The 144,179-nt window shown below is 38.1% G+C and overlaps 1 protein-coding gene and 4 long non-coding RNA genes across 11 annotated transcripts; 4 read left to right on the top strand and 1 right to left on the bottom strand.

Moving 5' to 3' along the window:
* The first annotated feature begins 17,013 nt into the window (after positions 1 to 17,013).
* On the top strand, positions 17,014 to 43,612 carry LOC140624358 (uncharacterized). 2 transcript variants are annotated; one of them, XR_012023843.1, is made up of 3 exons: positions 17,014 to 17,193; positions 17,412 to 18,663; positions 41,676 to 43,612. It is a non-coding gene; the product is annotated as an uncharacterized lncRNA (long non-coding RNA). The 2 variants fall into 2 exon arrangements; XR_012023842.1 differs by lacking the exon at positions 17,412 to 18,663 and adding an exon at positions 36,773 to 36,939 and having other exon boundaries at positions 41,672 to 43,610.
* Positions 35,441 to 110,154, bottom strand: DNAJC10 (DnaJ heat shock protein family (Hsp40) member C10). 4 transcript variants are annotated; one of them, XM_072811142.1, is made up of 24 exons: positions 110,090 to 110,154; positions 101,820 to 101,895; positions 86,285 to 86,634; positions 84,682 to 84,847; positions 82,908 to 82,958; positions 73,046 to 73,128; positions 72,486 to 72,617; positions 71,821 to 71,914; positions 70,455 to 70,532; positions 65,808 to 65,851; positions 65,009 to 65,146; positions 61,451 to 61,540; positions 60,571 to 60,684; positions 57,753 to 57,867; positions 48,524 to 48,651; positions 47,928 to 48,044; positions 44,173 to 44,274; positions 43,441 to 43,596; positions 42,528 to 42,661; positions 41,417 to 41,470; positions 41,029 to 41,176; positions 39,240 to 39,359; positions 37,318 to 37,422; positions 35,441 to 36,227 (listed from the first exon to the last, which is right to left on the bottom strand). In XM_072811142.1, exons 3-24 carry the CDS (start codon positions 86,486 to 86,488, stop codon positions 36,216 to 36,218), a joined length of 2,385 nt encoding a protein of 794 aa, XP_072667243.1. In that variant the 5' UTR covers positions 86,489 to 86,634; positions 101,820 to 101,895; positions 110,090 to 110,154; the 3' UTR covers positions 35,441 to 36,215. The 4 variants fall into 4 exon arrangements, with proteins under 4 accessions (XP_072667243.1, XP_072667241.1, XP_072667240.1 ...); XM_072811140.1 differs by lacking the exon at positions 110,090 to 110,154 and adding an exon at positions 106,467 to 106,619; XM_072811139.1 differs by lacking the exons at positions 101,820 to 101,895; positions 110,090 to 110,154 and adding an exon at positions 88,515 to 88,669.
* Positions 88,973 to 97,930, top strand: LOC140624184 (uncharacterized). Of its 2 annotated transcripts, XR_012023700.1 has the most exons (4): positions 88,973 to 91,514; positions 92,437 to 92,548; positions 95,665 to 95,902; positions 96,463 to 97,930. It is a non-coding gene; the product is annotated as an uncharacterized lncRNA (long non-coding RNA). The 2 variants fall into 2 exon arrangements; XR_012023701.1 differs by lacking the exon at positions 95,665 to 95,902.
* On the top strand, positions 106,641 to 109,533 carry LOC140624357 (uncharacterized). Its single transcript, XR_012023841.1, has 3 exons — positions 106,641 to 106,773; positions 107,639 to 107,679; positions 109,099 to 109,533. It is a non-coding gene; the product is annotated as an uncharacterized lncRNA (long non-coding RNA).
* Positions 109,757 to 120,651, top strand: LOC140624359 (uncharacterized). Of its 2 annotated transcripts, none has more exons than XR_012023845.1 (3): positions 109,757 to 110,116; positions 117,831 to 117,900; positions 120,485 to 120,651. It is a non-coding gene; the product is annotated as an uncharacterized lncRNA (long non-coding RNA). The 2 variants fall into 2 exon arrangements; XR_012023844.1 differs by lacking the exon at positions 109,757 to 110,116 and adding an exon at positions 113,249 to 113,538.
* The last annotated feature ends 23,528 nt before the right edge of the window (positions 120,652 to 144,179 follow it).

A 144,179-nucleotide genomic window follows, 5' to 3' on the forward strand; every position in this document is an offset into this window, starting at 1 on the left:
CAGTGTTGAATTAGTGTTTGCATTTTCTTCGGATAAATACTTAGACACAGAAGAGCCGGCTTCTATAGTGTCTGCATTTTTCATTTTTAGAGGAAACGCCACACTTTTGCGCAGTGACGGCCTCCCGGCCGACAGGGCACGAGGGCGTCCTGCTGCCCGCGTCCTTGCCCACACTCGTCATTGCCTGTCTGCTTGATACCAGCCTTTCTGACAGCTACGAGGTGGTGGCTCTCTGTGGTTTCGAGTCGCGTTGCCCTGACGATCAGTGATGCTGAACAGCTTTTCCTATGTCTGTGGGCCATCCGTACATCTTTGAAAAAATGTCTGTTGAGGTCCTCCGCCGTTTTCCGAAATTAACTTTTTTAAAGGTTTATTCATTTATTCATTTATTCATTTGTTCATTTATTCACAGAGAGAGGCAGAGACACAGGCAGAGGGAGGAGCAGGCTCCCTGTGGGGAGCCCGATGCGGGACTCAATCCCGGGACTCCAGGGTCATGACCTGAGCCAAAGGCAGCCGCTCAACCACTGAGCCACCCAGGAGCCCCTAAAATTAATTTTTTGAAATGCTGAGTTTTAGGAGTTCTTTATATATGTTGGATGTTAACCCTTCATCAGATCTATCATTTGCAACTATTTTTTCCCATTCAGTAGGTTTCCCTTTGATATTTTTTAAAGATTTATTTATTTATTTGAGAGAAAGAGAGTGTGTGTGCATGTGAGCTGGGGGTAGAAGCAGAGGTGGAGGGAGAGAAGGAGACCTCAAGCAGACTTCCTTGATGCATGTGACGCGAGGCTCAATCCCAGGAGCCTGAGATCACGACCTGAGCTGAAATCAGGAGCTGGCTGCCTGACTCACTGAGCCACCCGGGTGCCTTAGGCTGCCCTTTGATTTATTTTTAAATTTTTTTAAAGATTTTATTTATCTATTCACGAGAGACACAGAGAGAGAGAGAGAGAGAGAGAGGCAGAGGGAGAAGCAGGCTCCACACAGGGAACCCAACGTGGGACTCAATCCCAGGTCTCCAGGATCAGGCCCTGGGCCAAAGGCGACGCTAAACCACTAAGCCACCCAGGCTGCCCCTGCCCTTTGATTTTGATTGATGAAAATTGATTTCCTTCACTAGGCAAAACGTTTTTATTCTGGTGTAGTTTTATTTGCTTATTCTTAATTTTTTTTGGTCTTTGTTTAAGGAGACCACTAAAAAAATATCACCAAGACCCATGTCAAAGAGCTTATGCCTCCGTTTTCTTCCAGGAATTTTACAGTTGCAGATAGTTAAGTCTTTGACCCATTTTGAGTTTACTTTTGTGGATGGCATAAAACAAGTCCAGTTTCCCCCTCTTGCAGGCTGCTGTCCCTGTCCAGCTTTTCCAACGCTGCTCATTAAAGAGACAATCCTTTGCCCTGCCATGTTCTGGCCCACTCTGTTGTAGGTCAATTGACCATATAAGCATGGGTTTATTTCTGGGATCTCTGTTTCGTCCCATTGACTGATTGTCTGTTTTTGCCAGGACCATACCGTTTTGATTACTGGAGCTTTGTCGTATAGTTTGAAATCTGGGAGCATGATACCTTTAGCTTTGTTCTTTCTCAAGATTGCTTTGGCCCTTCGGGGTCTTTTGGGTTCCATACACATGTTAGAATGACCTGTTCTGGTATTGTGAGATATGCCATTGGTACTTTGGTACGGATTGCAATGAATTTGTAGATTGCCGTGGGTACGAGAGACAGTTTAACAATATCAATTCTCCCCAGGTATGACAAGGTATCCCGTGTATGTGTATCTTTTCATCAATCTCACATAATTTCCTGAGTACAGGTCTTTGACTTTCTTGGTTAAATTTATTTCTAGGTATGTTATTCTTTTTGATGCAATTGTAAATGTGATTAGTTTCAGAATTTCTCTTGATAGTTTGTTATTAGTGGATAGAAATACAACAAATTTCTATATATTGATTTTTATATCCTGCAACTTTACTGAATTCGTATATTCTAATAGTTTTGGGTTTCTTATATATAATACATCATCTGTGAATAGTGACACTTTTACTTCTTCTTTTCCAATGTGGATGCCTTTTATTTTGATATTTTTCTTAATTGGTGTATCTAGGACTTACTATGATCAATAAAATTGGGAAGAACGGGCATCCTTGTCTTGTTTGTGATCTTAGAGGAAAAGCTTTCAGCTTTTCACTGTTGAGTACGTTGCCTGTGGGTTTGTCACTCACGGTCTTTACTATGTTGAGGTACATTCTATACCCACTTTGTTGAGAGTTTATCACGAATGGATGTTGTAGAAAACGTTTGACAAAGTACATCTATTGAGATGATCATATAATTTATATCCTTTGTTTTGTTAATGTGGTTTATCACGATGAGTTCCAGATATGAAACCATCCTTGCATCCCTGGAATAAATTCCATATGATCATGGTTTATGATTTTTTAATGTATTGTTGAATTTGATTTACTAATAATTTTTTGAGGATTTTTAGATCTATGTTAGATCTATGTTAATCAAGGATACTGGACTCTAGTTTTCTTTTTCTATAGTATTTTTGTCTAGTTTAGGCATCAGGGTAATTCTGGCCTCCTAGAATGAATTCCTAAGTATTAATTCTTCATCAATATTGTGAAACACTTTGATACAGATAGGTATTGACTATTCTTTAAATGTTTGGTAGGACCGGCCTGTGAAGTCATCTGGTGCTGGAGCCATCTGGTGCCGGACTTTAGTTTCTTGGAAGTTTTTTGATTACTGATTCAATTTCATTACTAGTGATTGTTCACTTTTTCTATTTTTGCTAGATTCATTCTTGGAAAATTATATGTTTCTAGTAATTCATCCATTTCTTCTAGGTTTTTCAATTTGTTGACATGTAATCATTTGTAGTAGTCTATTACGATCCTTTGTATTTCTGTGGTTTCATTTGTTACTTCCCTTCTTCAATATCTGAGTTTATGTATTTAGGGCCTTTTATTTCCTTGGTGAATCTTGCCAGAGGTTTATCAATTTTATCTTTTCAAAGAATGAGCTTTTTAGTTTCATTGATCTGTTTCATTTATTTCTACTCTTTATTATTTTTATATTTATTATAAATCTTTATTATTTTCTTATACTAATTTCGTGGTTTGTTTTTCTTTTCCTACTTCAGGTGTAATATAAAATTGTTTATTTGTGGTTTTTCTTTTCTTTTGAAATGGGCCTCTTAGAATCACTTTTATTGCATCCCACAAATTTCGGAGGATTGTTTGTTTTTTCTATTCTTTCCTTTTTTTCTCCTCCCCTCCCCTCTCTTTCCCTCCCCTCCTCTCTCTTTCCCTCCCCTCTCCTCCCCTCCCCTCCTCTCCCTTTCCCTCCCCTCTCCTCCCCTCCCCTCTCCTCTCTAGATTTTATTCATTTGAGAGAGAGGAGACAGAAAGCACAAGTAGGGAGGAGAAGCAGAGGGAGAGGAAGAAGCAGACTCTCTGCTGAGCCAGGAGCCTGATGTTGGGCTCCATCCCAGAACCTGAAGATGATGACCTGAGCTGAAAGCAGACACTTAACCATCTGAGCCACGCAGGGGCCCTGGAGGATTGTGTTTTCATTTTCATTTGTCTCAAGGTACTTTCTTTGTTTCTTCTTTGATTTTGTTCCTTGACCCATTGTTTACTTACATGTTGTTTAGTCTGCATGTGTTCATCTTCTTATTCTCCACCTTTTCCCCTATAAATTGATTTCTAGTTTCACACAGTTGTGGTCAGAAAAGATGCTTGATATGATTTCAATCTTATTAAATTAATTAATATGTTTTTGTGCCCTAATGTGATTATCCTGGAGAATGTTTCGTGTGCACTCGAAAAGAATGTGTATTCTGCTGTTTTCATATGGAATGTTCTAAATATATCTTTTAAGTCCATCAATCTAATGTGTCATTAAGGTCAATGCTTTCTTATTCACTCTCTGCCTGAAAAATTTATCCATTGATGTAAATAGGGTGTTATTATATTACTGTCAATTTCTCCCTTTGCATTTGTTAATATTTGCTTTGTATATTTAGGTCTCCTATGTTGGGTACATAAACATTTACAAGTTTTATCTTCTTGCCAGACTGATCCCTTTTTCATTATGTAATTCTCTTCTTGGTCTTTTGTTATAGCCTTTGTATTAAAGTCTATTTTTTAATATGAGTATTACTACTCCAGCTTTCTTTTTGCTTCTATTTTTATGGAATCTCTTTTTCCATCTCTTTACTTTCAGTCTATGTGTTTTTAAATATGAAGTGAGTCTCTTGAAGGCAACATATAGATGGACCTTTTTTTTTTAAAAAAGATTATTTATTTATTTATTTGAGAGAGACAGCGAGCAAGAGAGAGCACAAGCCTGTGAGAGGGGGGAGGGACAGGGGGAGAGAACCATCAAGCAGACTCCCCACTTAGCATGGAGCCCAATCTATGGCTCAATCCCATGACCCATGAGACTGCCACCTGAGCCAAAACCAATAGTCAGATGCTCTCAGCCAACTGAGACACTCAGGGCTCAACTGACTGAGCCATCCACGCGTCCCCCTGTCCCTTTTTAAAATCCATCAGCCACACTTTATCTTTTCTTTGGAGAATTTTGTCCATTTACATTTAAGTAATTATTGATTGGTATGTATTTATTGTCCTCTTGTAATTGTGTCCTAACTTTTATATGGTTTTTCTTTGTTCTTTTGCTGTCTTCCCTTGTGATCTGGTGTCTTTCTTTAGTGTTATGTTGGATTTTTTACGTTTTGTTTTTTATGTATCTATTACAGGTTTTTGATTGTGGTTCTGTGAAGTTGATATATAACAGCCTATGTATATAGAAGTCTATTTTAAGTTGGTAGCTATCTGGTCCAGATGCATTTTAAAAGCATTGCATTTTTTTTAAGAACTGCATTTTTTAACCACTACACGTATTTTGTTTTTGATGTCATATTTTACATATTTTAATTTTGTATATCTCTAAACTAATTATTGTAGATACAGCAGATTTTACTTTTTTGTCTTTTTTAACACTCATACTACTCTTATAAGTGTTGATCCATTACTTTTTCAGTATATTTGTCTTTACTAATGAGATTTTTTTTCTTTCATGTATTTTCTTATTTTTAGTTGTGACCTTTTCTTTCCTTTTAAAGTTCTTTTAATTTTTTTATAAGGAAGGCTGGTGATAAACTTGTCTACTTTTGCTTGTCTCAGAAACCCTTTATCTCTCCTTCAATTCTTAATAATAATAACAACCTCACCATCTACTGTACTCTAGTTGTAAGTTTCTCCTTTCAGCACTTTAGCTATGTCATGCCACTCTTCTGGCCTGTGAAATTTCTTCTAAAAACCACCTGATAGTCATATGGAGGAACTACTTATATGTAACAGACTTTTCTCTTGCAGCTTTCAAAATCCTCTCTTTATCTTTACTTTTTGACATTTAAATTTTAATGTCTTGGTGTGGATCTTTTTGGATACATCTTGTTTGGGACTCGCTTTGATTTCTGGACCTGGAAATGTGTTTTCTTCCCCAGATTAGGGAAGTTTCCAGTTATTATTTTTTTCAAACAACTTTTGTGCCCCATTCTCTTCTCCTTCTGAGATCCTTATATATTAATGTTAGTGTGCTTGATGTTTTCCCAGAAGTCCCTTATACTAATGTTATTTTAAAAATCCTTTTTTCTTTTTGCTATTCTGTTTAGATGATTTCCATTACCCTGTCTCCCAGACTGTGAATCCATTCTTCTCTATTATTTAATTTGTTGTATATTCCCTCTAGTGTATTTTTCATTTCTGTTGCTATATTCTTCAGCTCTGGCTGGTACTTTGTTTCATTTTCCATCTCTTTATTAACATTCTGGTTTCATCTATTCTTCTCCTGAGTTCAGTAAACATCTTTATGATCATTTCTTTGAAGTGTTACCTGTATCCTCCTGATGAGGCTGGGTGTGGGTGCTGTGGGCATGCTGGTCAGTTGGGGTGGCCCTAGCCTGGCTGGCTGCAGACCCTGCCAGGACTGTTGTAGCGTCCTGGTGGGGGGGGGGGGGGATTACTGTCTTGTTCGCTGTGAGGCCCAGCCCAGGCACAGCATTACATGGAGCTTTTAGCAGAACAGACCCCATAGTGTTAGGAGCCTAAGAGGGGGATTCCAAAATGGCATTCTTCAGTGCTGGGATCAGCATGCCTGAGTGAGAAGCAAAAACGGCAGCCACCAGGGTCTCAGTTCCATGGGGAAGCCCAGCTGCCTCCCCCTCCAGGTACTCCAAGGTCAATGAGTTTCCTTCATCTGTGGCCTATCAGCTTTTCAACCTGGTGTTTTTGCACTGGTTTCTGGCTTGTGCACGTCCTTTAAGAGTGATTTTTCCTTTTCCTGCAATTCTATAGTTTTCCTGGAATCCTGTTGGTTTTCAAAACCAGGTGTTTTGGGGCTCACTTCACCGGTAAGGATCTAATGGTTAGGGTGCCCGACATAGAGCTCAAACCTCTCGATCCACAAGAAAATTTCCCTTCCTGACTGTAGAATGTTGCAGGTGAGGTGTGATTTTTTTTTTTTTTTTTTCCTTGATGAGACTATACCTGTACTTTTCTGTCTTGGTCATGTCCCTTGTAAAGGCTCTGCTCTTTGAGTTCCTAGGTCTCCTTCAAGGGGAATTATTCCATATGTAGTTGTATATTTGTTGTGTCTGTGGGAGAAGGTGAGCTCAGGATCTTCCTATGCCACCATCCTGAATGGGAATCCCTCAATCTGGAATTCTTAAAAGCGGATGCAATCAAATATTTGCATTGGTGATAAAAAAAAAAAATGGTGATATGAAGATAATCTTAAAAAAATTAAAATGAATAAAACCAACTTTCTTAAGCCATTGTTGAACTCGTTGAAGCTACTCTGCTCATTACCAGGACCTCAGTTATGTATAGCTAAGCTCCTGGAGAGAAGACAGGCAAACACCCTCGAGGCATACATCATGGAAACAGTGACTGAACAATGTCTGGAATACACAAGGCCGGGCAAATCTCTGGGTGGCTCAATGGTTTAGCACCTGCCTTCAGCCCGGAGCCTGATCCTGGAGACCTGGGATCGAGTCCCACGTTGGGCTCCCTGCATGGAGCCTGCTTCTGCCTCTACCTGTGTCTCTGCCTCTCTCTCTCTCTGTGTCTATCATGAATAAATAAAATAAAATCTTAAAAAAAAATACAAGGGGGAAATTTTTTTTGGGGGGAGGGGAGATTTTTAAAATATATTTTATTTAAATTCAATTTGTACAATGGGGAGATTATTTGCTCTTCTCAAAGTGCTTCCCCGAGAGCAGCAAACATGGAGGCCCCTGTCCAGAGACAGAGCAGTAACTGGTGCCGTTTCCCTCCCTTGCCCCTCAGCATAAACACGCAGCAGCAGCCACATGCAGTAAACAGCACAACCCCGACACTAGCTACCTAACCTGCCTGCACCAGGGCCCAAGCCTTGCTCTCTGCCACTCCTGTCCTTTCTGGTCAAGTTTGCCTCAGCCCCTGCACAGCAGGCCGTGCCCCTAGAAGGTCAGTGGAGGCCCCTGCCCACACCATGCCTCCTGACCAGAGTTCTGCAAGGCTTCAGTTTTAGGGGAAGTAGCATCAGGTCTCATTTAACAGATCAGAGCATGCCTCGTTAAGTCTTGCCACACTCTGGCCAAGCACCAAACACTGCCCGCATAGGCAAGGAAAAGCTGTGTAGACAACGGCCCGAAGGCTAGAGAGGCCAAAGCATGGCAGCCAACTGAGGACAGCACGCACCGGAGACGCTCCATGAAGTCCCAGGCCCTGGACACTACAGGCCCTCTTCGCAAAGCCGGTATCTCAGGAGCAGGAAACCTACCGGGCTTTTCTGACACACAGAAGAAGGTGGAGACTCGGCATTTTGCCTAAGATGGAGGAATTAATCCCAATGAAACAACAAGATCAATTCACAGTTGGAGATCTAAGCAAAAGAGATGTAAGTAACACGCCTGGTAGAGAGTTTGAAGAAACAATCATAAGGCTACTCATCGGGCTTGAAAAGAGAATCGAAGACTCCAGGGAGGCCCTTACCACAGAGATAAAAGAGTTAAAGAACAATCAGGCAGAAATGAGAAAAACAAGAACAGATTTGAAACAGGCTGGATACAATGAACACAAGGAAGAAGCAGAGGAACAAGTAAATGATATAGGAAATAAAATAATGGAAAATAATAAGGCTGAACAGAAGAGAGAATGAAGAATTGTGGAACATGAGAATAGACTTAGGGAACTCAGTGACTCATTCAAATGTAATAATATTCATATTATAGGAGTCCCAAAAGAAGAGAGAAGAAAGGGAGCAGAAAACATATTTGATGTAATAATAGCTGAGAACTTCTCTAATCTGGGGAAAGAAGCAGGTATCCAGATCCAGGAGGTACAGAGAACTCCCATCAAAATCAACAAAAGCAGACCAACACCCAGACATGATGGAATTAAATTTATAAAATATAGCAATAAAGAAAAAATCCTAAAGGCAGCAAGACAAAAGAAATCCCTAATTTATAAGGGAAGAGCCATCAGGGTAGCTGCAGATCTCTCCCAGGAACTTGGCAAGCCGGGGGGCGGGGGTACATTCAATGTGCTGAATGGGAAAAATCTTCAGCCAATAATACTCTCTCCAGCAAGGCTGTCGTTTAGAAAAGAAATAGTGATAAAGAGGTTCCCAAACAAAAACTAAAGGCATTCGTGACCACTAAATTAGCTCCTCAAGAACTGTTAAAGAGGACTCTTTGAGTGGAAAGGAAGGACCAAAAGTGACAAAGACCAGAAAGGAACAGAGAAAAATCTCCAGAAACAATAACCAAACAAGTAATAAAATGGCACTAAAGACACATCTATGAATAAAGACTCTGAACGTAAATGGACTAAATTGCTCTAACCGAAGGACCGAAGGTATCAGAATGGATTTAAAAAAAAAAAAAGGCAACCCATCATGGTGCCTACAAGTGACTCATTTTAGACCCAAATACGCCTCCAGATTGAAAGTGAGGGGTTGGACATTAACCATGGAAATGGACTACCAAGGAGAGCTGGAGTAGCAGCACTTACATACCAGACAAACTAGATTACAGACCAAGGACTGCAGCCAGAGATGGAGGAGGACTTAGTAGGGGACTGTCCAACAAGAAGATGGAACAATTGTAAATATTTATGCCCCTAACGTGGGAGCACCCAAATATACAGAACAGTAACAAACATAAAGGAACTCACCGATAGTCCTACAATAATAGTAGGGGGCTTTAACACCCCACTCACATTAATGGGCAGAAAATCCAAAGGAAACAATGGATGGATTTATATGTAAATGGGTAAATAAATATATGTAATGGGTAAATAAAACCCATTTACATATAAATCCATCCTGCTTTGTTGAAGATGAATTGACCATAGAGTTGTGGGTCCGTTTCTGGGTTTTCTGTTCTGTTCCATTGATCTGTGTGTCTCTTTTTGTGCCAGGACCATACCGTCTTGACCATAGCTTTGTAGTACAGCTTGAAGTCCAAAATGCAGATACCTACAGGTTTGCTTTTCTTTTTCACCATTGTTTGGGTTATTCGAGGTCTCTTGTGGTTCCATCCAAATTTTAGGATTGTTCCAGCTCTGTGAAGAATGATGATGGTATTTTGATAGGGATTGCCTTAGATGCATAGACTGCTCTGGGCAGCATAGACATTTTAACACTATTTGTCCTTGTGATCCATGAGTATGGAATGTTTTTTCATTTCTTTGTGTCATTTCTTTCATTGATGTTTTACAGTTAGCAGAGTACAGATCTTCTACATCTTTGATTGGGTTCATTCCTAGGCATCTCAGTGTTTTAGATACAACTGTACATGGAATCAATTCCTTGATTTTTTTTTCTTCTTCATTATTGGTGTGTAGAAATGCAACAGATTTCTGTACATTGATTTGTATCCTGTGACTTTACTGAATTTGCCTGTCAGTTCTAGCAATTTTTTGGTGGAGTCTTTTGGATTTTCTGTATGGAGTGTCATGTCATCTGTAAATAGTCAAAGGGTTGTTACTTCTTTGCTGATTTGGACACTTTTTATTTCTTTCTGTTGTCTGATTTCTGAGACTAGGACTGCTTCTCCCACTTTCCCTCTGATCTCTCTGGCTCTCTCTTTCAAATAAATTGATGGTTGACTGGATAAAGCAGTAGTGTCTAAAAAAAAAAAAACTAAAAAAAAAAAAGCAGTAGTGTGTGTGTGAATATATATATTTATATTATATTATATTATATTATATTATATTATATTATATTATATTATATATATTATATATATCATATATAGGGTATGTTCCAGCATAATTATTTTGAGATTCATATATCAGTATTTCATTTTTGTTGTTAAGAAATGTTTCTTTGTGTGGAGAGACCATAGATTGCTTACCCTTTCACCTGTTGATGGACATTTGGGTTGTTTGCTGTTTTTGACAATTACATAAGAAGCTGTGAACATTTATGTACAAGTTTTGTATGGTCTTAAGGAAATTGTATGTAAGGAAATATGTGGATTACACGATAGGTGTATGTTTGACTTCTTAAGAAACCGCCAAACTTTTCCAAAGTGGTTGTACTGTTTCATATTCCGATAGCACCGTAGAAGCGTTCCGGATCCTGCAGCTTCCAGCCAACACTAAAATGATTAGTCTTTTTAACGTTAGTGATTTTAGCCAATGCATATCATTGTGGTTTTAAGCATTGCCCTAATGACCGAGGATGTTGAGGTCATTTTGTGTGTTTGTCATATGTATGTCTTCTTGGTCAAGTGTCTTTTCAGATATTTTCCTTGATACTGAGGTTTTTGAATGTTTCTCTGTTTGGGTTTGTCTGATGTTTCCTTTTTACTGCATTTAGGTTGTGCATATTCAGCTGGAATACCATAAAAATATTTCCTTCTCAGAGCACCCGATCTGGAGCCACACTCTTTCTCCCTCCTCCACGTTGGTAACATAATCACTTCATCAACGTGTGGCCCCGTCTTCCCACTCCATAGTTCCTCTTTCCCTCCTTGAAACTATAAGTCGTCTATGGAGGGAGACTTTGAGACCATGGTAATTGTCCTGCTCCTCATCACACTCCCCTACACTTAGTATCCCTGGATGATTACTTCCCGAGCAGTCCTTAGTAGTATCATTGCAAAATTTTGATTTTTATGACTTAGCAGTCCTCCTACATTTATTAGTTCACATTCTACTGTGAGAGAGCGCCTGCTACAGCGACTTCTCCCTCCCTCTCCCTCCCTCTCCCCATCTCCTCCTCCTTCCCTCCTCCTTCCCTCCCTCTCCCTCCCTCCTCCCCCACCCCTTGTACATGCCATCTCTAGCTCCCTCCCTTGCCTTTCTACCTATCATTAGTTTTGACTCCTGGATTTCTAATGTATTCAGTGAGTTACAGATCATTCCTGTCCTTATATTGGTGCCCCAGATTTGGACAGAGTGTGATGCTTTTTGCTACCTTGTGTGTCCTCATCATTTTTTGAAAATGCCCTCATTTTGCGTCACAGAAAGATGTTCTAAGCTCCTCTTGTAACTTTACTGTTGCAGCTCTGAATTTAGTCATTTTTTCTAAGTGGGGAATGATATTTAGAAACTATGATCTGAATATTACATGTGCTTATTTCCACTAGCGTATAATTGCTTCTAGACCTTTTAAACAGATGGAGCCAGGAAGCCTATTTATCTATTATTTATTACTGAACTGGAAAAGTTGAACTACAACCTGGTGGGGAGAGACAGGGAGGGGTGGAAAGCCCTGATTTTTAGCATGTGCTGATTTCCAAGGTGTAAGTGTTCCCACCATGGATGGTTTCAAGCTACCATTATGAAATCACTAAATGTCTCTCTGGAAATAAATGTACAATTGGCTCTCATAAGTCAGTAGGAATGAACTCGGGTCCACCACCCTAGCTAACCATACTCATCTATCCATCTGCCTATCTATCCTCCCATCTGCCAAATTCCAATCCAACCCCATAGGGTTTTTTCTTGACTTCACTCATTTCACATTTTAACTTCCCTTCTTCCATAGTAGAATCCTATCTCTCAACAACATCAACATTTTAACTCATTTGCTAATTCCTACAAAATACAAAGAATTGTTTAAGAATGGCCACATCCCTATCACTACTCAAAACAAACCAGTTAAAGATTTATTTGCATTTGCCTAGACTGTAGGCATACACGTGAATCAATTTTTTAAAGTTCCTCGAATTTGTCCTCCTTTCCCCTTCAATTTGGTTATGTAGTTTATTCAAAATATAGTTGGCTTCACTTATAATTTTTTGAATTAATTTGGGGGGTTTCTCTTCATCTTTGACGATTCTTTGAATATGTAGAACATTAACATGATCCCAAAACTACAAAAATACATACCTTCAGTAATTTTCCTCTCTCCTCTATCCCTTCTACCCCATTCTACCCTATGGGGTCTCCAATTTCCTTAATTTCTCATTCTTGTGTTTCCTTTTGCAAAAACAAACAAACATGTATACTCTTATTTCCTTGCATTTTTTAGGCAAAGGTACCTTTCTACAGTTATTCTTTGGAACTTTTCATTGTTCTCTTTATAATATATCCTAGAAACCCCTTCCATAGCAGTTTATATAGATTTTTCTTTAAAAAAAAAAAAACTTAAATCAGGGCAGCCCGGGTGGCTCAAGTGGTTTAGCGCCGCCTTCGGCCCAGGGTCTGGTCCTGGAGACCCGGGATTGAGTCCCACGTCGGGCTCCCTGCATGGAGCCTGCTTCTCCCTCTGCCTGTGTCTCTGCTTCTCTCTCTCCTCTGTGTGTATTCTCAGAAATTAATAAATAAAATCTTAAAAAAAAAACCTTTAATCATCTTACTAGCTACTTAGTGCTCTACTGAGTATAAACTATAGTTTATAAAATCAGTGTCCGATAAGTGAGCAGTTAGGTTGTTTATAGTATTTTGAAATTACAACTAATGCTGCAGTGACCAACTTTGTGCATATGTGCCTGTGTATTTGCATAGTGTTGACGTGGAGCCCTCCTGCCGCAGCCATCCTGGCTAGGGGTATGCTCTACCAGCAGACATCCTGTGGCTAGGTTTCTCAGCCCCACCAGTGTCCTCTTCTCCAGGAGACCTACCCTGCCTACCCTGTTGAATACTGCAACTCTCCTGCTGCTGCCACCGCACTCTTGATTCCTCTTACCCTGTTCTGCTTTGTCCTTTATGCTGTAACATATCTCCTTCTAACATACTGTAACATTTACTTATATTAGGAGTTTATTGTCTATCTTTCCCTACTAGAATCAAATCCTCCTGAAGTCAAGAACTCTAATTTACTAACTGAAATGCAAGGAACAAAGCCTAGTACCTTTTAAGTGCCCAGTGGATTTTTGTTGAACAATGGGGGTTTGTATTGAACTCATGTGGCTGGCTCATAGGATTTTTATTCAGGCTGGCTGAAGGGAAGATGACAAAGAGGATCGCAGTGTTCCATTAGTGGAAGAGTTGAACCTGGCATCTACTCACATTGAAATTACAGGCTTGCAGTTCACCAAGAGAGAAACTGGGCTGCCTTTTAAATGGACTGCTTAAGCCAATAGGTCTGTAATTTGTGGGATGCAATGAGTTCTTTAAAAAAATGAGATAGGTGAGACAATAAATCCATTGGACAGCACATCTGTATATTTTTTAAATGTTATTTATTTGATGGGGGGAGAAAGAGAGAGAAAAAGAGAACAAGCAGGAGAGGGGCAGAGGGAGAGGGAAAAGCAGACTCCCCTCTGAGCAGGGAGCCCGATGTAGGGCTGGATCCCAGGACCCTGGGATCATGACCTGAGCTGAAGGCAGATGCTCAACCACTGAGCCACCCAGGCGCCCCTCAAAAACACTTTAAACTTTCACTATTGAAATGCACTTTTGACTTTTAAACATGTATTTTATGCCCATGTTGCAATTAATTAAAATGTGATACTAAAAATCCTAACTAGAAATCTTACTGCATAGTATCATGATTACATTCTTTAAATTATCATATACACATTACACTGGAGTGTCTCCAAACCCTATGTACAGTTTGTATGTCTGGATGCTGATTTATTAAGCAGAAAATAAATGGAAGGAAGAGCAAAGTATAGTTGACCCTTGAACAACTGAGCTTGAACTGCATGGATTTTTTTAAACATGGATTAAACATGGATTTTTTTTTCAGTAAATAAAGTACAGCACTATAAATACATTGTCCTTCTGATTTTCTTAATAACATTTTCTTTTCTCTAGCTTTATTATCAGAATACAGTATATTAATACATATACAAAATCTGTTAATTGACTGTTTTTCTGGTCAACGGTAGGCTATTAATAGTTAAGTTCTGGGGGAAGTCAAAAGTTTTTCATAGATTTTTCTGACTGGTGGGGTGGTGGGTGGTGTCCCAAGGCTCCTTCACTGTTCAAGGGTCAGCTGTAGTCATTATCAGTGCTAGGTAGGTTTCCTTTGTCAAGAAAAATTTCTTCGGGGAGGGCAGTTTGAGGAATGTCTTCAATACAAGACATGGAATTAAAGTCGGTGTGGCTAGTATTTTGCTCAGAGGTATATAATCATCATATAATCAAATTTGTTTTCCTCAGCTTGGTGTCAGGATACAGGTTAGCTTCTAGCTGGGCTGAGCATTCAAGATGTGTGTGTTTTTAAAATTTCACTGGATTGCAAACCATTTGATAGCAACTTGGGCAAAATAGTATTGAAAAAATACTGTGTATGAATGGCCACCTGAACACCTTTCTCCTTTAAATCCTGAGTCTGGAGGCTGGGACAGGAGTTTTTATGTTAAGACTTATTCACACCATGGCATGCCAGGTTTTGTTGCCAAAAAGTTATGATTCAGAAGGACTGAAAACTAGGCTCTGGAGTTTCTTTAATTGGAGAATTACTGCTTGGATTCAGTTTTTATGGCTTGATCCCATAATGGATGAATTGGCCTACTTCTGAGAGAACACATTTCATGTAGGGTGGATCTGTGGGTGCGTATTTATCCCCTGGATTTATATAGTGTATATTTTATCCCAAAGAATGCTAAAAATATTTACTTGTTTAAGTAATAGAATAATGAACAAAAGTAGAAAGAGAAAGGAGGAAAGAAATAAATACGGCTACTTGGAAGAAGTAAGATAGAAAATAAAGCAAAGGCAATGTCAAAAAACAAATCCTACCAGCAGTCAGTGTAACCGATGTATTAAGAAACTAAGGTTATTTGATATTCGGTGCTGGAAAGTGTGATTATTACTGTTGTAATTTAAGAAAAGGGACAATCGCTTTGTTAGATGATGGATTTTACTTTTGACATTTTATATAGCAGATTTAAATACATCGAAGTATTGTTCAGTTCTAGAAGTCCAAATATTTACTTTGCAAACTTCTCAAATTTCACATCCGGAAAGTCATGCAAACTAAGTGAATAAGCTCCCCGAAAGCATTTCAGTGGCTCCTGAAGGTTATTAGTATAAAACAAATTTCTTAAAAAAATTTTTTTTTCTTTTGCTCTTGAAGTCCTAACAATCTACTTGGGAAGACCACATATGGAATATTTGGAGAATAATACAGGGCTGATTAAAAACTAGTGCTTTCTTATAAACAAATACAAAGTTATGTGGTAGATATTTTTAGAAATTTAGAAATTGATATGTAATATAGACATCAGTAAAGGCTTCACAAAGGAAGATTGGATTTAAAGGATGAGGTGTAGGATGAAAAAGGCATCAAAACGGGACAATACTATGAAATGGGTATGAAAATATAAGTCAACTTCCCATAAAATAAATTGGTATGGAAAAAGTTATTAAAAAGCTGCAAATGTGGGGCACTGGGTGGCTCAGGGGTTGAACAACTGGCTTCGGCTCAGGGTGTGATCCTGGGGTCCTGGGATCCGGTCCCCGCAGGGAGCCTGCTTCTCCCTCTGCCTGTGTCTGCCTCTCTCTCTCTGTATCTCCCATGAATAAATAAATAAAATTCTAAGTAACCCACAAAACTGTAAATGTGCAAATCAAAACCACAGGGTATCCCCTCACATTCATTAGGATGCCTACTGTGCAACAGAAAAGAGCAAGGCCCGGGTGAAGATTTACAGAAATTGGAATGCTTGTGAACTGTTGGTAGGGATGTAAAATGGTGTGGCTACTGTGGAAAACATTATGGGATCCCTCTGCAAACTAAAAATAGAATCACCACATGATCCAGCACTTCCAACTCTAGGTATATATCCAAAAGAATTGGAATCAGGGTGTCAGAGCTGTTTGTACATCCATGTTTACAGCAGCATTGTTGCTGATCGGTAGAAGCAATCTGAGCGTCCCCTTCATGGATACAAGGAAAAACAAAGTGAGGTATCTACACAGAATTGAATATTATTTAGTCTTCAGAAGAAAACTGACACATGCTGCCATATGGATGGACCTTGAGGACATGACGCCAAGTAAAATAAGCCAGTCATGGAAACACGGATACTGTATTACTCCATTTATGTGAGACCCACTGCAGCAAGCTTACAGACGCAGAAAGGGACATGGTGCTTGTCGGGGGCTTGGGGCAAGGGACGATGGGGAGCTGTTGTTTAATGGGTGTAGAATTTTTGGTTTGCGAGAAGAAAAAGTTCTGGAGATTGATTGTACAACCATGTGAAATAAACTTGGCACTACTGTCGTGCACCTAAGAATAATTAAGACAGTAAATTTCCTGTTCTGTGTAGCTAGTCACCATTTTAGAAAACTAAAAGGAATCAAGAGTTCTAAGGAATACACTTTATTGACTTGAAACATCCCTCCCTCCAAAGATAAAACCTAGATATGCTTGATATTCTTGCAGAGAATCCATAGATACTTCTCCGAGTCTAAATACTTGACCGTAGGTCTCATCCCTGTGTACAGGGAGAAGAACAATCACTAACTCTAAGTGATCATAAAGCCCCAGAACATGACAGCCATTCTAGAAGACTTCTATATGGTCTACATCCCATTGTCCCAGAAGGGAAGTTACCTGGATTTCCCCTGAGATAAACTGAAGTCCATTGGGCTGGGCGCAGCTTGCTGACTTCTGTTCTCCTCCAGAACTAAAGGTCACAGATATGACCAATACTTGTGGGAGGATTGATTACCGGTATCTCTTGCTGACATTTCTCATTCTGGGATAGTAGTTCAGGTCTCCATCCTTTCTAAATATTTTTCAACTTTTAATACTTCTTAGTTATCCCTTCTTATTTTTAGTCTTCTTTTTTCTCAAGCAGTTGCTCTTAAAAAAAATTGTTACACTTATATCTGAGATTTTATTGGAATTGTTTATCCTAGTTTTCTACGAATCGTTACTTCAACTGAGAGGCATCTAATTTCTTTTTTTTTTTTTTTTTATGATAGTCACAGAGAGAGAAAGAGAGAGAGAGGCAGAGACACAGGCAGAGGGAGAAGCAGGCTCCATGCACTGGGAGCCCGATGTGGGATTCGATCCCGGGTCTCCAGGATCGCGCCCTGGGCCAAAGGCAGGCGCCAAACCGCTGCGCCACCCAGGGATCCCAGGCATCTAATTTCTAAAACATTGTTTGCCTAGTAAATATATTATGACTACATCTTTATTCCTAAACCTATTTTGACTAAATTGTATTTTTTTTTTTTCCAGTTGAAGTTGAAACTGCTCATGACCAAGCATGTAAGCCTTCAGTAGTGGTCTTGCATAGAAGGCCTAGACCTAGTCTATGGCTCTGCTGGCACATTTTTGTGCCGACTCATGGACTGTTCAGTGTTGTTTATAGGTTTCTCTGAACTTCTTGAACAGCAGAACTTGACTATTCAGAAGTCAGATGCCAGGTAGTTTGCAGATAAAGTTGACCTACGCTATTTCCTTCTACAATTTCTAGAGCCTTGTGAAGCAGAGACCCCAGTGACTAGTGGGTGTTGAGTCCCTTGCTCAAAAGTGGTGGTAATACCCATAAGTTTGAATTCCCTCTAGTGTTCACATGACCGGTGGGGATGCGCCTGATTTAGAACTAGGACTTGCAGTTGTAGAAATACTGAGGGGTTAGGCTAAGGCTGGTGCTTAGGTGAATATATTCTCTAGCTGGTCCCAGCCAATATTTTTTTCAATGAATAAGAGGGGTTTGTTTTGTTTTTTAGATAATTCTCTTTTAACTTGAACTTTACCATGTACATCGGCTATCACCCCAGTTTATATTTTGTATTGCAAAAGGAGACAGGTGATCCTTATCAAACTACCACTAATATTGATTCTTCCAAACCACTAGTCCCTTTTGTGGAGTGGTTACTCATTCTGACCCTTTCATTCACACATTGGAGCTCTCATCTGCTGATTTGAGTGGCACTTTCTCTTCATAGTCTCTAAAAATAATTATTCATAGACTGCTGTGAAATATGAAAACAATATTATAGCAAACATTTAGGTGATTGACTCCTCAATTTTCTCCTCTCAAACCAAAGAAATTTCCTCCTTGATAGCTATTAAACTTAGTAGGACTGAATTTGTGCCTCCAGCTTGGGGCTCTGTGGCTGACCTAAGAAGGTTTCTGGGCCCAATGTGTATAGGGGTGCATCTATACCTCACGATGGGGTATGGAAGAAATCTTGAGAGTTGCTCCTAGGATTCCTGGAGGATTGAATTCAGGTAAAATCAAGAAGAATGATGGGCTCTACTCAATAACGCAGGGGAGGGTAAGGAAGACTGCGCCCTCCAAGGATTATGGAAACACATTCAAAGCCAGAAGAAAGTCTGCCTTAGAACACAGAAGGAAGGAGTTAGAGGGGTAAGGGGGGGATGTACATTCTAGACTAGAACCCATGTGAGTCCACTTAGCTCATTAATGATATGATTATATACTGTTGTATCCATAGTGTCTTATATACCATGTTGGTTAAACAGGCGATATTGTTCAATAATCTTCAGAATCGGGATCCCTGGGTGGCGCAGCGGTTTGGCGCCTGCCTTTGGCCCAGGGCGCGATCCTGGAGACCCGGGATCGAATCCCACGTCGGGCTCCCTGCATGGAGCCTGCTTCTCCCTCTGCCTGTGTCTCTGCCTCTCTCTCTCTCTCTCTCTCTCTGACTATCATAAATAAATAAAAATTTAAAAAAAAAATCTTCAGAATCATCTGAGATGATGTGCAATGCACAAAACTCTCTTAAATAACTATAACTATTTCAAGGGAAGTCCAGTTTTTTTTTTCTTTCTTTTTTTTTTTTTTTTTTAGAAACACAAGTTTTCGTACAGGAGTACTATTGCACTAAGGACACTGAGCCTATGAGCTGTAGAGAGAAAGAGATGGGATTGATCCAGGGCAGGAAAGAGTGATTCAGGTCAGGAAAAAGCACCCCTGGGAGGAGCAACCGCTGGTGGTTGGCTCTTTGAAGCTTTGGCAGCTCCATCAGGGGCAAGTGCTAGGTGCTGTGGGCCAAAGGACCATCCCTTGGGAGCAGGAGGAAAGGTGGCATTAGGAAGATGGTGGACCCTGCCCTCTCTGGCAGATTCAGTTAGATGGCCCTTGCAGAAGATGGTGAACCTGTGTCTAACGAGGCTTTAGCTCTATTAGTCTGGGTCCACCAGACAATCTCTAGTTAATTCTGTTTGGGAATTCAATCTTATGACCTGAGTAGGGAACGGGATCCTAATTTTCAGGCGTTCTGGTAGCTTGAGCCAATTACATAGGCCCTAAATAGTGAAGTGGCTCTCGGGCTCCAAGTTGGGAGGGAGTAATGAAAGGAAAATGAATCGCACATACTCTCTTCCAAAGTAGTCCTACTTCGTGCCAACCGATTCCATTTTTATCCTGTAATTTTCCTACCTCTCCTCACACACTGATTTCTCTGGCAGAGAGATGATCATAAATTTGTCATTTGGAGTTCTGCATGAACTTTCAACAATATCTTAGTTATAAAGACAACATTTTGCCTTTAAAAAATTAAACAGTTATTAAACTTTATTATGGCAATTTTCAAATAGAAAAAATGGAATTGTATAACCAACCCATATTTATCCATTATTCAGATCCAGTAAGATACAGTCACTCTTGTTTCACTTGACAACCACCTCCCGGATTATTATTTTTTTCTCTCCTCTGCTCCATCTTCCTCCAACATTCTGGTCACAGATGATTTTAAAGCAAATTCCAGACACTGTTATTTTGTAAATATTACTAGCACACCTGAACACCATTATTCCCTCTCCCCAAACAATATTCGGTTAATATCAAATGTCCAGCCAAGTGTTCTAAATAGCCTCAAATATTTCATAAATTTTTTGCAGTTTCTTCAAGTTAAAATCCACATAAAGTCTACACATTGCCTTTGGCTGATAGGACTCAAAAGTGTCTCTTTTAAATTTTTCTTTTAATCTATAAGTTCTCTTCCTCTTTTTTTCTTATCATTTTTCTTCATTAAGAAATCATGTCATTTGTTCTGCAAAATCCTCACATTCTTGATTTTTGCTGCTTGAGTATGTTTTTCTTACAAAACACATTATCTCATTTTATCTACGTGACAACTAGGCGGAAGAGATATTTTTGCTGTTAGCGTATGAATTGATCAGGATGCAGAAGATGAATTAAGCAGTTTGTCCAAACTTAGTAAGTAGCCGAACCACATCTAGAATCTCCACCATTCGTTGAAGAAACTGTCCTTTTTCCATTGGATATTCTTTTGAAGATTAGTTGACCACGGAGGTGAGGGTCCATTTCTGGGTTTTCTATTCTGTTCCATTGGACTCTGTGTTTGTTTTTGTGCCAGGACCATGCTGCCTTGATGACTACAGCTTTGTAATATAGCTTAAAGTCTGGAATTGTTGATGCTACCAGCTTTGGTTTTCTTTTTCAGCATTCCTGTGGCTATTTGGGGTCTTTTCTCTTTCCATACAAATTTTGAGATTATTCCAGCTCGGAAAGAGGTCAATGGTATTTGGATAGGGATTGCATTGAATATGTAGATTACTCTGCACAGTGTAGACATTTTAATAATATTTGTTCCTCCGATCCATGAGCATGAAATGTTTTTCCATTTCTTTGTGTCTTCCTCAGTTTCTTTCATAAATATGCCATAGTTTTAAGAGTATAGATCCTTTACCTCTTTGGTTAGGTTTATCCTTAGGTATCTTAGGGTTTTGGGTGCAATTGTAAAGGGGTCGAGTCTGTGATTTCTCTTCTGTCACACAGTGTATGGAAATACAATTGACTTCTGTGCATTGATTTTCTATCTTGCTACTTTGCTGAATTCCTATATGAATTAGTCCTAGCCCTTTTGGGTGGAGTCTTTGGATTTTCAACATCTGTGAAGAGTGAAAGTTTGACTTCTTTGCTAATTTAGATGCCTGTTATTTCTTTTTGTTGTCTGACTGCTGAGGCCAGGACTTCCAGCACTATGTTGAACAACAGCTGTGAGGGTGGACGTCCCTGTCGTGTTCCTGACCTTAGAGGAAATGCTCTTAGTTTTTCCCCATCACAGATGCTATTCAATGTGGGTTTTTTGTATATGGCTTTTGTGATATTGAGTATGTTCCCTCTATCCCTACACCGAAGGGGGTTTTAATCAAGAAAGGATGCTGTGTTATGTCAAATGCTGTTTCTGCATCTATTGAGAGGATCATGTGGTTCTTGTCCTTTATTAATGTTGTGTCACATTGATTGATTTGCGGATGTTGAACCACCCTTGCAGCCCAGGAAAGGATCATTTGCTCATTTGGTTGAGGTGAATAATCCTCTTAATGCACTATTGGATCCTATTGACTAGTATCTTGGTGAGAACCTTTGCATCCATGCTCATCAGGGATATTGGGCTGTAATTCTCCTCTTTGGTGGGGTCTTTGGTTTCGGGAACAAGGTAATGCTGGCCTCATAGAATGCGCTTGGAAGTTTTCCTTTCATTTCTATTTTTTTGAAACAGCTTCAGCAGAATAGATATTAATGTTTGGTTAATAGGTATTAAGCGTTTGGTAGAATTCTGCTGGGAGGCCATCTGGCCCTAGAGTCCTGTTTGGGCGATTTTTGATAACTTCTTCAATTTCTTTGCTGGTTATAGTTCTGTTCAGGTTTTCTATTTCTTCCTGTTTCAGTTTTGGTAGTTTATATGTTTCTAGAAATGCATCCATTTCTTCCAGATTGCCTAATTTGTTGGCATTTAGGTGCTCGAAATATGTTCTTATAATTGTATTTCTTCAGTGTTGACTGTGATCTCTCCTCTTTCCCTTATAATTTTGAGTCCTTTTTCTTTTTGATAAATCTGGCTAGAGGTTTATCTCATTAATTATTTCAAAGGATCAGCTCCTGGTTTCATTTATTTGTTTGACTGTTCTTTTGATTTCTATTTCATTGATTTCTGCTCTAATATTTCCTGTTTCTCTTCTCCTTCTGCATTTAGGCTTTATTTGGTGTTCTTTCTCCAGCTCCTTTAGGTGTAAGGTTAGGTTGTGTAGTTGAGACTTTTCTTATTTCTTGAGAAGGCCTGTATTGCTGTATACTTCCCTCTCAGGACCATCTTTGCTGCATCCCAAAGGTTCTGAATTATTTTTTTCATTTCCATGAATTAAAAAAATATTTAAATTTCCTGTTGACCTATTTGCTAGTAGGATGCTCCTCAACCTTCATGTATTTGTGTTCCTTTCAAATTTTCTCTGTGATCGAGTTCAAGCTTTAAAACATCATAGTTTGTGGGGCGCCTGGGTGGCTCAGTGGTTGAGCATCTGCCTTCAGCTCAGGGTCCCAGGATCAAGTCCCACATCGGGCTCTCTGCGTGGAACCTGCTTCTCCCTCTGCCTGTGTCTCTGCCTCTGTGTGTCTATCATGAGTAAATACATAAAATATTTAATAATAAATAAAAATAAAACATCATGGTCTGAAAATATGCAGTGGAATAATCCCAATCTTTTGGTCCTGGTTGAGACCTGATTTGTGTCCCAGTATGTGATCTATTCTGGAGAATGTTCCATGTGCACTAGAGAAGAATGTGTGTTTTATTGCTCTAGGATGGAAGGCTCTGAATAGGTCTGTGAAGCCCGTCCTGTAATGTGTCATTAAAGCCCTCGTTTCCTTGTTGATCTTCTGCTTAGATGATCTGCCCATTGCTGTAAGTAGGGTGTTAAAGTGCCCTACTATTATTGTATTATTCTCAATGTGTTTCTTTAATGTTGTTATTAATTAGTTTACATAATTGCTGCTCCTATGTTGGCATAAATATTTACAATTGTTAGATCTTGTTGGATTTTTTTGTGACGTAGTGTCCTTCATCTCTTATAGTTTTTGGGTTTTTGGTTTAAAATCCAGTTTGACCACCATTTGCTTCAACGTGGATGGAACTGGAGGGTATTATGCTGAGTGAAGTAAGTCAATCGGAGAAGGACAAACATTATATGGTCTCACTCATTTGGGGAATATAAATAATAGTTAAAGGGAATAGAAGGGAAGGGAGAAGAAATGGGTAGGAAATATCAGAAAGGGAGACAGAACATAAAGACTCCTAACTCTGGGAAATGAACTAGGGGTGGTGGAGGGGGGAGGAGGGCAGAGGGTGGGGGTGACTGGGTGATGGGCACTGAGGGGGACACTTGACACAAATAACACTGGGTGTTATTCTGTATGTTGGCAAATTGAACACCAATAAAAAATAAATTTATTATTAAAAAAATAAAATCCAGTTTGATATAAGGATGGCTACCCCAGCTTTCTCTTGATGTCCATTAGGATGATAAATGCCTCTCCACCCCTTCACTTTCAATCTGGAGGTGTCTTTGGGTCTAAAATGAGTCTCTTATAGACAACATATTGATGGATCTTGTTTTATTTTATTTTTTATTTTTTTTTAATTTTTTAATTATTTTTTTATTTATTTATGATAGGCACACAGTGAGAGAGAGAGAGGCAGAGACACAGGCAGAGGGAGAAGCAGGCTCCATGCACCGGGAGCCTGACGTGGGATTCGATCCCGGGTCTCCAGGATCGAGCCCTGGGCCAAAGGCAGGTGCTAAACCGCTGCGCCACCCAGGGATCCCTGGGTCTTGTTTTATTATCTAATCTGATACCCTGTGTCTTTTGATTGGCGCATTTAGTCCATTTACATTCGGAGTAATTATTGACAGATAATGAATTTATTTATTTATTTATTTATTTATTTATTTATTTTTTCAGATCATGAATGTAGTGCAGTTATATTACCTGTAAGGCTGTTGTTTCTGTAGATTGTTCCTGTCTGGTCATTGTTACTTTTGGGCTCTCTTCACTCAAAAAATCCCCTTTAATATTCTTGTAGGGCTGAGTTAGTGATCACAAACTCTTAGTATCTGTTTGTCCTGGAAGCTCTTTATCTCCCCTTCTATTCTGAATGACAGCCTTGCTGGATAGAGTATTCTTGGCTGCATGCATCTCTCATTTAGCACCTGAATATATCATGCCAGCCCTTTCTGGCCTGCCAGGTCTCTGTGGACAGGTCTGCTGGCAGCCTTACATTTCTACCCTTGTAGGTTAAGGACCTCTTGTCCTGAGCTGCTTTTAGGATTTTCTCTTTATCTCTGAAATTTGCAAGCTTCACTATTATATGTCAGATATTGGCCTGCTTTTGTTGATTTTGATGGGAGTTCTCTGTACCTCCTGGACTTGAATACCTGTTTCCTTCCCCAGATTAGGGAAGTTTTCAACTAGAATTTGTTCAAATATACCTTCATTTTCCCCCCACCCCTATCTCTCCTGTTCCTCAAGGACCCGTATTATTCTAATATTATTTCACTTTCTGGTATCATTGATTTCTCAAATCCTGCCTTCATAATCCAGTAGTTTTTTTTTTCTTTCTCAGCTTCCTTATTTTCCATCACTTTGTCTTCTATATCACTGAGTCTCTCTTCTGCCTCATTTACCCTAACAGGTAGAGCCTCCATATTTTACTATGTCTATTAATAGCCTTTTAAAATTTCAGCTTGATTTGATTTTAGTTCTTTTATTTCTACAGCAGGCATTCTAGTGACTTCTATGCTTTTTTCAAGCCCAGCTAGTATCTTTATAATCATTGTTTTGAATTCTAGGCCCAACCTCTTAGTTATATCCATATTAATCTGATTAAATCCCTCACAGTGAATGCTGCCTCCTGTTCTTTCTTTTGGGGTGAGTTATTCAGTCTCATCATTATGTCCAGAAAAGAATAGATGAGAGAGAAAATACAAAAAATAGTAACAACAGCACCAGAAAGATACAAACAAAACAAATCAGAAGAAAACAAATGCCCCCCCCTCCAAAAATGAGGAAAAAAAAATCAAACAAGAAGTAAAACAGAACACAACAATAAGCTAAATGATGAATGCATTTTGGTCTGTTTATTAGAAGAAAGGAAACCAAAAGTATAATTTATATATATCATAAATGAAAAAAAAAAGCAAAAATACTTTAAAAAAGAATTGATAAAATAAGAAAACAGCTGAAAAGGAAGAAAAATAAAATGGAAACACTAATGACTAAACAACCCCACACATGCTATGTACTGTTTTCCCCAAGGTCTGAAGCCTTACAGTCGTCTGGGTGGTAAACCTGGTATTAGCTGATGTTCTGTGGGTCTTCCAAGGGAGGGGACTTTGTGTTGGTTCTCAGGTGTCTTTGCCCCGGGGCAGAACTGTTACCCCCCTTGCCAGGGCCCTGGGCTCAGTGTAAGCGGCTCCGGGTTGCACTAGGTGGCACTGTTTTGCTCCCTGAAGGCTTCCAGCACTTCAGAAGGCCTAGCTTCCCATCTGTGGCCTTGGACTCCCCTCTCTGCACCTCCTATCTCGTTAAAGGTGGTCGCCTATTTGTAGGGTGGCAGCAATTCTTTTCTCGGGTCTCAGGTTGATTCCACAGACCTACGTTGCTTTCATCGCCTACATTTCATCGATGAGGGTGATGAAAATGGTGACACCCCAGCCTGTAGCCCCGGAGCTGGACGTCCATGCCCCCACTCTTCTGTGCACCATCACAGAAAAGCAGTCGGTTACTCGTTTCCCCGGTTTCTGTCCCCACTCTGTGTTCGCCCACCTTGTGGTGGAGCATTTGAGTTCAGAAAGGCGCCCCCATTTTGGGCCTCCACACTTCATGGTGTCCTATGGTGAAGACCCACACTGTCCCTCCCAGGGGAGGGCTAGGGGTCTCGCCCTGCTTCTGCCTTTTGCTGGCCCAGCTCAGAGAGCAATTGGCCCAACACACAGCCGTCGGGGCTGGTGGCAGCACTGAGTAGGGAGCCTCGACTGGCCCTTTGGAGCCCGCTTCCCTGCTTGCGGGCTCTGGGAGCTCGGGCACACTCAGGCCCCCCATTCTCCCTGTGACCCCAGGAACCCTGAGGCCATGCCGCCCCCCTGGGACTCTGACCGGCTCCACCACCGGAGCACCTCTCAGGGGAGGTCTCACCAGGACAGACTTCTGAAGTTCCAGTTTGGCCCTTCACAGCTTATGCCACCTCCCAGGAGCCAACCCGAGGCTCCCCGCCCCAGGGCCTAGCTTCCATCTGTGGCCTTGGACCCACCTCTCTGCACCTCCTACCTCGCTAAAGGTGGTCGCCTATTTGTAGGGTGGCAGCAATTCTTTTCTCAGGTCTCAGGTTGATTCCACAGACCTATGTCGCTTTAAAATTTCCTATTAGAACTGCTTTTGCTGCATCCCGAAGGTTCCGAATGATCTGATGACTATGTAGCCGAATCCCAGGGACCAGAGGAAATTAGGGTCCTCTAGCCATCTGAACTCCTCCCCAAGACTTTCTTGAATTTATTCTTCTATGTCACTGCTCATTTGATTATTTCTTGGCCTTATTTGCTGTAGATTATAAACTAGATTATAAACTTTGGGATTCAAAATCCAGTGTTAGTTTATTTGCAGTTTTTCAGTCGAAAGCATGTGACTGATATTCAGGATCTTTATAGTGAAAAACAAAGGCCGGGCAGCCTGGGTGGCTCAGCGGTTTAGTGCCTGCCTTCAGCCCAGGACATGATCCTGGGGTCCTGGATCGAGTCCCACATTGGGCTCCCTGCATGGAGCCTGCTTCTCCCTCTGCCTGTGTCTCTGCCTCTCTGTGTCTCTCATAAATAAAGTCTTAAAAAAAAAAAAAAAAAAAAAAAAAGAAAGAAAAACAAAGGCAAACAAGGCTGTGTAAATTCTCATCCACCACTGGGGTAGAAACAGCATTTTCTCGGAGTAATGAAATATCTTCTATGTCTCTGCTTATTTTTCACTGCCATCTACTGGTGCCTGATTTTTGGACTAAAATTTTTTAAAGGAAATTTGTCAGAAGGACTTACACAGAGAGAAAAATTATGAAGTCATAAAAATTATTAGAGAAATTTCCTTTTGAAGGAATAATTGCTTTCTTGATAGGTAAAGCTACCTTAAATACAATAAAAAATCACTCACCTCTAAAAAAAAAAGTTCCCATTTTATCTACTACAATACCCGCTTAAGCACTGTAAGGGCTGCCAACTTACAGACCATTACCTGCAACTTTTATGGCATAAAATAATTATAACTTCTGTTAATAATTCTTCTCACAGTTGAATTCGTGGAAAATTAATTTTAAACTTAAAAATATAGTACAGTATTTCTGGTTGTTAATTAGAGTCTACACTTTACATGTGTGAGGTTCTGAAAACCGAGGAGGACATAAGAGAGCCATGGCTTATCCTCAGAGAAGATCATTTAAATTAATGGGGGGAGGAGGTGGACAAAATTTCTTATTTAGCTTTTTCTAAGTTTAGACAACATACATCCTTCTGCTGACTTTAGGTTTTATTTTTTGTTCTTTTTTTCCAGCTCCTTTAGGCACTAGAATTAGGTTGAGATTTTTCTTGCTTCTCAAAGTAGACCTATATTGCTTTAAAATTTCCTCTTAGAATTGCTTTTGCTGCATCCCACAGGTTTTGAATCATTGTTTCCATTTTTAGTTGTTTTTGTGTACTTTTACATTTCTTTTCTTTTTTTTTCTGGTTGATACATTCATTATTTTGTAGCACATTATTTAACCTCCATTTGTTTGTGGTCTTTCCCGATTTTTTCTTGTGGTAGGCTTGTGGTCAGAAAGATGCATGGCAGGACTTTGATCTTTCAGAATTTGTTGAGGCTTGATTTGTGGCCTAATAGGTAATCTGTTCTGGAGAATGTCCCATGGGTGCTTGAAATTAATGTGTATTCTGCTGTTTTAGTACAAGTTTTTGTTTTTTGTGTTTTTTTTTTTTTTTTTAAAGTAGGCTCCACGTCCAGCAGGGAGCCCAATGTGGGGCTTGAATTCACAACCCTAAGATCAAGACCTGAGCTGAGATCAAGAGTCAAATGCTTAACGAACTAAGCCACTCAGGCGTCCCTAGGATGGAACGTTCTGAATATATCAGTTACATCCATCTGGTCCAGTGTGTCATTCAGAGCCATTGTTTCCTTATTAATTTTCTGTTTAGATGATCTGGCAATTGATTTAAGTGGAAATGTTAAAGTCTCCTACTAGCGTATTATAATTCCTTTATGTTTGTCATTAACTGTTTTATGTATTTGGGTGTTCCCATGTTGGGTGCATAAATATTTACAATTGTGCCTTCTGGTTGGATTGTCCCTTTTATTATTATACAGTGTCCTTCTTTGATCTAAAGTCTATTTTAAGTACTGCTACTCAGCTTTCTTTTGACATCCATTTGCATGGTACATGTTTTTCCATCCCCTCACTTTTTAATCTGCAGGTGTCGTTAGGTCTAGTCTCCTATAGGCAGCATACACATGGGTCTTTATTTTTTTAATTCATTTTGTCACCCTATGTATTCTGATTATTGCATTCAGTCCATTGATATTCGAATGGACTTGATATGTATTTATTTTTTAAGATTTTATTTTATTTTTTTTAAATTATTTATTTATTTATGATAGTCACAGATTGAGAGAGAGAGAGAGAGAGAGAGAGAGAGAGGCAGAGACACAGGCGGAGGGAGAAGCAGGCTCCATGCACCGGGAGCCCGACGTGGGATTCGATCCTGGGTCTCCAGGATCGCGCCCTGGGCCAAAGGCAGGAGCTAAACCACTGCGCCACCCAGAGATCCCAAGATTTTATTTATTTTTTCATGAGATACACAGAGAGAGGGAGAGAGAGAGGCAGAGACACAGGCAGAGGGAGCAGCAGGCTCCATGCAGGGAGCCCGACGTGGGACTCGATCCCGCGTCCCCAGGATCACGCCCTGGGCCAAAGGCAGGCGCTAAACCACTGAGCCACCCAGGGATCCCAATAGATATGTATTTATTACTTTATTACTTGTTTTGTGGTTTCTGAAGATTTTTTCTAATCCTTTCTTGTCTTTCTTTTATGGTTTGCTGTTTACTGATATGTTTGGATTTCTTTCTCTTTATTCTTTGCATATTTATTAGTGGTTTTTGATATATGGCTACCATAAGGCTTGTAGATAACCTCTTCTGTACAGAGCAGTATGTATTAAGTTGATGGTTGTTTAGGTTTGAACTTCTTTTCTCCTTTCTTCTCCATGGTTTAGGTATATGGTGTCATATTTTATATCTTTTGAGTTCCCTGATTTTTTTTTTTTTTTACAGAAATATTCATTTTTACTGCTTTTGTGTTTCCTACTTTCATGCTGTGATTTTTGGTCTTTTCTTTCCAAAGAGTCTCCTTTAATATTTCTTCCAGGGCTGGTTTAGTGGTCATGAACTCCTTTAGTTTTTGTTTGCCTGGGAAATTCTCTCTCCTTCTATTCTTAATGATAGCCTTGCTGGATAGAGTATTCCTGGCTGCAGGTTTTCCCCCATTCAGCACTTTGAATATATCATGCCACTCACTTCTGGCTTTGAAAGTTTCTGCTGAAAAATCCGGTGATAGCCTTAATGGGATTTCTTTTGTATGTATTTAACTGTCTTCTGTTGTCTTGCTGACTTTAAAGTTTTATCACTAAATTTTGCTGTTTTAATGACTATGTCTTGGTATGGATTTGCTTTTGTTGATTTTGGGGGGATTCTCTGTGCCTCTAGGATCTGGGTATGTTTTCTTTCCCCAGATTAGGAAAGCTTTCAGCTATTTTTTTCTTCAAATAAATTATCTTAAAAAATATTTTATTTATTTGGCCACAGAACACACAAGCAGGGGGGGAGTAGCAGGCAGAGGGACAGGGAGAAGCAGGCTCTTTGCTGAGCAGGGAACTTGATGCAGAGCTCCATCCAGGACCCGGGATCATGACCTGAGCTGAAGGCAGATGCTTAACTGACTGAGCTACCCAGGCACCCCTCTTCAAATAAATTATTTCCTCCCTTTTCTCTTCTTCTTCTTCTTCTGGAATTCCTACAACATGAATGTTGGTACATTTGATGGAGTTCCTTATGTATATTTTTGTTTTGCATTATTCTTTTTTCTCTCTTTGGTTCAGCTTGATTACTTTCCATTACTTTGTCTTCTAGGTCATTAATTCATTCTTCTGCTTCTTCCTGCCTGTTTTTTTCTACCAAACACATGTCTCATTTTGGTTTTTGAGCCCTTTATCTGTGCTACATTACTCCTTATCTCTGTGTTAATGGTCTCACTGATGTTCTCCACTCTTTCCTCAAGTCTGGGTAGTATCTCTATGATCATTGTTTTAAATTTTCCATTAGGCACATTGCTTATATCTATTGAATCTAGATCTCTAGGCATGGCCTTGTCCTGTTCTTTTATTTGGGACAAATCCCTCTGTGTTCTCATTTTGTCTAAGTCTCTGTGCCTATTTATCTGTAATATAAGCCAGCCATATCTCCTGTTCTTGAGGATAATGGCTTTATGAACAATAGGTCCTATATGCCATACAGTCTAGTATCCCTTGTTCCCCAGGACTTGGAGCTTTTGGGATTGTCTCCAGTGTGGGCTGTGTGCTCTGCTGTTGTGTTCTGGCCACTTTATTCTTTAGGGCAGTCGTCTGCAGAGGCTCTCTTTGTCTGTCATGAGTAGTGTTTGGTCTTTGGCCTGAAGGTGGTGCATTTTATCTAGGTGTGCTCTGGTCTGTACCTGAGAGTTGTCACCACTCCCCCTGGAAGCAAGACCTCAGAAACCTGTGCCAGGAATTGTGGTGTTGGCAGGGGTTTAGGCCTGTCTTCTGGCGGAGGCCCCACCGTCCTGAGACTCAGGCAAGCAGGACTACGAAGGGCAGTTCCAGTGGAGTGCAGGGGACAGGGCTTGGTAGTGAGTGTGGGTGCTGTGCTGGTTCTCACAGATGGCCCAGTGCTTATGCTGAGGGGTGGGTGAAAGAAATGGCTCTGCCAATTCCTTTGTTCCTGGGTGGGGGGGTCTCTAGGTATTTCCTCTCTGGGATGTGCTCCAAGATGAACAATTAATCTGTGTGCCCCAGGTGCTCTTCAGATCACCATTTCCACATTGTGTGTCCATGGGGTGTTTGTCCTTTCTTTTTTCCAAGAGTAGTCTCAGGGTCCCCAGGCTCTCCCAGAGCCAAATATGCTGACCTTTAATAATCCAGGTGTAAGGGGGATCCCTGGGTGGCTCAGAGGTTTATCACCTGCCTTTGGTCCGGGGTGTGATCCTGGAGTCCCGGGATTGAGTCCTGCATCTGGCTCCCTGCATGGAGTCTGCTTCTCCCTCTGCCTGTGTCTCTGCCTCTCTCTCTCTCTCTGTCTCTCTTGTGAATGAATAAATAACATCTTTAAAAAAAACAAACAAACCCAAAAAACAATCTGGGTTTAAGTCCTGCTGTTTGCAAGAAGTCATGAAACTTGGGCCCTTGTGCGTTCCAAGCCAGTTGCTATAGGGATCCATGTTGCCTGTGTGCTAGTTTGTCTCTTGCCCTTTCCCAGGCCTGTGGCTCCCTCTCCACTGCAGTGGCCACAATCTGTCTCTCTCAAGCTGCCCACGCCTCTGCATTTCCTACCTTCTGTGATGTGGCCCCTCTTCTACCTTTAGTGTGGAGTTTGTTCGGCCAGTCTTCAGATTGACTTTGGGGGTATTTAGGACATGATAGTTATCTAGCTGTATCTGTGGGACACGGTGAGCCTGGGGTCCTCCTATTTGGCTGCCATCTTCCCCTCTCCGAAGATCTTTCGTTTTTCTTAAAGTAGGTTTTTTTTTGTTTGTTTTTTTTTTTTATCACTATAAACTTTTATTGGAACTGCTTTTGCTGCATCCTATAGGATTTGGTATGTTGTATTTTCATTTTCATTTGTTTTGAGGCATTTACAAAATTTGACCATTGATAGCTTGGTAGGTTAATTAATGTTCTGTATGATTATTACTAATATCATTTCATAATTGTTCTGTTTTAGAGTTCTCTTGTTCTTCCTCTTTTGTGGTCTTCCTTTGTGAGCTGTTAATGTTTTGTAGTGATCCACTTTAATTCCATTCTCTAACTTCTGTGACTCTATTACAGGTTTTGCGGTGTGGTTACCATGAATTTTAACGTAGAACATCTTTAAACACCTCAGTCTATTTTATGCTAACAATTTACTCTCCTACAAAAACCTTACCCCTTTACTTCCCTTTTGTGAATCTGATGACACAATTTAAACCTTATCTTTAGTATGAACAAACTGTCATAGTTATTACTACCTTTGTCTTTCCACTTTTATATTAGATTTATAAATGATGGACCCACCAGCATCACATTATTCTGAATCTAAGTATTACTTTGGCCAGTGAGACTGATACTTTCATATTCTTTGTATTTACTAATTAATGCCCTTTCAAGAAAGAAAGAAATTCCTTTAACATTCCTTGTAAGGCTTGTTTAGTGGTGACTTCCTCCAGCTTTTGCTTCTCTGGAACTCTCACTTTTAATTCTGAAGGACAATTTTGCCAGGTATTCTTGGTTGGAAGTCATGAGTTCCTCCTTGTTGTGACCTAGCACAGGGGGATGGGTTTTATGGGATTGTGTCATAGCTGCTTCTGCCCAGTTCAGTGTGGGTTTTTCTCTCATTAACCTGATGGACAGGAGTCACTTGGCTAGGGTCTGGATTTCTTTTAGAGGGAATGGTTTTGTACACAGCTGTAGATTCAGTGTCCATGGGAGGAGGTGGGCTCAGGAGACTCCTATTACACCATCTTCTCTACTAGAATCAACTCTTTATTTTCTCTATTTGAGGTCAAATATTAAAATGTTTGGAATAGCAGTTCTTTACCAGTAGTTGATAGGGAACGAGTTTTTTGTGGACCTTAGCACAGATCTTTTTGAATAGGTTTTTTTTATCTGTATCTTTTTTTTTTAACAGGACAGCAAGTACTAAAAAATGTATTCAAGTGACTAGACAGTGTAAGCGAGTGATCAGGATTTTCGTATTGGTTAGTCTGACATTAGCTTGCAGCCATAACTCAGGTTTATGACCCCTCACAAAGCAGATAAACCTCTAAGAAGGGGATTGTATGACAGTACAAGAATCTAAGTGCAAATCTAGTGTTAAATATAAAAAAGACTCAAGTTGTGAATGACTAACATTTTTGTATATGATCAGTAATACATTTCTATTTAGCCTGGTGGCAGACCTGAATTGTCATTACTTTTACTGAAAACAAGCTATTCACCAGAGGAATTTGGGTGTATTTAAGTTTCAGTTTATGTGTAGAGTAGCATGCTACTAGAAAGATCATTTTCTTCTCATCCTCAGAATCAGTTACAGGAATCATTATAGAAAATTGAAAATACATTTTGTTAACTTGACCTCTGTACTATTTAACAATCATGATGGACTGGATATGTCTAATTTAAGACATTTACCTGAGTTTGGTAGACCTAGGGCCTAATTATACAAAAAACCTGTTTTAAAAAGGGCTGAAAAATACCTCATTAAAGCCTTTCATATTCTAAGCATCTTTGTAAATATGTTCCATAGGAAAAAACATAGCAATTCTGATAACTATACTTAGAAAATTCCTGCTTTGAATACCATTAGAAAACAAAGCACAAATCTAAAGAAAACTTTTACAATATAAAAATAATATCATTTTCGTTTATCTTAATCACATTAAGTAAAAAAGATATAAAAGATTCTAAATAAAATTTGGGAAATTGGAATAGATAAGCATCATTAATATTAAAACACAAACTCCAAATTGTTTTACATATTTAAATATACCTAATTTTCAAATATAGTTGCCTGACAATGGTCTCTGGTATGCTAGAAATGATGCTTTGTTACCCAAGGCACACAAAAATGGTGTTGCTGAGAGAAATGGCCTATTTCAGCTGGCACTCTTCAGGGTGCTCTATTGCACTTACGTTAAAACCTTAATTCTGCCAGCTGTTTTTGAGATACTCAATGACACTGATTTGACTGCAGAAAATAGCCTCCTGATGGATACTGTAGGATATATATTTAACACGACTCCCAGTAGCCCTGGCTTTAGAGCCAATTCCACAAGTACATACTGAGACCAAGTTACAGGATATATAGTGTTCACTATTTTTTTTTTTTTTTTTTACTGCCTAAGATGTTTTTCAGTAAGTTTGGAATTCTATTTACAGGTAACAGTATAGGTACCTATAACCTATTTATGAGTTCAGTGTCAGAACTGTGAATTACAGATGCTCGGGAGACAGGAATCATCCCTTGGATTCCTACATATGCTTCAGGGTCCAGCACAGTGGTATTCACATAATTGGTACAATAATTCAATAAACACTAAGACTTCTTTAGGTCTTCCATTTTAGGATTATTGTAGAAAGCCAATTTTGAGATTTCTAGGCAATGAAAATTTAATACATGAAAGGTACTTTACTTGCCATTACTGATCATATTTCTAAAAAGTGGTATTAAATTTAGATTAGAAGTGGAGATTGTTCTGTAACTGCCCACATATATGAAGGATTCAAATGAAGCAAATGGGAGAGGATATGAATAGGATTAGACTAGAAAATAAATTTTTATACAAATTGTAGTGATAATTATGAGGAAATACTGGGGAAGGAAAGTGACATTAAAAAATAAAACTCTTCCATATAATAAGGCATAATCCTAATGTTTCTGGGAAAACTTTTTTTTTAATTTGCTGACTTCTTTTGATCAAACAGAATTTTTACCATTCCACAGACTTTGAATTGTAACTAAACAACTGCATGTGTTGACGTTTGTTAAAATGCAAGGAAAAAAAAAAATCCCATCCTTAGATTTATATACTTAATTTTTTTAAAAAAATAAGTTCAGTTATGCCAGTATTTATCTGAAAACAGCAGCATCCAACAGTAAACTAATAAATGGAATAACCACAGTGTCATTATGAGCTATAGTGAAACAAAACTGCAAAGTTACTTTTCCTATTTGAATAATGAAGAAATCAGATCAGTGAAAAAACACAACTATGGAGCAGGGGGAAAAAGCAAATGTAAATAAAAGATCTGTATCAAAACTAAGTCCAGAAGGCAAAACCATACATATTAGAATTATGCTTCAAAAGTCATTTAGTATCACAGGGAAAACTTTTAAGAAAGCAATTCAGAAAATAAATGAACACACATGTTTAAAATATAGAACTCTAAATACTTGATATATTTGGGATACTCTACAGTGCCAGTTAATAGCTACAAATATGGTTTTCCTCAGGTATTTGTAGATGCTGTAGAAATCTATTGGGTTTATTTATTGTTACAAAAATTCTTCTCAATTGTGAAAAATTAAAATCAGTTCTTTAACCTTAGAAAGAAAAGAATCGCTTTACTGTAATACAGCACTGAAAATAGGATATCTGTTTGCTATGTTGTGTTTTCAAAATGAAACAGGATCATTTTCATCCAATTTTTAGAATAAGTGACTAAATCAAGTTTTCAGGCCAGCCACAAAACTTTAAGGAAGAGAGTCCCGTTTTGTACAACTTAGACAGGTATGTACGTCATAGGGCAGGTTCCTGTCTGAGCCAGCCAGTCTTAACATCATTTCCAGGGGTCAGTAATCAATGACCCATGGACTGAATGTGGCTCGTGGCCAACTGTTGGTGAATGGCCCTGAGCTAAGAATGGTCTTTACATTTTTTAAAGGGTCGTAAACAAAACAAAAACAGAATATGTGACAACTGTATATGGTCTAGAAAGCCAAGGATCTTCACGATCTGGCCTTTTACAGAAAAAGCTTGCAGCCCCTTCATTTATACCAGTGTTGTACAGAATTCAGACAGTGCAATTACAAGTCCAAGATAATGTTCATTTATTCCCATGAAGACTGTAGTAACATCCTGAAAAGACGTCTTCTGATGTCATTTGTTAGAACTCCTTTTCTTTTCTCTTCATCTTCAACATCATTAAAGTTCATCCTACAATAATGTACAAGTCATTGAAAGCAAAAGTATGAATTGAAATTAAAATTTTTTCTACCTTTAAAAAAATAATTACTATTTAATGGATGGATCGCTGTATGAAATACACATTGCTTAACTGTAACAATGGAAAAGAAAAGGGTGTCTCTCAGTTCTTTCCTGTCCATGCAGATGCTACAAATTACACTTTTACAGTCATATTGGTATGTTTAACTTAATTTCAATTATGATATTCTGACTTATGACTAATAACATTTTCTATTTCAAATATTTAACAACTTGAGATAAGAGTCAGATTTTCAAACCTCTTGAGGAAGCTAACATAGTCAAAACATGAGAAAAATATTTCTGTAAACCCAAGAAAATAAAGATTTGTAACTTTCTTTTAGATTTGGATAAAATGTAACTCTCAAAACGGTATGTAAGGCTTCTTTCTATATTGGAGTCTGCAGTTCTAATACGGTTCTATAAAGCCAGACGTCTCCCTGTCTCTAGCCCTCTCCAGAATCTGTGTTTTTTTCTGTCCTTTTTTCACCTTACAGGGAAAGAATCTAAAAAAATCTCATAGGCCATTTTATTGAATTCCACTCAGAAAGCATTCCAGCATTCATGGACTCGAAGTATGTCCTGGGATGACAATGATTTAAAAAAGGGAGAAATCAACAGTTCTTCCACAGAATAGCAAAGGGGCTTCACTGCCTCTTGACAGGTAAATTTCAAGGAGGGGCCAAGATGAATACGGTTCTGATACATCCTGACTCTACACCAGAAGAAAATCTGCTATGCAAAATATATTATGAGGCTCCAGTATATTTATTCCCAACAAGTCAATGCTTTATTTGTATTTGAACAAAATTTAAATAATTTATGGCCATAGTTCACTATTTTGTGTTAAGCTTAGCAATTTGGACAAGTAATACCATTTATCAGTGTATACAGGCTACAGTCTAATGGTCATATTTTCCAATCAAGAAACTTCAACTTTACTATTTTTTTGAAGCTTCCATTGTACCTGTTTATTGATGGATATAAGGTACAGTAAGGATAGATAATGTTTGCCAAGTCACCTCTACATTGTAGTCCTTACCTTATCTCTCTTTCCATGATTTTGGAGATTTTTCAATTTTTCATGTATTAAGGTAGCAATTTCTTTTGCATCTCTGGCATCTATCTGCTCTCCCCAAATATTTCTCTGAAATTAGAAACACTCCTCTTATAATCAAAACATGACATTTCCATCTAAGAAACTTGATTAATCCTTTAAAGTTCTAAATATTTGAAACTCCAATTTCCTCAAGGAAATAATGCCACAAAAGCAGTTAACTTCTAACTTAGTTAATTAAATACAATACCGTAGTGGCAACATGTAAAACAATTCCTTGGAAAAAATGCATCGCTAACTCCAATTGCCTTAAAACACAACTGAACTGTAAAGAGAGAGACATTCCTCAGAGGACTCCAATCACTCTAATACACGTCACAGGCACAGCCAACACCCTGACCAACAACACTGGAGAGTAATGTCTGTCTCTAGGTTCTCATCTGCTCAGGGCAGAGAGGTGGCTTTGAAAAGCGGGGAAGGGGGCAGGTCAATATATCAGGCTTGCTCCTCCTGGATCTGGAGTCATTTATTTCCTCCTTCCTGGTGGGGGCTCCACACTGTGTGTCAGGATCTTGTTTTTGTGTGTTACTGCCCACCGGAGCTGTACTGCCGTTTACCACAGTCATTACTCCGCTGTGGTCTTCACCCTGGCCTGGTCTCCCACCCCGTCTCTTGGTTTACACGGGCATATCTGCAGTCCTCATGTCCTTTGGGCTCTTCTACACACAGGATAACATCATCTTTTCAAACAGCTCCTGCTATGGCCTGATTAATTCTGTGACTGCTCATTATACTGATACCTCCCTAATATCATTCTGAGTAGGACCCCTATCGAGGTCACCCATTTCTCAGCTGTTCTGAGAATCAGAGAGGAGAGCCAGCGATTCCAAAGGAATGAAGACTCAGGTACTGGGATAAGCTCCTTTACTCTGAGTTCTGCTTACTACAGGCCATTCTTAAGACAGAATTAACCTCTCTGAAAAATCAAAATCCTTCACTGAAAAATCTAGATGTCAATACTAGACTTCTGAAATTCATCATCAAATTTCATTAACTCTACTTCAAAATATAATTTTTAATAAATAGCAAGATCTTAAGCTGATGTTCTTTCTCAAAAAGTATAAACATATTTGAAATTACTTATTTCAAATATTTTACCAGAAAACATGAATACACGGCAAATCCTCACATAGTTACAGTTTTGTTGTCAAAAATGTCATGGTTTTACTCAGAAGATAGCTAAAGTCGTGAGTACTTTCAGTTAGCAATTATATTGGTTGAAAGATCATTTATATAAATGGCTGTAGGGGTTATCACCTGAATTTTAAGACCCACTGGTAGATGTCTAGGTTTCTTTTTGGGGGGAGAAAACACATTATTGTCAGTGGCACAGAGAAAGGAGTTATCACCAAACCAAGGAACCCTAACTTTTATTTTGTAGTATAAATCACCAATAGATATTTCTCAAGATAAATGTTCAGGTACTAGTCTATTTCAAAAATATCATGATAGTATTCTTTTAATTTTTTTTCTTTTCCTGGAAAAAAATAATTACAAAGGTAATATGCATTATTTTTACAAAAGTAGGAAATATAGAACTTCACAGAAAATAATTATCTTGAAATCTCAACTCACAGAAAATTACTACTAGTATTCTGGTATGTTTCTTTAGTAGTTTCTATAATTCAGGAGTATAAAAATTTTAAGGCAATGGATCATACCAACTTTGAGACAGAAAAACTTCTTAAAATCATTTGATGCCTATGTTGAAGCTTTCTTTTACATATACATAAAAGAAAAAATAACAAAAGGGAAAAAAAGGCTAATACAAACATTCAGACTAGTAATAAACCTTTTCAACTTGGTCTGCTAAAGGAAAGGCACATGTAGGAAAGCCTTGTACATACCTTTGCTCTTTCATAGGGATAAAATTTAACAGTTGGATAGGCTCTGATACCAGCTTTCTGGCATGTTTGACCATAAGCCTGACAATCTACTTTTCCAGCTTTCACTTTTCCTTTAACCATCTGAAAAGAGAGAAATATGGTTTGCCATTCTCTGTGGCATAAACTATTTTGGTAATCATAAAGCAACATGATACTAAAATTTTAAATCTTTATAATTTTAAGGACCTGTTTTAAAAACTTAAGCTTTTATCCTTTCCACCCTAACAAGATCGCTTCCAACTTTTTACTGGCTCCTTAAATGCCTATTTACCCAGAACCACCTCTCCAAGAGTAAATAAACTCTTATCAGGAAAAACTCTTTCTTGGTACCCACACCTTGTCCCTCACACCACAAACACCTCAGATTCTATCCTCATTCGCCTTCCTCCTTTCTCTGGTCTTACGTGTGGACGTAGCACTCTTCATCCTGTGGAAGCCTGACAACTACACCTACGTCCTCCATTTCCTCTCTATCAGGTTTCTTACTTGCTCTACAGGGTATGATCCGCTATATTCAAGATATGGCTGCATTACAAAATAAGCTAAGTTTTTCAGTGAACAAGGGAGTAAAAACTTTTTGATAGAATTACTAGAGAAAAAGGAAGCATAAGAGGAGAAGATCTAATATAACTAAAATAATCTTTTGTAACTCCTGGGAGCTTTGAAATCCCTTTGCTAAAGAAATCCTCCAGGCTTGGGATTTTTGCTTTTGTTTTAGGCTGGTGAACAGAATTTTCTCACCCTAGTGAGTGTTTTACAGCCCATGGCAAAGCTCCTTGAAGCAAGGAAGCTAACAATCTGGATTAGCTAGTGAGCAGGATGACGGTGACAGAAACCACAAAAACTTTCAGTTTATGCATTCACTTAAATTTTATAAGCATTTACTGAGTTAGACACAGAAAAGACCTGTACACCTTGCCCTCAAGAAGTTCAGTCTTACGGAGGAGACACGTAACTAAATAAATATTTAACATTCATTGTGTAACTACACCAATGGAGTCCAAGATATCAAAGTGAACTGACTGAGGAGTGTGAACACAGAAGTGCCAGTTGAAGCTGGGTTTTGTAGGATAAGGAGAAAAAGATCCAGATGACCATGGTAAGGAAAAGGCATTTTAGACAGAGGGAACAGCACATACTTGTTTAAAAACCTGGAGTACTCTGTTGTGCCTGAACTGTAAGGTGTGGGGTGGGGACAGAGATAGAGCTGAAGAGGGAGGAAGGGTCCCATCAGAGACCTGCGATCAAGGATGCAAGCCCAGAAACTTATTGACACGAAGCTGGAGAAGGCAGACTGGCAACAGAAGACTAGCTAAAAGGTACGCATGAGCAGTCTAGATGAGAGGATGAAGGCTTGAGCAGAGAGGGGACGGTGAGGAGACCACAGATTTGAAAGGCATTAAGGAGGCAGTGATGGCCTGGTGGGCAGCAGAGTAATGGTGATAAAGGAAAGAAATAGGAAACAAGCAGGAGAAGTGAGGTGTCTGGCTGTCAGGGGTAGGTAGATGATGTCATCCATCAAGATAGGAGATGCTGCTAAAAGCATTCATAAAGAAGGAAGAAATCTGCAAAGATTAGAGTCATAGAAATGAAATGGAGTTTCAAAAAATACACAGGAAACTTTTAAGAAAAAAGAATATTTAAAATTGTATCTAATTATTTTATCTAATTTTAAAATAAATGTTATTTTATCTAATTACTGAAACATGCATGTGACTACAAGTTATTTAAGTAGATAGACGAGACTTACTCTAGCCAAGAGCTCAAACTCTGGAGCAAAATTTTGGCAAGGTCCACACCAAGGAGCATAGAAATCAACCACCCAGTGATTTTTCCCTTGTAGAACTTTTTCATTGAAAGTCTGAGGAGTTAAGTCTATGGATGCTTGAGGTAAAAATCTGTGGCAAGGGATCAAAATTATTTTTCATTATATGAAGCCAAAGCAAACATCTAAAATATAATTTTGCAAAAAGTTTCTAAAAAGGACTTCAAAGTTATCTTGGTAAATTATAATTCTTTACCAGGTAGTTTAAAATGCTATAGCCTTAAACAACTCATAATATATGTAACTACAGACATAAAAGGAAGGTCAAAAGCAATAAAGTCAATTTACAATGATGCATATTTTGATTACTCACCCTAGACCCCAAATTCTCAGGGAATAAGCATCTCTATTCCAACCGTTGTAACTACTGAAAGAAAAAAAATATGTAAGTTGTAAATACTATTTTCTAATATTGGATATGTTCAGAAAACCATCTCTCTGCAGCAATTTAAAAGTTTAACTTATTGACCACGTAGCGCTTCACCTAGCTGTAAACGGTGCTTATATGGCTTCCCAAATACATTTTTCTCTAAGTCTTGATGTTTTTTTTTTTTTTTTTGTGCTCCAGATAGCCCTGAATGTCTGGCTGCCTGCTGGGCATCTACAGACGCATGGGAATGGCAAAACTTCAGATGTCTACGACCTCATCTTCAGAGACTTCACTCTGGTCGTTACGTCCATCAAATTCCTACATACTTAAGGCCCATGTCAAAAGCCGCCTCATCAACGCAGCCTTCCATGATGTCCTCTCATAGCTGTGATCCTCTCCTCCTTTGAAATCCATGGGCCAGTATAATACTCCTTCTACTCTGCCTTGCACTGGACTCTTCTACCTCCAATACCATGTGGTGTTACAGGCACGGAGACAGATGGGCTCATCCCCACTTATACACCTTAGCGGCCGTGTGCCGTGGGAAAGTCGTTGAAGGGCTGTCCGTCAGTTTACTCATCTAATAGTGGGAAGTACAAGCATTCTTATTTCTCAGGGTACATGTGAGGACTCGTGGAAATAACGTGAGCAAAGGGTCTAGTATAGTACCTGGTACCAAATACTGATTTCCTAAATATCAGCACTTCCTCTCTATCTTCTGTACCAGCGTGCCAGTTTCATGAACACTGGGATTGTTCAATTCTTTTTTCATCTGCTGAGGTTTTCACCAGCACACGATCCTAAAACATGGTGGGCTCCCCAAAAATACTTGTTGGGTTAACTTTTATTTAGTCAAGATAACTTTTTTTTTTTTAAAGCTTATTTATTGTATTTAAGTAATCTCTACGCCCAATGTAGGGCTTGAACGCAAGACCCTGAGACCAAGAGTCACATACTTTTCTGACTGAAGTAACCAGGCACCAGAGTAAGGTAACTTTAACTGTTTAAATAAATGGTTATAATAAATTGTCTTTAAATTTTAGGCAACACTTACTGATACTGATAAGCTTTATTTGATTTTTGGGGGTAAAATCTTATCTCAGGGTATCTCCGAACATTTTCTTGGGCACAAAAAGAATGATACTGTTGGCAGTCTATGCTGCCCACATTGATCAGTCCAGTTAATGTCTATAAAAGAGAAAAGAGGAGATAAATAGATCAAAGTGATTAGAATAAAATTACCTCCATAACTATTTGTTTACATTAGAGAAATCATCACTGTGAGATGGTTATGTTATTTATCAGTGATTTTCACCAAATAAAAATAGGTAAGGGTTTAAAACATTATAGTAATGAATTGAAAATGTAATGTTGAAGTTAAGACCTTATTGCAGATTAAACAATAGATTTTGTTCATGTTCTATGCAGGGGGAAAATTTGGTATCTCTAAAATTTAATGTAAGAAACCAGGAACTAATGAAGGTCTCTGCAATGGTATTTCCAATGTATTTTTCAAATAGAGTCTGGCATTGCAGCACATTGAATCATGCTCAACTTTAAAAATTTTACTGAAAAGAGAACTCTTTTGAACTCTTTGGCTTATGCATTTTTTTCTTAGAAATATAGTGATTTCATTTTCCATTATCATATTTAAATAACTTTTTTCCAATCTTTTGTGCTTTATATAACACTCTGTATAGAAAATAGATTTTTGGAAAAAAAAAAAAGAAAATAGATTTTTGGGATGACTTTGGCAGAAATTTGGTCATATATGTAACAAATAAGTGACGCAGGAAAAAAAAGATTCTATTCACTCAACCAGACAGAAACAGAGTTGAAATCTAACTGGTATAACTGGAACTGTTAAATGATAATCTGGAGGTGGGTTCATCTCAGTTTCAAAATAGTTCTGTTAAATAAACATTCATGCTACATGTTAAGATTTAAAATAAATTACTATACTATACCCGGGCCATTCTTTTCCATTCTGGCATTAGGACTTGACATGGATGACACCATGGAGAATAGAAATCAACCATCCAGACTTCGTCATGTTTTCTCTGTTTAACCAGTTCATTGAAAGTGGTGGGTGTCAGGGAGATCACTGAAGGATTCATAAGGTCCTACAGAGAATGGAACTTTCATTATAACAAATACATTCTTGGCAAACTGCTGTCACTTAGAAAGTTCCTTTTCTGAATAATCAAAAGATACGGATATTTAAAAGACAATCTACAGTGAATTATTTTAAAAAAGGAAAAAATTAAGTTTGGACTCTGCCCATCAACCTTCTTAAATCAAGGGATATTTTCTTCTTACTTCTATGTATCATTAAAATCATCTCAGAAAGGGAACAAAGGCAATTTTATTTAAGGTGATAGTAGATGGGACAAAAGTTCTAAGAGATGCCCCGATGTCTACACAGGCCATATAGTTCTGTTTCAGAATCAATGATTGGTTTGGAAATGATCCTTTAATTATTAATGGAAAGCCTATTATTCTATTTTCCTGACAGTCTGACTGGAGATACTGCTCGATCTCCCCATGCGGTGTTAATAGAACTTCAGTCTACCACGATGGGGTAATACTAACAAAAAGGTTAGCTTTACTAGGGAGATAATAAACAACACAAAACCAAAAGCCATTTAAAGATCATTTACTTCTATAATTTACAATACTGTAAATTAATTTAAAATTACCTCTATGAATTCCAAGATCTGTTCAGCAGAGTGATGGCCTTCGTATTCATGAACGTTGGACTGGTTGAACACCACTGTTGTTGGATAAGCCTGAATGTTATACTGTTAGGAATGAGAATACAAATGAAAGATTTTATGCATCTTACCTATTGGTTTCAAATTTATAACCATCTTGCTTTTAAGTAACAACAACATTTAAAAAACCCACTGCTATACTGCTGGCGATTAAAAATTTTTAGCCTGGCCAAATGCGGCAAAGAAAGTGGGTTCACGGTTGCACTGGTAAATGACCCTTTTTTATAGCTACTCTCTTAGCCAGAAAATCCACGGGCAAAGAAACATGGAGAGGTGCGCACGGCTAATTATGAGCATGGGCCCTTTTGACTCTCCTGAACCATGACGGATAGATACGGCTGCAAAGAGCAGGCTAATCTCTAGCTTGAGTCTTTTTGAAACCATAAAAATGCTCCAATTTGTCTAGTAGCAGAAGAAAATAAAGGAAATACAGTAGCAAGGATAAGGAAATAAATTAATAATGTATATACAATCATATTTTAAGTTAAGAATTATGACTCATGTCCTAAGAATATGGTCACCTTTTATTACTCATTCAAGATAGCTTTTATGGTACAAAATACTGTAATTTCTATCTCAGAATTAACATGAACACTGGCCCAGGAAGAATTTCTTTGAAGTTTTAATTTTTATTTTTCTAAAAGTATATAAGGATATCTGTGTAAATTTACTGCAGCTGATCCTTGCATCCTTAAAGTTGACAAGCACTCAGCAAGCAAACTGGAATCTTTGACTAGGATTCAAAAATAGTTTTAGAAAAAAACAATGGAAATATCAAACTTTTGTAATCTGAGTGTAAATTCAAATAACTCATTAGGTATGACTGTTGTTCTATTAATCTAAGTGATTTGCCTGTGTTGGGCATCTTTTTTAGCACTTAAACATGTAGTTTCTTTTTTTTTTTTTTTTTTTTAAAGATTTACTTATTTGAGAGAGAGAGAATCTGAAGCAGAATCCATGCTGAGTGCAGAGTATGAGACGAAGCTCGATCCCACGACCGTGAGATCATGACCTGAGCCAAAACCAAGAATCTGACGCTTAACTGACTAAGCCACCCAGGTGCCCCTGAAAAATGTAGTTTCTAATCTATTTTTTACAAGTCTATTCAGAAGCTAAATCAACTTTACAGATCTGAAAACAGAGGTACTGAGAGGCTATGTGACTTGGTGTAGGTACCGATTAGTGAGTCATGATTCCTGGCCTCTATTCCAGGTAAGAGGACACCACAGTTTTAAATCCTTACATTTTACTCAATTATCCAAAGGATATTTAACAATTTAGATAAAAGTAGAAAAACTAGAAGACTTCAAATTAAGGTAATTACTGTTATCACATCGTTTGCATCTTGCTCAGCATCTTTTCAACATCACATACAAGACACTCGAAACCAAAGATCTTATTTCATTTTTAAATATAGTTAAATGAAATTTCAAACAGAATCGAGAGGGGAAATCATCTAACAAATATCCACATATCCCTTCTTAATATTTAAGAAAGATTAAATTCTTTGTCACACTGGCAGATGGCTTACATCTTTTTCATGATCCCATTTCCTTTCCTCCCTGAAAGCAGGAGCAATCAATATCCTCAAGTAAGTATGTATCCAATCCACTAATGCTTTATACTTTTGTGACATGCATATGTATCCTTGGGCAGTATAGTGGAATGTCGTACAGAAAATTTTTCTGTAATTCTATCATACTCTGTAAACTATTCTGTAATACACTTTTGTCATCTCACAATGTATTTCTGAGACTCACCCATGCTGGTAAAGATAGATCTAGTTTTAAATGCTCTATGGTATTCCATTATGTGACTGGATAATTCATTCATATACTTGCTATTGTCAGATTTCCAAATTTTTGTTAATTTGATGGATTGTTATAATTTGTACTTTCCTGGGACACCTGGGTGGCAAAGCGGTTGAGCGCCTGCCTTTCACTCAGGCCGTGATTCCGGGATCAAGGCCTGTATTGGGCTCCCTTCGAGGAGCCTGCTTCTCCCTCTGCCTGTGTCTCTACCTCTCTCATGAATAAATATAAATCTTAAAAAAAAAAAAATTGTACTATCTTAAGGGCTAGTGAAGTGCAAGATTTTTTTTTTTTTTTTTATAAATTTTTATTTATTTATGATAGTCACACAGAGAAAGAGAGGCAGAGACACAGGCAGAGGGAGAAGCAGGCTCCATGCACCGGGAGCCCGACATGGGATTCAATCCCGGGTCTCCAGGATCGTGCCCTGGGCCAAAGGCAGGCGCCAAACCGCTGCGCCACCCAGGGATCCCAAGATTTTTTATATTCATTGGTTTTTTCTAAAAAGAAAGTCTCAACTTTCTCACTTTATCTATTTAAAAAAATTGACTTGTAGTCAAATATTCTGGCACCAAGGTATTCCATCAGTTAAATGCACTGTAAATATTTAGCTTGTTTCCTAATTTCATAGTGTCTTATTCTTTGGAAATAGGTTTAACACTTCATGTACTCAAAATCATTCACATTAATTTTTACCCTGTATGTTGTGGACTGGGAAATTCTTGCTCACACAGAGCCAAAAAGATCTCCTCTACATTTACTTCTGTTTTTAAAACCCATCGTTTTCTTTCCTTTCCTTCTCCCCCTTTTTTCTTTTTTAAAACGTTTGCTTTTATAAAATATTTAAATTACAAACAAAAGCAGAGAGCAATAAACTCTCGTACTCTCATAGCTACCACAGGCATCCACTCAAGTGCACGCTAACTTCATTTATACTTCCTTCCAACTCTACTCCTACACAAAGATTACTTTAAAGCAAATTCCAGATAATTTATCATTTCATCTATATTTCAGTATATTTAAAACATAAACTTTCCCACAAATGTAACTACACTTTCATTTTTTCCCCTAAAAATGAACAATTCCTGATTATCATCAGATACCCTGTCAATGTTCAAATTTCCCCAATTCATGCTTGCTCATTTTTTTGCAGTTTGTTTGGTCCAAATGAGACCTAAACACTGCACTTTGAATATGTCTTTTGAGTCTCTTTCATCTCTTTTCCCACGTTTCAGTGTATCTGTCCAATAAATTAGGTGTTTGTCCTGTCAAATCCTCTATATGCTGGGACTTGCAGATTTCATGCCCATGGTGTCAATATATTCCTCTATACTGATTTCCTATACACGGATAGATCTCAAAGTGTGATTTGATTTAGGTTTCACACACTTGTTCCAAGAATATTTCATAGGTGCTATTATATACTTTCATGATGAGATATATAATTTCTAGTTATTCCTGGAATTGAAGAGTGAATATCAACATAAGAAAATATTTTTATGTAAACAAAGGTTCAAAAAGCTTTTTCATTTTAAAAATTTCTATCTCCTTAGAAGACAATTATGAGGAAAACCTGAGAATCAAACTATAAAGTGCCAAAAGGTAATACTGAGTCAAGAATTATAAATAATTGAAAAATCATGTATTTTATCAAGTGAACTAAATATTTTCCCAAGTTTGACAAATAATACCATTTCTACATTGAACTATGTCTGTTCATGTTTTTAATCCAATAATTTTGTATCACTTTGTTAAAATTGATTAAATAATTTACTACTCTAAATGTAGACATACATTTAAAATAGAGACCTCTGTCAGTGTAACTTAAAAATCATTTTACAAAATAAAAATAAAGTATTTTATACTTACCATGTTACAGAGTCCCTCATGAATTGTACAATCTAGTGTACCAAATTTAAGCTGGCCATAAAGATGCTTTGATGCTTTTCGTAACTCTGGCAATAAAGCTCGACACGGTGGACACCACTATGAAACAAAAATTCATACGCATTGAGCTAAATGAAACAAAAAACCCAAATTTCTACAATAAGCAATATATATTAAAATAAACTATACTTAGTGGCAAATCTTATGCGTGTGTGTATTTAATCCTTGGAGGGGCTACGACAACCCTATTATTTTTAAAGATTTTATTTATTTATTAATGAGAGAGAGAGAGAGAGGCAGAGACACAGGCAGAGGGAGAAGCAGGCTCCATGCAGGGAGCCTGATGTGGGACTCGATCCCAGGAACCTGGGATCACCCCTGAGCCGAAGGCAGATGGTCAACTGCTGAGCCACCCAGGCGTCCCCATCCTTGCTAATCTTAGAAGCACTATGTATAGGGACCAAAACTGAGTAACACAATTCTAGTACTCATGGTTCAAGACTATTTAGAAAATGCCTTTTTGCTATGACAAGAGAAAATCTGACAACACCGAAATTTGACATGTAAAAATAACTTACTGGGGCAAAGAAATCAACAAGCCACGGTTCCTTGTCATTGGCAGGAAAATTTTGAGGTCCAAGTGTGGTAACATGAGAATTAACACTTTCTTTGGCAAAGGCAAGTATATCATATAGAATCTTCTTTCCTTTGAAATTGAAGAGAAAAATTAAAATCCACATTCTATCCACAGAAACATTTCAAAGTTTTTATATTTAATATAATAAAGAAATGAAGACAAACTTATTGAACACATTGATTTTGGTGAGGGTCCGAGTGTTCTGTATACTATATGTAAATAGGTTTGCTCTGGCCAGAGTACCTTTCTTACATGCTTTGTTTCTTGGAGGACCTATCTTTCCAATGTTCCTTCATTCTCAGTGGCTGAGTAATCACTATTTGCAGTATTTGTGTTCTTTACGCTCACCTGAACTATTACTGTGGCCTAACTACTAACTTTGTTTCTTCAAACTCAACTTCCCTTATGAATTCAAATCCTGTATCACCAATTGCCCAGTGAAAATATTCATATGGATGTCATACAAACATTTCAAATATATTATAATTGAAGCTGTTTCCCCCCAAATTTGCCCCTTTTCTCAGCTTCCCTATCTTGGCAATGGCATAATCATCCACTAGGTGCCTAGGTAAAATTTTCCAGAGTGATCTTTGTATTCTTTCTTTGTCCTTGTATCATAACTCCATCCATTCCATCTGTTATATCTCTGAAACCAATTTTGTCTACTGCCGAAATTCAGTTGTGCCTATTATGATAACCAAGCTGGTCTTTGTGTAACATCTTCCTTAACTAATCCATTTTCAACACTGCTACCACAGTCAATTTACAAAACCATTTATCTGATTATACTGTTCCTGGCTTAGAGGCCTCTGATGATTTCCTCTTGTCTGAAGAATATACTCCATGGCTTGGCAAATAATTTTTTCAACCAGCACACAGTCCATTTTATTATGTGCCCTTTGACTTATTCACCTGATAGTCAATACTAAGACACCTATTATGTGTGACACCTATTTTTTTTTTTTTTTTTTACAATTTTATTTATTTGACAGAGAGGCTGCACAAGCAGGGGGAGTAGCAGAGAGGGGAGGAGAAGCAGGCTCCCCCTGAGCAAAGAGCCTGATGCGGGGTTTGATCCCAGGATCCTGGGATCATGACCTAAGCTGAAGGCAGACACTTAACCAACTGAGCTACCCAGGCACCCTGACACCTGATTTAAATGTCATAGGGCAGGCAAAACAAAATAAAACAAAACAAAAAACAACAATTCACAGCCCTGCAGAAATATTTTCACAAATATTTCAATATGGTTATAAATGACACTACATTCCCCTGCTTTTTCTCTTACTCTGTAGCTGCTGCTGCTTGAATGCTTTACAAACTCCTCTATCTTTGACCATCCTTTATAAGTGATCCTTGGGGTTCTGCTCTTGTCTCTCTATTCACTCTTAGATAAGCTCATTCTCATCCAAGCTTCCATTATGATGGATATGATGATTATTTTTATCTACATTTTCAGTTCAAATTCCTCTCCTGAGGCCTAGGCCTATATTCAACTGCGAGCTAGGGGTGTCTACTCCCTGTCAACTCCTCCCCTCAGTATTCTCTTTCTTACTCAACGGTGCAGTCATCAACTGCCAACTGAGTGTCAGAAACCTGAGCTTCCTTCTCTTCCCCACATCTAAATCATCATCAAGTTATACTATTTTTTTTAAAGATTTGTTAGAGAGAGGGACTATGCACACAGAGGGAGAAGGAGAGGCAGACTTCCTGCATGCTGGAATCATGACCTGAGCCAAAGGTAGATGCTTAACAGACTGACCCACCCTTATGCCCCTTAACTTTCTATTTAAATACTGACTTTGTATTTAAAAATCAGTTCACTTCCTTTCAACCACACTACCATTATTTAAACAAGGCAGCCATTTTCTCTTAGATGGATACATCAGGCTTCCGTCTTCCATCCCTTCCTCTAATCATGCTTCTATCCATTCTAGGCAGCCACCTTCCTAAAATGTACTACTAGTTAAATCCTATGTCTCCTTAAATCTATGAGTGCATCTGTTTTCCTTCAGGATGAAGTCCAAATTCCTTTGTCTGACAGATGCCACACAGACTTTAGAACCCTCTAACCTTGTCTCAATCCTTTCCAACACTCAATCCAGTTATCCTGAAATCTTGCTTTCTAAGAATGAATAAGGCTCTCTTCAGAGTCCATGAGTATGTGTGCTGGTTCTGGTGCTTGGAACATGCTTGCTAACTCTTCAATTGGTTAGCCATTACTTACACCTTAGATCTCGACAAAGAGATTGCTTTCTCTAACCTCAGATTGTCCCTCCTAAGTGTTCTTCCTCTTGAGTGCAACCCGTGCTTGTCTCGGTAGTCGTCAGTCTCCAAGATTATCCTCAATGATGGTTATTACCTCAGGTATTCATACCACTGTTGAATCAGGGTTTGGTGTATGTGACCAATAGAATATGGCGGATGTGATGGCGTGTCCTGACATTAGATTACATAAAAGATGTTGTTGCTTCTGTGTGTCTCTCTCTGGTCATTCATTCTGGGAGAAGCCAGCTGCCACGCTGTGAGCAGCTCTACAGAGAAATCCATGTGATAAGGAACTGAGGCTTTTGGCTGACAGCCATTAAGAACTAAGGCCCCCAAACTATCCCATGAATCAGCCTGGTACCAATTCCTCTAGCCATGGTCTAATCTTTAAATGACTATTGCTCCTGCCTATCCCGACTGCAAGCTCATGAGAATACCTGAGCCACAACCACTCAGTTAAGCTGTCCTCAGATTCCTGAATACCAGAAACTGGGACTGTGGACGAATGTTTGTTGCTTTAAGCCACTAAGTTTTAAGATAATTTATTATTCAAAAACAGATTATTACTCTTCACTTTGGATATTTTAAAATTTACTCATTTACTTGGTTTTCCTTACTAGTCCTGTTCCTTAAGGTAGAGATTTAGTTCACATTTTTCCCTATTCCCCAGGACTGTACTTGGTATAAGTAAACGCTCATTATCTATTTATTTAAATCCAAGGAAATTAACAGCAGGTATGCTATAAAGTTATTGATGGCACATAAAAGGAAGTACATGGAAATCTGTGGTATATTACCAGGGTGGGGAGGAGTTTTCAGTGGGTGATTTGGAGTTTGCTAAATATTTTTAGAGGCAAGAAGGAATGATAAAATAAGAGGAAGAAAAATCTTGTGTGAAGGCACAGAGGAGTCAAAGAACATGGTATTTTTGAAGGATATACAAACAGCCAGGGCAAAGATTATTTGGAGGGGAAGAAATGGGATAAGACTAGAAACTGGGCAGAGGCAGTACCCTATTAACAACTGTTTACAGAGCCTACTATGCACCAGTCACCATTCTAAGTGCTGGAGGAGATAGACTGGTGAGGGAACCAGACAAAGTCATTGCTCATGTGAGAAGGAATCTGAAAATTACCTTAAAAGAAGTCAGGAGATGGCAGGTGGCTTCAGTTGGGTCTGATGCCCCCAAGGGAGTGGCTCTTACACTGGAGTGGGGGGGGAGGGGTAGGGGTGGCCTCTACCAACCAGCATACCAGCAACAGTCATGGCCAGTCTTGAAGCCAGCTGTGCTGGGAGCTAACCCTGCCCACCAGTGTGACCACAGTAGCCATGGCTGGCCCCTTACCCAACCCAGCAGTGTACCTGCAGCAACTGTGGCTCGGTTCAACAGGAGGGCACATGTCGCCACCAGGGGAGCCCCCACCCCTCAAGCACCTGGCTCTGGTGATTGGGGTGGGGGAGTGGGCCAAGAAGACACTTTCTACAGAAGGCCACTCCTTCCTGACCACATGTAATTGATCTACCAGATACACAAAACAAACACAGAGTTAGGCAAAAGAGGAGACAGAAAGAATAGGTTCCAAACAAAAGAACAAGACAAAATTTCAGAAAAAAACCTAATAACTGAAATGGAGAAAAGCAATCTACCTAATAAATGTTCTAAGTATTGGTTATAAAGATGCTCACTGAAGTCAGGAGAAGAATGGATGAACACAGTGAGAACTTAAAGAAATAAAATATATCAAAAATGAGTCAGAGCCAAAGAATTCAAATAACAGATACTAAAAAGACACTAGAGGGAATCAACAGCAAGTTAAAGGTAGCAGAATTTACCAGGGATCTGGAAGATAGGGTTGAGGAAATCCCCCAGGCTGAACAACAGAAAGAAAGGAGAATAAAAAAGAAATATAGGTTAGATAAAGGAATCTTTAGGACAACATCAAGCATCCTAATATTGACATTATAGGTCTCAAAAGGAGAAGAAAGAGAATAAAAGGCAGGAAACTTATTTGAGGAAATCATAGCTGAAAAACTTCCTTACCAGGGGAAAGCAGAGACTTAGGGGGCACAGAGAAGACCAAAGAAGTAGAACTCAAATAAATCTACGCCCAGACACATTTAAAAAATTCTTTCAAAGTTTGAAACTAAAGAGAAAGAAAATCTTAAAAGCTGCAAGAACCATGCAACTAGTTACATATAAGAGTACCCTCATAAGATTATGAGCTGATTCTTCAGCAAAAACATAGCAGGTCAAGAGGGAGTGGCTTGATTTATTAAAAGTGCTGAGAGGAAAAGTTCTACAACCAAGAGTACCCGACCCAACAAAGATCTCATTCAGAATTGAATTGTTTATAGAGATACAGGCCTACCTCAGGAAACAAGAAAACTCTCAATCTAATCTTACATCTTAAAGGAACTAGAAAAAGAAATGAAGTTCCAAGTTAACAGAAGGAAAAAATAAAGAGCAGAGCAGAAATAAATGAAATAGAGACTAAAAAAACAAAAAATGTTAAGAGATGGTTCTCTGAAAATATAAACAAAATTGATAAACCTTTAGCCAGACACATCGAGGGGAAAAAAAAGAAACAGGCCTAAATAAAATCAGAAATGAAAGAGAAGTTAAAACCAACATCACAGAAATAAAAAGAATTATATAAAGAACTACTAAAAACAATTATATGCCAACAAAGTGGACAATCCAGAAGAAATAGATAAATTCCTAGAAACATATAATCTTCCAAGACTGAATTAGGAAGAAACAGACAATCTAAACAGACCAATTATTAGCTGGGAAATTGAATCAATAATCAAAACATTGCCAACAAAAGTTCGGGACCAGGTGCCTTCAAAAGTGAATTGTACCAAACATTTAAAGAAGAGTTAATAACTATTTTTCTCAAACTTCCAAAAACACTGACGAGAAAAGAATGCTTCTGAACTCATTTTACAAGGCCATCATTACCTGGATATCTAAACCAGACAAAGACACTACAAAACAAGAACATTGGAGGCTAATATCTCTAATGAACACAGATGTAAAAATCCTCAGCAAACTATTAGCATACTAAATTCATTAACAGATTAAAAGAATCCTTCAAAATGATCAAGTAAAACTTATCCCAGTGATGCAAGGATGGTTCAATATCTGCAAATAAATCAATGTGATACATCACAATAATGAAGGATAAAAACTGTATGATAATCTGAACACATGCAGAAAAAAAGCATTTGACAAAATTCAACATCCATGTGTGATAAAAACTCTCAACAAAGTGGGTAGAAGGAAGACACATCAACATAATAAAGGCCATATATGACAAACCCATAGCTAACATACTCAATTATGAAAAGCTGAAAGCTTTTCCTTTAAGATCAGAAATAGGACAAGGATGTCCAATCTCCCTATTTTTATCCAACAGAGTCCTGAAGTCCTAGCCACAGCAATCAGAGAAGAAATAAAAGGCATCCAATTTGATAAAAAACAAACTTCGCTATGGGCAGATGCCATGATACTAATATGGTAAACCCTAAAGGCTCTACTGAAAAACTAATAGAACACATCAACTCAGTAAAGTAACAGGATATAAATTAATACACAGATATCTGTGTTCTCTCTTCTTTTAAGGGTAGAGAGGGGAGAAGGGAGAGGGAGAGAGAGAATCTTATTAAGCAGGCTCCACACCCAGTGTGGAGTGCAACACAGGGCTCAACCTCACAACCCTGAGATCATAACTGAGTTGAAATCAAGAGTCAGATACTTAACTGACTGAGCCATGCAGACACTCTTAAGAGTTGGACACTTAATCAACTGAACCACCTGGTGCCTCAATCTGTGCTATTTCTTTTTTAAAAAGATTTTATTTATTTATTCATGAGAAACACAGAGAGGAGAGAGAAAGAGGCAGAGACACAGGCAGAGGGAGAAGGAGGCTCCATGCAGGGGGCCCGACATGGGACTCGATCCGGGGTCTCCAGGATCACGCTCTGGGCTGAAGGCAGCACTAAACTTCTGATCCACTTGGGCTGCCCAATCTGTGCTATTTCTATACTCTAATAACCACACTATCAGAGAAATTATGAAGACAATCCCATTTACAATTGCATCAAAAAGGATAAAATACCTAGGAATAAATGTAACCAAGGAGATAAAAGACTTGTACTCTGAAAACTACAAGACATTGTTGAAAAAAATTAAAGAGGACACAAACAAATGGAAATATATACAGTCTTCATGGATTGGAAGGATTATCAAAATGTCTATATGATCTCTGAAAATCTACATATTCAATGCAATTCCTAGCAAAACATCAAAGGCACTTTTTACAGAATTAGAATAATCTTAAAATTTGTATGGAACCATGAAAGACTGTGAAGAATCAAAGTAATCATGAAAAAAAGAATTAAAAAAAAAAAAGAATTTCAGAAAAGGTATTTCAAATCTTTGTAATTGCAATTGTATGTACATGAATGCAGAGCTAAAGTCCCAAACAAGCTGAAATGTAAAAATGTTAATTATAAATTCAAGAGAGCTAAAAGTAACCATTGAAATATCTAATAGTCTTAGTAGAAGGAAAATCTGGAAAATGCCCATGGTTGAGATGCTACTCAACCATGGGCACATAGAAATGGAAACTATAGGTATTGCTTACATTTCTTAAGACCATCCTTAAATTCTGCACTAACCTGTTTTGTCACCAGCATTCTTGCTGAAACATTAATCAAAACAGTGAGCAGAAAAAAGTGAATTATTTAAAAGAGAATAAAAGAACTAAATTCAAAATATCCTTCTCCAAAAGAAACCTATTTACTAATAAAAGCAAAATTATTTACAGGAAGTATATATTCATATAAAACAAGGTAAAAAATAAACCCACAAAATACCCCCAAAAGCCAAAGCAATCTTGAAAAAAAAAAGAACAAAGCTAGAGGTATCATGCACACTGATTTCAAGATAAATTACAAAGCTATAGTAAAGACAGTATGGTACTGGCACAAAAACAGACACTAGGTCAATGGAACAGAATACAGAGCCCAGAAATAAACTCATGCTTATATGGCCAATTAATCTTTGACATTAATCAGTGCCTGCCTGGGTGGCTCAGTAGGTTAAGCACCTGCCTTTGGCTCAGCAGGGAGCCCACTTTCCCCCCTCCCTCTGTTGCTCTCCCTGCTTGTGCTTTCTAGCGCTCTCTCTCAAATAAATACATAAATAAAATCCTAAAGAAAATTAATCTTTGACAAAGGAGGCAAGATCATACAATGGGGAAAAAGGAGTCTCCTCAGTGAATGGTGCTGGGAAAACTCGACAGCTACCTGCAAAAGAATGAAATTCAACCACTTCCTTACAGGTTTACAAAAACAAACTCAAATGGATCAAAGACCTAAATGTGAAACCTGAAACCAAAGAAGTACTGTTAGAAAACATAGGCAGTAATCTCTGACATTGGCCTTAGCAATAATTTTTCTAGATTTGTCTAGGCAAGGGAAATAAAAGCAAAAGTAAACTATCAGGACTTCACCAAAACAAAACGCCTTTGCACAGTGAAGGAAATAGTCAACAAAAAGAAAAGGCAACCTACTGAAAGGGAGAGGCTATTTTCAAATGATTTTTTTTTTAAACTTTATATATAGGGATAGAGTGTGTGCAAGTGGGGGTGGTGAGAGGCAGAAGGAATCTTTTTTTTAGATTTATTTTATATATATAGAGAGAGAATATCCTGAGCAAGTTGGGGAGAAGTAGAGGGAGAGACTCTTCAAGCAGACTCCCTGTTGAGCACGGAGCCTAATAAGGGATTCGATCTCACAACCCATGAGTTCATGACCCAAGCTAACCAAGAGTCGGGTGCCCAACCAACTGAGATGCCTACACGTCCCGAGAAGAAGAGAGAATCTTAAGTTGCATGGAGTCTGACCCAGGGCTGGATCTCGTGACCCCGAGATCACGACCTGAATCAAAATTAAGACTTGCACACTTAAATGACTGAGTCACCAAGGCACCCCTCAAGTAAATCCAGTATCATCAGGGAAAAGCAGGTCAAACCCACAATGAGATATCACCTTACACCTGTCGGAACACCTAATACCACAAAGACAAAATGGGCAGAGCTGGCATGGATATAGAGAAAAAGAACCCTTGTGTGCTGAGGGAAATATAAATTGGTGCAGCCACTGTGGAAAACAGTAGACAGGTTCCCCCTAAAATAAAAAAAGCCATTATTTACCTTCAAAGAAATCAGAAACACTAATTTGAAAAGATATATGCACCCCTATGTTTATTGTAGCATTATTTGTAATAGCCAAGATATGGAAGCAATACAAGTGTCTGATAGATAAAGATGTGTGTATGTACACAGAAATACACACAAATGGAGTATTATTACTCAGTCATGAAAAAGTTGAAGATCTTGTCATTTGTGACCATATGGATGGACCTAGAATATATGATGCTAACTGAAATAAGTCTGAGAAGATAGGATTTCACTTATATGTGGAATCTCAAAAAACAAAACAAGTAGAAACAGACTCATAGATACAGAGAAGTTGGTGGTTACCGAAGGAGAGAGGGATGAGCAGATGGGCAAAATGGGTGAAATGGCATGGGAGTTATAGGCTTTGAGCTATGGAACGAATAAGTCATGGAGATGAAAGTACAGCATCGGAACAGAGTCACTAGTAATGTTAACAGCACCACGTGGTGACAGATGGTAACCACACCTGTGGTGAGCAAAGCATAATGCACATAATGTACACAATGAATCACTGTTGAACACCTGAAACTAATAAAACAGTGTGTCAACCTCCTGCAAATTAAAGAATACTTTAAAAAACCAAAGTAAAAACTACAATTAAAAAATTACTATTTGAAGATAAATACAATTTAAAAAAATTTCTTCTCTTCTTACCATGATGAATTTCATATTCTTTGGTCCCTTGTCCTTTAAATACTGCTAGACATGGCTGAAATACATACAGATTACTGCAGACATCTGGTGCAGAGGAACAGTCAAACCTGCCAACCTAAAGTAGAAAATTTAATTTGATGAAAACAAAATCATATGCACTCATTTTTAAAATATTCATAAAGAAATAACATTGCTCTAACAACAGTTTCTAAATAGAAGCTAACTGGCCATGAAAATAAAAGATAGAAATAATTAATGTATTTTATTTATTTATTTTTATTTTTTAAAGATTTTATTTATTTATTTATGATAGAGAGAGAGAGAGAGAGAGGCAGAGACACAGGCAGAGGGAGAAGCAGGCTCCATGCCTGGAGCCTGACGCGGGACTTGATCCCGGGGACTCCAGGATCACGCCCTGGGCCAAAGGCAGGCGCCAAACCGCTGAGCCACCCAGGGATCCCCAGAAATAATTAATTTACATTTAACAATGAAATTCAATTTAGTTAAGGAAAAAAAAAAAAAGCATCCTACAGTGTTCAAAAACCTTATAGAAAACCTTCTGGAAAATAGTCAGTTGTTTAAGAAATCCACTCTCCTAAATATATAGAGGATATCTGTATAACCTTGGAGTGGGGGGGAGAGAAAACTTTTTCAGACCCCAGAAGCAGAAATAACAAAGCAAAGGCTGACAGTTTCATACGGTGTAAAGGAAAACAGCCTAACAAATGCTAAGAGGGAAATGATAAACCATGAAAAAATATCTGAAGATTTCAAAGGACCCACTAAGAAATAAAAGATAAACATCCTTTCAGAAGAAAGACTATGGGCCAGAGGCAGAGAGAAAATGGAGAAGAATGATTATTTGATAATAATCACAAAAAACTTTTTCAACCCCATTAGGAAGCAAATGAAAATGATAATTATTAACATATCACTTTCAGCCTATCAGAATGGTGATTAAAAAAATAACACTATCATGGTTGGCACAGACGTGGAGAAATGGTTACTGACATTGTAAGAATATATTCTGGAGGACACTGGTAATGAGGACAATTTAAGGAAAAACATAATCTTGGTTAAAAAAATTCTTCATACTGAATTTTTGCAGTATATAGTTTTGATATAAAAAATAATGGAGACAATGTTAGTAAAAGAGAATTTACTAAACAACTATGGTGTAACTACCATATAGTGAAATACTACGTAGACTTTAGGGATGATGACATCCCTATGATGAAAAATATCTATATCCTGTGTTTAATAATGTGTTTGATATATTTATATACACGTGTATATATTTATCATCTCTAAAGACCAGGAAGTACACTTGATATACACATACCTACACATGCACACAGGCCCATACACACACACACACATATACATGTTATATATACACATACAAATGTGTACACGTATATATATACACATATATCTACATCATGTAAAAAAACATAGGATACTGTCAAGTGAAAAATTTTACAGAAGAGAATACGGCAACTCCCCCCTTATCAGTGGTTTCGCTTTCCACAGTTTCAGTTCCCAACTGGTCAAACTGTACTCCAGCCAGAGGTATAGGATTCTCCTTCTCTCACACTGTCAGGTCGGTAGTAGCTTAACACCACGCCACAATGCCTGTGTCATTCACCTCACTTCTTCTCAGCACGAAGGCATTTTACCTGTAACTGCATACGTGAACTTTTTAAATAAAAACGGGCCTCGCTATGGCGGTGCCTCGATGGCGCAGTCAGTTAAGCATCTGATTCTCCTATCAATTCTCAAGGGTGAATTACAATATAGTAAGATACTTGGAGAGATACCATACATAACTTTCATGATAGTATATTATTACAGCTGTCCATTTTATTATTATTGTTAATCTTTTTTTGTGCCCGATTTATGAATTAAACTTTATTATGGATACAGGCGCACAGGAAAAAACATAGTATACATAGGATTTGGTACTATCTGTGGTTTCAGGCATCCACTGGAGGCTTCAGAACATATCCCCTGCAGAAAAGAAAGGACTACTGTATAGTGAATCCATTTTTTGTTTGGGTTTTGTTTTTATAGGTTTATTTTAGGGAGAGAGAGAGAGAATGAGAACAGGGGGAGGGGCGGAGGGAGAGGGCAAGAGAAACTCCAACAGACGTCATGCTATGTGCAGAGCTGGACGTGGGGATTGATCTCACGACCCTGAGGATCACGACCTGGGCTGAAACCAAGAGTCAGATGCTTAACTGCGCCACCCAGGCACCCCTATAGTGAAATCCGTTTTTATTAAAAAAGTTCATATACACAGTTACAAATACATCTAATGTGATGGCCATTACAATATGCATGTGTACACACATACACTTATGTCCACATACTAAAACATATGCAGAAAAAGTGTGAAAAGTTACACAGTAAGTTTATAGTAGGGCTATTAACAGTCGTGAGAATATGGGTGATTTTTAAATAATTCATTTTTGTCCTCATTTATATATCCTAATTTTTAAACTATGAGTTCAAATTTATTACATAAAAAATAACTTAAAAAAGGGAACGATATTCTTCTACAGTATGCATTCCAGAAAAATTGTCTGATAGAAGTAGATACACCAGCTACTCAAGAGCAATGAAAGCTAATTGCTTTCAGGTATCACTGTGGATTTTTAATAGAAAAACAAAATCACAACAGAAGGACAAAGGCACTTTGTGGTTTCTTAACCTAGTTTCAAATAAACATTTTTATGTTACTTAAAATATGATTTTATGTATTGAATTGGTAAGAAAGCACACCAGCAGGAGGCTTGGGAGAATGCATTTTTCTTACTTGAATATGTTCATTTTTAAGTAGAGTTTTTAGTTTCTTCAGCTCAGGATCATTTGAATTTTCATGTTTTCCAAAATTAAAAAATAAGAGCCACCGATGATGAGCCAACCGATCCTTAGAAGTGATAAAAAGGGAAGAATAATAAAATAACGTCAGAGTCAAGAAAGTCTAAGGGTTCTATTTTTTATTTCTTTGACTTAAAGTTAATTTTAGCCGTCATACCCATTACTTCGAAATACTGTCTAAAATTCAGACCCATTCATGCTTCTATTTTGTATTTCTTTGGAATGCTGCTATGTAAATCAATCCTAGATTAAAAGATAAAAATCACTAAATTATAAAATCTTAAAGCAGACAACTGTGCCAAAACAATATATGGTTTTAACAATATATAGCTAAAAAGTCGGAAGTAAGGAAGTAAGCCTTTTCAGGCTTAGCAGAGTCTGGTAGGCAAACAGACTTAGCTCTGGGATCACGAAGCAGGAAAAAAAAAGATTTTACTACTAACTCAGTCTTTCTAGAGCTGCTTCTATTTAATTCTCAGTGAACAATATAAATAGTTCTGTAAGCAAGAACTTAAAATTCTAAATCAGATCCAAAGCTGCTCTGTGACCAAAATCTTGGCTTTTCTGACACTCTCCCTGAGCCCTCCATTCAGGACTGGTTATGTCATCCTCAACTCCAGACCGACCCTGAAGTTGCACCTCAGAGTAGCTGATACACGTGTACATACACACATACACACATATACATATATACTATCCTTTGAAACTGCTACTTCCGCTCTAGTGATGAATAAACAAATGCTGATTTTAAAATGTTAAGACTTGAGATGTTACCAACATTTACTACCATTTATTATTATTAACGGAAATATTACCTCTAGTGTGTTTGCCGAAAGTAGTTCAAAGTCTGGAAGATTATGCATTATTTCCAAATATATTTCTTTAGCATCCAATGAGTTAAGGAACTAAAATAAGAGAATCATATTGTAATCTTTTGAATTAACATCCATTTATTTTAGTGTCTTTTCTCCATAGAACTCTTAATTAAAAAAATCACAAAAGTTAAAAACGGTTTTTAAGCTATTTATTCTAAAGGTATTTTTTAAAGTATATGGTATTTGGACAACTAATAAAAACCTGTGTAACTGATCTGTTTCTTAAAAATACTGATGTCGATGTAAAATTCCATTATGTGGAATTTTCTCTTAATTGTGGTGTGCGTTCTATAATAATCCTCACAATAACCTGGAATAACCTCTGAATTATCGAGGAAAAAAAACTGTATTATGTTCAGATTAATTTTAATGCTCACCATGTTCTGCAGAATGCCAACACTTTACAAATTTTTTAAAGACTTGGTAATTAAAACACTGGAATATTTGGTGATCCAAGACACTGCACACCCAAACAATAATAGGAATTAAAAATTTATACCTGGAAAGTTGAAATATTCTTTACTGTAGGGATTTTCTGAAATAAAGTCCAAAAACCTAACCACCTAGGAGTTTGGCAGAGTAAAGCATCCTGATAAAGGCCTTATCTTAAAAGGTTTAAAACACAAAACAAGTGCAAAAGGCACACTTCCTTCCTAACAAATTTCCTTTCTTTCTGTCCACATTTTATCCTCCTATTTTTCTCACACTCTCCCTGCTCGTAAATCTCAAAGAAAGCAGCCGTTACGACAACGATGAAGTAACGGGCACATCAGGAATATGTATTTGGGGGCTGACCAAAAGCTTACTTATGAACCACCTGTGCCTGAGCTTCCAAGTACTACACCTGGAAGACCTGAAACTCCATTAAAAACTTGTAGTTTTGTCATGACAGTTCATGGTATTCAGAGCTTCCCTGTGCCCAGCATGAGAATAACCATATGGAAAGAACAATGGGTACAACATTAGAATAGAGAACTGTTTTCCCTAAGTTTCTTCTCTTAAAACTTGTTTTCCTTTTTTTTTTTTTTTTTCTTAAATCTTAGGCCACAGTACTCCAGGTCATTGACATCCATCACTTTTATTAGAAAGATTTTACTAAAAATACTCATATAGCAGCTTATATGAATATGTGGCTAATACACTACAACCTCATTATAAACCTGTCACAGAGTAAAACTTGGTAGTTACGCTTACAAGGGATATGGTCTAGCCTCTGAATTTCTTCCTCCCTCCCTCCCTCTTTAAGTTATTTATTCATTATACACAGAACATATCCCCTATAAAATGTACATGCAAATCATTTTTAAAGGTGTAATGTGGTGTACATTTCTCAACTATAGAACATACACATCAGTTGGGACAATAACTGTGCCTCAAAATAACCTAATTATAGCACCCAGAATTTTCTTTATTATCTAATGCAAAGTTACATGCTTATTTTTGGGATTATTTCCCAATATGAGTTTGGGGAGACAGAGTTTTCACAATTATAACTCCACTATATTACAATCACTACACACTAAACCAGTTTATTACAGATTGAATTTTTTTTCATTACTGATGGAATGCAAACAGAAACACTGGGTACTTTTAAATGGCAGATAACCACAAAATTACCTTTGACAGTATATGGGGTTTTAGAATTACACTAGGATATGAGTGGTGTAAAACGCTGTTATAAATAATACATCCCCAAACAAGGAGGCCATGCTGTATGTAATGATTCACTATACTGTGTGGACCATTTATTAAATAAGTGAATCTTATCTGTTTTTCTCCCCAATTACCCAGTACAATTTTGTCCACAGTCAGGGCCTGGTAAATAAATGTTTGCTGAATATACGGACTAGGAAAGAGGGAAGAGAAGGGCGTTCTTAGCTGGGTGTCAAGTATTATAATTGGAATTTACCTGGGAAAGACAGTGTTAAGGAAGACATAAACTACCTATGGCATAGGAATAAATGGAACTCACGTGCCAACAAAACAAACCATTAAGCAGAAAACACCGCCACTGGAATAAACAAGGCGAGATTTGCCAACAGTGAAAATAGAACTGACTTTGAGGGATAACCAAGATGTTTATGTTTGACCATACCTTTGCACACCCAATTCAGTTTGAGGCAACAGATGTTTTACTTTCCTAAAAACTTGAATGTTTTGAGGAGTGACAAGGACTACTTAATTCATCACTCCCTGTTATTACATTTCCGGTATCACTCATTTATGTCTCTCCTAAGTTCTCCTGAGTTTGCAGTTTTATATCAAAAAGCAGAAAGATCTATTAAAATAGGAGATTGTAGCACCAAAGGCAAGAATCTATATTAAGGGAATGAATGGGCATGCTTATGAACTGTGGCACAATATAAAATTTTCTTTAAGTGCAATCTGGCAAAACAAATTGAAATGAAAATTGCCAAGGCTATTTCATCTAAACAGGTAACTAAAGAAGTGCACAAAGATGAACAACCATTGTTCATTACAACACTTCTTATACTCATGAAAAAGTACGTAACTTAAACATCAAAAGAGGACTGATTAAATTAGGTAATGGAATATGTCACATTTATTCATTTATTTATTATCATTATATTTTTAAAGATTTTATTTATTTATTCATGAGAGACAGAGAGAGAGAGAGAGAGGCAGAGACACAGGTAGAGGGAGAAGCAGGCTCCCTGCAAGGAGCCTGACGCAGGGCTTGATCCTGGATCCCAGGATCACGCCCTGAGCCGAAGGCAGACGCTCAACCACTGAGCCACCAGCTGTCCTCTAAGTATGTCACATTTAGTCAGTGGATTGTAACTTACGGTTGTTGATTTATATATTTATGTGTAAGTATATCTAAATCCCTAGCACATAGTATGTAATATACATTGGCACAATGTAGAGTGTCCACTATGTGCCAGATATTCCTCTAGGGATTTGAGGTATTATAATAAAAAAATTCAAACTTAAAAATATACTGTGGGAGAAAAATATAAATACAAATATATTAGTGTATATTACAAGGTGATAAAAGCTCTGGTAGCAGTGGAAGTGGATTTTAGAAAGATTATGACAGAGCCACAGATTCTCTTTGATAACTAGCTTGAATCTGTCTCCTCATTCATGAAATTAGGGAGGTGAACCATACAGTAGATATCCAAACTGAGTTTATACCAGAATCTAACTGGGTGGTTTAAAGAAAAACAGATACCGAGTCCCAGCCAAACCTACCAATGATCTGTATTTTAATATTAGAAAATACACATATAAATACAGACCACTAAAAATTCACATGACCTAAGAATGTTTCCCATACTTCTGGGTTATAAAATGTAATGGTCTATATCACTGTAAAAATAATACTTATAATAGACTTTACTATTAAATTAAATACCTATTCTAAATACTTGTTTATTATAAATGGATTTGTTTCCTTGTTCACCGTTTACAAAATGATATATTATGCCTGAATGTGTGTGTTCACATATACATAAAGAAATTAGTAATTCATACCAAAACACTGCTTTTCTCTTTGTTATTTAAAGTGGCTCCAGGAGGAAAATAGGCAGTAGTACTTGTTGTAATATCCAAACTTTTACAAAGGTTGTCCTGGGTGGCACAGTCCATCCATCCTACATTAACAAGACCGTCCTACAATGGAAAGAAATAGGTCACATGTAAGTGAAAGAGAAAGTTAAAGGGATTTAGCTTTATTTAAAAAACCCCAACTTTCTACTGTAAATTTAAAACATTTTTTAAAAGTTTACTCAAAAAATAAATGATGCAGATTTGAATTACATGATTAATAAAGTTGGCCTTATGGTATAAAAATTATAGCTGACAGACACACACAACATATTTTTGAGCACACATAGATTTTTCACAATTTTCATAATTGATAAATTCCCAGGCTGCAAAGGGAGATCCGATAGTGTTAAAGTATCAACAACATACAGATTATATTCCCCAACCATAGTGTGATGAGAGGTAAATATACAACAAAATAACAACAAAACAGAACAGTAAGAAATAAAGTTTGGAGGTGACACAAACACTAATATATACCTCTTTCATTAAAGAAGAATTCATAATTAAATTACAGGATAGTTAGAAGTGAATAACAATGGAAACATCACATGTCAAATTTCTAATTAGGAAGAAAAGTTTTATAGCTATGAACACATTTATCCAAAAACGAAATTTACAAATAAGTGAGTTAAGTGTTTAAGAACCACAAAGATATACTTAGAATCAATTTTTAAGTATCTTTCTTAACGTGGCCATAGAGTTTTACAAAATAATTGATGCTTACCAACATGCCACTCAGCCTGAGTCGTGTCTGTGAAGTCAAACAGTCTAGTGAGGAAAAAGAAATTATGAGATAATTTTAGCTTTATTAAGTATGTACTTTCTTTTGCCTTCCCCCTCCAAATTACCATGTTAGTTCCAAGGCAACTGACTGGACTTCACTGGTAAACAGTGACACATTCATTTACTAGGTAGATAGATACTGAGGCCCAAGTCTTACTACACACATACACACACACACACACACACACATACACATGCACACACGCACATTTTTCCATTCTCTCCCCTTAGCTTCCCAGGTTTCTAGCTATAGGAAATCTCTTTGGGATCTTCTCAAATCTCTGCTCCTACCAACAATCTCATTTAACCAGGAGATCTCACGGTTTTGGCAGAAATAAAATGCAATGGCTCTATTTGATAAAAATGTATAAAGAATCTTTAAGTTTAGAATACAACAGTCCCTTTACTTATTTAATTTTAATTCCAGTAGTTAAGTGTTAGTTTCAGGTGTACAATATAGGAATTCAGCAATTCTATACATTACAGTGCTCATCATGGTAAGTGTACTCTTTAATCTCCATTACTTATTTCACCCATTCCCCACCCACCTCCCCCCTGGTAACCATTAGTTTGTTCTCTGTACTTAAGAGTTTGTTCCTTGATGTCTCTTTTTTCCTATTTCTTAAATTCCACATGTGAGTGAAATCATGTGGTATTGTCTTTCTCTGATTGAATTCTTTTATTTTTAAATATTTATTTATTTATTCATGAGAGGTGCACACACACACACACACACACACACACACACACACAGAGGCAGAGACACAGGCAGAGGGAGAAGCAGGCTCCATGCAGGGAGCCCAACGTGGGACTCGATCCCGGGTCTTCAGGATCACGCCCTGGGCTGAAGGTAGTGCTAACCCGCTGAGCCACCTGGGGCTGCCTTTATTTATTTATTTTTATTTTTTAAAGATTATTTACTTATTTATTCATGAGAGACACACACAGAGAGACAGAGAGAGAGAGAGACAGAGACAGAGAGAGAGAGAGAGGCAGAGACACAGGCAGAGGGAGAAGCAGGCTCCATGCAGGGAGCCCGACGTGGGACTCAACTCCGGGTCTCTAGGACAACACCCTGGGCTGAAGGCAGGCGCTAAATGGCTGAGCCACCAGGGCTGCCCTCTGACTGAATTTCACTTAGGATTATACTCTCTAGATCCATTTATGTTGTTGCCAATGGCAAGATTTCATTCCTTTTTAAATGGCTGAGTAACATTCCATTATGTACATATATGCCACTTCTTTATCCATTCATCTCTTGATGGACACTTGGGCTGCTTCCATAATTTGGATATTATAAATAATGCTGCAATAAACACAGGAGGATATAAAGATATAAAAAGATATAAAAATATATCTTTTTAAACTAGTGTTTTCATATTCTTTGGGCATAATTACCCAGTAGAGGAATTACTGGATCATATGGTAATTCTATTTTCAACTTTTGGAGGAACCTCCATATTGTCACAGTGGCTGCACAGGTTTGCATTCCCACCAACAGCACACAAGGGTTCCTTTTTCTCCACATCCTCACCCACACTTGTTTCTTGTGTTTTTGATTTTAGCCATCCTGATAGGTGTCAGGTGTGAAATGCTCAACATAACTCATCATCTTTTTCATGTGTCGGCCACCTGTGTGTCTCCTTTGGTAAAACGTCTGTTCATATCTCCTCCCCATTTGTAAATTGGATTATTTTTCTTTTAATTTTTAAATTTTTGGGGGGATTATTTGTTTTTCTTGCGTGTGTGTTAAGTTGTAGAAGTTCTTTATGTGTTTTGGATACTAATCCTTTATTGGATATGTCATTTGCAAATATCTTCTCCCATTCCATATATACGTCTTTTAGTTTTGTTTCCTTTGCTGTGCAGAACACGTTTATTTTGATGTAGTCCCAATAGTTTGCTTTTGCTTTTGTTTCCCTTGCCTCAGGAGACATATCTAGAAAAATGTTACTGTGGCTGATGTCAGAGAAATTACTACCTGGGCTCTCTTCTAGGATTTTTATAGTCTCAGGTCTCATTTTTAGGTCCTTACTTCATTTTATTTTTGTGTATGGTGTAAGAAAGTGGTCCAGTTTTCCTAACACTATTTGCAGAAGAAACTGCCTTTTTCCCCTCTGCATATTCTTGCCATTATTGTAGATTAATTGATCATATAAGCATGGCTTTGTTTTTGGGCTCCCCATCATGTTCTATTGATCTATTTTTGTCTATTTTTATGCTAGTACCACACTGTTTTGATTACTACAGCATTATAGACTATCTTGAAATCTGGGATTGTCATACCTTCAGTTTTGTTCTTTTTCAAGATTGCTTTGGCTACTTGGGGTCTTTGTGGTTCCATACAAATTTTAGGATTATTTGTTCTATTTCTTTGAAAAATGCTGTTGATATTTTGATAGGGATTGCAGTAAATCTGTAGATGGATTTGGATAGAATGGAGATTTTAACAATAGTTGTTCTTCCAATGAGTATGGAATAATGTCTTTCCACTTATAGCATCTTCAGTTTCTTTCAACAATGTTTTATGGTTTTTAGAATACAGGACTTTCACCTCTTTGGCTAAGTTTATTCTTAAGTACTTCATTATTCTTGGTGCAATTCTAAATGGAATTATTTTCTTAATTTCTTTCTGTTGCTTCATTATTAGGGTATAGAAATGCAACAGATTTCTGCATATCGATTTTGTATCCTACTTTACTGAATTCATTTATCAGTACTAGTAGTTTTTGATACTGAATATCATGTCATCTGCAAATAGTGAAAGTTTTACTTCTTTCTTACTGATCTGGATGCCTTTTATTTCTTTTTCTTATCTGACTGCTGTGGCTAGAACTTCCAGTACTATATTGAATAAAAGTGGTGAGAATGGACATTCTTGTCTTGGCCCTGACCTAAGGAAGGAAGCCCTTAATTTGTTACCATGGAGTATGATGTTAGCTGTAGCTTAGCACATGGCCTTTATTATGCTGAAATATGTTCCTTCCAAACCTACTTTGTTGAAGTAGGTATCATGAATGGATGTCGTACTGTGTCAAAAGCCTGCATCTACTGAAATGATCATACAGTTTTTATCTTCTCTCTTGCTGGTATGATGTATCACACTGACTGATTTGCTCATGTTGAACCACCCTTGCATCCCAGGAATAAATCCCACTTGATCACACTGAATAATTTTTTTTAGTATATTATTGGACTTGATTGCTAATATTTTGTTGAGGATTTTTCATCTATGTTCATCAGAGATATTGGCCTATAGCTCTCTCTCTCTCTTTCTTTTTTTTTTTTTTTTTGTAGTGTCTTCTGATTTTGGTATCAGAATAATGCTGGCCTCACAGAACGAATATGCGAGTTTTCCTTCCTAAAATATAATCTTAAAATAACTTCATCATTTTCATGAAAGTTTTTAAATAAGAATGCTAGGACACAATAAGACAGATTTAGAAGCGAGGGAACTATAATACTGCAGAACCTATAAAGATAGGTAAAATCAATCTACCTGGGATGAAAAGTAAAAGAATGCCAGAAAGTTTAAAAAGTTTTCTAAATGTGTGGAATGAATAGAAATCTGTGCATTAGACCAAAAGGAGGCAAAATCCCTCAATGATAGACTAAATTAAGGGTTTGTTTGATGGCACCACCTTCCTAACATGGGCCTTACAGGATAGGGTGAGTGGTTGATTTTGGCTTCACGGCAATTTATTCTCAATAAGCAGCAGGAAGCTGATGGGGTTCCTTTGGGTTAAAGACCCATCTTTGGGATTAAACATATGATAATGTGTTAATGAACTGGGCATTCAGTAATCCTGGGGCTGATTTTTAACTAATCTCATTGTTTGAATAGAGTTTATAATTTGTGGTTTGGCACACAAGAGTATTGAATTTTCAGATTAATTTGCTGATGGAAAGGTTCCTAGAAATGGAACATTGTCATCTTCAAGTATATAATTTTATAAGGCAAATATGTATACATTTGTGATATGTTAAGAATGAGGCAAAGTCTGTAATACCAAAAAATTATTTTGGGAGGGTTACACCTGTCAACGCTAATTTTTGCAAACATCTGTGGCTATCTGAAGGTACAATTTATAATAATTAAGCTGAAAACCTTGTCCACCAAACAAAGTCATAAATGAACTTTAACAAACTAATAATTTTATAATATACGTGTAAATTAATAAAAAATAGAAGTATTCATTAAATAAATTGTCATCAGATAAAAACTGTAGCTTGAGGTACTGAGTCAATCATAGTAGCATACTTAATGCTGACAGCTGGTCAAAGGGTATCACCTTCCTGTTATAAGATTAACACGTTCTGGGAATGTGATGTATAGCATGGTAGATTTTAAATGCTCTTAGCATGAAAGAGAAACAGCACTTATGTGACAGGAGGGTGGTGTCAGCAAATGCTATGATGGATCATTTTGCAATATGTAAGTGTACCAACAGGTCGTATGCCCTTAAGTTATATAATGTTACATGACAATTATATCTCAATAAAGCTGGTAAAAAGAATAAAAAGAGTGTCACCTAAAAAATTAAATACTTGGTTTCTTCATCATTAACAAAATAATGAATAAAATTACCTCCGCCTTTGGAACAAAAAGTGATCAACCAGCCGACACCAGCAGCAAAAGCAGTTTGTATGGAGTTAACAAAATTTCCTAAGAAGAAAATAAAGCAAATTTCTGATTATCTATTACTTGAATTCAGGAATTCATAAAATTCCTCTTGAAGCACACTGAATTCCTACACTGACTTTCCATTGTTTTCATCATATAAAATCTAAATTCATTATTTCATCAAGAAAGAAATCGGTAACTAAGATTCGTACGAAGGCCCATGTGATCTGAGCTTTGTCTACCCATGTAGCTAGCTGTGTTTTTCCCCATATCACAATACCCAACCACCTGTCTTTTCGTTAGACTCCGGGTGAAGTACCGCCAGTTTACCACGTTCACAGGGATCTCTGAAGGCTTCCTCCTCATTTTCATGACAGACTGGTCTGACTTCATTCAAGAAGTATTTTTTAATTCTTCCTCTTTTTCCCATCTTTTTTTTTTTTTTAATGTTCTTCATGTTTCTCTAAGATTGCCTCTATCATAATAACTACTACATTGCATTAATGGTTTACTAATGCCTTCCTTGCTAAAATAATGAGGCCCTTGAAGCAGGGATTACATATTATTGCAGCCCCAACATGTAACAGTTTCAGAGACACGAGTTGTACTCACTGAATGATGTGAGTATCTTACTATATGTGAGTACTATCATTTCATGGGTATCACAGAGTAGTTAACCCACCTAAAGCCACTTGATGAATCAGAAGTCTAAGGTTAGAGGAAAGAGTTTTTCAACTTTAAAATTAAACTGGATAGGGAGGTAGTCACTGCCTGATACAGTACATTTATGAAAGCAATAAAACACCTGGTTAACTAAACATTTAGCTGCACTTTAAAAGCTGCTATCCCACCTAGCATCACATTTTTTATTTCCCACATCTTAACTATTTTAGTTCCTAAACAAACATGATTCATTTGTTAAATACCAACTATTTAGCAGAACAAATGACAAAATTCCCTTCTAAAAAGCATGGAAAAGAAACTTTAAAAATTTTAATATTATGACCAACATGTTAAAACTGTTATTTATTTATTTATTTATTTATTTTTTAAATGTTTATTTATTTATGATAGTCACAGAGAGAGAAAGAGAGAGAGGCAGAGACACAGGCAGAGGGAGAAGCAGGCTCCATGCACCGGGAGCCCGACGTGAGATTCGATCCCGGGTCTCCAGGATCGCGCCCTGGGCCAAAGGCAGGCGCCAAACCCCTGCGCCACCCAGGGATCCCTAAAACTGTTATTTAAAAAAAAAAACAAAAACACAAACCCCAACAAAACGCCAATTTCAAAGTATCCTTGAAAATCAAACAAATGAAGACAATAAAATTACCTGTCCATAATTCTGTCACTGTGCTTCTAACATGCTGCATGGCGAAACTCACTAAACTTTCCTTGGATCTGTCACCATGATATTTCACTGCGGCCTATTTTTTTTATAAAATGAAAAACATCTTCTATTATTTCTTTCAAAAACTCATTAAAATAATACCAAATACTTTTAACTGTACATTATTTTGAATACAATGAGATTAATCTCTTAATAGTATAGTGTATTTCCAAGTAATATCCTAAGCATCTTGGTTGTACAGATTCTATTAGAGACATTTTAATAACACCAGTTTTCCTGTTTCTGTTTTATCACTTAAAACTGGAAAAAAAAACTAGAAAAAAAGGGGATATTAGAACTTTATATGCAATGAGACAACGTAAAATATTTTGTGACTATAAAGTACAATATTCACACTGGTTCAATTGTGTTAAGACAGAAACTGATGGTAAACATTTAATTTTGAAATAAAGAAAGGTCAAAGTAATGGCATTTAAAAAGCATTCACAGTATGATTCAAAATATTTATTATGCCTAGACCTAGTTAGATGGCACCTAAAATCAGATTTAAAAATCAAAACATTCTAAAATATCATGTATTGTGTTTTCTCTAGTATTTTCCTTGTCAGAAAGTTCCAAATGAAAAAAACACCGACTTTACCCCTTACCATTCCAGACCTAAAAATGAAGAGGCTGGGATAACTGTTGACTCCTTTCATTCGGCAAAGCATTCTATCATCACCACAGTTAACGGCACCAATTCGAAGTAATCCATCCACTTCTTTAGCAAAGTCTCTCCACTATGAGGAAAAAAAGAACAAGTATTTCCATGATAAGATAATTTTTCGTTAACACTCTTCAAGCTGTACATTCTTTTTTTTTTTTTTTTTAAGACTTTTAATTTATTTATTCATGAGAGGCGGAGACAGAGACAGAGGGAGAAATAGGCTCCATGCAGGGAGCCTGATGAGGGTGGGCCTCAATCCCGGGACCCCAGGATCACGCCCCAAGCCCAAAGACAGACGCTCAACCGCTGAGCCACCCTACTGTCCCAAACTGTACATTCTTAAAAGGAGAGTAATTTTATCAAATAAAACCATACATGTGTCAAAGTATTTGATAATTGATAGTTATCATTACTATTAATAGAAAAAAATCCTAACATATTTAAAGAACACTCAACAGATTAGAATAAAACTTTAAAAATCAGGATGTAAAAAATACATACCGTGGGAGCTAAATCATGGCAGTGTGAACATCCCGGGGAGTAAAAGTTCACAAACCACAGTTCTCCAGAATTAACAGCAGCATCTAAAGTACATAAAACCAAAACAGCTTAGAAGTATGTACTAAGATTCATGCTTATTTTAGTTAAAATTTTGTTGAGATTAGAAGAAGATACTCATATACTACTTTTGTCATTTTCTGTATAAGTTTTTTTTTTTTAATAAAAAAGGGAACATATTATAGTTGACCCTTGAACAACATGGGCTTGGATTTTTCTTGATATAGTACTGTAAATGTTTTTTGTCTTCCTTATGATTTTAATAAGTTTTCTGTATTGTATAAATACAGTCTATAACATATATATGGAATACGTGTTAAACAACTGTTATGTTACTGTAAAGCTTCTAGTCAACAGAAGGGTATTAGTAGTTACGTGTGGGATTTTCAATTGCGTGAGGGGTCAGTATCCCTAAGCCTTGCGTTGTTCAAGGGTCAACTGTGTATCAACTGTCTAACAACATCTTAAAAAAACTCCTCTGGGCACCTACTTGAATAAGACCAACCCTGACCTGTAAGACACTTGTCACTATGAAGCTGTGAGAAGAAGTGGCATAAGGAATTGGCAGCCAAACCTCAGACAAGAGTTTGTATGGATGAGAGAAATGAAGAAGACAAACAGTGAGAGCTAGAAATTTAAGTTCATCTACTATCTGCAGCACAGGATAAATACCTGGGTCAATCAGTTCTGACAGCTACTTCAAATTCTGAAAGAATGAAATAAGAGAACTACACAATATAGTAAAGACTATGGGGATTAAATTTAATCTTTGTCCTTAAATAAGTCATATACCTTGGAAAAATATATTATTAAAATATATTATTAAAATATATTATTAAAAGCATTAGTCAAAGTTTTTAACAATTTAAAACACAAATACATATTTGCTAAAATAACAGATCTGAATACCACATGATATCCAGCCAACAATACATTATGCATTATAATCTATAAAATGACTGATGTAAACTCTAAGAAGAGAATATAGGCAGTAATTTCTTTGACACTGGCTGCAGCAACATTGTTCTAGATATACCACCTAAGGCAAGGGAAACAAAAGCAAAAATAAACTACTGGGATTATATCAGAACAAAAAGTTTTGCATAGCAAAGAAAACCATCAACAAAATAAGCAACCTGCTAAATTGGAGGAGATAGTTACAAATGGTATATCTGATAAAGGGTTAATATCCAAAATATATAAAATATTTATACAACCCAACACCGAAAAAATACATAATCTGATTTAAAATGCAGAGGATCTGAATATTTTTCCAAAGAAGACATACAGATGGCCATTAGACATATGAAAATATGGCTCCACATCACCAATCATCAGAGAAAGGCAAATCATAACCACTATGAGATACCACTTTACATCTGTCAGAACAGCTCGAGTCAAGAAGACAAGAGATAACAAATGTTGGCAAGGGTGTGGAGAAAAAGGAACCCTCGTGCGTGTGGATGAGAATGTAAAGTGTACGGGGCTGTTCTTCAAAAAACTAAAAATAGAAATACCATAGGATCCAACAATTTCCCTGAGTATTTACCTAAAAAAACCCGAAAACACTAATTTGAAAGATAACATGCACCTTTTTGGTTATTGCAGCATTATTTATAATAGCCAAGATATGGAAGCAGCCCAAGTGTCCACTGATAGATTGATAGGTTAAAAAAAATCTTCCATATACAATGGAAGATTAGCCATAAAAGGGATGAAACTCTGCCATTTGTGACAATACAAATGGACCTAAAGGGTATTATGCTAAGTGAAGTCAGAGAAAAACAAACACCATATGATTTCACTTACATGTACGATCTAAATAATAGAGCAGATGAATCAACAAACAAAAAGTAGAATCAGACACAGGAGTACAAACTGATGGTCCCCAGTGGGGAGGAAGGTGGGTGGGAAAGGGCAAAATGGGAAGGGACATGGGAGTTATGGGCTGCCAGTTATGGAATAAGTCAGTCCTGGGAATAAGAGACACAGTTATAGAGACTGCATCTGTGGGGCTGTAACAGCACTGCACGGGGACAGATGGCGGCTACACGTGTGAGGAGCGTGGCATACCTACAGAGCTGTTGGACGCTATGATGTATACCTGAAGTTAACACTGTATGTCAACTATACTCAAAAAACAACAACACAAATTTTTTTTTTTTAACTCTGTAAGGATGCACTCAACATTTAAGATGAAAAAGTAAAGACAATTTACTTTTGGTTGAAATGTTTCTGTGTAATTCCATATCAAAATCACTTAATAGTAATTTTTAAATAAAAGTTTCATAAATTATATGAGTAACTTATTGTAAGATATCAAAACAAACATACTATTTTAAATATGTATAACCAATTCACATTAAATAGAAACATGCTCAAGACTCCATGTTCACTTTCAATGATAAGACACATAGATCTGTGGGAAAAAGTTAATCTGTACATTACTGATAAAGTGTATAATTTAGGATTTTATCAGCTGATCCCTGGCAATGTTTAGAAAATGTGACTAAGAGATGGTTAAAATGTGACTAAGAGATGGTTGAGATAATTGCCACTAACACTTGCCATTAATATCTACACAACTAAGCTAATAACTCGTTAGCCCAGAAAAATGTAAATATAGGATGAGGTCACAAAGGCATGAGATAACAGAGATCCAAGAGTTAAAAGCATCCATTACTGAGCAAGAGAAAACTAAATGTACAAGTATAGGGTCAATAAGAAAACACTGATGAATAACTCTAATGCTGACAGGTTTATTTCTTTTAAGAAAAAAAGAGCAGCACAAGCACGGGCTTTAAGGGGAACCTGAGTTGAGTGCTACGTCCTGCCTCCGGTACGGTGTCGGTCAGGAAGGGTTATGCTATAGGAAACAAATGATTCCAGTCATGTCATGGGCTGACAATGAAGGTTTATCTCTACCACCTACTACACGTCTATACTGAGTTAGCCGCAACTCGCCTCCGTCTCTTTCACCACTGACCCCAGGCTGGTGGAGCAGGCTCTACCTTGAACACCACTATTTTTCACAACAGAGCAGAATGGTAAACCACACGCTGGCTCTTAAAGCTTCTGCCCAGAAGTGGCTTCTGCTCGCACTTCACGGGCCAACACGAGTCACGTGGTCATGCCTGAGGTCTACAGAGTGGGATGTGCAATTCTCCCTCCTAGAGAGGCACTTCACGAAGAAACAATCAATGTGAATAAATATAGTAAAATATACCACAAACACCTATTAGCTGAACTTAGGCATGTAATTTTTCTCCCCCTGAAATGCAGTTTGTAATTTGTGGAAAAAAACCCCTAATATCATTACTGAGGTTTGTTGTCAAGATTAAATATGGTAAGTGTTAATTGTGTGGAATAGGAACACTCACAAATTATAGCAATGTTTTATTATTCTCTTCTAGTTACCTACAAAACATTCTTATAGTACGACTACATATTATTTGATAGGACTTCAAGAACTCACACAGAGGCAGCACAGGACCTGCTGGCAGACAGCATGGCTGTGAAATCAACAGCGGCTCCATGAAATTGCACATTAAAAAAAAAATTTTGCCACAATTTTTATCCCTCAGGGTGAAGACTTTTAAGAGGAGACTTATTCATTCATTGATTCATTTTATTTTTGAGAAATAATTTACTCCTTGATGTATTATGGAAAAAAATGAGAAAGTTTAGGATATTAGTTAAGGAAGTTTGAGTCATTATTCCGAATGGTAGAATTTCATCTTTCTTGGCTCAAGAAGGTTCTCAAAAGGAGCCTAAATCAATGGGAAGCAATCCAGTATAGCTGAGATCTCCAAAACCTTACCAAGAATCCAGTTATTGCACACACCCTTGCAAAATGAGCCTCAAATGCCCAGAAGTTCATCTTATGTGGGCTATGCTTTGCATCATTTCCACACTGAATGGGCAGTCTTGTTAGATGCCCTCACATCTTGTATAACTAGAGTAAGCACGTGTGGTTCATATAAACAAGACCCTGCCATTAACACAACTACTCTCCCAAGAAGAGTTCTCTGACAAACCCTAACTGAACAAAATCCTAGACTTCACTTTGCTAGGAGAGGATGGGGATTAAAAAAAAAAAGAAAGAAAGAAAAAGAAAACAAAGAGAGGGAGAGAGAGGTGCTGTGAGCTCCTCTGTAATTTCCGGAGCTTGTCTGGAAAAGGATGCCTGTGTTGTGTACGTACTCTTCAGAATGACAGTGAAAGTCAGAGACGCCCTCTGCATTTGCAGATACTGTCTAGAATTTGCTTATAATGACTGATATCACACTTCTCTGTGACATAGGAAAAGACAATATGCACCATGTTTAATGGGAAGGATGAGGACAGTTTTAAAGCTTTCAAAGTGGAATTTATTAATCACATTTTCTTTTTCTGTACTATAAACATTCTAGAGTTCACTCCTGATAAAAGTGAACTATGTAATTTGGACTAACTCTCCCACTACAGCTACAAAATTGGACAAAATAGAAAAGATTTCCGTTGAAAGCATCAGACCATCACCAATACAGCGAAGGATCAGGGGGCCCAAAGTACGGGAGGAGGTGGAAATCACAGAGCTGGTGTTTGCCACCTGGAGAAGAGGTCGTTACTAGGCAAGAAACTGAGCCAGCTTTCAATATATTCATGAGTTCAGGGCACCCCAAGAAAGGGCCCTGTAAATACAGAGGAACCGGAAAGTGACCAGTCCTTTCCAAGTCCAAACCCCAGCTTTTGAATCCTTTCAGTTTGGATAAAACTGATCTGACTGATCATTAATAATTACTCGGCTTGCAAGTTTTGTTCAGTTCCTCCAATTCTATCTGTGATTGCAGTTTTCTGTCCTGCCGGGCTGCCCGGCAAGCAGATGAGCGACGACGACGGCCATCCAGGAATCCCACAGGTTCACCCGACTGCGTGCAGCACTTCTGTTTCTGTCAGCTCATGACATGGGGGTCACTTCTGCCTACCAACAATCCAAAACTGAGCAGATTTTTTTTTTTTGGATTCTCTTTGTACAGAAGGTGTGTCTTGTATTCACTTTACTCAGAGCTCATTCGAGTGTTCATGTAGAAGACTATTAAAGTGATACACTGAATATCTACTTTGTAGGTCTGAGCTCACCAACCAGATGTAGAAAATATGAATAAATCCAATTCTAGGTCAGAAGAAACTGATCAAAATCAAATGACTATACTATATCTTTGATAATGAAGATACATGAGAAATACTCTATGTGCTATTTTTTGAAGCTAGTACGCTATTTTTGTTTTCTAAATTAAATAAGATTGTAATAGAAAATAAAATTGACACTTGAGGTAAAATATATTGATTGGAAATACAAAAGAAAGAGTTAATTCTATTTTATTATACCTGTACAAACTCTGCAAGTGTAAGAATCTAATCCAATATTTAAGATTTTCTAAAATGCAATGGAAAATTACAATAGAACTGTATCTTATGTCCAATTTCACATAAATCAGAGTCAAAAATAAATCTGCTTCTAAAATAACCACAAAGTTACCCGAAACTCTGAAATCCAGAAACTCCCAAACTGGGAATTTATCTGCAAGTTTGCAGCAAGTTCCCCTAGCACCCAAACCTGTCTTGAACTGATCTGGGGCTACATGTTATTTTTACTTTCTTTTTTCCTTTTCTTTTTTTAGCATACATACTTATATATTTATCTGCAGAAATATTAATGCTCCCATCTCTCCTGAATCTATTTAAACCTGCCCCCTTAGAGACTTCTGAGGATCCTAATAAGCCCCAAATTTCTTAGGTTCCCTGGACTAAGGCTGAATTGCAAGCCATAGTTAGAGAGTCTCCTAAAGTGAGAAAGGACCCATTAGGTCTGCTGAAGATTTTAGTAGTTACTCAAACTTACCAACCTGGTTTCTCAGATATATGTATCAGTTAGTCTACCTGCTTGTTCACGAAGGCCAGGCCAAACCCTGGATGAAACTAGCCCAATGGGAACATCCTGAAAGGGATTCAGAGAAACAGGCCCCCTAACTTTTGGCAAGATGTGAGAACACTCGGCTGGAAACCTCCACTGTGCCTTTCCTAAGCCTGTTGATTGGAAAAAAATTCAGACTCACACACAAAAGCCTGATGAGCCTGTTCATGACTACTGCAATCAATTTCAAAGTACCTTTTTTTTTTTTCTCCAAATTATCTTTAAAGAAAATTCTGATCTTGCTGTGCGTGTTGAATCCATATAGATAGCATTTAACTTTATGCTTATTAGCAGGCTGAACTGTGGTCTTTCTCTTTTAGTTAAAAGAACCAAGAAAAGATGAGAAACTATGTCCACTCCAGGGTTAATTTGGCAAACCATCACTTGCACCCTAGATGAGTCACTTCAAAGACTGCTAAAATTCTTAATTTTCAACCCCAGCAAATGAAAGCCTCTCAGCAAAACCAAAAACCTCCTAATTTCTGCTATTACTGCAAAAAGCCAGGAGATTGGGAGAAAGGCTATTACCCTCCTAAGCGCTTCAGATGTCTTCGGCCCTCTACCTCTCCAGTGTCCTGCTAATTCCCAGTGATGGGGCTCCAAGGAACCACAAGGGGTCTTTCTCCATCCTCCCACTTAACCAGCTTGGAGAAACTACTCTCCAGATTGGGAATGAGTTTTTCCCTGTCCTCGACACCACAGCTACTGTGCTGGTGCTCAACCTCACTGCTATAAAGTAAAGCCGCCTCAGAGTTCTACAACAGTTCAAATAGTGGGGGCGATTAATCAGCCCCAACAGGTTCCTATCTCTGACATCCCACTCATTTACCAGGCCAAGATTTTTTTTTTTTTTTTTAAAGATTTTGTTTATTTACTCATGAGAGACAGAGAGAGAGAAGAGAGAGAGAGGGACAGAGACACAGGCAGAGGGAGAAGCAGGCTCCCTGCAGGGAGCCTGACGTGGGACTCGATCCCAGGTCTCCAGGATCAGGCCCTGGGCTGAAGGTGGTGCTAAACCTCTGAGCGACCCGGGCTGCCCCAGGCCAAGATTTCTTAGAAAAATATTATGCCAGAATTCCTTTCTTCCAAAAGGGAGAAATAGTTTTACAGTTTGACTGTGGTAATTAAAGCAGCCAACCAGGTGAATTAAATGACCCTTTGACATCTTTTATTCGTTCTGACGGTACATAGAGGAGTCTGGGGACCAGGATCATCTGTCTTTATTGGATCAGCTACTGTCCTCTTTAAGGGCAAGATCTTCGACTAATATGGGCAGAATCCACAGCGCATCCCCCAATGAGATTCAAATGAGATCCCTCAGAATATCTCCCCAGGTTAATGAGCACCCTATAAATAAAGAAGCCCTTCAAGGCATCAAGCCTGTAACAGAAGGTCACAGGCTCAGGGCCTCATTATTCCCAGTGCTAGTACCTATAACACACTTACTTTACCTGTGAGAAAACCTAAATAACCAAAGATGGAGGTTTGCTCAGGACCTCCACGCAACAAGTACCACTGTAATCACTGGGTACGCAGCTGTCCCTAACCCCCCACATACTAGTCATATCCATTCCCACAAAAGCACGGTAGCTGGTCTATGCAGGACACTTTTAGTATTCTAGTCGCTAAGGCCATCTGGAGGAACAGAAATACACCTGGACGGTAATGTCCTAGGGTATCCCGGAGAGGTTCTTCCCGACCTGGAGAGCTGATTTGGATGACACCAAGTTTTCTGCAGGCTCTAATTTGTTATGATAGCAGATTATTTGCTTCTCTGCTGCCTTCTCCAACCTCTTCATAGGAAGACAGCATCTACCCCTCAAAACTTGTGGACTTAAGGGACATAAAGTCTTCAAAGAAAAACTGCATTTTACTCAAATCTATTCAAGATCTCAGAAGAAGGTCTATATTTGAATTCAGGTAGGAGTTACTACATCCTGCACTTCCCCCAAATCTAAAACTAATCTCTAAATTACGAGGTTTTCCTGGACTCACTGGACACTGTTGAAAGTTGATTCCAACCTTCTCTCTTCAGGTTCAGTATGCCTTACCAAAAAAAAAAAAAAAAAAAAAAGACAAACCTGACCCTGCTACTTGGAAAGACTAGACAGATGCAGCTTTGGGACTTTAAAAAGCCTGTTGCTTTTCAACATCCAACTTCCCTTTTTCCTCTTTGCATGTGAGAGAGAGGGAAGGTTTTGTCTGCATTTCCCAAGCCTCTGCAATAGGAGGAAACCTCTTCTTTTGGTTATGGCCTTTTGGAAATAGCCTCATAGTGATCCTGTGATAAAATTAATTTTTTACCTGTTTTTTCCTAAAGGGTTATTAGAAGGTTCAGAATTCACAAGTCTGCCTTTTATCTGATGTATTATCTGACTCTGGAACTCTTATCCAAATTCATGGTCTCTGAATTTGCAACCTTACAGCTGTATTATTAGACACCACTTGTTTCCAAACAGTTCATTTGTGATAACAAGACTGTTTCAATCTTTGAGGTTTTGCTATTTTTTGCAACAAACTCATTAGCTATTGCTTCATGTTTATACTTGCACTATATCATCCCAAATGCACTTGGTTAATTCAGTGTGCTCTTGCAGTATCTAAAGTTTTGCTTTCATGGCCACTTTAAGCAGGAACTTCCAGGGGGCATCCATAACTCTGGGTTTGTTTCTGTAGGGGGGACTTTTCTCCCCTAAGTTGGAATAAGTGCCAATAAATATTTTCAGTTAGCTACTTTCTGATCTAGGGTCTCGGCTCTGCCGTCATAAAACTTGGAATTACAGGGATGCCTGGGTGGCTCAGCGGTTTAGCGCCTGCCTTTGGCTCAGGGCGTGATCCCGGAATCCGGGATCAAGTCCCACATCTGGCTCCCTGCATGGAGCCTGCTTCTCCCTCTGCCTGTGTCTCTCATGAATGTATAGATAAAATCTTTAAAAAAAACAAAAACAAAAAACCTTGGAATCACGTTACTATTCCTGTTTTGCATAATATATTTTAAATTTTATATTTTGTTGCCTGTCAAACTTTTATAAAAAGGGAGATGATCTCCCTTGCTTACAATCTTGATAAATACACGTGAGAAGTGCCTGAGAGCTCTCCTTTCTAACCTTTCTTGTTATGCCAAAGGCCATAAGTAGTTTTTAACGGCAATGTGCTTTTCTCCAGGTAGGATGGGAAGACCAGAAAAGGTCCTTCCTGGCACTGAGGAACAAAATCATTCAATATGGAAAGCCTGAGTTTTGATCAGAGATACTTTCAGAAAAAGATCTTGATCTAAAGGGGGAAATGTTAAAATTAATAAAGGAAAATCTCACTTAGGTAGACTAGGGAAGCTAAAAGGGGGGGAGCTATAGACTTCCTCAAAGTCTAGAGGAAGAACTGTCAACTGAAGGCACTAACAAAAGAACCATCAATAGGACAAAATGATCAATTACAGGCCCCAACAGGAAAAGATGTACATTGACTCTTCTACAAGGAACTCACTATCCCTGAAAATCAGCTAATGAGAAACTGTTGTCACCTTGAATTCTTGCTTTTCTCTAAAGGACTTTCACTTAAAACAACTCTTCCCAACTTCCTTCTTCTCCATGAAATAAGGTTCCTTTTATTTCTTTAACTTGCCTATGGTCTGACTGTGGCTTGCATGTCCTGAATTACAATGTTCTGCTATTCCTGAATGAACCCATTTTTGCTAGCAAAATAACTATTTTATTTTAAAAGTTAACAAAACCACAGTACCATGCTAAAATACAAAATATTTCTAAATTCCAAATACATTGGTCCCCAAGAGTTTTAGGTAAGAGAGTGGTCTTGGAGTAGTTTTAGAAAATCATATGCCCACGAACTTACCAAATTCTCTTCTATCCAATGTTATGATTTCAGGATCATCATCATAAATACCTAATTTAAAAGTTAAAATGATAAATTAATGTTCATCATAAAAAAATAAATTACCACATAAAATAGGTTATTTACTCTCGTTTTATCATCAAAAATCAGATTACTATATTACATCTCAAAGTGGAAGTATGTGTAACAAACAAAAACCAAGAGTAAATAATACCACTGGTGATGTACCTAAAGAGTGATAAAAAATTCGTTTCCAGATCTGGACATTGCTGTGTATAGGAGTTCCTAATATTCCCATTTCATCTCCACAGAAAACTATTATTATTAACTGTTTATTTTGCAGTAATTATAGACTCACAGAAAGTTGTAAAAATAGCAGACTTCTACGTACCCTTCCTCTCAGCTTCCCCTAATGGTGACTTAATGTAGTTTTAATAAAATTATTAAAGCTATGAAATGGACACAGGTATGTTACTGTTAGCTAGACTACACACCTCACTTCCTTCTCAGATTATGTGGTTTTTAAAATAAATGTTATCACTAAAATACTTTGTTTTTTAACAGTCTTGGAATATTTATAGAGACCAACTTACTTAGTAAATATAAATTTTGTCACAATTAAAACCAACATAAGAAAGTCTCATTAGTATATATATCAAAATACTACTGGTGATGGATATAGACCAGATGTCAGCAAACTTTTTCTGTAGAGGCCAGTTAAATAGGCCTTGTGGGACATTCGGTTTCTCTCACAACTATTCAACTCTGTCCCTGAAGTGAAAGAAGCCATAAACGATATGTAAGTAAATGGGCATAATTTTATCCTCCTAATTATCATATTCTCATAATTCCATGATTAATAAAACTTTTACAAAAATAGGTGGCAGGCCAGATTTAGCCTCTGAAATGTAGATTGCTGACACCTGCTATCGAGCTGCAGTGAATATCCTTGAAAATTCTATTTTGAAAAGAAACCTCAGTCTTGAGAAACAAATACTCCAAATATGAACTGAAAGTATTTATGTGGTCTATTACAGAAGCATACCTCAGTTCTTAGCCTGCAGTTAAGGCTAATAATGAAGAGAAATATGGGTAAGTGAATGCTCCCTTTTGCCTTGACACCTGTGTTTATTTTACTCTCTCCTTTAACTTGCTTCCTCCCTCTGCTCTTCCCTCATTTCTTATTTCTGTCAAAACATCAAACCATTATTAAGGATTCCACATGAGAAGGACTGCATTTCTGCTGAATTGACCACTATTAAAGGAAACTTTAGCTTTCCTTGGAAAACATGATGCTTTAAAAATATCGAAAGGCATCAATATTTAAACATCCAATTCAATTATTATTATTTTTTAAAAAGATATGACGGGGGGAGAGAGAGAGAGTACATAAGGAGTGAGAGTGGCAGGCCAGGGGAGAAGGAGAAGCAGGCTCCCTGCTCAGCGAGGAGGGAGCCCCGAGTGGGGACCTTGACCTGAGCTGAAGGCAGACACTTAACTGACTGAGCCACCAAAGCAACCCCCAATGCAATTATTCTGTAATAGCAGTCCATATTTTAAAAGTACCTAACACGATTATGACCAAAACACCTTCACATCTGTGCAACAGATATTTACATACTGACTTTCCTTTTGAATTTTGTTCCAATGTTATATTAAAAAAAAGAGTCAAGGTGACACATATTAACTACAGATGCTTAGTGGTAAAACAAAATTAATTTTCTCAACTTACTCAAATAAAATGCAGTATTTCATATAGAGTATATCATCTTACCAAAATCATAACGATAATAATTCCAGCTTTCATACTGGCCTCCTTCTTGATTATCTGCAAGTCCCTTTTCTCCATATTTGTCATACTTTTTCCGCAGATCTTCATCTTTGAGTACTTCATATGCTCTGTTTATTTTTAAAAAATCACTATGTGCGTTTGGGTTATTCTATTAAAAATATTAGATATAACAGTTTTAGTTACGTGATCAAGTCTTCAAAACCTATATGAAGATTTAGTTTAAGATTCCTGGGATAAAGGATACCAAAATAAGGAGGAGGAGTACAATATGAAATGGGATATCATGAGTTAAAATAAGAAAGTATTTCTAAAGAACTACAATCTTCCAAAAACCCCCAACCAACAAAAGAATAAGGAAAGTAACAGAGATGAGAATTGATGCCTCAAAAGGCTGACAGATATGGTCTTCCAATAGAAGTCTTATTGTGGCCCCAAGGAACAGAGCCTTAGAAGGAGAAGTCACTCCTAAGAAATACAACTGAGAAAAACTGACTAATAAAACCTTAGGAACATTTAATTTTGTAAATATTATGTTACCCTTAAAACAATTACAAAGAAATTTGTAGGTTCTTTTTCTATTTGAGGCAAAATCAATATATTAATTTAAAAAAAACAAACTGCAAAAATAAAAAACAAAAGGTATGTGCCCCAATCCATCTGATAATTAAATGCGACTAACATCAGAGTAAAATTCAAACTGGATTAGAAAGGTTCCTCATTTGTTACGGTTTCACAGGACTGACTTTTGAAGAATGCTTTCATCTGAATAATAATTAGTCGTAAAAGGTCAACCATCTTTCATATGGAAACTTAAAAAATCATACTCTGAAATTTTAAAGAAAAATAATGAGAAATAAAAATTCTAAATCAAGAGATCTCGGAAAGATAACCAACTAACAAGAGTTAGTTGAGTGTTACGCAATCAGAATAAAATAACTCTTAAAAATTCTATAAGGAAAACAAAATTATAAACCATACCCTTCTCCTTGATAAGCCAAAAAAGTCAGTAAGTTATTAAGTCCTTAAAAAGTTAAATTATAAAGAAAACTCTAAGTATTAAAACATTTAGTTTTGAAAAATTACGTTATTGAATATGTAATCTAAATTTATCCTTGGAATTAACTGGATTTGGCTGCTCCAAAGTTTTAATTTATAATAATTTGACTGGTCTGGGATTTGTATATGGGAGAAAACAAAGTTGAAACATGTTATTATTAGCTATTACCACCATTTTCAGCAAGAACCTTCCAAGTTCTAAGAAAATAATTTTTGTTACAGCTCTGAAATAGCTGATCTTAACTTACTTTATTAAAAAAAAAATACTTGAACTACTTCACAGACATTATTTGTCAGCTTTGAAATTAACCCCTGTAATGCAACTGTTGTAAATCAGTTTTCAAATTTGGTATCCACATTCCTTCGCACACTGTTCTCAACTAGAATGTGTTGCTGCTTCTTAGCACAGAACTTGGATTGTGATGTTTTTTTCTTAACCATTTTGAGTACTTATTTGAAATTTAAGTATGTATCAAAAGCTTACTAAAATACATGAACTAGATACATTTAAAAAGAAAATTTTACCTACCGGGTTTTTATCAGGATGTAGCTTCAATGCCAATTTCTTGAAAGCTTGTCTTATTTCTCTACTGCTTGCAGTTTTGGATACTCCAAGCAAACTGTAAAAATCCTGATCTGTGCCCACTAAAATGGCCATATACACTATTAGAAAACAGAGAATGACCCTTTTCAAGTCTCTGACATAGTCATTTTTATTTAACCAGACTCCCATTCTTTTTCTTACACAAGTTCTGATTTAAGTGAACATTAAGATACGACGCTGGTTCCAGTTGATATGATATGCAAGATCGAGGACTTCTGTTCACTTTACTCCAAGAGTGAATCGAGCATCATGAAATGGCCTCCCAAAATGTCAATCTAAAGAGAAGAAACCAGGTCGTTAAAATGACATTTCAAAAAAATTGCAGTAACAGTACTAAATAAACATGATCAGTAACATAATCTCCATTCAATGGCAAATCAGGGTGACTGCCTCGGCGCTGTTCCTTGGGGGCTCCCTTTCCTGCTTCCAGATCCAATTTGTGAAGCCACTCAAGACAGGAGGTGAAAGGGCAGCCCGGGTGGCCCAGCGGGTTTAGCCCAGCGGTTTAGTGTCGCCTTCGGCCCAGGGCGTGACCCTGGGGTCCTGGGATTGAGTCCCACGTTGGGCTCCCAGCGTGGAGCCTGCTTCTCCCTCTGCCCGTGTCTCTGCCTCTCTCTCTCTGTGTCTCTCATGAATAAATAAACAAAATCTTAAGGAAAAAAAAAGATAGGAGGTAAAAGGTGGTATGTAGTTGTAGCTAGAAGACTTCAAAAACAAGCAAATTCAATGATTTGCTATAATCAGCACCAGCACACCAAAAAAGCTTGGGGAAAAGGCTGTTTCCTTCCTTCTCCTATCTAGCTTAAGCACTGTTCTTTTGTATTATCACTTCCTTTTCAGCTACTTTTTTTTTTTTTTTTAAATCACTTAAAGCTACATTGTTTTAATTTTACTCAGATTTCACTGGTAGGAAATATTCTTTGGAAATATTCTTCGGAGGGGCTGGCAGGAAGCATCAGGGCCTTTCAGTCTTTTTCATGTAGCTCTTCCAACAACGGCTCGAGTTTTTATCCTCATAGTAGACAACACGCTTGGTAGGGACGTTTTTTTCCGAGTTTTCTCAACTCAGAAGTAGTATTAGATACTACATCCAAGGAGAGGCTATAATGACAAGTTAACAGTGTAATTTTACTGCAAAGTTGACGTTTGAGATAGATATGGGGGGGGGGAACCCTAGAAAAGGAGATGAAATCAGTGACCTTGACATGCTCAGCTGTACAGGGTCTATCACCTCCACTTCATCTGATCACAAAAGACCTCAGACTGCTTTGGAAAAGTGTCACCTCCTTAGGCATTCTCGGCTTCTCTTTCCTTGTTTATATATTAGATTTTATGTATTTATTCACGAGAGACACAGAGAGAGGCAGAGGGAGAAGCAGGCTCCATGCAGGGAGCCCACGTGGGACTCGATCCGGGACCCCGAGGTCACGCCCGGAGTCAAAGGCAGACGCTCAACCGCTGAGCCACCCGGGGATCCCTCTTTCCTTCGTTTAATTCCAAGTGTCTCTGTCCCGATTTTTCTCCTTACCTGAGAATGGTCCTCGGCTCACACCTGACTCCCCCTTTTCACGCAACCAAGACGCACCTTTGCGAAGTACAAGTGTGCAGGCTAGACCGCAGGGGCTGGGGGGGGGGGGGGAGAAGGTGCCTTACGCGGGGACAGGTGCCTGGGGGCAGGTACGTTGGGGGACAGGTGCCCAGGTGCCCGGGGGACAGCTACCTAGGAGGGAGCCCGAGGACAGGTGCCCAGGTGCGCCGGGGGACAGGTACCTAGGACGGGGTGGGGCGGGGGGCCAGGTGCGCTGCCTGCCGGCGGTCGTCCCCCGCGGGGGTGTGGCCGGCGGCTCGCGGGCAGGTGGCCGCGCAGGCTCGCAGCGGCCCGGCTCCGGCCGGGATGCGGGAGACGGAGGACGGGAGGCCTCGCGCCGCGGGGACGGGACGGGATGGGGACGAGGACGGGGACGGGCGGCCGCGGGACCCTGGGCGCCGGGGGCAGGCGCGGGGAGCCGGGGTCGGCAGCGGACAGGACACGGCGCCCGGCGGGGCGGGAAGGGGCGGACCCCCCGGGCGGACCCCCCCCCCCCGCCGTCCCCCCCGGACCCCCCTCCCGCCCCCCCGGCCCCCCCCGCCCGCCGCCGGCCCCGCTCCTGCCCACCTCGCCGCGGCCGGGTGGCCTCGTGCGGCTACTCCCCCATCCTCGGGCCCCGGCGGCGGCCCCGCCGACCGAGGCAAGCTGCGCGCGGACCAAGCCGGCCCCACGGCCCCCCACGGCCCCCCACGGCCCCCCACGGCCCCCCACGGCCGCCGGCCGCCGCCTCGGGACGCGGGAGGAGCGGCCGCCGCGGCAGCGAGGAGCGGGGCGGGGCCCGGCGCGGGGCACTGTGGGAAGGGCGCGGCGGCCCGGGCGGCGCGGGGTTAGGTTGACGTGGCCGTCCGCGCGGAATCCGGCTGCGGCTCCGGCTCCGGCTCCGGCTCCGGCTCCGGCTCCACGCCGCGGCGGAGAAAGCCGAGAAGCGCGCGCCCCCGCGCCCGAGCGGCCGGCGCCGGCGGCGAGCAACACGCAGGACGACGGGGCCCGCCCCTTCCGGCTGCGGTTGCCACGGCGACGGGGAACCCCGGCGGGCGCGTCGCGGCGGGCGGGCCTCGAGAGGCTCGGTTCTTAAAGGGGACGCACCGCCGGGAGCCTTTTCCGGGCTGGTGGGTGGGAAATTTCCGGGGAGAAGGGCAGCTCGCTGAAGTGACGTGGGCTACGGCGGCCTGGGTCTGCGGGGCCGAGGAGGAGACCGGGGAGGCACGAAACCAGCTGGGCGTGGGGACGGAGCCTTCCCCTGGACTGCCTGGATTCCCGGACCCCGAGCCAGCCTCTCCGTCTCACCTTCACCTGTAAGCGACAGGGGGCAAAAAGCCTGCAGCGACGCACAACAGCTCAAGTAGCTCCATCTGCAACCATCAAAACCAAAAATGCATGATGAGGGAGCCTGCTGGAGACCTTGACCGCAACATGAAATAAATCCTAGTTTCGTGGGTAGGACAGCCAATGTAAGCTCGTAAAGAACCGATTGATCAACCCATCGCTGAACTGACACATCAGAGGAAGAGGAGGAAGGAGATGGACAACGGCAGAAACATTACAAGAGCCTAATTTTTTTTTTTTTTTTTTTTTTGGAAAAACAAGCATTTGTGTTTATTAACCAAAGGGAGAGGAGTCAGAGCGGTACAGACTCCTACTAGTCCCTCCTGTGGTCTACCCTCCTGGGTCGGCCAGGCCGCCACGGGCCTGCCCCCACCCACTGGGAACCAGGGCCCACTGGGAAAGGAAGAGGGAGTCCGCAAAGGTTAGGGGCCAAGGAAGAAGGAAACAGAACCGCTAGGTCTGCCTAGTAAGGACAGGTACCTATCTCACAGGTAGTAAGATCCTTTGGTCCTTCACTGTCAGTGGACAAGGTGGAGTGCCCGGATCCAAACCCTCAAGAAGAACCAGGCAGGGCTCCTGTCAAAGCCCCTGCATGTGAGGAGGGTAGAAGGTGGCCCAAGGTCCAGAGGCAACTCTCTCCAAGGTGGGTCCTTGCCAGATGGATGCTGGCCCAGCCTCTGAGTTCTGCCTCCATGCCGGGCTCACACAAGGCAGCAGCCTCTGGTCTGCCCCAAGCCAGGGAAATGATACTGAAGAGGTCAAGGGGCCAGTGGGCTCCCTAAGATCTGTCCTGTGGCAAATGCCAAGTCCAGTGGAGGCCTAGCCCTCAGCGGCTGGGGTATCCTGTGCTGGCCGCACCCCGTAACCATGTACCAGGACCTGGTGTAAGCACACGTGTGTTATGGTCCTCCGAGCAATCTGGTATTACAGTGACTGTTACTTCACCCATTTCACCTTTGAGGAAACTGGGGTGAATATGTGATAGACCTGGGATTCACCTGTAAGCAGCCCGGCTGCAAAGACTGTGATTTTTTTTTTAAGATTTATTTATTTATTTATTTATTCATGAGACACACACACACACAGAGGCAGAGACACAGGCAGAGGGAGAAGCAGGCTCCATGCAGGGAACCTGATGTGGGACTGGATCCCAGGACCCCGGGGTCACGACCTGGGCTGAAGGCGGCGCTAACCGCTGAGCCACCCAGGCTGCCCCAAAGACTGTGATGTTAATTATTAGCCACACTGTGTGTGTGACCCAACAAAACCTTTAGAGTAAGTTGGAAAGCAAAGCAAAACACTGGAGAATCAAGCAGAGACCAGATCACAGCGGGTTTTATGCTATGATGAAAACATAGACTTCATCTTTTTGGTGAAGAAAAAGCTATTTAAAGCTTTTAAATAAGAGACTGAGATTGTATTTGTGATTGTTCTGGTAGCTACTGGAAAGTGAATACAAAGGGAACCAGGTGAGAAAGGAAGAACGGTTAGAAGAGGGCTAGAGAAAGTCAATTTGGCAGGAGATGGTGATTGATTGGATACGGGAAATAAAAAAGAGGAAGGATCTAAGGTTACTTCTCGTTTTGGTAGCTGAGTACATCCACTGAATGAGAATCTGGGAAAAAATAAAGGGTTCTGGTTCCGGGTATATCTATTTCAAAGTTCCTAGATTACGTCCGAATAAATACATCCAGCCTAAGACTCATGGGAAGTGTCTAGACTGAAGGAAAAACATTGGAAATTATCAATTAATCTGTGGTAGTCAAAACCATGAATATAAATAGAAAGTATGCTGTAGAAAGTATGCAGAATAAAAACTGTGAGTGAAGGATAAAATCTTGGGGAATTCTCATATCAAGATTGTTGCACAGCATAGGAAACCTCAACAAAATGAAAAATAGCCTATGGAATGGAAGAAAATCTTTGCAGATAATATATCTAATAAAGGGTTAATATTCAAACTATATAAAGAACTTATACAACTCAATAGCAAAAAAATAAAAACCCCAAATAATTTGATTAAAAAATGAGCAGAGGATCTGAATAGATATTTTTTGAGAAGACCTACAGATGGCCAACAAGCATATGAAAAGGTGCTCAGCATCATTAATCATCAAGGAAATGCAAATCAAAACCACAATGAGATGTCACTTCATACCAGCAAGAATGACTATTATAAAAAGACAAAAAAATTACAGGAATTAGCAAGGCTGTGGAGAAAAGCGGACCCTCATACTATAGGTGAGAATGTAAATTGGTGTAGTCACCTTGGAAAAGAGTATGGAGGTTCCTCAAAAAATTAAAAATAGAATTACCATAGGATTCAGCAATTCTACTTCTGAGTATTCATCCTAAGGGGGGGAAAAACATTAGAAAAGATATATGCACCCTCATATTCATTGCAGCATTATTCACGATAGCCAAGATATGAAAACAACCTAAATTTTGATTAACAGATGAACAGATGAAGAGAATGTGGTATATATGTAAAATGGAATATTAGCCATAAAAGAATGAAATCTTGTCATTTGTGGCAACATGGATGGATTTTGAGGACGTTATGCTAAGTAAAAAAGAACACACAGAAAAAGATAAATCCCATGTGATCCTACTTATATGTGGAATCTAAAACACATATGACACCAAACTTACAGATACAGAGAACAGATTGTTGGTTGCCAGAGGCTGAGAGTAGGGGGTGGGTGAGATGGATGCAGCAAGCCAGCAGGTACAAATTTTCATTTATAAAATATATGAGTCTTAGGGATGTAATAAACAGCAAGGTACTATCGTTAATAACACTAAAATGCATACTTGAGAGGTACGAAGAGAGTAGATGCTAAAAGTTCTCTTCATAAAAAAATTCTCTTTCTTTATGGGATAGATGTTAATTAGACTGTGGTGATCATTTCACAATACGTATAAATATCAGGTCATTATAGCATTATATTGTCTATCTGAAACAAAATAATGTCAATTATACCTTAATAAAAAATTTACAAATAAAAAAAAGTAAGCTCTATGAAGATAGGATTTTGTTTTTTTTTTTTTTTTTTGAAGATAGGATTTTGAATTATTGTTTTGTTTGTTTGAATTATTGTTGTATCCCCAGGTGCTCCTGGCACATGGTGGGTACTAAATAAATATTTCTTAAATGTAACAGATTAATTTGAGAACAGGGTTGAAAAAGAAGACCTCATAAAGGAATCAAAAAGGAGAAGATCAGAGATGTACAAAGAGACCTAAACGTCCAGGAAGTTGTAAGAGTGATTCAGGTAAGACAGTGACTACACTTGTTAATTCTTCACAAGTATCACGGTCTTGAAAGTGAAGAGAAAACTGAAGAATTGGTCCTGACTGAAGGAGCTAAGGAGTCACGACAGCTAAGGGAAACGGTAGTTGCAGGCTGGATCCTGTTAAGACATTATCGGAACAACTGGCAAAGCCTGAAGGGAAATGAGGATTAGAAGGTACTAATGTGTCAATGTTATTTTTCAGATTTTGATGATTGTGTTGTGGATTATAGAAGGACATTCTTCCTTCTGTAAAAGCACACCACAGTTTTGGGGGAATAATGGGAAAACATGTCTGCGATTTACTCAAAAGGCTGCAGGTCTTTTTGTTCCTCAAACAGTCCTTATGCTTTAGAAATATAAAGCCTATGTATTTGCTAACACCTCTGCCTCAAACCTCCCCCAATCCCTTGCCCACATTCAATGAATTTTTTTTCATTTTATTTTATATATTTTGGCAATACCTTTTCAAAACCTTTGCACCCAGGACTAGATCAGTTCCCCATTATTCATTCACACAGCACTAAGTATTTTCCCTTCATAATTATGTTTGTTTTTATAATTGATTGATGTGCCCCCCCCCCCCCCCCATTATCCTGCTTCTCCAGGACAGAGCTATGTCTTTGCTCACCACAGCATCCCAGGGATCTAGCCCAGGGGACAATAAACAATTTATTGAATAAATGGACTGTTTAACTCATCCGCCTCTGTCCCTGCTTCTGACCCACTCTCCTTTATCTGCAGCCATTCTTTCCCATCCTCCTCCTCTCCTCACCTTGGTTTAGCTCTGACACTGTGCCTGTTCCACCTGATGGCTTTTGGTCTGAATTATTCAGAATGGGAAAGGGCCATGATTATGTTTAATAATCACTTAGCTATAGTTTGAAGAATGTATTGTAGGAGGGCGATAGTAAGTATAGGAACACTGGCGAGAAGACATTGCAGTGGCCTGGGTGATAGATGATGATGGCTTGGACTATGACGGAGTTAAGCGCAGATGTAGAGGAATGAATAGATTCAAGAAAAAAGTAAGGGGTAATATGTAGAGAGAATTTGGCAATGAGTTGGTCATGGTGGGGAAGAAAAAGATATTTGGAGACCCATTCCTACTTCAGAGAATTGACATCAGGGATGTCCATCTGCTTCAGGGAAACCAAAGCCTTACTAGCCTCAGTAGAATAAAGCAAAACTTGATACAATAGTTCTATCATATATGCATGAGATATGTTATAACAGGGGGACTGTTTTGTTTCTTATTCCATCTGGGGCATTGGTACTCATCCAAGACCAGTTCATGTTTCTTCCGGAAAACAAATTTCTGTGAGCCATTCAAGCATATTTGAGCATTTCATCCTCTATTATTGCATTTATCACACCATATAGTAATTATGTTTCATTGGTTGTCCTACTATAATGAATTCTTTGAGATCAGGAATCAGGTTTTATTTACTTTTTTCCCTCAATGTCTAGCTAGAACAGTGCTTGGCACCTCTTCAATGCGTGCATTATGATGGAATGAAGAATCAATATTTATCATGTGCAAAGAGGAAAGAATAGCCCTTTGTTCCTAAAGTCATTATTATCTGGCCTTGAGGAAGGAACATGAAGAACACATATTCACATGTAGAAACATAATATAATAAATGTCAAAAGAGTGGTATAAACAATATGTTCCATAAGGAATCAATTTTGGGCTCAAGTGCTCAGAACAGAATGAGAGTACAGTGTGGGTGTTTCTGAATTTCAAAAAAATGCCTAATAAATTTGAAATTTCAGGACAGGTAAAATCTTTGAGGCCATGGAGTTCTTTCTTTAAATTCATAGAGGAGGAAACTAAGGCCCAGAAAAGTTGATGTGTCACCTGCTGAAAGACACTGAAGTGTAAATGGATGAAATGAGAATATAAGCTGGGTCTTTTGTTTAAGTACTTGGTGTAAAATGATAATGATAATCATAATAACTAAAACTTACATGTCTCGGGCACTATATCAAGCTCTTGTATCAACACATGTAATTGTCATAACCACTCTATGTGGAAAGCACAGTTATTGTATCAATACAATATATCATGATATATTGATCATGAGACATGATCATTGTCTCATCAATACAATTATAGATGGAGAAACTGAGGCTAAATACTTAACCAATGTTACAGTTAGAAAGTGGTAGAAATTTGGATTATGGGCAGTCTGGATCTGTAGTCCAGAAGGAACACCACAATTAATTAATTGAAATATTTTTGACAGCATTTACTTAAGTTAAACAAAGTGTTATTTTCATATAACTTTTCATAACAACATAATCACCTGTCATAAGTGCTTGATTTGGGGGGTAAATTGTAATAGCTCATTAGGTCAGATCAAATGTATACAAATGAAGTAGTTGATGTCTTAAAATTACCCACAGCATCTACTAATGGAATTGATATTTAATATATGTGTTGTATTAGTTGTATTTAGTTGAATTTGTGGTGTCTTAAATCTCCGTAATAATTACAATCTCAAATTTTCATCTCCAATAAATAGGTCAACCTTTAGCTATAGCCGACCTTTAATGCTTATTTCCCTACATCCCAATTATTTTGACACTACAGTTTTTAGTGTTAAAAAAGGTCACGTGGTAGGGTGGTGCAGTGGGTTAAGCATACAACTCTTGGCTTCGGCTCAGGTGGTGATCTCACAGTGGTGAGATCAGTTCCGGTTGGGCCGGGCTCCGTGCTCAGTGGGGACAGTCTGCTTTTTGAGTTTCTCTCTCCTTCTCCCTCTGCCTCACGCCACCCCCTGGTGTGTTCTCTCTCTCTCTCCCTAAAATAAATAAATCTTTAAAAGAAAAAAACGTTATGTGGTAATTAAACCCTTAAAACTAATAAGTTAAAATAAAGCAGACATAGGCATGTACACACACGTATACACGTGTACATATAAAAGTAGATGTATATATATATATATATATATATTTTGTAAACATTGGTTTTTCTTGGCACTATTTCCTCCATAAATACTTGCTAAATATAACTGAATGCAAATAAAAAAAGCAAATATGGACTGACAGGCCTAGTGAAATATTTTCTTTCTATTTTACTCGATAAACAATAGGGGACAAGGAGATCAGAATATAAACTGATAAAAGGTGCCTGCCAGCCTAGCTACATCCCAAATCTTTGAAGATGATAGAGAAGTTTATTAAAAAAAAAAAAAATCAACATCGTTGTTGCAGAACAAGTGCCTTCCTTAATGGACCAGAAACTTTGAGGAATCCCTGAAATGTAGAAGACAGAAGGTGTTGAGTCGACAGAAGAATTCACTGAACAAAGCACAAAAAATGCTATAAAATGTGAGAATGGATTGGATGTAAGGAAAGAAGAAAATGACATGACAGTGGAGGAACTTGTAATGTCTGTTGGTCGAGGCATTGCCTTTAGAGTAGCTATGCAGGCTGGCCCCTACATTGGATGTCCCCAAGACTATCCCCGGGTTTGATGATTTACTAGAATAAGAATATATGGTACTCATGGCTAAGATTTATTATAGCAAAAGGGAACAAAGCAGAATCAGCAAAGAGAGAAGGCACATGGGCAGAAGCTGGAGGAAATCAGGTGGAGGCTCCCAAAGGTCCTCTCGCAGTGGAGTCACCTAGGACACAGGACGCCAGCCATGAGCTGTGGTAACAAGTGCAAAGGGTTGTAGGGTCTCTACAGAGGAAGCTCAGTAGAGACTAAATAACCAAAGTGTCTACTGGGAGCTGGACCCGTAGGCATCCTTCACTTAGCATGCACCCACATTCCAGCCCCCCAGAAGGAAAAGAGATGTTCAGCATGAACTATATTGTTTCTGGGGTTCCGATACAGTGAGCCATGCTTGTTACTTAAGATTTTTTTTTTTTTTTTTAAACAGGAAGTTGTTTATTAAGCAAGTTCCCAGACACCAGGCAAGGACCAGTCTTCCAAGCAGGACTTTCAAAAAATAGCAGTCTCAGGTTTGCTATGCTAACTGTCTCCTGTGTAGCCTCCTCTGATCACCCGCTCCAACCAATCAAGTAGTACATCATGGACACAGCTTCCGCCAGACAGGTACAATGAGGTTACAAGCATCTGTGAGGTGTCAAGGAAAGGCCCTGGTTTGCCAAGAGGAAGAAGAAGATGCCACATTCAGAAAATTAATGATTGGCACAAGTCTCCCAGCAACCTGTGTTCCCTTCCTTTGTGAACACAAAGGAGACTGTAAAGGGCATAGGATTAGCAAAAGGAGCTAAGGTGTGTACACAGAGTGGGGTGTGTGCATCCCAGGAGGTGTACATTTGATTGTCTGGGGGTGGGGGCAGGGAGAAAATGCTTTACCCCTTTATTTTTAATAAAAAATGATTTTCAAAATCTAACTTGTACTAACATGTATCACTTGTACGTTACTAGAATATACAAAATACAACTTGTATTACTTGTATTACTTGGAGTCAGGGATCCAGAACCCTGATCATGACAGAGGGGCTAATGTTTTCCCAATTAAAATCCTCACAGCTCCAAGACCAGGATACTTTTTCTGAACCTGATGTCTGGCCTTCTAAATGCCTGGGTCCTTGCCCAGAATGTGATAGGCAATGGAAGGCCCCCATTACTACCACTTCTTTCTTAGACATTTTATCACAAGCCTGGTGCGTTCATTGTCTCGTCACTTGACTTTGTTCCTTCAACAGTTGACACACAAAAAAATTAGGGCATCTGGGCCAGCATTCCAAGGTCTGCAGATAAAGGCCTACTCTAGAAATGAGGAAGGCCCAAATAGGGCAGCATGACTAGCTTTGAGGATCGAGAAGGATAATTACTAACATTACAAGAACTAGTCCCTTGAAGTTCCACGTTTCTGAAACAATAAACTTGCTGAGAATATCAAGACTGGGGAGATGGATTGTCAATATTCCACGGCTGTTATTAAGGCCTCCAAGGGAGTTGCGTAAGACGTGAAGCAGAAGGATAAGGGTGAACCGGAACTGCAGGTGAAACTACTAGTTGAATATTTTTGTGGGTGGAATGTGCAAAGAATTTCAGATAAAGTAAGACCAAGCAAACGGATCATTTGCCTAATCCGCTGCATTCTATAACTAGAGCAACACAGGCTGTCATGCAGCCAGGGTGTACACTCTGCAGTATGAGACAGAGCATGCTACCAGGGCACTACATAGAGCAAGAAGAAGGGGAAATAGAAAGCCGGCGGTCCTTATTATCATCATCTCTGCTCCACAGTTCCATGAATGTGACAACCTTAAATCAGACCAAGCAAACAGATCCTGGGGTCCTGGAACCGAGTCCCATGTCGGGCTCCCTGCATGGAGTCTGCTTCTCCCTCTACCTGGGTCTCTGCCTCTTTCTCTGTGTCTCTCATGAATAAATAAATAAAATCTTAAAAAAAAATAAAGCATTGAGAGGATGATACTGTTTCCTTTGGGGCTATCTAGGAACTCTCCAGTCGGACATGGATTACCCTTTTGGCCCAGGAAATAATAAGGCAGGCCTTTTAGCATAGGATCCTATGCGCATATCACCTGCAGAGTGTGTGGCAATAAAGTGCTGGGAAGGTGCCTGAAAAGGACAAATTTCACCAGTCTGCTGCTCAGCATGCCATTGTAGCCTGGCTGGACCTTCTGCTAATGCTTTATCTGCCCTGGGTACATCTCCTCAAAGGTTTATCTGTTTTCAATAATCTTCTAGCAATCCAGAAAATTGGGGACATGAAAGTATCTGGAGTGGAACAAATACAGAGCAGGACCCAAGCCCACAATCCCTCCTCTTCTTTCCTACCCTGACTAGATCAATGAGTTAGGAATCCCAGACTGCATTCTGTGCCAGTGGGTGGAGGGACACCAACCTAGATGCAGTGCCATCTCCTGACCCAATGCAGCGGCCACCCATCCGTGTAATATATTACACTTCTAGATGCAGACCTTGCACTTATGCAGACACTCTATTGCGTGGACACTGCACTTACGCTTATGACACACGCACTGCACTCATTCTTATCTCTATGAAAGGTAGGAGAATGTGGTGGCAATAGGGGAAGTCCTAGATCCCAGAGAAATTGATTTATGGTTTGGTGGATTAGATAATAGTTTGTGGTTCAGTGTGAATTTCATAATCACGTGGTAGCCCGTGGTCAGGCATTCACTCTCTGCCAGGCTCTGATAGAAAACTGATGATTGCTGATGTTGATGATAACTGCTGCAAAAGGACACCATTGCCATGTAACAAAACTCTAGGGACCTAGGCTGTGATTTTCCTAGTGGGGCATATCGGAAGCACCTTATAGTATTTCAATCTGCCAAAGGCCCTTTTGGTATCATTGGATCTATTGGTGATAAGATCCAAGAGATGGGACCGTCACATGACAGCTTAGAGCTACCTACTTCAGACTCTTTCGTAATTCAGGTCCATCTGAACACGCCAGTCTCACGCGTTAGTTGGTAAACAAGTCCGAGTAATACGACTATATATTGTAGATACACTCTCTCCACAACTTAAGAAGCCATCAAATGTTGAACCTCTTCCTTCGTGGTAGATATAGCAGCTCGCACCATTATACCGTTACGCCATCTATGCCGCTCATACCATGATGACTTAAAGCAACTCATATCATTACACAACTGAAAAAGAAATATTCTAACATGTCCCGGACCACTGGGCCTCTAGAAACTTTACCAGTATGGCAGGGTCCTGAAGTTTATCTCCTGTTCTCTGGCACATGGAGGCCTTAGCAAGCCTTGGTACGTTCTGCTTCTCTGTTCCAATCCATATGGATCCAGTATGATCCAATGGATCCAGTTGCAATCCAATGGATCAGTATGACGGTCTTTTCCTAAAGAGGGAACCTGATCCTATCAGAATGATCGAATTCCTTCCAAACTCTATTATGACAGTAAGATCTTTGACATAGTCCTGGCATAACGTAATAAAGACGTGCTGTGCCTGGTGGTGTCAGGTACATGCAAATTGCTTCGTTTTCTCATATACAAGTAAAAAACCTAGCATTTAACAGGTTAATTACTAACTGCATATGAGGTGCCAGACTGTGCTAGATTTTTTTCAGCTGAGAAAATATATTTGAAAATGTATCTGTCTTTGGCATTCCCATTTTATTCTCCTGACAGCCCATGACTTTTGCCTTAGCAAAGGGAGCAAGTTAAATGAGAGCCCTGCAGGTCTCAGGCCTTTAATAGTGGTTTTATGTCAAAATTCACCCCAAGATGTAACTTCACTTTTGGTTTACTTGCTCCGCGTCTGTGGGAGCAGTTTCAAATGCTTCCGTTTGGCCCTCGCTAGCATGAAAGCCCTGGTCCCCTCACGGAGGCAATGCTGGGACGCTGCCAGTTACTACGCACGACCAGCTAAAGCATACATTCGAGGACAGGGAAATAACCATAGGACGGTGCTCGTCCTCTTGGGGCTACTATTAGACTCAGGCTACCCTCTGTGAGCCCCACTCTGCTTAGCGGATTATGGTGGCATTTTAGGTTTCTAGGGATCCACAAAAACTCAGAATTACTGTATAAAAATTCCCAGAAGGTCTGGTTGTTTCCCTTTCCTAAGGGCTATGTCAGTCTGGACAAGGGCCCTGGTAGCCTGGGGCAGGCTCATGGGGGAACACTCAGTATATTTCTGCTCTCCTGTTGCAAGTCTCTTCCTCACTTGAGGCCTCAGGGGTTGGTTCTATCTGGGAGCTAAGCAAGAGTGTGAATCTCCACCATAGGTAACTTATTTTTCTGTCCAGCATATCCAGAGGTTTTCTTTTTTTTGAGACACAGAAAGAGAGGCAGAGACACAGGCAGAGGGAGAAGCAGGCTCCATGCAGGGGAGCCCAATGTGGGACTTGATCCCAGAATCCCGGGATCATGCCCTGAGCTGAAGCCAGATGTTCAACCGCTGAGCCCCCCAAGACCCCCAGAAGTTTTCCTTCTATATATGTCAAACAGTACCCTAATTCCTGCCTATTGTTTATATTTCTTGGGACCTGATAGTCAATTAGCCACTGTTACAGATCACTGCAGGTCAAAATACCTGATTTTCATCCATCTCTATAGTAATTACACCTTTCTATCCCTGCTAGTTCAATCCTACCGTCTGGCCTCTACAATTTTGGGACCTTATTGTTCTCAACGAGATCAACAACTCATTTCTATCTCAACGTTCTCCACCAGTATTTCCAGCTGTTAGAGCTCTTCAAGGTTGCTGGCGTCCCCCCACCCTCACCCCAGTGTACTTATTAATACTTTGGTGAAGTTAATGTTCTTTTGATCCTTCTGAGGGGGCGGTTTGGGAGTGACAGAGCACGTCGACCATCCTAGATCCCATTTCAACTTCTCTTTTTTTCCTGAGCCTTTAGACGGCTTCCCCTGTAGTATTCCAGGAAAGTTCTGACATTCTGACTTCATTAACCGAGAGCCATCATTTAACCTAGGCTTCAATTAGCAGGTACTGAAGCCAAAATATTAAACATGATGTCCTTGAGGGGGAGTGCACTTATGTAAGTGAATTTGGCTCTACTGAGTTGCATATTCTAGACCTCTTGGTATAAATATTTATAGAACTTATCCTTCTATGTGCTTCCCAGCCTCTGGTCAGTAAAAGTTGGAAGTTCTAGTAGTTTTTAAATTTTTATTTATTTTTTTATTGAAAAAATTGGAATAACTTTGATTTATAAAAAAGGCACAAAGATAGTACAGAGAGTTCTTATATATTCTTTATCTAGGTTCCCCAGAGATTTATACCTCACATAATCATGGGCCATTTGTGAAACTCATGTTTTAACTTTGGTACAACACCATTAACTCTACTACAGACTTTATTTGGGTCTTGCCAGTTTTCCCACTAATAATTGACAGTTCTTCTATCTCATTTTGTGTGCACACTATTTCCTGGGGAAACAGGTCTTGTACTGCTCCATCTGGACTATGTTGGGCCTTGAATGAATAAGTCCTAGCACGTTATGGGCCTATAATGAATGAGTAGTAGCATAGGGGAGTTCTGGGAGTACCACTATGAGGAACCCAACACATCCAATATACAGGGGTAGAAAAGGGAAAAGATAGCTTCAATAAAAATTCACATTTGTAAAAAAGTACAATGGGAAACACATGCACGCAAACATATATATCAAAATTTTGAGCACATATCATACCCTTTTGGATGTGAAAAGCAAAGCAGGAAAAGTAAGCCCTATGAATGGTTAGCCAATGTGACAGCTCTCTAAGATGATCTCCTTTTTACCTTATTCTCCACGGTTCCTCGACTTTCTAGGAAAGGCTCCTTTCCTATTAACCTCTATACCACATCTGAGGGGCCACTGAGAAGGAAAAGTGAAAAGAGTGAGCTTATTAAGGATAAAGAGAGAAAAAAAATAAATTGAAAACCAGGAAATAGCTAACACAGATGAGAGGATAACTATAAGCCAGGCACATTGCAAGTACTTCTCACACAATAATCCATTTAATTCTTACAAAATCCTCAGAGGTAGATACTATTGTGCAAGTTTTACAGAGGGGAAAGTGAGGCACAGAGAAGTCACTAACTTGCCCAAGGTTGGACAGCTAGTGCGGATAGAACTGGAACTTGAACCTGGGGAGCCTGGTTCTAGAGTCTGCACTTCTGCACAGGGGTAATGCCGGCATCATAGAATGAATTGGGAAGTGTATTCTTTTCCTTTATTTTAAAGACACATTAATTTTATTTTTTCTTTATATAATAGAAATCACTGTGGGGCATCCCGGGTGGCTCAGTGGTTAGGCGCCGCCTTCAGCCCAGGGCCTGATCCCGGGTGCCAGGATCAAGTCCCATGTCAGGCTCTCGGCATGGAGCCTGCTTCTCCCTCTGCCTGTGTCTCTGCCTGTGTCTCTATCTCTCTCTCTCATGAATAAATAAATAAAATCTTAAAAAAAATAAATTGCTTTAAAAATTTTTTTGCTTCTCAAACTTCAGATGGAAGTCTAAATTATTGATTTATTTCTTTTTCTAGAATAAACACTTAAAGCTAGGAGTTTCCTTTTCTTTCAGCTTTCTGAGATATCATAGACAATGTTGTAATATATTTGTTGGTATGTGTATACATTATGAAAGGATTCCCACCACTGAATTAATGAACATATCTATCACCTAATATATTTATCGAATTTTTTGTGTGTGTGAATGCATAGGTTCTATTCTGTTAGCAAATTTCAACTACACAATGCAGTATTATCAATTATCGTCACTCTATTATATATTAGATTGTCACTTACCCATCTGATAAATGAAAGTTTGTACCTAACAGCCTCTCTCAATTATCTCCATTCCCCAGTTCTGGCAACTGCCATTCTACTCTCTGTATCTAACAGTTCAAAAAAAAAAAATTTTAATTCTACATAGAAGTGATATAATGCAGTTATTTGTTTTTCTGTGTCTGGCTTATTTCACTTAGCATAATGTTCTCTAGGTTCACCCATGTTATTGCAAATGGCAATATTTCCTCCTTTTCAAAGGCTAAATGATGTTCCATTGTATATGTATGTGTGTGTGTATCATATTTCCTTTATCCATTCATTCACTGACAGACACTCAGGTTGTTTCCATACCTTGACTATTGTGAATAATGCTGAAATGAACATGGGAGTATATCTTTTGAAGAAAATTATTTCCTTTGCATATAAATTCAGAAATGGGATTGCTAAATAATGTTAGTTCTGTTTTCAATTTTTTTCAGGAGCCTCCATACTGTTTTCCATAGTGACTGCACTAACGATAGCTGTGGTGAGTGATAGCTGTGGTGAGCACATGCTCAAGTACCTTTTAAGAACTGTGGCTTTGTTTCTAGTCTCATGAATTTACGGATGGCATGCCACATTGACCCTCAAGAGCCACATGCCTTGAGCTCCTGTCCCTTGGATGGAAGTCTTAAAGTCGGGATGCTAGATATATGGCCCAAACTCCTCATTTCTCAGGGAGAAGCTGGAAACTGGGCGATCCCCCCTGATTGCATGGTGCTGTGCCAGGGTAGGGGCCAGGGTAGGGCTTATGGTGACAACGTGTCTCAGCTTTTCTTGCCCATCTTGATGTTGGTACTACTCTCTCATTTTCCCAATGTGTAGGAGTCCATCAGTAGTTTCTGGATTTCTTTCAGAGGGAATTTTTCTGTATGTAGCTGTATATTTGGTCCATTTGTGGGAGGAGGAAAGTTCAGGAACCTCATGTGTCACCACCTTGGTCTCTCCTCCTCCTTCAATTTCTTTCTAAGTACAGTTTTTATCCTATAAATTTTGATATATTGTGTTTTTATTCTCACTCAGTTCAAAATATTTTCTGATGTTTCTTGTAATTCTTCTTTGACCTATGGATCATTTAGATGTAACAAGGAGAATCGATTAGTGCTTACGTCAAGGAATTGTTGTGAAGAAGTAAATGGCCCATTGTCAAAGTGATGTGTGTAGGAACAGTGCCTGCCACGTAATAATTGTTATGCAGTAGCTTTTGTTGTCACCTCCAAATTTATCTTTGGGTTTCCTCATTCTGCTTTAAGGAGAAATCTAAATTGTCTCTTAACTTTTGCTACTATAAACCCTGCTTAGTCTTTCATATTCCTTTGTTACCACCAGTGTGGGATAGGAATACTTTGAGGGCCCAGGCTTTCTTATATTGCTAACAGGTACTTGGACTCTTTAATTAATCAGATTCTGTAGATAAGAGGAATAACAATTTGGTTTTTATAACTTTTGTTTGCTTTAGCAGCCATGTGCCCTTTAAAATGCTGTGACTAGAACAGGAGAATGAGAAAAGAGTATGTGTGTGTGTGTGTGTGTGTGTGTGTGTGTGTGTGTTTTAACCATATTGCTTCTTAGATTGTCTTTTTCAAACAGAAAAAGTTACTTTGGCCGCCTTGGAATATATTACTCATAACTAGTTTCAAGTTAAAGGCTCTCTCCTTCTTAATGAATTTATTTTATACCAAAAGAGTTGGTTTTTTTTTTTTTTTTCACTAAATGCTATTTCCAGGGGTTATTTCATTTTTCTCCTCAACATTTTGAAACACCAACCAGAACTGAATGTGCCTCTTGCCCAAATTAATATATTCAAAGCTAAGATTACATAAAACTGTGAAAACTTCATCTGCACACTAATATGCAAAAAACCATCCTCCATGTTGAGTAAAGATGCTAAATCAGTAGCACAGAATTCTCTATCCCTAAGTGAGGGAATAGGATTTCAGGGAAGAAAGTGGTCGCTGAAAGGCTCTTTCAGATTTTTCAACCTGAATCACTGTTCCTGTTTGTCTAGATACAAATGCCTAACCTGATGATATATTTTGGATTTTTCATACCTAACAGCCAGCCTCTCACATTTTGATATAGGTTTCTATTCTGTTCTCCAAGGAAGAGTTCCAATTTTTAGAATAGACTTTCAACAAGAAGTATTAGATTGAACAATTCTGTTGGCATAACTAAGCACACAAACTTGGTATATTCCCTCTCAATAGTAGTGGATACTTTAATGCAGTTTATTCCATTTATAAGAACATTTTGTAGCATAATAATGGAATCAGCAATAATTCTGCAGTTAAATATAACTGTTTAATTCTATTGTCAGACATTTTTCATTTGAAGACTTAGTCCTCATCAAGATAAATTTCTATCCCAAAGACCTAATCTACTCCTTGTAAAAATATCCTCTTTAATTAGTTGAGTAACTTCTTTTTAAAATTTATACAACTAAAGGGCAGATTGTCACCAAATTGGTGGCAACAAACATGCTCTCACTAGGCCTATCCTTCTGTTTCCATTATTACTGTTTTTGTTCAATTTGTAAAAATCTCAGTGAGCCAGCAAAATGCACCACCCACTAATAATTAGGTAAAATAAGTTGCCAAAGTATCCTGGGGGAAAAAAAGGCATCTTTCCAGTGGGCAAGACTTCATAGAATTTTTGTTTGAAAAATTATTATACATGATATTTGGTCCTGAAGATAATTGGAGATTTTGCATTTTTTTCTGAACTCTTCAAGGTAAACACTGAAACTTTTATTTGATTTTACTTTTGCTTCATCAATTTGACAGTAGCAAAAGCATGAAAGGCTTTTGTTTGCCATATTCTCTAGGACATACTTGAAGGAAAAAAAAAATCTTTAAATACTTCAATTAATCATCAGAACATGAAGTATGATCTAGGGACTCTTGGGGACCCCAAACTCTTTCCAGATATCCAAGAGGTCAATATATATAATATTATCATATTATTTCCATGATAATAATGACATGTTAATTATTTATAAACTATTTTCCTAATAGGAAGATGTAAATTGTCTATAAATGATTTTCATAATAGTGAGTTATTAATTATGCTTTGTTTACTCTTATTCTGTTACAAGTATCCAGTGAAGTTTTCCATAAGCTACACAATGTATCATATCTACAGTAGGCTAAATATAGAAACAGGTATAAAAATCCAGCCCTCATTTCTAAGGGCCAGACATTAGACAGGAATATAAGGTATTGTCATCTTTCCGATTAATTTTCTTTAGGGAAAAATTTCATAGACATGTTAATATGTAATGGGTTTATTATATTTTAAATGAATTAATAAATATTTTAAGTTTCCTAGTGTAATTTCTAATGTGGTAAATATCAGTAGGCACGATGGACTCACAAAAAGATCTTTGAAGTCCTCAATAATTTTAAGTATGTAAAAGGGTCTTGAGACAAGAGTTTGAGAACCACCAATCAATCCAATTGCCAAGGAAACTTCCTACTCTTATTCTATCCCAAAAATTGTGCACGTGGATTTTTACTTAACGATTTTACTCGTTTTAATGACCTCAACTCCATTTCTAGTTCATGTGGCCCATGCCTCCTTCCTCTCCCCCACCTTCTAGATTCACTGCTAAATCAATTACCTTGGATCCTGAATTTTTAGAGTCCTGAATACTTGTAGCAATTTGGTGACCTGAGAGGCAAAATTCCTTGATAAGGTATGAGGAGATAAGAATACAAAGAGTAAGCTTCAAAGACCTGAAGTTTTGTAACTGGTAACATTTCTCCTGTAACTTCTACATTCATGTAACCAGGACAACAAGAACTGACCAGGGCTAGAACCTTACCATCCATGGGTGGTCTATAATACGTCAGACATTCTATTAGCCACTTTGTCTTTTGTTTTTAATCCTTACAGTTTCTAGCTATGCATAATTGACTTATTCATGGGTAAGGACCTGTAGGTTTGGAAATGATTTGTTCAAGACAAAGTTTGTAGAGTTGGGATTCCTGGACCAGCCTCATTAGTGCACAGGCCAGGCCTTTCAATTCTTTTTGTGACGTGTCTCCTTACATTTTACACTGAGGGAGGTCTGGACCATAATAGTCATTTAACAAATACATTTTTGTAGAATGGAGAAATGAATTTGACCCCACCTAAGAGTTAAGTTCTGCTTAGCAGTTTTAGGATTCCTTCTCTTTTCTCTCAGATCGTTTCAGCTCTCTGATCAGAATCAGAAATTCTAAATGTTCCCTCTGCTCATCAAAGCATTGTAATCAGAGATCTTTTAGCAGCACGGAGAGTCACTGACCTTTCAAAGGCTGAAAAAATTAATGAATAAAGATGGGCCTGTTTCTTCCAGAATGTAAATTGGAATTAGTCTGAAAGGAACTTAAAAATAAATTGCCACTGGGGTCTGAAGAGCTATTAGATATAAAGACCCCTCCCCGCCCAAAAAAAGACTAAATGTCAAGTAGGACTTTTTTTACATAACATGTAATATCTATCCTGAAATATTTTCCCACACCCCCTCCTTTAAAGAAATTCTATCTTGTTTTCACTGTCTGTCTAGAACAGTTTGGTTGGTTCAATTCTGCTTTAACAATTGGCTTAAAGTACATGAACAGTTTCATGTCATTAACTTTCATCTCTATTTGCCATTATAACTTGAAATCTTAAAAAGTAATAGTTATGCTTCAAGAAATTACTTTGTGTGACTTTCCTATATCTGAAAGATCACAAGGGAGAGAGTGAATAGTTCACGCAAATCCAAACTGATATATTTTAACTATCTACTTACTTTATTTTCAACAGGATAGGACTTCAATTTAAACCAGTTACATCAATAGTAGCAGGTGAGTAACACCAGCCATGCTGCTCTAAAGAGTTTAGGCTGATTCAAAGTAAAAATTATTAAGATGGCATATGAAAATAAGTTAAGATAAATCTAACTAAGAAAATTACTTTAAAATTAGCTTTTAGGATGCCTGGGTGGCTCAGTCAGTTAGGCATCTGCCTTCGTCTCAGGTCACGATCCCAGGGTCCTGAGATCGAACACCACCTCCAGCAGGGACTCTGCTTCTCCCTCTCCCTCTTCCTGCCATTCTCCCTGCTTGTGTGCGCTCTCTCTCTCCATCAGATAAATAAATAAAATCTTAAAAAAAGGAAAATAGCTTTTAAAATTATTTCTCTGATTTAATACCAATTCCTTATTTATTTCCTTATTCAGAAATATTTTTATAGCTTTTATAATTATGAAAAATAAGACAATGAGTATCTATTTCCTCTGACCTCATCTTTAATTCTTTGCACATATTTTATGACGTGCATCACACTTAACCTCCTGTGCACATTTCCTCTCCCTCACTACAGTGCAAGCTCGTAAGACCAGAGAACATACCGTTCATCTTTGCATCTCTCACTAAAAGCAGTATGGTATTTTGCATATTGTATACGTCCAATAAATATTCATATGAATAAATTATTACTCACCACGCGTGCTAATGTATCTCTCACATTAATTCTATATTGGATTCTTTAGAGAAACCTAGACTCTAGAGCCCCAAATTTAATTGAGTTTTGCTTAGATTTTGCTTATTTCTTTGTAGTCTTTAAGTGAGTGTTAACATAAAATGCAAGAATCTCCTAAGCAGTAATTGGAATTGGTCTTATTAGAATTGTCTTGGCCAGTTACCCTTGCTGGAATAAAAGTTCTGTTCTTTGATCACACCCTGGAGATTGCATCTCCTTTGTCATATCTTTGACGGGGGCCTAGAATCACAAGACAGTGAAAGTGAATAGGTAATCTCAGACCAGTCTAGCACTGTTTGTCTTTTGGGCACAGGTTTAAAAGATAAGCACGCTTTCACTTTTAGAATGAAATAAGATATAACTAAAACTGGGCCGAGAGTAAACACAGTACTAGTGTTAGGAGAGTTTTTCATTAAAGGAGTTTTTCCTTTAATGAAAACTAATGAGGGTATGTATTCCATGGATAACTTTTTTTTTTTTTTTTTTTTTTACTGGGAAAATTCCCCAGAACTAATTTGCCACATGTTGTATTTTGGAGACCGCTAAGTCATGAGAGTAAGGTATCCCCTCAGCGCAGCCAACCTGAGTTAGCCACTAATTTTTGTTCTCGGGAAATGTGACTTCCTATAAAAGAACTTGTGTTGTTAAGAAGAGTGATAGGATGATGATAAAGAAAAGTAGTTTTCCTCATGAGAAGAGAGAGTTGGAGAATAAAGTCTTGTCCCCTCCCCCCCTTTTTTAAGGAGAAACATGGAGCCAGCAGGACCAGCAGCCTGAGCACCATGATCAAGAGCAAGATCACAGGAGAAGGAGACAGACTCGGATTTGAATCCCAGCCGTGCCCTTTCAATTAACAAAGCAATTAACCCCTTTCTTCCTCATCTGTGAAATAGTCATAACGATGGTTTCGTAGATTGTTTTGAGAATGATAAAAGGCCATGTTTTCAAAAAGCATGGTACATAATAAACATTTACGGATGTTAACAAAGGAAAAAACAAACGTTCTTTCTACAGAAACATTCTTACAGCAGAGAGTGGTATTTCATCATGCTATTTTAGCTTAGTGGAAATACCTCGTAAGAGCCTATCACTGTCATCAAAAAGCACTCTGAGTAACCTCCTATGTTCTCTTGCTTTTTTGAAGATGAATTAACTCACCAGATAGCAAATATGATGCAATATAAAATCATACACCTGTATTCTTGATTTTAAATCAGTTTCTTGTCAAAAAAAAAAAAAAAAAAAAGCACTAACTAGGACTTTATTATCCCCTCAGGGAACTGATAAGATCAATGTTCAGAAACTAAAAAAAAAAAAGTAAGAAAAATTCAGTCCTGAAATTTGGTATATTTACCAAAAGGCAGTACCTTGGCAGTGGTGGTGGTGGGGGCGGTGGTTTGCTGAAACAATCAGCAGATCATACTAATTTCCTTCCTGGGAAAAGAAAGTGTGAATTGTCACCTGATGTGGAGAGTGGATAGTACAGAGTTTTGTCTGGTAGTGTTAGTTATCCTGCTGAATCCAATTCCTAGCCCTGTTTCCCTTGTGAAGGTTCAGGGTAAGAGCTGGAGCCTGAATATCACCACTTACCCCTCTGTCCTCGAGTTATAACTAAAAAAGAATAATCGCAGACATTTGACTCAAGCAGGGATCAAGACAGCGACATTATTATTGATAAAGGGCTATGCCAAGGATAGACATACAGCCTTTAATCCTTAAGAATAACTGAAATACCTTCCTGCCTGGTCCTCCTGTTGGATGGTAAGTATTGCCGAGTGTCTGAAGAGGTTCCTTGGGAAGTAGAGGTCTCAGGGCCAAATACACTGTGTTCTCATGTTCTCCCACATGATATATTTAGAGATGAAATCAGCTTGAAATGAACAGTAAGAACAGCCTTAAAGGGGAGATGAAGTCATAGCCCAGCAGTTTTATCTCTTTGCTTTGGTAATGGGGTAGGTTATGTGCTCACTGTGTGCAAATGTCTCTGGACTTTAAAAGGAAACATATTTTTACAGGATAAGCATAGGCATAAAAAGGAATAGAGAAAGAAAAATTGTTCATCTATCCCCTGCCCCATTATGATGACACTCTTCTGGGTATCATTTAGTTTTTACAAATCTGTAAAAGTTTTGAAAAAAATTTTATTCTGTTCTTTCTGCTCGAGAATATAAATAATATAAATATAAATATAAATGTTGTTAGTGTCATAGCATAATCCTTATAAATATATTTAATGATAGTGTAGTGTATAAATATTTCACTAAGTGGATTCAACATAAGTTATTTAACGAGTCACTTTAAGGTTATTTTCAGTTTTTAAACTTGTTTCCAGATTTCCCTTTGCTAATATAAAGAATGCTGGTGTATCATTCTGCATAAAACCTTTGCTGTTCTAGATTTTTTTTTTAACCTTACAATAGATTCTCAAGAGTTGGATTTTAAGGTCCTGGGTATATTTAGAGTATAGTGCCACAAGACATTTTTAGTAGGGGACAAAGGATCACTTTCTCCTAATAAAAATCCAATTAGATCTCTAAAACTTGGTGTCTGAAGGTTGTTCAGAGAAGCTGTATTTTGGGAATGGCATCAGGACGTACACGACAGGTATATGAGAATTGCATTCTGTCTCAGATGATAACCACTTAGCAGTACTGTTTCTAGGAGGAAAAGCTGCCTTTGCCACTCTTCTGATGCATTAGAGTACTTTAACAGAAAATAACATATTTTCAACTTGATAAATTCTTTAAGCAGAAGAAGAGAAACTCGTATTTGTTGAGTGCCTACTTGGCTCCAAGCACAGTATTTCCATTTTCACATTTATTATTGTTGGAGCTACACAGTAGGGTTTGTTTCCTCAATTGTACCCCTCTTTTTTTCCCTCCATGGTTCTGGTCAACAGAGCATCAAAGACCTGAGTGTAATAGGACTCAAGACTTCAGTCATGTTACTGGTAAAGCTGGATTAAAAGGTGTGAAACACCTCCAAGTTCCTTCCAAACCTGGACTTTGGAATGCATACGTCCGTCATTTATTTACTTGCTGACAGGTGGGAAGCTGGAGTGGAGAAAGCAGGCCCTCTTGGTCTGCCTATTATGTAAAGATTAAAAGCACAGGTGCCCACTGGGTAAGAGAGCAGGACTCTGGAGGACAAGAGGCAGTCTCCAGTCTGAATGGCGATGTCGTCTTGCCTTTTGGTTATAACTGATCAATGAAGAGCTGCCTTCCTGTAAACCAATCAGGTTACCCACTCCTCCCGTCCTGATGAGGGACAGGTGTAGAAAAGACCTGCTCTCGTGGAAACATGGCTGAAGGAGGGTCTGGAGCCCTTACTTTCCCAAATTATCACAAATAGTCTTCAAAAGAATACCATAAAGATTAGAATCCTATTTGTAGGTAAGGAGCCTGACGTTCAGATATGTCAAGCAATTCCTAAGTTCACATAGGTAGCAAGTGAGCCAACATTCAAACCGAGATGTGTCAGACTCCAAGGCCTACAATCCTTTCATTGGACTGATGAGTACTATTGCCTTCATGACCCTCACCAACCACCGTCCCTCCATTCTTATTTAATAGAGGCTTTTTAGAGACACAATCACTTACAGTGTAGGAGTGACTCTCATGGTGGGAATTTCAGGCATCTTGGTAGTCTAGAGGGATTGAGGTTTAGGGCAGTTTGACCTTTGACATTCTCAAATGACGAATCTCTCTGTAACTTTTGGAACAGCTATAGCAACACAACTCTATGTAAGACTTCCCCTTGTCTAGCGATGTCTCTCATCGTTTAGACCCAGACTGTAAGACCCTGATTGCTCTTTCACCTGGCACATTTGCCAGGATTGTTTACATCAAATAGGTGAGAGGATGAGATACGCTCTCCTCTGGATGAAGAGCAGACTTGCTCACTGCTTGCTGTAAAAGCTGTGTGTTCCTCGAACTAAGTGTCCTCTGGACACAACACAAGACCACTACATGCACAGCATCCGTTTGAGCCCATTGTATCATTAAGATTTTTTTTTTAAGATTTTATTTATTTATTCATGAGAGACAGAGAGAGAGAGAGAGGGAGAGGGAGAAGCACGTTCCATGCAGGGAGCCTGATGTGGGACTCGATCCCAGGTCTCCAGGATCATACCCCGGGCTGTAGGTGGCACTTAAACCGCCGAGCTACCGGGGCTGCCTGTATCATTAAGATTGTGTGACTACTGATTTTCAGGGTTGCTAGACAGTTTAACATTTGGAAATCTATTAATATAAATCCTTATTTTAGCAGATTAAAGAAGAAACACCAGGTCATTGTATTAATTGATGTTTTTCTCTTTTGGGTATTGTTGGCATATTTGGAAGGTGCATTTTAGGTCAATTCTCACCTCAGTTTGCAGATACCTTCTGGAGTACTCAGCGAATTTTCCAGTCCATACACATATATAGAGAAGAGCAAGGAAAGGAAGAGTATGGAGAATCTTTTTTAGTTCCTCTAGAAAATCAGGTTGCTAAGGCCAGTTAAATCAGGTTCAGATCGGTTCAAATCAAGCTCATTATCTATCACAGAATCATTATATGATATATGATGATTAAGATTGCTCCAGTGACTAATGGAATAGATTTTGTGTCTCATTAAAATGCAAATTGTCTTGGCAGGGGCAATATATTCAGCTTCATTTGTCAATTACAACAGAGGAGACGGTTAGGGAAGTGGAGAGGAGGAAAAATAAATTGGATACTTAGGATGGGGAGAAAAGTGTACCATCAAGAAGGCAAAAGTACCTCAGGAGATCAATTTTACTGATCTAATACTTTGGCTTAGGTGAGTCCTGAGAGTGTAGGCCCTAAACACAGAGGCCTTCGTGAGAAAGGGAAGGGTAGATTCAGAGGATGGGCAGACAGGACACGGAGATTAGCATTCAAGAAGCGCCTTCCACGTCCCGGCTTTTAACAGGCCTTTTAATAATAGCAAGTGCTATGATTGGTAACAATTTATAGATGAGGAGGCTGAATTTTGGGGACGTTATCATGCACAAGGTGACCCAGCTCTTAACATGTTAAGCCAAATTTTAATTCCAAGTTTGTCTCTAAAGTCAGTTTTGCTTCCATTGAAATAATTAAGGAAAGGAGAGTCCATGGAGGAATTGTCTTCAATAATGAGAACAGGAGAGGAGTATTACATAAGCATATTATACAAAGCATGTAAGTATCTCCTTAGCTGATTTACTAAAAACTTCAGTGAAATTCAGAAGCAAAAAATGTCCTTTTTGTCAAACACAAAGCAACAAAATAGTCAGTAGGGATTATTTTATTTCTCTAATATATGTCTCAGTAAACACTGAAACCTCTCTTTTTGATAGCCAAGGTTTTACAAAGTTAGTTTCTGGATATATATTCTCTCTCTCTCTGAGTTTTATGTGTACATAGGTGACACAGATATATCCTCTCTGATATGTCATTTAACAAATCATGATTTTAATATTTATATGGCTGATCAAAAATGACATGTTTTGCATTTTAAAAAATTAGAAAGATACCTACTTCAGGAAAGCCATCCTTGAAGTCCTTGACCTGATTACTTACATAAGAGTTTCCAGGTTGGGTTTGTAGTCTACTTTATTTTAATTTTTTAAAGATTGTATTTCTTTATTCATGAGAGACACAGAAAGAGGCAGAGACACAGGCAGAGGGAGAAGCAGGCTCCATGCAGGGAGCCCGATGCGGGACTCCATCCCAGGCCCCAGGGTCATGCCCTGAGCCGGAGGCAGACACTCAACCATTGAGCCACCCAGGTGCCCCTGTAGTCTACTTTAAAGCAAAATAAAAAATAATGAGTTTTTCCTAGTTAGAATTGTTTAGCTTAAATCTCTAGATAGTTTATTTTTCTCATATATTTAATTAGCAGTCTATATTGGTCAGAAAATAAAATATATAATATTTAATATGTAACATATATATTACGTGAGTGTATCAAACCATTTGCCTTAATTTTTTGCCAGTTTAACTTTGGAATGCAGTTTTAGAAATAATTTTGGTTTGTCATATATATGTGTGTGTGTGTGTGTGTGTGTGTATAAAACTTTAAAAAATATTGTAAATTGATTCTCTGTTGTACCATTTTGCATTGTCATCAGCCATTTGCTCAAAGCCTTGCCAGTAGAAGGTGTTGTTATACTTTGGTCGCCAATCTGAGAGTTAGAGGTGGTGTCTTTTTTTTTTTTTTTTTTTTTTTTTTAGAGGTGGTGTCTTAATTGCATTTTTCTTGTTATGAATCAGGTCCAGCATATTCTTATATATTTAAGGGCCATTTGTGTTTCATTCAGTTCACTTTTTCTACGCTGATTGTGTCTTTTGTCTGTTTTTTTATTTGGTTGTTTCTCTCTCTCTCTCTCTCTCTCTTTTTTTTTGTTCTTCAGGTCTTTATCTAGAAAGTAGTTAAGCCCTTGGTCAGTGAAAAGTTGCAAGCCTTTTTCCCTCTTTATTTTTTTTCATCGACTTAATTTTTGAGTCACAATTAAAAATTTGGATAACATAAGGGGTGTCTGGCTGGCTCAGTCTGCAGAGGATGCGACTCGACCTCTGAGCTGTGAGTTCAAGTCCCATGTTGGATGTAGGGCTTATTTTAAAAATTTGAATAATGTCAAACTTGTCAATTTTCTTTTGTTTATTGTTTCTAGATTTTGAGTTAGTGTTATTAGAAAACTTCTCCACTCCTAGGATATATAGAAATTCTTCTGGTTTTTTACTTGTCTTCTTCGCGAAATTGTATAGTTCCATTTTTTTAACAGTAAGATGTTTGATCTATTTGGAGTTTATCTTTGTGGACTCCGTTTTTATTTATCCATATTTAGAAAGTGCAGCCAGTTCTACTGTAGCGCTTGTTTTGAAGACACAAGTTGTTCCAATGTAATTGATATATTAGGGAACACTGTAAACATAACAGTAATTTTTACATTTGCTAATGAACAGTTCTGTGTGCAGGCAATACTAAATGCATCTGGAAAATTACCTAGATGATCTGAACTACATTTTACCTTACAAGGTTGTGTTTTGGTACTACTTCACACATGTGTAAACTTTCTGTGTTACAAAAAACCAGAACCATTCATTCTACATCCCAAACATGTCTAAGCATCCCGGTTCCAAAATGTCAAGCAGTGTATAGAAGAGGAAAGCTATAAAACCTGAAATAGTAAAGATTTTCAAAGAAATGAGAAAGCATGCCATTCCTTCCAAGCAAAAGACATGAAGGAATTTACATTGCAGACAATCAGAGACTCTACAAATATAAAAGAAACACCTATGGCCTGAACAACGTCAAGTGCTGTGAGGTCAATAACAATAACATTTTAAAGAAATGGAAACAACGCAAAGACTATGGAATACAGATTGAAGACTAAACTGTGTTGCCTAAAACTTTTCTCACAATCAAAGAAAAAAAGATCATCTACAAATGAGGCCTTATGCAGACATTTCCAAATCCTGAAGAACTGATTTCTTCTTATTTAGGACTGTTAGTTTGGTGATTTGAAACGTCACTACAGTTTCAAAGTCTTTTGCTGTCTGGCAAAGCCAAGGGTACAAAAAGGAAAGCCACAAAAGAATTTCCAGCAATGAAGCAGATATTAGCTGAAAGTAGGCTATACGATGCATCACATTGCAGTTTTGATGAAACAGGTACCTATTAAAAATGCATGCCCATCTCAAAGGCAGAAAAAACAGGCTATTTAAGTATTTAAGGCTGTGAAATGGATAATTGTCTATCTATTTCATAGTGACTTATAGATGGCACCCCTTCCTACAAGCCAACTCCAGGTCATTTTCAAGGTTGAGTGCCATTTTCATTACAGTGTTTATATATTTCTTAACCATTAAGCATTTACAAAATTGTGCTATACTTTTAAAAATTAAATTCCTGTCTTTTTTATGTCACTGATGAAGTTTTTTGAGTGTTGAATTCTGTCATATTTTTTATTGTGTGATTTTGCATAATGGGGAGATTTTTAGGAACATGTACTTTCTGTTACAGCAGAACTGCTTACATATATTTTCTGATTATATGAAATACTGCCTTTTGATTTATTTTTATTTATTATTATTATTATTTTTAAAAAATATTTTATTTATTTATTCATGAGAGAGAGACACAGAGAGAGAGAGAGAGAGAGAGAGAGAGAGAAAGGCAGAAGGAGAAACAGGTTACAGGCGCGGAGTAGGATGTGGGACTCGATCCTGCATCTCCAGGATCATGCCCTGAGCCAAAGGCAGATGCTCAACTACTGAGCCACCCAGGCACCCCAAAATGCTTTATTTTTTAAAAAATAAAGATTTTATTTATTTATTTATTTATTTATTTATTTATTTGAGAGAGAGAGAGAGAGAGAGAGAGAATGAAAAGGGGAAGGGGCAGAGGAAAGGGACAAGCAGACTCCCTGCCAAGGGAGGAGCCCAACGCAGGGTTCAATGTGGGGCTTGATCCCAGGACCCTGAGATGATGACCTGAATGGAAGGCAGATACTTAACTGACCAAGCCATCAAGATGCACCTTGAAATGCTGCTTTTATGTTTAAATTTCTATGTGTACTTTTTCTATTTCTGGACATTCAATTTTGTTTCATGGTCAGTCTGATTATTCATATGCCAATACCATGTTACTTTAATTTTTGAGGCTTGATAATATTTTGAATCTAGTAGAGTTAGCTAATCTTCATCCTTCTGCCCGCCTGCCCTGCCATAGCACCTATATTTTAGGATTTTCCTGTCCTATTTTTGCTTGCTTATTTTTTCATGTGGACTTTTGAATGAATTTCATGAGCTCTAGGAAGAGAGATGTTGATAATTTAAATGGAATTAAATTCATGAATCAACACAGAAAAAACTGACATCTTTCTGATATTGAGTCTTCCTCTTCATGAAATATCTCCAGAACATGCCTTCCCTTTGTTCAAGTCTGTATTTGTTTATTTTGGAAGTGTTTTGATAATTTTTTCTTTATAGAGCCTTTAATATTTCTTAAGTATATTTCTACTACTTTATATTTTTAGTTGCTATGCTAAATGGGATTTTACTTTCCATTATGTTATTTAAATGGTGGTTGTTTTAATAAAGTCAATTGATTTCTGTGTGTTAATTGTATATTGTGTTACCTTACTAAGTTATCTTACTGTTTGTGCTTGTTTTTCCATTGATTTTCTTGGGATTTTCAGGTATACATCATAAACATTATGTAATACTTATGTTAGTAAGCAAGAGAAAGCATTGAGAAAATTTTCCAATTCATATGCCATAAGTGCCTTTTTTTCCTTAATGGAATTAACATTAATACTTCCAATAAGTTGTAAAATAGTAGTGATGGTGTTTATCCTCCTCTCATTAGCAATGGCCCCATATTTTCCTATTGTATGAGGTCCTGGCTTTTGGACTGTGATAGATTGAGCAAGTTTCTACCTACCACCATTTTAATTAGTGTTTTGTTGTTGTTGTTGTTTTGCAAGGAGAAGGAAATTTCTGGGCCTGAGCATCATTTGATAAAATAGGCTGTCAAGAATGTACAGAAGTAACATGGTAAGTAGAAAGTAGGCTTCTTGACTTTTTATATATCGTTGTGAAAATAATACTTCTTTGAATATATGCCTTTGAATGTACCACTAAATTTGCTTCATGTTTCACTATGATGTGAAGTGGTAGTTCTGAATAGACTATGGACAAGTCTGTATGTGGGACTGGGTGGATGGTGTACATATATATATATATATAACTTGATTATTAATGAATGTGATTAGATCCATAACTGCATGTCAATTTTTATTTTGCCCTAGACTCTGCATCCTAATGATACTGGCTTTTTACTTACCAATCCTACACACAGCTACCAGATTATTATAAATTAAGGTTAAGAGCATAGATTAAAGTAATAAGAATTTCAAAGGGATAATTAGGGGATGATTTATTGGAGACTGGTACCCTGTGTTTGTCTATATTTGTATAAAGAGATGAATCTGGGTGCAAATTTGAAAACAATACAATTGCATTTGTATTTCATAGTGGTTTAGTATACAGAGTAACATACTGTTTTAGTATATACTGTTTCCTACTGTTTGGTGGCAGACATTGTGGGTTTTTTTTTTTTAATTTTTTTATTTATTTATTTATGATAGTCACAGAGAGAGAGGCAGAGACATAGGCAGAGGGAGAGGGAGAAGCAGGCTCCATGCACCGGGAGCCCGATGTGGGACTCGATCCCGGGTCTCCAGGATCGCGCCCTGGGCCAAAGGCAGGCGCTAAACCGCTGCGCCACCCAGGGTTCCCGACATTGTGGGTTTAATTCCTTGGCTATACCACTTACTAAGTCTGTGATTATGGTCAAATTCTATACATGTTCCATGCCTTAGCTTTCTTATTCGTAAATACAAGATAATAGTGTCTACCTCACAGGTTGTTGGTAGGTTTAAATCAGTTTGTATATAGAGAATTCAAAATATTGCCTAGCACATAATAAGTACTCTGTATTTTTATTGGATGGCAAATTTTAGCATTAGTATGGCTAACTGCTCCTATTCATGACTACTTTTTTTAGAGTGACAAATCTCAAAAATACAGGTCATTTGTTTTATTAACCAAGAAATTAGGATGTTTTTCTTATAGGATGTTTTTATTATAGTTAAGTTTTCTTATATAATATTCTCAGTTTTTATTATATCAGAGAACGTGTCCTAGGGATTTGGGTTGAATAAGCAGCATATTTAAGGAAACGAAATCTAAAGAAGCCTGTGATTAATTGTCATATATAAAACGGAGTGCGTAAAACAAAATGAAAAACTAAATCTCAAATAGAATTAAATTTCCACATATTTACAAATTATTTATTTAAAATATTTAATAAAACTATATCGAAATGCTTCCCCATTGTGCTATTAAGATGAAATAGATAATTCCTAAAGAAAAAGTATTTTTTTAAGTGACACATTTTTTGAAAAACTATTCTCATGATTTTTTGTTTAACGTTTCTTTGCATGCTGTAGGCTAGATCTAGATCTAGAGAAGGTACACCATGGTAAAAAGAAGTGGTGTCATATTATGTCTTTGGGCTTCATTACCTTTTCCTAAAAGTAGAAATTTATATTAGATATCTTTCATATCCTGCCCAATTCTAAAATTTCATGAATTTCTTATGAAGGAAATCTTTACCTTTAAAGTATATGGATATAGAAAAGGACTGAAATTTATTGATCATTTTAAGGTTGGCTAAATTTAGGTAAATAGCATGTGTGCACGCTGTGTCTCTAAAGTAAATAAATAAATCTTAAAAGAAGTACTTTAAGGAAAAGCCTGCTTTCATTACAATGACATGTTTGGTAGCAACTGGTGGTGTGACTCCCGCTCTAGAAAAACGTAAATGATTCATTGTAACCTGGAATCAATATAGCAACTTCAACAGACTATTTCTTATTCTCAAGAAATTTTAAGGATTTGAAATTTCAGAAAATACAGGACTCCTAGATTCAAGATAAAGGACCATTTATTAACCACAGCAATAGTGGTGGCCAGAAGATCGGCATTTTTAAGATAGGTTTCTTGAGCCACTATTCCCACAATATTATGTGGATAGGACTATGTAATACCTGTTTACATAGTAGGCTGGTTTATAGGAGAGAAACCCTGAACTTACGGAAATCACCACCTCTTATAATGGACAATAAGATACTTACCATTTGCAAGTGAAACATTATCTCTATTTACCATAGCTGTTCACTCTCCAAAATCCCTGAAAAGATAGTCTGAACAATAGATATTCAGTGCTTCTGCTCACAAGAAGTGCAGAAATATGAGAGACCCTTAAAGAATGCTTAACACCTCTTGATAATAACTTTTACATTTTCTGACTTGTTTTTAGGTAACTCTTAAATGTTCAGATGAAGACATGTCAAAACTTGAAATTTTAAGCTCAGTCAAATACATTTTCAATGTCATCAGTTTGGGATAATCAGAATTATAGAAGTTTCCATATTGGGTTAGACAATGATGTGTCTAAACTGGCATGGCTAATTATAAAGTGATATATCTTCATTAATATTTGGCAGCAACTGAATTCTGCTAACATTATGTGCATCGTTATAATTCTTTTCTGTCCTATTGTCATTCTTTTCAGTCTGGGGAAATTACTTTGATATTTTCTAAAAGTCAATCCTGGAGTGAAGTGAGAAGCAGAATGACAACTCCCCAAGTCAGCTGACTACTGACAACTGCTTGATATACACATAAGAAGATGAAATAGATGATGCTTTAGAATGAGGCTCCCAACCTGGGGCAGCAAGACGAGGGGCCATATAATTATTATTACAAATCAGAATGAAGATCACAAGTTGCTTATTGAATTGAGAAATTTCTGAGGGGGCAAATGGTACAAGTTTAGCTTAAAGTAGGATGTTTCTTTTTTAAAGATTCTATCTATCTATCATCTATCTATCATCTATCTATCTATCTATCTATCTATCTATCTATCTATCTATCTACCATCTATCTATTTATTTAGAAAATGTGAGCAGGGGAAGGTGCAGTGGGAGAAGAAGAGAATCCCAAGCAGACACCAAGCTGAGCATGGAGCCTGATGTGGGCCTGATCTCATGATCCTGAATTCAGGACCACAGCTGAAATCAGGAGCTGGAGGTTCAATCGACTGAGCCACCCAGGCACCCCTAAAGTGGTCATGTTAACAGAACTCTGGCAGGCATCACAGAATAGTCTGTCATGAATACTGCTCAGCTAAACTCCTAAGGTCTCTCAAAGAACACAGAAGTCATTAGAATAGGTTTTACTAATGACTAATCAACCATACCCAGAGCAGGCCATTGATACCTGGTTGGGTTCCTCTTCCACCACCCCTCAGGTGATCACCTTCAGCAAAAATCCTGTTAGGTGGGTTTAGCCAGAATCCTCCTCTAGTCCTAATGTTTCCTTCCAGAAATCTTCCATCCACTGACCCCCACCCTACTCTTTGACTAAAAATCCCATTTTCCCATGCTGTATATGGAGTTGAGCCCCATCTCTCTCCCCCACTGCCATTTTCCATCTCATGTCCTTATCTGGACTTGGAATAATATCTTCCTTATTGAGCTTTAGGGTGTCCTTGAATATTATTTTTTCTTTAAGATTACTCTAAGGGTGGCGCAGAGACCAGCAGCCTAGCCATTACCTGAGAGTGTATTAAAAATAGAGAATCCCCACACCAGATCCTGGATTAAACCTGCACTTTTAGAGGATTTCTCAGGTGATTCACGTGCACATTAGAAACAGAGACACGTTCCTCTGTGACTGGTTTGCAATGCTTGTCACTAAACCAGGACCATTTTGGCTAGGTAAGAATGCGAGGAAACCTTTTTTAACATAGAAATTCTTAGCACCGTCCACGAGAGATTCTAATTCAGTAGATCTGAAGTCCAGGAACAAGCTCCCACTGTTTGATTGTGATATACCGTTGCCCTAGGCCTAGGGCATTATCTCCCAACTTTGGCTTGATCTGGTCCCAGATCACTGATTCTCAAACTTGACTGCACAATAGAGTCACTTGGGAAGCTCTTAAAAGAGATTGAAAGCTGAGCCCTACTCCGAGAGTCTTGATTTACCTGTGTTATTGTGAGACCGAGGAATGTATATGTTTTTAAAGCTCCTCAGGTGATTTTAATGTGTGAGACAGAATTTAGAAATACTAGTTCTTATAATTTAGTTAAATTATAAGAGTTAATACGAGAGGGACCTTTCAGAAAGATTATTTTCATGGTGGTATAAAAAAATGGATTAAAATGAGAGAGAAAGAGTGTGAAAACCACCTGTAATAGTGCAGTTGGGAGCTGTTCTACAGAAGCCTGACAGTAAAAATTGAAAGAGAAATTTTGAAAAAATCTTTAGAATGAAGAATTATGAGGTCTTTGAGATGAACTCTTAATAAGGAGAGTGTTCAACAACATAACAGTCTGTAGAGAGGTCAAAGTTGGATTGAATAGTGAGGAAGTTATGGAGATTTTTGAGAGTATTATTCCAGGAAAGAGTGAGGAACACAATTTAAAATGCAAGGGATTGTAGAGAAAATTAATGATGAAAAAATAGGGAATTAATGATGAACAAAATATGGTTCATACTTAACCGAGAAGATAAAGACATAACATGCTTACTAATGAAAGGATAAAATAGCTTAGTGAATGTGGTGGTTGTTTTAATAAATTGTGAGATCTACACAGAAGATGAAGTCAGAGGTTGAAAGAAGAAAGCAAAACAAAATAAATCTCTACTTTTTTTGTACAAACTATGGGAAGACATTTAACAAATTTTACTTGACTGACGGGAATATTTGTCAGAAGGCGCTATGGGTTAAAAAATAAATAAAACCTTGAGTACACTCTTAGGTTTTGTCAAAACAAAGAATTCTCATCACTTTAATCCATGAAATAGCAATACCTGAGCCTACTGGGCCATTCATACCTTACGGACACAACTGCCAGAAACAAATAATGTCCTTTCATTTTGAGAACTGATCTTTCCCTGGAATACTTGGAATGGTGGTGCTGGGGTGAGCTGAAGATCACCACACTTAATCGTGTCTAATATTAAAGACCATTTTCTGCCTATCAGAGCCTCTTTTGGGGAAATAGTCAACCAATTCAAAATTTAAACTTCCTAAAAGGCTCTTTTTCTTTTCTCTTTCAAAAGTCTCTCCTCTCTTTCCTCTATTTTAAGAATAGAGGTCTGTGTGTGGTGGCCGTAGCTTACATTTACTCATGACGACCTCTTGATTAGCCTGAGTTTTGCCCCTTCTTTGTCTCATACTGGTCTCCAACAAAATGAGGTGGTCCCATCTGATCTCCTCCCGCAGAGGCATGCTTATTTCCCTATGTCTGATCTTTGTTATTTTCTTCCTTCTCCTAACTTTGGGCCTAGTTTGTTCCTCTTCTTCTTCTAGTTCCTTGAGGTGTAAAGTTAGGTTGGTTATTTGAGGTCTTTCCTTTCCAGAATTGTCGTCTTTTATTGCTAGAAACTTCCCACTCTGCATTGCTTTTACTGCATCCCATAGGTTCTGGTTTGTTGTGTTTCTACTTTGATTTGCTTCAAGATACTCTGCTATTTTCCTTTTGATTTCTTCTTTGATCCATTTGGTCATTCTAGAGTATGTGGCTAAATTTCCATTATTTGTAAATTTTTCAATTTTCCTTCTGTCACTGATTTATAATTTCATACCATTGTGGTCAGAAAATGATTTCCAAAGATCTGCTTTGTGGCCTTACATATAATCTATGTGGACAATGTTCTATATGTACTTGAGAAGGACGTGTATCCTGCTGCTGTTGATGGGATGCTCTGTATATGTTTCTTTAGTCCATCTAGTGCATAGTGCTATTCCTGTCATACTGATTTTATGTCTGGATGATTTGGAGCCAAGTTCAGGATTCACAATCAGACCAAGGTTGTACCTGTGAGGGTAAAGATGGATATATCTCCTGCTGGGTCCCTATCTGAGGCTACTACTCCTGAACCACAGTGTGAGGGGCTGGAGCCAGGTCATGGCCTGCTTTCACAGTCCACAGCTGTGGCTGAGGTTGGGGGGGTCTGTTATCTAAGGCATGAGACAGTGTGACTTCTCCCAGGCTCTTTGGCAGATGGTGCTAGTGGCAGGAGCAAGACCAAGAAGGTTATAGCTAAGTCCACGGAGGGTGGGGCAGTTTCTGGGTCTGCAGTCAGGGTCATAGTAGTGCCATGGGTGTGAGGCCCCGCTGTCACAAATTGGCCCTTTTTAGTCTTGGGGTCCGCTGGAGTTTTGCAAACCCCTACCTGGATCCAAAAGCTCCCACAAAGTCTCTTTCTGGCAAATGGCTATCAAACTGTTGTTGCAATAGAGGGATATGAACAGTGGACCTTTTATTTTTCCATCTGACTCTGTCCATTTAAAAAAAAAAAAGTGTAGTTATCTTTACTCCATTAAGCTAGATTTAAGGGTGCTGATTTATATAAGTATGTGGGATTTTTATGAAAAGAAAACTTAAACCTCTGAACCATAATATAATTAGTTATTATCATAATTATAATAATTATTTTGGAAAAAATAAGTTAAAGTGAAAATGGCAAAAGTTCATTGTAATAGTCTATCAATTTTTCTGAATGTTTGAGATTTTTCATAATAAATAAATTGGGAAAAGAAAAAAGATTTGATTTGATTAAAATTTGTCAAGAAAGCAGTTTATATACTTCAAAAGATGTCTTCTAAGGAACAATTAACCTTACTAACAACTACTTTGTATTTTGAGTTTCCCATTTCTTAGAAAAACTATAGTGCCATAAGCCATTATTAAAAGACTTTGTGGGCCTAAAATATGCATTGTCTTAGCCTGAGAATGAAAAAGAAATGCAATCCACTGATTTATGTATCTTATTAGAATAATGTCAAAAGAGTAAACTCACCCTGACATTATGAAGCATACAATATTGATTCAGAAGTTCCACTGATCCAAATGCATGAATTAATTAGAACTAATTTTAAGGTAGAGTTATTTCTTTCTGTCAGACACTAGGATATTTGGATAGGCAGTGGTGTCCTTATCTTAAATGTTGAATTCAATCATGTGTCCTCCTCCCTTTCTCTTCAAACCAAAAGATACATTTTTTTTTGTATGTGATGTTTATCATTTCATGCATAATGAATTATATTTTATTGAATACAAAACTACATTTGTGATCATCCCTAAACAATATATTGATGTTTCAAAACTATATAAATGTTAGGCTTTAGCTATCTTATTTTTCCATTTTAATGCATATAGCTCTGTCATTCATTTTTATACCCATGTGTTTTTACAAATTATGAATATACTATAATTTACATATGATTCTAGCATTCGTGGGCACTTAGATTGTATTCAATTTTTTTTGCTCTTGTAAGTAAGGCTTGTGTATGACTCCTTGGGCATATTTCAAAAAATTCTTCAGTAGTGGAACTATTGTGTTTATAGAGAATGTGGGTTTCTTCTGTAAATTGCCTGTTCAAATCTTTTGCTCATTAGTCTATGGGGCTGCTTTTCTTTTTCTCATCAGTTTTTCTTTATGTACTTGATATGCTAATCCTTTAACACTTATAAAAGTTGCAGAAAAATTTTCTCAGTCTATCTCTGGTCTTTTCACTTTTAAAAAGGGAACTTCAAATGCTCAAAAGTTTTAATATTTAATGCCTCATTTCCCTTAGAATTTATCTTATTTTAGGAAAATCTTGCTTAAGAAGTTTTAAATCTTCTTAAGTTCTTCTATATTTTCTTCTAAAAATATTTAAATTTTGATTTTAATATGTAAGCTTTCAATTACCTTGAATTCATTTTTTTCTACTATTCCAGCATTAGTTTTTTTTGGCTGCTCTAACCTTTCCTCACTATGAAATATTTTTTTCCAATACATAATATGTTCCTCAGGTCTTTATTCTGTTCCATTATCTACTTTTGAGCTCATGTTATATCATCTAACTACATCTATATACTACATCTTTTTTTTTTAAATATATACTACATTTTGATATTAGGTAGAGTAAGCCCTCCCCATATTTTTCATTTTTTTTTTCAAAAATGGTTTTGGGTTATTTGTGGCTCTTTGGTTGTTCATATCAATTATTTTTAGAATCAGATTATCAAATTCACATATTGTTTTGATTTTTGGTTGGAATTGTATAAGTATTACAAATTAAATTGAGAGAAGTCTGTCCTTATATTACTTATTTTTCTTTGGTGTCTTTTTATAAAGTTTATAAATGTAACATATCTTTTGCTACATTTATTCCTAGGTACCTTATGTTATTGTTGCATTACAAAAAATATCCTCAAAATGCTAGGTTTCAGTTATTTATTCATTGTTATAGGAATATATATGATACCATGTCCAATTAATTGTAATAATTTGTCAGCAGTTTCTTTTTTTTCCCCTAAGAGTTATTTATGTATTTGAGAAAGAATGTGAGAGAATATGTGTGTAAGCTGGGGGAAGGACAGAGGGACTGGGAGAGGGGGAAGCAGACTCCCTGCTGAGTGTGGAGCCCACCAGAGGACTTGATCTCATAATGCTGAGATCATGACCTTAGCAGAAGTCAAGAGTTGATTGCTTAACCGACTGAGCCACCCATGTGCCCAATCAGTAGTTTCTTATAGGCCACTTTGTAGACAGTAATGTTGCCTAATAATAATAATAATGCCACCTTCCCCTACTTTCCCCAATACTTCCACCTTTTTAAATTTCTTCTTGTCTTTCTTCAGAGGTAAGGACAAACTCTAGTACTGTATCAAATAATGTAGTGATAGCCAGCATCCTTGTATCCAATTTTATTTATTTATTTATTTATTTATTTATTTATTTATTTATTTATTTCTTGTATCCAATTTTAGTGGCAATTAACAATTCACCATTAACCATAGGTCCTTGAATGCATGTTTGTAAATAATGGTTGGGAAAGTCTTTAATTCTAGTACCTAACCTTGCCTCTGGTACACAGTAGAAATTTATTAAATAATTGTTGATTTAAATTTCTTATTCTTTCTAGTATATGGACATATATTATGTAAGAGCATTTCTGTCAGGCATAAAAATCCTAGAAAATTATATGCTTAAGTGTAAAGTGATTACAACTTACAATCTGGTAACATCTTAAATTACCCAGAGTAGGTGTCAACTTGAATATTTATAAGAAGCTTTCTAATCTCTGTGATAAACAAGAGGAATTACTCTGGGACTAGAGAGAATTGATTTATGATAAAACTGCTGTTTTTAAACATCTGTTATTACCAACTCACCAGGCATAAACATTCAAATGTTAAAGATGTCATTCAGAAGCTATGTTTTTGTGCTTGCCTTCTTTTTAAAAAAAGTTTTAAAGATTTTATTTATCTTCTCATGAGAGACACAGAGAGAGGCAGAGACACAGGCAGAGGGAGAAGCAGGCTCCCTACAAGGAGCCTGATGCAGGACTCAATCCCAGGACTCTGGGGTGTCCTGTGCTGGCCTTCTTTATAAACCAATAGTAACCATTAGGAGAGAGAAAGCAGTTCTGCTGTTCTGCTACTGAATTGATTTCTATTGTTTTGTAATGAATTATTAGAAATTTAGCAGCTTAAAACAACACTAATTTTATTATCTCAGGTTTCTGTGGGTCAGGAGTATGGGCATAGGTTAACTGGATCCTCTCTTCAGATCTTATAGGGCTGCAATCAAGATGCCAGCTATGTTATAGTTTCCTTCTAGGGTTTGGTTCTTCTCCTAAGTTCATTTAGGTCATTGGTAGAAATTCAGTTCCTTGCTGCTTTAGGACTGAAGTCCTTGTGTTCATGCTAGTTGTTGGATGGGAACCACTCTAAGCAACTAAAAGCTAATTCTGTAATCAATTCACAAAATGGCAATTTGCTTTTTTTCTCCTGAGTCAACCAGAGAAAATTCTTGCTTCTATGAACTCACCTGATTAGAACATTTTCTTTTCATGGTATCATTGTAAGAAGGTCTCAACAAAACTTTCTCTTTTCCAAACATTTGCACATGCCTTAAACTGCTATGTGCTTTAAGTTGATAGTTTGGTTTTAGCCTTATTTCTTAGGTAGGCCTAGGGATGCTTCATGTGACACTTAGTAGTTGGATAATTGATAGATTTTAATCTGGGAGTATGTCTGTGCTTCACTGGTTTTAAGCTGCTATTTCAGCTACATTCAAAGCCACATCGACACATACACACATACACACTTATGCATGAGAAGCCATATTTACAATATTTCTTCAGAATACATATTTACAATATTTACAACAATTTATCTGGAATTTTAATATTGTCTTGCTGTTAGTCAATAATAAGCCCTGGTATGATTTTATTCTCTTCCAGTTTGAATAGAGAATGTTTTAAAAATTATGAAGGCATTAGAGAATCCTAAAATGACAGAAAAAAATATTGTCATGGCATTTTGTTTACTTTTGAGAGATGTGTACTTTATTAGCAGTACCTACATTTTAGCAGCATTTTAAGTTTACAAGATGCCATATCACATTTTATGTTATTATGCCCAGCAGCACTGTTATAGGAAGGAAAGTAAGGCCTAGGTCAACGATTTCCATAAATACACATGCATGATTGGGTAGGATAGGGAATTTAACCCAAAACTTTTAATTTCAACTATAAATCTTTTTCATACATCTGCCTCATTACATCATGAGTAGAAAGAGTTTATAAATATGCCTCTTATATTTGCATTAAGTAATGGAGACAGAATTTTCTAAAATTGAAGGGGTATTCTTTTGTATAATCTTATTTTGTGCAACTCTGAACTGGTTTTGAGTGATGAATCTTTACTTTTCCTATAATTTATGTGCAATTCTTTTTGAATTGGTTTTATTTTATATTATGCTCTATCATTTATAATTTGGCATATGTTTCTTGTCTGCTTTATGCTCTCCTTGTGTTTTTATGAAGTTGTATATCTTCTTTAAAAGAGTGAACAAATGGAAAACATGACTGTTAGATTTATTCAAGGACTTCACAGCACTTCATACTTATGCTTTATCATCCACATTTCATTGTCTGGTGGCAACTTTTCTAACTAAAGAAAGATAATAATATCCAGAATGGAGCTATTCATGAGGTTTGGAGATTTATGAGGAAATTCTACAATGCCACTGGCTTTTGTTAAGTAGATAGAACTTACAAATATGATGAAAGATGGTATAAATTCATAGATATTGGTGACTTTTTAAATTATATTTTTTGTATGTAATATAGACACATAATAAATGCAAATAGATTAAAAGAATGTGTGGTGAGAAGTGAATTTTTCTCCTGATCCCAAGTTCTAGTCCTCGTCAGTAGTTTGGTGGCTTGCAGGGAGTCTCTGGTTAATACTTCCTCAAAATGGGAAAAAAGATTTGCTAATGTTTAAAAGTATAGAGGAATTTAACAATGAATGAAAAATGGCAGTAAAACACATTTGTATGTATAAGGGAGAAAACTTCTGGGTATGCAATTTCCAAAAGGATGCTGTCCTTAAAGTGACACACTTTGGAGAATGGTGTAAGAATGGTGGAGTTGAATGGTGGAGAGAACACACCGCTAGTTGTGCATGGTTTTGAATTCACTTATTTAGCTGCTTCTACCATTTTCTGGCTAAGCTTGTTAATAGGATCCATTCCTTCAGTTATCTTCTCTTGGACTAATCTCTTGGTTATGGTATGGAAGAAAGTGATGTTGTGGGTTGAATTGTGTACCTCAAAAAGATATGAAGTCCTAAACTATGATACCTATAGTTGTGGACTCATTTGGAAGTAAGGTCTTTGCAGATAATAAGGTTAAGATGTGGTTACATTGGATTAGGGTAGGGTCTAAATCCAGTAACATGTGTCCTTATTAGAAAGCTATGAGCAGATGCAGACACACACAGGGAGCTGTGAGCAGATGCAGACACACACAGGGAGCATACCACACGATGGTGGAAGCAGAGACTGGAGTGATTCAGTGGTGAGCTAAGAAATGGCAAGGTTTGCTGGCATCACCAGAATCTAGGAGAGAAGCATGGAACAGGGTGCCCTTCAGAACCTCCAGAAGTAACTAACCTTGGTGACATGTTGATTTTGGACTTCTAGCCTTCATAAGTGTAAGAGAATAAATTTTGTTGTCTTAAGTTGCCCAACTTTTTATGGCAACTCTATGAAACTAACACAGGAGAGAAGGCAGAAAGAACTTTTTCTTTAATGAGAAACTACTGACATGCTAATACCATTGCAATAAACACATTATCTCATTACTATTCTCCTCATAACAGCATTGCAAGGTAGATATTCTCTCCATTTTAAGGATGCAAAGACTCAGGCTCAGAAGTCTTAAGTAACTTTTCCAGAGTCACTTGGTCTCTGTCTGATAAAGAAGCCATTACAGCACACTTTTATTGATGATCACCAGTTTATAAAGGGACAGCTAAACTTAGAAATGGTTTTATTCATCTAGGGCTGCCCCACATGGTCTGATTACAGGAGGATTGGAAGCAAAACTTACCTCTCCTACTGATGCCTGAAATTTCACTACTTTTAATAATTAATACTTCTTTTTAAAAATGTAAATATTCCAGAAAGATTAACATATTATGCCAATGAAAATATAAATATGTAAGAATTTTTTTTCTTTCTTAATATCATAGAAGACCTATTAGCTTAAGAATATTGTTTGCTGGAAAAAAAAAGAATATTGTTTGCTGGAAGTTGGAATATGGTAGCAGAGGAGGAGGATCCTAGGCTCACCTTGTCCCATGAATACAACTATATAGCTATCAAATCATCCTAAATACCTGGAAAATGACCAAAATTCTGACAGAACAAACTCCACAACTAAAGGTAGAGAACACATTGAAGAAAGTAGGAAGTGCAGAAGTTGAAGTTTGGGAGAGAAAGGGATCATGGACACTGTGGTAGGGACGGAGCTGTGGTCACGCAGAAGAATGAGAGACACAGTAGCACTCAGAAGAGTACACAGGGCAAATGAATGTCCATGGCAATTGGTTTGGGAAATGAGAGGGCCTGAATTTTGTATTCTTGTAACCAGCAGAGCTCAATGCCTAGAGTATTAAAGTTCAGTGGATTTGTCTGGGATAGAGCCCACATGGCATCATGCTGCTCTTGGAAAAAAAATTTGTGGGAAAACAAGCTGCGACATAGAGCTTGGAAACAGTGATCTGAAGAGCACCCAGGGCGCACAGTAGGAGGTTATCAGAGAATGTGCCAGAGAGATAGCATTCATAGATACCCCTTCGAAAACAAAGCAACTGGCAGAACCATTTTCCTCCCCCTGCCCTCAGCATAAACACAGTACCACCTGCAAGAGCCAGCATGGTGCCAACACTGGTTGGCACCTAACTTGCTTACGCCAAGCTGTAGTCCCCAAAGCTCCAGTGTAATCGCCTTTCCCAGTCACACTTGCCTCAGTCCCAGAGTGGTGGGTCCCCTTCCCTAGAAGACTGGCTGAAACCCCTTCTCACATCATCTCTCCCCATGTCAGTTTTGTGGAACCTTGGTCCTGTGGCAATGGCAACAGGGCCTCCTTCCACAAGCAGACCAGAGCACACTTAGTTAAAATGCACCACACTCAGACCAGGGACCAAACACTGCCCACAACAAGCAAAGAGAACCTCTGAAGATGACTGGCCTAAAGCATAAAGTAGCCAGGACCCAACAGCAGAGCACACACAGCATACACTGGAGACACTCCAGAAGTAACAGAGGACTCCACACAGCAGGGCACTTTAGGATTTCTCCGCCATTAGGCCATTACCCTTAAAAACAGGAGACATAGCTTCTTTTCTAACACGGAGAAACAGGCACAGAGACTTAGACAAAATAAGAAGAGAGAGAAATTTATCTAAAATGAAAGAACAGGACAGGCCATGCCTGGAGATCTACACAAAACAGATGTAAGTAACATGCCTGATAGAGAATTTAAAGTGAAGATCGTAAGGATACTACATGGACTTGCTAAAAGAGTGAAAAACATGAGTGGGGCCTTTAACATAGATAGAAGGTAAAACAGCAGAGATAATGTGCTCTATAAATGAAATGAGAAACACTTGATGGAATGAACAGCAGGCTGGAAGCAGCAGAGGCAAAATATAGTGATAAAAAAAAAAATCTTAAAAGCAGCAAAGCAAAAGAAGACACTAACTTACAAGGCAAACCCATAAGGCTAGCAGGGGATTTCTTAGTAGAAACTTTCCAAGGCAGAAGGGAATAGCAAATTATATTCAAAGTGCTGAATGGGAAAAACCTGCAGTGAAGAATACTCTATCCAGCAAAGTTATCTTTAAGAGTAAAAGGAGAGATAGTTTCCCAATACAGAACAAACTGGCGGTGACCAGAAAGGAGAGGGGTGGGGAGGATAGTTTGAATAGGTGATGGGGATTAAGAAGGGCACCTGTTGTAATGAGAACAGGGTGATGTATGGAAGTGTTGAATCACAATATTATACACCTGAAGCTAATATAACACTGTATGTTAACTACCTGGGATTAAAATAAAAGCTTTTAATTAATTAAAAAAAAGAGTTTCCCAGACAAATAGAAACTAAAGCAGTTCATGACCACTGAACCAGCCTGAAGAAATATTAAAGGGGACTCTTTGAGTGGAAAGTAGAGATTAAAGTAACAATATAAATATAGGAAACACACAGGTAGTAAAAATGAATATTTCTGTAAAAAAATCAGTCAAGGAACTCACAAAATTAAAGGATGTGAAGTATAACAACATACACATAAATGTGAGTAGAAGACTAGTAAAGAGTGGGTTCAAACTTAAATGATAATCAACTTAATATAGATTGCTATAGTGGAAGAGGCTATATACAAACCTAATGGTGATCACAAATCAAAAACCAGTAATATACAAAAAATAATGGGAAAAATAAATCCAAATATATCACTAAAGAAAATCAGCAAAATCACAAAAAAGAGAAAGATTAAAAAAAGGAACAGAGAAAATCTTCAGCAACAACCACAAAACAAGTAATAAAATGGCAATAAATATATATCTATCAATAATTACTTTGAATGTGAATGGACCAAATAATTCAATCAAAATACTTAGAGTGGCAGAATGGATAAAAAAAAAAAAAAACAAGACTCATCTGTATACTGCCTATATGGGACTCATTTCAGACCAAAAGACATCTGCAGATTGGAAGTAAAGGGATAGAGAAATAGCTATCATGCAAATGGATGTCAAAAGAAAGCCAAAGTAGCAATATTTATATTGGACAAAGTAGATATTAAAACAGATTATAACAGGAGACAAGGAAGGACCTATATAATGATAAGAGGGCAATCCAGTGAGAAGATATAACAGTTATAAAGATATGCACCCAACGTAAGAGCACCCAAATACATAAAACAGTTAATAACAAATATAAAGGAACTAATGGATAATAATACAATAATAGTAGGTGACTTTAATACCCCCCTCGTATCAATGGACAGATCATCAAAACAGAACACAGCAAAGAAACAATGGCTTTGAATGACACACTGGAATAGATGTATTTAACAGATATATTCAGACTATTCCATCCTAAAACAGCAGAATACACATTCCTTTCAAGTTCTCATGGAATATTATCCAAAAGTAGACAACATATGAGGTCATAAACAGACCTCTACAAATACAAAAACTACAACTACAAATACTATGCAACTTTTCCGACCACAAAGGTATGAAACTAGAAGTCACCCAGAAGAAAAAATCTGGAAAGACCACAAACACATTGAGGTTAAGTAACATGCTACTAAACAAAGAATGGATCAATAAGGAAATAAAATAAGAAATAAAAAAGTACATAGAAAACAAATGAAAATGAAAACATAATAGCCAAAACCTTTGGGATGCAACAAAAGCAGTTCTATGAAGAAGGTTTATAGCATTATAGGTCTTCCTCAAGAAGCTAGAAAAATCTCAAATAACCTAACCTTACACGTACAGGACTGAGGAAAATAATAACAAACAAAATCTAAAACCAGCAGGAGGAAGGAAATAATAAAGATTACAGCAGAAATAAATGATGTAGAAACAAAAAAAGCCCCAATATAACAGATTAATGAAACCAATCAATAAATGAAAAAAAATTAATAAAATTGATAACTTTCTAAGCCAGATTCAAGAAAAAAGAAAAAGGACTCAAATAAATAAAATCAGAAATGAGAGAGTAGAAATAATAACCAACACCACTGAAATACAAGAGAATATTATGTAAAACTATATGCTAACAAACCGGGCAACCTAGAAGAAATAGACAAATTCCTGGAAACATATAAACGATCGAAATTGAAACAGGAAGAAATAGGAAATTTCAACAGACTGATAACCAGCAAAGAAATTGAAACAGTAATCAAAAAACTCTCAACAAGTCAAAATCCAGGGCCAGATGGTTTCACAGGCAAATTCTAGCAAACATTTAAAGAAGAGTTAATACTTATTCTTCTTTATTCCAAAAATTAGAAAAAGAAGAAAAACTTCCAAATGCATTTTATGAGAATAAAAAAGAGAACCACAGGCCAATATCCCTGATGAACATAGATGCAAAAATTCTCAACAAAAACTAGTAAACTGAATCCAACAATACATTAAAAAAAAACCAAGATCTGGATTGCAAGGGTAGTTCAATATTCACAAATCAATCAATGTGATATATCACATCAATAAGAGTGAGGAAAAGAACTATAAGATCATCTCAATAGATGCAGAAAAAGGATTTAACAAAGTACAATATCCATTCATGATAAAAACCCTCAACAAAGTAGGTTTAGAGGTTCACATAATAGAGACCATATGTGAAAAGCCCACAGAAAACATCATCTTCAGTGGGAAAAACTGAGAGCCTTTCCCCCAAGGTCAGGAACACGACAGGGATGTCCACTCTCACCACTTTTATTCAACACGGTACTGGAAGTCCTAGCCACAGCAATCAGAAAACAAAAAGAAATAAAAGGCATCCAAATTGCTAAGGAAGGAATAAAACTTTCAGTACTTTCAGATGCAGATGATACTGTACACAGAAAACCCTAAAGACTCCCCTAAAAAACTGCTAGAACTGATAAATGAATTCGGTAGAGTCACAGGATACAAAATCAACACACAGAGATCTGTTGTATTTTTATACACCAATTATGAAGCAACAGAAAGAGAAATTTTAAAAAATCTCATTTATAATTGTACCAAAAAGAATTAGATACTTAGGAATACACCTTCTAAGAGGTGAAGGACTTCTACTCTGAAAGCCATAAAACACTGATGAAAAAAATTGACAACATAAAGCAATGGAAAGATATTCCATGCTCATAGATTGGAACAACAAATACTGTTAAAATGTCTATACTATCCAAAGCACTGAACACATTTAATGCAATCTCTATCACAATATCAACATTTTTCACAGAACTAGAACAAACGATCCTAAAATTTGTATGGAACCATGAAGACCCTGAATAGCCAAAGCAGTCTTGATAAAGAAAAGCGAAGCTGGAGACATCACAATTCCAAACTTCAAGTTACATTGCAAGGTTGTAGTGCTTAAAACAATATAGTGCTGGCACAGAAATAGACATTAGTTCAATAGAACAGAACAGAAAACCCAGAAATGAATCCACAACTATGTGGTGAATTAATCTTCGAAAAAGCAGGAAAGAATATTCAGTGGAAAAAAATCTCTTCAACAAATGGTGTTGGGAATACTGTGCAGCAGATGCAGAAGAATGAAACTGGACCACTTTCTTACACCAGACACAAAAAGAAACTCAAAATGGATTAAGGTCCTAAATCTGGACATGAAACCACAAAAATCCCAGAAGAGAACACAGGCAGTAGCTTCTATGACATCAGCCATAGCAACCTTTTTCTAGATATGTCTCCTGAAGCAAGGAAGCAGAAGCAAATATAAACTATTGGAACTATATCAAAATAGAAAGCTTCTGTGTAGTGAAAGAAATAATCAACAAACCTAAAGGCAACCTTCAGAATGGGAGGAGATATTTGCCAATGACATGTCTGATAAAGGGTTAGTATCCAAAATATATAACAATTTATCAAACTCAACACCCCCAAAAACAAATAATCTAATTAAAAGTGGGCAGAAGACATGATTAGACATTTTTCCAAAGGAGACATCCAGATGGCCAACAGACACATGAGAAGATGCTCCACATCACTCATCGTCAGGGAAATGCAAATCAAAACTGAGATATCACTGCACACCTGTCAGAATGGCTAAAACCAAAAACACAAGGATCAACAAGTGTTGGCAAGGATGCGGAGAAAAAGAAGCTCTTGTGTACTGTTGGTGAGAATGCAAACTGATGCAGCCGCTGTGAAAAATGGTATGGAGTTTCCTCAAAAAGTTAAAAATACAACTACTTTATCATCCAGCAATCACATGACTGGGTATTTACCCAAAAAAACACAAAAACGCTAATTGAAAAACATGCATGCACCCCCAGATTTATAGCAGCATTGTTTACAATAGCCAAGATATGGAAGCAGCCCAAGTGTCCATCAACTGATGAACGGATAAAGAAGATGTGGTATATTTATCTCTATATTTCTATATATAATGGAATATTAGTGATAAAAAATAATGAGATCTTGCCATTTTCAAAGACAAGGATGGGGCTAGAGAGTATTATGCTAAGTTAAATCAGTCAGAAATACAAATACCATATGATTTCTCTCACATGTGGAATTTTAGAAACAAAACAAATGAACAAAGGGAGGGAAAGATGGAAGGACAGAGAGGGAGAGAGGGATAAACCAAGTAACAGACTCTTAATTATAGAGAAAAATCTTATGATTACTAGAGGGGAGAAAGGTGAGGGGATGGGTGAAATAGGTGAGGGGATTAAGGAGTGCACCTGTGATGAGCCCTAAGTGATATTTGGAATTGTTGGATCACTATGTTGTACATTTGAAATGAATATAATAGTGTTTGTTAACTAACTGGAATTTAAAATGTAAAAAAATTAATTAAAGAAGTTTTATGTTCAAATTAAAAAGATGAATATTGTTAGCCTGGTGATAAGGAGGAGAGTGGCATAGCGAACAGAGTACAGAAGGACTAAACAGAAGAGCAGCATAAATACATCTGTTCACTTTGGGATTTTGCTGAGTTCTGGCAAATTTTCTTACATATTTTCATCCTTGTTTTTTTTTTTTTTTTTTTTTTTTTGCTGGGGATGACACTGTTTTTACTAAAGATTTAAAGTTGTAAATGTGTGAAATATGAGGACTAAGTGGGAATATTTGGCCAAGATAGGATAGCAGAATACATATGATACATTACCTGTCTCAAGCAACTGTTTGACATCCTAAATCTAATCACAAAGTTTTTCATGTAATATAATTTTTTTTATGACACAGAATACATTTTTACTGTGAAAAATAAAAAGACCCCCACATATACAAGAGGAAAGAAGATAATGACAGTGATCCATAATCATAACATCCTAAGTCTAGCAATGCTATCTTTTGCTATATTTCCAGGACTTAATTGTATAAATATTTTTAAAATTATATGGATTGATACTAATACATATTTTTGAACTGTTTGCAATTTTTAAAAATAGAATAAGAATATTTAATGTAGGAATAGATGCAAAAAATCATTTGGGATCCCTAATACAGTCAAGAGATTATTTGAATTTCTATTCATAGACTAAGTATAAGGACATTTTAAAGATGCATTTTCATTTTCCACAGAAGTTAAAATCTCAGCCTAGAACACAAAGAAGAGCCTGACTCAACTTCATTTGCTGTGAATTTATTACCTTGATAAAGGCTGAATCCTGAATGGATAAATAATGATTTTATTGTGTTTTTCCCAGCTCAATTCCATTAAAATAGTTTCAAAGTGAAATTATCATAGAATTTGCCTGATAGATAAACCACAGGCTGGCTTATCTGACAAAAGTAAGATAAAGTAAAATAATTTGAAATTATTTGAATTATATAAAGATCAATTTTCAGGGGTTTTGAGTGTACTGGAGGTTGTTTTGTAAAATAGATATCATTTCTAGCTTAGCACTTAATATATCTCAGAGGTTTTTTGTTTGTTTGCTTGCTTGATTGTTTAGAAGAGAAGTAATGTGGTTAAGTAGAATGATGACTTCTGGGGAGATGTGTTCTCATGATGGCCAATAACCTTACCTGGGATGGATGTGATATGCAATAGCTAAGACAAGATAAAGGATAGTTCTACTAGTTGAATGTTGCGGGGTGGGGGGGGTGGGGTAATAAGGACTGTATACTTGTCTGGCCTGCTTTGGAAGCCTTGAAGAAGAACCAGAGGCTCAGAGCAGCCAATTATCAACTCAGGATGCACTGAAAGCCAGGAGGCAGTGCTTAAAGTGTCTCTTATCTCTTGCAGTCAGAGACTGCACTGGGACTGGAACTGAATTGTGAGGGTGGTCAAGCTACCGAGGAGATGGAGAGAGTCGCCTTGACAAGTCTCCTAAGTCAGCAGCAGGGCCCTGATAGTGGAAAATTGATAAATAGGATGAGGAAATGTGGTGGATGTGCCAGAGAAGTTTGAGCCCTTAATTCCCTGGGCTGGGAGAGGTAACCCTTACCTTTATGTTAGGGAAGAGCAGCGTCTTCTTGCCTGGGAATGAAAGACCCTGCATGAAAGACCTCCACAGGGCCAAATGCTCTGCAAAACAACGCTTGTCTTCCTTAAGATATCCTCCTTCCTTCCCTCATTGCCTATAAAGCAGAAACAGGAGTCAAAGCAGCATAGCTTGAGGGGAAAAGCCTGGGGCCGGTGGGGTGGGGTGGCTGCTTACTTTCCAAAGAAATGCAGGAGCTGGACTAGGTATAGCAGCTGGAATTTGGGAATATGTGTGGGAATAAGTCTTGAGTACATTGGCCTGGGGCTTGTGCAGAAAGCAAGGCTGGGAAGTTGAGTTTATAGACTTGGGTTTATATGCCCACGACTTAAGATTTAAAGTGCTAGGGAGGACACCTGGAGCCGGTTTTAATACCCTGCTGACCTAGTAATACCTCTTTGAAGCTAGGAGGGGAAGCCAGAACTTCCTTGTCAGAATAGTGAGGAATGGAGCTAGAAGGTCAGGAGGTGGGCATGTTAGAATGGACTTATTACGTGAGTCTAGAGAACCCATCCCTGCCTCTCTTCCCTGGAAGAGCCCAGAGGACACTTCCTACACTAGAGCAATAAGGAATGCACCGTTGATGGAGAAATTGGCATATGTGAGAAGTTCTATAGGAGCTGTCCTCTATAGGCTACAGTTCACAGTTGGAGATTGCCTTTTGTGGTTGCCTAGAGAAAATGGGAAATGATAGGATTCTAGAATATCTGAGGCCAAATGGTTGCACTTTTTAAAAAAATATTTTATTTATTGGGGATCTGGATGGCTCAGTGGTTGAGCATCTGCCTTTAGCTCAGGTAGTGATCCTGAGGTCCTGGGATGAGTCTCACATTGAACTCCCCGCAGGGAGCCTGCTTCTACCTCTGTGTGTCTCTGCCTCTCTCTGTGTGTCTCTCATGAATAAATACATAAAATCTTTAAAAAATATTTTATTTATTTATTTGAGAGACAGAAAGAGGGAGAGAGAGAAAGGTAGCAGCAGAGAGCACAAGTGGGGAGGAGAGGGAGAAGCAGGCTCCCACTAAGCAGGGAGCCCGATGTGGGGCTCTATCCCAGGACCGTGGGATCATGACCTGAGCCAAAGGCAGAAGCTTAACTGACCAAGCCACCCAGGTATCCCCAAATGGTTGCACTTTGGACATAATTACTATTATGTCCAACAAGGCCAGAGTGGCAACCAGGAAGCCTTGGCCCACTGGAATCCATGCTAAGGGTTCATATATCATGCTGCTCAGAAAAAGAGAGATGAAATGCACATCAGTGTATACCTTGTTAACTTCAATATGTGGAAAAATCAATTGTGGAGAGAAGATTGACATTAGAAGGAACAATGGAAAATGGATTCCAGAGCTGAGCTAGTTATCAGAGTGATCTGAGCAAGTTCACAGATGCAGAGCCCATTGATTGAAGGGAAGCTTGGGTTCCTTTGAGAAAGAGTCTTGAGAGGCTACTTCAAGTATATGCAATATCTATTTCTTCAATACTTACTCAAAAGGACTTATAGCCACTTATCAGGTAGTGGTTCATTGGGGAAAGACCTTTCAGGAGGTTTTGGATAAACAATCTGAGCTGGAACTCATGACAAAGAACCAGAAGTGTTATCATGAGCCTTGGTCAGGGTGAGACTTTGGGAGAGCAGGTGCTAAGCAGAGTCCTGGCCTAAATATGTCTTTTTTCTTTTTTAGATATAATTATCTATTTGAGAGAGAGAGAAAGCACGAGCTGAGGGAGGAGTAGAGGGGGAGAGGGACAGACTCCCCACTGAGCATGGAGCCTGATGATATGAGGCTCAATCCTAGGACCCTGAGTTCATGACCTGAACCAAGGCAGATGCTTAACTGATGGAGCCACCCAGGCGCCCCCTAAATCTTATAGTGAGTCAAACTCCCAGAACCAAGAAAAAAAAATCATAAGTGAAACTGAAAACTAGGAGAAACTGCAGAGGTTAGTGTCATCCTCACAGTCTTAAAGGACGCAGGTTTATTTCCAATGTATTTCCTTTCAATTCACCTCTGACTCATGTAACAACCATATATATTTTGGCAGATAACAGTAGACCACATACGTAACCAAATAGTGGACCCAATCACAGCCGTGCCAAATATTTTATCTCCCCTAGAACAAACCAATATTGCCTCTAGTACTTGGTATTGATCTAGCAAATGAGTTATTTTCAATCCCTGTGAATCAAGAGTGTTTCAAAGTCAATTTACCTTTACGTTAGATGGACAGCAGTACACATTTACTATCTTGTCCCAGGACATGATTAATGCTACTTATCTCTATAAAAATAAAGTCTGCAGAGAATTTGATTATCTTAACATTTAACAGATCATTACACTGTTCCACTATATTGATGCCACCTTGTTAACTGGATCTAATGTGTAAAAAGAAATTACACTAGTTGCCCATTCATGTCAGATGGTGGGAAAAAACTCTTTTAAGTTTTAGGGGGCTGCTTTATTGTCAATGTTTTTAGAGGTTCAATGACCTTAAACATTCTAGGACATTCTCTCCATGGTAAGGGCCAAGTTATTACATCTTATGCCCAGTACAACTAAGAAAACAGGCAGAGTAGTAGGTGGGCTTCTTTGGATTTTGAAGGCGGCATACTGGCAATTAAAAATACTGCAATTAAAATGATTGCTTTGACTCATTAATAGGGTGACTTCGATTGTTGCCAGTTTCAAGTTGGGCCCATAGCAAAAGAAGGCTGTGGTCCAGGCGAGCTGTTCTGTATCTCAGGTGGAGCCAACTATGCAAGAACCAGATAAGGATTCCATTTGGTGTATCTGGAAGCCCCAACAAGAAAATTGTAGCATCTAGGATTTTAATGCAAGATTATGTCTTCTGCAGAAGAGAATTACCTGGTGCACCGCTGAGCGCTAGTAGACACTGAATACCTGCCCATTCGCTAGCTGCCTACCACAACCTGGATAGATCATGGAGTTGAAAAGTTTGGATAAGCATGGTGACAATTCATTATAAAATGATGCTGTGGTCTGAATGTTTGTGCCTCTCCTCCCCATTTATATGTTGAAATATAGCTCCCAAGGTGATAGTACTAGGAGGTGAGGTCTTTGGGAAGTGATTAGGTCATGAGGGCAGAGCTTTCATGAATGGAATTAGTGCCCTTACAAAAGTGGCCCTAAAAAGCTCCCTTGCCTCTTCTGCCATGTAAGATTATCATAAAGAAGCTAGCCATCTATGAAGAAACAGATTCTCAACAGACGCTAAGTCTGCTGGCACCATGATCTTGGATTTCCCAGCCACCAGAATTGTGGGAAATAAATGTCTATTGCTTATACGCCATCCAGTTTATGGTATTTTTGTTCCAGAATCCAAATGGACTAAGATAAATGGAAATCGTACTTTTGGGATTAGGCCCAAGTAGGTCACGAGGACAAATAAATTATATTAATAGGTGACCTAAATTCTGTTTTCCTATCTCTGTTATACTGACAGAGTTGTATCTCCCTCTCCTCACTTTTGGGTCTAGTTCACAGATAGGTTGACTCCATGTGTGGAACCAAATATGAGCTGCTCCCTCACTCTAGTGCTACTCAGGAGTGGTCCTAAAGGACAATTGGGAAGGAGGATTTATTCCCAGGGAGCTGAGATGTGAGCATTAGACACATCATACTTTGTATAAAGGGCAAGTAGCCTGAGGTAAAGATATACCTCTGAAGAAGGTAGTGAATGACTTGGCTTGGTCAGGGGACTGGAATGGGCAAGATTAGATTAAGGACAAAAAGGTCTGAGTTAGAGGCATGAGCTGGCATGTGTGCATCTCTTCTCTGATGATATTATCCACTAGAACGCATCCAACACACAAGAAAGACCAAAGAGCTGGGCGGTCAGAGTGACCCTTCTGGTGGATGTTGGTCAGCTTCTGCCTTGAGTCACCTCAATATTTGCACAATGGGCTCATAAACAGAATATCGCTGGTGGCAGAGATGGAGATTATATGTTGGCTCAATACCATGGCTGCTCTAGCTACTGCTGCTACTGAATGCTGGACCTACTAAAAGCAGATTTCAGTGATAAGATCCTGATACATTATCATCCCTCAAGGAGATAAACCGCTTGCTTGATGGCAAGTTGATTACACCAATCCCTTTCCACCCTCATGATGCCAGTGATTCTTCATTAATTGAATTAATATCTTCTCTAAATATGGATTTCCTTACCTGCTAGTGGTGCTTCTGCAACACCAGAATCACTCACACAGTGGATGACTTACTAAGGCAATACCATATAACATCCTGTCAGATCAAGGGACTCATTTCATATAGAAAGAGGTGTAAAAGTGGGTACAGAGCCAAGAGGTCCCCTGGTCCTACCACATACCAAATCAACTAAAAACAACCAGATGATTAAAATTACAGAGTGGTTCGGCCAACACCCTTCAAGACTGCCTTGAATTACTGGTTGATCTATAATGAGGTGTCCTCATGGCTAAAACACACAGGTCCAGGGAGTAGGAGGTGGAAATTGAACCGGTCCTTCTCAGCATCACCCCCTAATGTCCATTTGTTGAATTTGCAGTTCCTTTTCCTGATAATTCAGCTCTGCTAGTTTAGGGAAACACTTTCGCTGAGTAATAATACAGTGTGTTCACTGAACCTGAAGTTGTGACCTCACTTCAGAGAGCGAAAAGTAATTCCTGTTTTATTATGGGCTCCTCATGGCAGTGGACCAGCAGGTAAGAAAGGAATTATTATATTCATGGGGGAAATGAGCCTGAGGATCTTGAAGAGCTAGGATTGCTACTGAATAGTGGAACTCAGGATCGGCATTGGTGTTTCTATGGTAATAAAGATGAGCCAGCAGTTGCAGTGATGATAGCATGATAAGAACAAAGCAAGTAAGAACTCAGACCCTCAGGCTGAAGAGCTGTGTCACTCCAGTCACTCCACTAGGCAAGCAACTTAGATAAGTAGGGGGACTGATCAACCTGGCAGATGGAAGGGAGAAGAAAATATATAAAGAATGATAGACAAGTGAGATGATGGGCATAAATTTCGGTTTGGGTATCAGTGGCAGCATCTGTAGTTTGTGCCTCTAACCTTTGTGCATTAAGCTTTTGGGCACCTTAAACAATGATGGACTGCATTTAATGTAGGGCACAGGTGGGTCTGAGTAGTCCCAGGGCTGGACAATATCAAGGTGCCTCTGGTGCCCTCACATCCTCTTGGCCATTTCTCTGAGTCCAGCTGTGACTGGGGAGGGCAGTTCTAAATATGTTTTGACTCATTTTTCACTGACAGCATCTTATCTCAAACATACTGCATGTCTTTGATTTCAGCCGCAGGGCTTGTCTAATGCTGTAGATGAAGGAGGCATAAAGTAGGCAGTTGGCCTGTAGATCTAGATGTTAGGAAGTAGATCTGTAGAGGCAAATTGAAGTGTTTCCAGACTGTAGGAAGTATTTGAAGGCATTGGAGGGAAAGAGATTCTCTAGGAAGAATTTCAAGGGAAAAGAGAAAGGTCATGGGAAAGATTCACAAAGAATATACAAAACATTTATATGTGAGGAACAGTTAAAATATGTGCAAAAAAGGAAAAATTTGCAAAAAAAAAAAAAAAAAAAAGCTTGAGGAGTGGCCAGGGATAATAACAGAGTGCATAACATTTTTATTTAAGTATGACCTCATTTAGCCAAACATAGCT

This window comes from Canis lupus, chromosome 34 (genome assembly GCF_048164855.1).
Source record: "Canis lupus baileyi chromosome 34, mCanLup2.hap1, whole genome shotgun sequence".
In the NCBI taxonomy this organism is placed as follows: Eukaryota; Metazoa; Chordata; class Mammalia; order Carnivora; family Canidae; genus Canis; species Canis lupus.

Bases quoted from the DNA above. Each gene is read 5' to 3' on its own strand.
- DNAJC10 (XM_072811142.1), bottom strand. From the start codon at position 86,488: ATGGGAGTCTGGTTAAATAAAAATGACTATGTCAGAGACTTGAAAAGG. The intron at 84,848-86,284 runs GTAGGTAAAATT...TATTTTTAATAG, and splicing joins TACATCCTGATAAAAACCCG to AATAACCCAAACGCACATAG. The intron at 43,597-44,172 runs GTAATTTTAAAT...CATTCTCTGTAG, and splicing joins AGATCTTGGAATTCATAGAG to GACCTTATGAATCCTTCAGT.